Source organism: Mercenaria mercenaria, chromosome 12 (assembly GCF_021730395.1).
Source record: "Mercenaria mercenaria strain notata chromosome 12, MADL_Memer_1, whole genome shotgun sequence".
Classification (NCBI taxonomy): Eukaryota; Metazoa; Mollusca; class Bivalvia; order Venerida; family Veneridae; genus Mercenaria; species Mercenaria mercenaria.
The window spans coordinates 52,135,397-52,263,608 of NC_069372.1; the positions used below are offsets into that span (position 1 = coordinate 52,135,397).

The following is a 128,212-nucleotide window of genomic DNA, read 5'->3' on the forward strand; positions in this document are numbered from 1 at the left end:
TCAATAAACATAAAACATGTCATTACAATACTAAATAATTCTAATGTTCATAAGTCCAGACATTGCGAAACAATAAGACGTTCCTCCAAACTGTCTTTAACATAACCGTCTTTTGCTTGTCCGCTGGTCCAACGACCATGTCTTTTAACAATTCTGTCCCTTAACACCCTTGTTTGCAGCGGCGGTGGCGCCACCTGAACGTAATGAATGTAAACAAAACTTTGATATGTCTATTACATGTGGAGCAAGAGCAATTTTAAAAAGATCCCTCAAGGTACTGTATTACATGGGCTTGTTAACTTCCCTGCATTTAAAACCTGTTTTTGTAGCACTCAAATTGCAAAATATATAATCGTCTGAATTCTCTTGGAAATTTGCCCATTCAAGATATTTTACAGTGTTTATAACTGGACATAGCGATGTTCCTGTTTCAGCAATAATGACCCGTGCACCGTCTCTGTATTGATCTGTTTTACTAGATTCAATAAATATTTCCAAATGAGTATCAGGAAAACCTAAATCATTTCTTTTTATTTTCAACAGTGCAGAACTTCTTTAAAAAACCAGCGAATGATAACAATAAAGCACATATTGTTCTTTGAGACATGGTATTACCATGCGTATATAAACTCTCTTACAAACTGTAGAAAGAAGGCTCTTTCTTTACGACGACGCTTGGCTGCTTGTAACACATTATAAACTTGTGAAGAATTAGTAGGTGAATTTAAACCATTTTATAGCGTAGTAAGATTTTTCAATCGTTTTTGCCGAAGAATCACTTTGCATTAAGAAGTTAGCTAAATGGATACCGGTAATGACCTTTCGGGCAAAATGTCCCCACTACCAAAACTAATGATTTGAAAAAGCCCACTTTTGTCATCTGTTAAACGCGCTGTTGTAACCTTTACACGTACTATTAGCTCTGGAATGCTGTAATATCTCCGACATTAGGGTCACTTTGTCCACCAGCTTCAATTTCGTTTTTGTAACACTAAAAATAAACGTGTAACATAATTTTAAATTATACGTTTCAACATTTCGCTAATTACTAAGTATTGCACATTGCGGTATATAAAATCAACCATTACGGTATAAGTAATTGTAACATTGTAACAAAAACACACACCGCGTGTGATATAGGGCGCTTTTGTTTGCAAAAATCCGGTTTGGGTTTTAGGTTTTGGTTTGAATAAAAAATAATGATAAACTTAAACTGGTTTCTGTTAAAATGAGTTCTTGAACAAACAGGCGGTTTGTATGAACAAAATGACGAATCTAGAAAAACTGGTGATTAAATTTATTCTAAATGGAGATAAATGACAGATTTTGTATCTAAGAGCCAAACATATTAAATAAAATGTACTACTATTACTACTCCTCATGTGCCGACACTATTTTACATGTGTATATAGCAAGACTAATTATGGCATAGACCCGTTGGTCACTGCCTTTTTCACTCAACAACATAAGCCATTAGACCAACTGAGTGAATACAAATGTTTGTTTTGTTAAGTTTAATGTCAGACTGACAGAATTATAGGTCATATATCAACTTTTAATGCATTATTTTTAAAGGCATGGGGCGGGCAGTAGGTTAAAGCCACTGTCCTTTAAGTCAGCTGGATTACTTAAAATCCACACATGAAGGAATTCTACACCCTGAGCAAGGTTTTTGAACACACAGCAGTGAAGGAAAATAATTTAAATCAACTACCCTAAACCATCCGGCCACAAAGACTAAGACTGAGATGTAATCATTTAACTGTTCCACTATCCCGCAGACATTTTTTTATTTCAATCTGATGAAAATTAGAGATTAAGTGTTTTGTAACAGGGTAACTCCTGAATTGAAATCATTGCTGTTTCCTTGTTTTAGACACACTCGGCAAAGTTTGAAAGTTGTGATGTAGTTAATGTGCAAAAATAGATGATGTTATACTACTCAAGGTTCAAGCAAAGCACATATACTCTGACTCTGGTGCTGGACTGATTTAAGTAAACCAGTTGTATTTTAGGCCTGGCGAGTGTATCTTACCTCACAAAAACTTGTTTAAATAGATATTAATTAAGATTCTTCAAAAAATGGTTGACATATTTAATCTCTGACATTTTTTTTCTGATGACACACTGTACATCCAAAATCTGGCATCCAATGACACCCCTGACTTGATCAGATAATACTTAAGGGGACGCATACTTTGAAATTAGAAAAAAGTGGGTGGGGTATGATAAAATTTACATGCAAAAAAGTACAAGGTTTTGGTACATGAAATGGATACTGTTTCAACTGTTATAAGTACATAAAGGATTGCTCACTAAAATAAAATGAGAAAACTGAAACAAGAAAGTTATTGTTGAATTACATAAGACTTCTTGTGTACATTCAAAGTCAACAATTAAGACTTTTTGGTGCGAAAAAAATAGTGCTTCACCTTGTCCAAAACATTTATCAATGTCTACAGATTCTAATTTATAGAAAGAATGTGAAATATGGTCACTGTCTTGCTTTTCATTTCGAATATGTAAGTAAAACACATTATTTAGTTTGTTTACAAAGTTGTGCATAAGAAAAGATACGGTGGTCAAGGAATGCCACATTTCAAAACTAAAAGAGTATATTCCCTTAATTTCATTAAACATTTATTGTTTTACAGAAGTCTAGTAGCTTATTTAAAAAGGGCCTAGAAATGTTTTCCATTAAATTTAATTTTTTAAATTGGTATTCATGAACTACACTTAATATCAAAACACATTCAACAAACTTTTGAAAAAGTATTGTCTTAAAAATCCCTAAAAAAGGTATGAAATTTGGTTGAGAGGTCCAATCAATGTGTATATGTGCAAAGTAACATTCTAATCTTGTTCAAAAAGTTACTAATACACAGCAGGCATGTCAATGATAAAAACTGGACGATATATACAGTTATCCTCCTTTAATGTCATTTATAATTTGTCCTTGAATTCTCCACCATACTTTTCATAACTCTGTTTGCACGAGTTGCACGAGAATGCTGTCATTTACGTAAAAAATGGGGTCAATAAGTTGTAAATGCAATATCATCTAAACGTAGTTAATGGATTATGCAGTTCAAGATAAACTTTATCTCATAACGTAACGAACATGTATAATGTTGTAACAACAACTTTACTTACATGATTTAAGTAGCAGTCGGTTATAAGTGACTTTATTGATTCATTTTGTGTTTTGTTATTGTTGTCAAAAAGTATAACGGAAAAGTGCCTCACAACTGAAGCGGAACCAGTTTGATGCGCAAAGTAGTCCAATGTAAGTAATATTTTTTTGACAAATGTCTCACAGAAATTAATAATTTTCTAATATTAAAGACGGGAAAATCTGAATAGGTTCATTATTTGATAAGAAATTGTTTAAACATCGACATGGGTTTTTTAGAAATCGTACACGGGGCTGACACCTAAATTGTCTCCCGTTGTTTATTGGAGTTAAACCCTTTTGTCCGGCGCAGTAATACATTTGCAGTGAATCGCCGAGAACGTGGGGAAAATTAAAAACCATGTAAATAAACTAAAATTTAAACCCCCTTTTCAAGAGAATTTCAAGTTGATCGCCATTATGCATTTAACCCGCCTGACCTGTGTAGCATCTTTTGAAAATCTGTTCTAAGGTATTCATTGTGTAGAATGTCATGTTATGCCCTTGCAATGCTAATCCCACTCTGATATTTTTGTTTACAATTTTATCAATGAGAAAAATGGCGTCCATCCCGAGCTGAAATGACGTGGCGTTAATTTTTAAAATGTTTTAGCAAAAACCCGGGATTTAGAAAGAAAATCTCATCCCCTTTAACATTATTTGGAAACTGTTATTGTAAAAAACCTGTTTTTTCCTTATAAAAAAGCTTAATAATTGTGTTGAATGTACTTTCACAAAAAACCTCTGTTTTCCTATTTCATTCATAATACCACATCCTTTTCCACAAAATACTGAATATACAGTGTCCATCAGTATTATATCAGTTTAGGATATGTTTTTTTATTTTCCCACCATTGATTTCTTGAATATGCACCCCTTCCACATTTCTGTATGAACTGTGAATGTAGCAATATGCGTCCCCTTAATACTTTGAACTTTTATGTCACTGTATTAAGGGGGACCAGAAACCATGGATATACATTATTAAACATAATGATACTTATGCATATTAAATTTTATGTATTTCGGTGAATTTAAATTTCTCTACACTACCGCGCCACAGGAAAACACTGCAGCAATTACAAGGCAAAGACTGAAGCACTCATGAAGGCCATCTCAAAGATTGAAGACTCGGCAGAAGAAAGCTCCTCAGTCGTCTTTCTCACAGATGCACGTCTGTCATGGAAGCTCTGATCAACAATAAGCTCCGCAGCTAGCCCGGAGAGCCTGAGTATAACCTGCAAAGTAGCACTTCAGTGGATTCCATCCTTGTGGACTTGCGGCAATGAAGAGGCAGGACAAACTGGCTAAGCTAGGAGCTCAGTCAGAACAAACCCAAAAGAACCTGTGAGTTACAAAGGGAAGTCACCATCATCAAGGCATAATGAGACAATGCATTTCAATTGAAACAAACTTGTGCAAACTTGTTTCCGAGTTGCATTGTAATCAAATTTTACAAAAAAGTTGACAACAAGGATCAGCTCTTTTTACAGAGTTAAAAGTCATTTTATTTTTGTTTTTTTGATAACTGCTTTGTCTATATTGAAATGGCTATTTCATGGGGACACGTATTTATGGAATTCAACTTTTGAAGATAAAAACGATGGTATTTTGTGCTTGTTTGAAATTTAAAAACCAACTATGATATCCATGAAAAATTTGTCCCCAAAGTATTTATGACTTTGCAGTGTTTTTCGGGCATTTTTCTGCATAAGTTAAACAGGGCCTAGAGCTGTCAGTCAATTATTTTTCAATTTTAATATCTAGTCAGGGATAAAAAAAAATTGAAAAATTAGTTGGAAAATGAAATGTTCGTTGTATGCATGAAAATAAAAAAAATACTCATTTTTCTCTTAAAATTTAAAACTGCATCTTTTAGTCAGGCTAGAGAATGCTTTGTTATGTATTATATTTCTAATGATGTTTATGTGCATTATAAAGTTATGTCAATGGAATAGGGCTTCTTGCTAGGACTTGAACTAGGAATTCTTACAAAGTAAGTGTGTTTCTTTACACTACAAGAAGTGATCCTTTGCTTAGCAACAGAGACTTTTAGTTAAATACAAAATATTTCATATGTATGTTATCCTTCAGAAACTGACACTTTTTCTATAAATTAAAACTTTATTCTATAACAGTAATTGGATTTTGGACTGTTGGAGGTCGAATAATCTTGGGACGAAATCAATGGAATATTCGATGGTAGAGAAATGATGAAAACGATGTATGCAATCAAAGGAATGTTTTTGAAGTAAAATATTGACAAATTTAATTCGGCCCGAGCATAAAGTACCACGGGTTTTCACCCGAATGAACCAATTCTTAATTTTTTTTCTTTACCCGTTTCCATTTTGGTCACACGGTCCGCCATTTTTTCTCGAACCCGCAATAAATTTCGGATACAACAAACCGAACAAACCGCCTCCGGGGGCCAGTTTGGTCGGTTTGACAAACTGGTTAGCGGTTTTTTGAAAACAAATGACACAAACCTTTTCGAGATCAAAACCAGTTTTACAAAAAAATCGAAAGTTTGGCAAACCGGTTTGAAACCGAACTGAGTTTGTTACAAACAAAAGCGCCCATATTATTATATGCAATTACTTCGTAACCACCGTAAAGCGCCTATCACACTGCCCCGGATTGACTTGCGGATGAGTTCCGGATTTCCATCCCCGGATTGCTCCGGACGTGTAACAAAAAAAAAAGGTTTTACAAAATTGTTACGGTATATAAATATCTAATGCAATTGTAACAGAACCTTAATTAACATTATTAGAACCGGGATAAAACCGTAATATTTCGTATTTTTAACCACAGTGATTGTCTTCCGGACTGTTATGATCTTTTACGGATTTATTACGGATTCCTAACGGATATATTATCCGTGGCAACATTTTGAGCATGTTCAAAACTTCGCACTCTTGCCGCCGATATGCCCCCGATTTCTGAACGGATATACTGGATGACTTGCGAATAAATTAGGAGTTCTGCGGATGCGTTACGGATGCTATACGGAAATCTATCCGCAAACCCATCCAGGGCAGTGTGATTCTAGCTTAAGCTAGATAACTTTCGTCTGAATACACAATTTTGTAGAAGAAAAGCAATCAAAACGCGTTCTAGGATTCAAATGAGGTAACTCTCTTTTCCAGAATTCTAACTGATCCTTACTCTCTAGAGACAATTTTACATAATAATCCCAGTGAGGGACTGCTCTGTTTCACAATGCTATGTGACAAATAATCCAATGTCTTAAGACGTTTGTCAGTTTTAGTTTGCGGTATGAATGTCATTCCATATATTGAATCAATATCATTTCCTAGGAATTGTAAATATTCACGGTACTGGTACCCAAATACATTTTTCTGACTTGGGAAGAAACCCTGAAAGAATGAGATCCTGTTTGACTGAAAACCCAAAAGATAAGGTATGTTCGTAACTAGAAGCGCACCCAAAACCGTCGTCTAGAAACATAAGTACTTTTCCACCTTCTGCTCTCCATTTTGAAATTAATGGTCTTGTAACCTTTCTGAATATATATAAGGACTTATTGATAATCCGAATGGTAATTCTAAAAATTCATAATACACACAAATGTACTTGGTAATTCCGACTCCCTACTTTTTGGCGGGAACCTGACCGGATCTGTCGATGTCGAACCCTGTAACGAAGGGACATGAACGTCGGAAGTGTTCGAAGGAGCCGCATGAGAAGCATGAGCCGTAGGCGACTGGTCTAGCTGAGAAGTTGCCGGAGCCTCGAAAAAGCCTTCCTCCCCTTGTTGGAAAATTTGAAATATTCCCTTCTGGTGTGTAGTTACGAAATGCAGAAGGATAATTGAACAAAGCACCAGAAGTAACCGTAACTGGAGGTGCTTTACGTGCTGACTGCAAATGTTTGACCGACTTTGATTTCCGTTTCTTGAGAGCCTGATTTTCGGCCTTGCGTAGTTTAGATTGTCTTCGGAATCGCTAGCCAGTGGGTTACAAGTGTAGCAGTTGACGGTGTCCCAGCCTCCCTCAGAGCTGTCGGCGATACGATTACGTTTCTGACGTTTGGTGACATTTTCCAGTGCCTCATTAAAGAACTTCTCGGCAATATTGTGGTTTGCTATTGTCGATAGCACAAACAACCTGATTCAAAAAGTCAATTATTTCACGGTTAAATACGTACTGTATTTTGTTGCCCTGACGTTTCAACTGAATATCAATGTCCTACTTCAATTTTTTGACTTCTTTGCAAACTGTAGCGTTACTACCACGTACTTCTTCTCTCAAGGCTGTAACTTCTTTTCTATGCTGTGAAAGCTGTCGGGAAATCTCAGCTAAATGTTCCTTTATCAAGGTATTATCATCAGTTGCCGGAGGTGACGAAGAAAACTTTTCTACGGACTTGTTGACAGTCGAGTGACCAAACGCTGAAATGAACTTACCACTTCGCAATGCGAGAAAATCGTGCTCACTAGAGCGCGAAATAACGCCCCGCAGTGGTCCGTCAGGAACAATACGAGGGAAATAAATTCTCTTCTTATTCACTTCGTTTAAACGAAAAGAATTATATATTTATCTTGGTCTCCTCATGAACATGTAAACAAAATTTCTAACAAAGCTAGTCAGAGATTAGGTTTCTTAGAACAGAACATTCATTCTTCCCCCAAAGCCGCTGCTTATAACACTATTGTAAGACCAACTTTAGAATACTGTTTTAGTGTATGGGATCCTTATCATCGGGAGGATATAGATTAATTAGAAAACATTCAAAGACAAGCTGCAAGATGTGTAACAAACAATATAGCAAGACCGCAGACACTGTCTCAATAGTATCATAAAAGACTTAAATTGGAATACTTTGCAATCTAGTAGACTAGTTTTATATCAAAAAATGGTTTGTTATCATGTAGATGTTGATCCTAAACAATATGTTGCATCTTACACAAGACAGTCCAGACACTACAACCATCTGCCATTTCAGATACCATCTGCTACAGCTGATTTATCATGATTATATAAATTCATTCTTCCCTAGAACAGTGGTTCAGTGGAAAACATTACCTCACATTTAGCCAGTGTTGAAACGGTCTCCGGATTCAAATCAGCACTGGCTATAATACAATGATGTTTGCACCATAATTCCAGTACAAATCTTTTTGCTTTTATCCTGTTTTTACCCTACTATAACGTCTTCCTTTCTGCACAACAGTTTATTTGTATATGTTTTGCAGTTAAGGGAATTATGGTTTTAGGTTTTTGTACCTTTTCTTATCACAACTGTTAGGAAGCACTAGGTGGATTAAGTAGCCTAGGAAACCTGACAATCTTTTATTTTCTTTAACACCCAAAGCATGGCCATAATACGTTTGCAATTACTATAAATGATGATGATGACGAGTTTCGTATATTCGATAATAGTTTGCCAATACCTAATGTAAACAAACATGGCCGATTATTTTGCTATTTTAGCAAAACTTGGAATTCAAAAGAAAATTCTGCACGGCGGGAAAGGAGATGCGCCAGACTATGAAGATGGAACAAAAGTAAATTAAGTTACCTTTTAGGCTGCCGGAACAGATTTCTGTTAAACGAAGTATTCGACGTATATTCTCTATATGCTTAAGTGTAGTGGTATGCGGATAGATACCAGATATTTCTGTGGTAGTTCTAGTGATATATATATATATATACAAGTCTAAAGTAATACATTTAGGACAGCATTATTATGATAAATTTTTTGGATGGTCGCTGTGCTCTAAGGCAGACTATAAAATATCAGAATCATTCAATAAGGTATTTCCGCAAATTGAAATTAGAAATCCATGTGAAAAATCAGAACCCTCGAAACAGCTTTCGAAATGCAAGGATACAAAAAATATATGATAAAAATTGAAAAGATATATCTGTAGGTAAACTTGCGAGCATGAAAGCTACGCTGAACCCTATCTCCACAGTGCTTTGGAAGAAAATGAGTGAACATTTTTGGTGCAAAATTTCGGTATCGTATGCAACCTAAATTGTTATAAAACATTTATTTTCAAATCAAAGAAATGCCAAAACAGTGCATACGAGCGTTACTTTTTCAAGAAAATGTCGTTAAACATTCTAATGCGCAAAACACGTGCACAGTTTTTCTAAAATATTTCGCCGCCATGTTTATTTCAAGGAATAAAATATATGATTGTTCTTTTACCTGAGATTCCTTACTGAAATATGTATGTCTCCTTATTCATGATTAGAGATATCCATTTAGTATAGTTTTTCACTGTCCGATCTCCTTAATCTGTTACCGATCCTTCACATTTAAAGAATAAACGTAATGTGTAATAATAGTTTTTCGCTTTACACACCTCCCTTGGACAAGAAAGCCGTTTCACTTAAAATTTGTAAGCATCCGCTGACAAAATATTACTGAAAGATCGAAACTTTTTCTAAAATAAAGTTGAATTTCAATCATTTTCAAAAACTGGAAATATTACACATTGTGTTGAATTTATAAATAAAACAAAAATCCCCAAAAATTAACCATTTTAGATATTTTCCGGGAACTATACGTTTCAGCCGAACAACGCATTTCAAGATGACACAAAACTGATTTCTGTTCGTAAACAATGTCAAAGTTCACCACAGGAACATTGCTGAAAAAGTAAAAGTGCTTAATTGTTTCAGTTTTACGTCCTGTAGAAAACAATCAACTTTCAACTTTAAATGCATAGATGTTCTATAATTATTCCAATATAAACAACCGTCCGATCTTTTCCGTGAAAAGTAAAACGAAGCAAATTTAACTATTTGTTTACACTTCAACCATGTGAAATTAAAGGTATGTATTATCAGGAGACTCCCGTGCATTTTGAATCTCGTGGTGAATAAACTGAATTTACTTTGAAGTATGGTGTCTCAGTTGAGCCAGTTATTTGTTATTTCAGAGAACATATATTAAAGAAGTGTTTATGAGATTATGCATGTGTACGAATATTTACTAGTCTACTTTATATTAACGACGATAGAAAACAAGTGTGCACTCGGCAAATAGCAAGTCTATCATTTTCAGGTGTATACTGAACACTGATCCCATTGTTCGTAATTTTCAGATAAAGAACTCGTTATCCTTGGTTTCGTAGACAGTCTTAGTACTGGACCACTGTTCCTGCTGTCAACACCGCAGTAATGTAAAGTCAATGTCCATTTCTATGCCAGAATTTCAATGCACATTTATCATCAGTTTAAATCTATGAAAATGTGAAAAAATATCATTGTTTAACGAAGAACCAAGATGCAGAAAAGTTACTTTTGAGATATTGCTGATTTTAATCATCAGTTTTTCGCGTGAGAAGTTCAACTGATTGCATTTTGTAAAATGTTTCGTAGTTATCTACAACTGTATACAAATTGTATTACCTCCTAACATATTTGGCTGTAACTTTTTCTGCGATTTATTCTCACTGTGTTTTCAAAAACATGCTGCATCATTCTCATATTGTTTAAAAAGTCGATAGATCAAAATTGGTTAGTTTACGACGAATGAAACATCTAATAAGGAATCACTATACACATCGAACTTGTCCCGGACCAGTATGCGGAAATATTGTGGCCTAATGTTTCAAGATTGTCTAAAAATATTTGCATATATCGTGATAAAGCAAATATTTCGATTGTTTTTATAATTTATAAATATACAATCACGTATGAGTGAGAAAGTTACGTTAAGTCATTTCGGTAGTTACCGCAGGAAGTGCCGAAAATTTCATTTCCACCAAATTTTTCGTGAGATAAGCAGCGCGTAAGTACATAAATTGCACTATAATAAATGAAACCTTTCTTATACTTGACAGTCCTTGAAAAGAATTTCGGATCGTTGCCAAATCTTGTTCATATTAAGTCTGAGACTTGTCTTACAATTTTAGGCAGTTTGGTACACCATACGTATAAAAATCATTGTCCGCACATTGCACTACTTTTATGTATGCTGAAAATAGCAGTATGTACAGATTTGTTTTAGTTTTAATACATGAGGTGGTCATGTTTAAAAACAGATTTTGTAATAAGTTTAGTTCTATTCCGTAAGACAATTCTCCTATATAGATGCACTAATTGAAACTTTGAACTAACTTTTGCCATTCATGAATTTTTAATAAAGTATTTTGAAAGGATTTATAAATCTAACCAAAAATTTGGAAAAATACAGGTAAAATATCTTCTTTGTTTATTTCAAAATTTTAGATATACTTTTTATACAGCTACTTTTAGTTCAGGTCTTGAAAACTGAGCTGTTTTTGTATTCTGGAACAGCTGCATTTGAAAGCTTTTGTTCACTATATTTTCACACTTCAAATGAAGGTCACTCTAAATTCAAGATGGCGGAAGTACCTTAAGCCATCCTGATGAATGGCAATGAATAAGGCTATCCTACAACTAGTACAAGGCAGTGGTTAGGTAGCCGGTTCTGGCTATGTTCCGGCTACCTAGACCAAAGATATACGTAGCCGGTTCCGGCTACTTAGACTAAAGGTCTAAGCAGCCGACTCTTTATGTAAGTCAAGGTAGCCGGCTTCAATAAACTGTATTATAAATGATCATTATATTAGTTAAATAAATTACATTTCTTGTGATTTATTATTTACTATTTGTAATTTACCTGTTTATTTCGCTGTATTTATCATATCGGCTGATATTTTGTTATGTTAAAAAGTACTTGATACGTATTTGAGATACCGTAATTCATTCTTAAAACGAAACAAAACAAACAATTAAAAAACAAAAGGGCAAAACAAAGAGCATCAAAGTACATTTAATCAAAAAACTATAAAATACACAGAATGGCAACTGTAGATAATCTCGCGTCAGCTCGTGTTAGCGCGTTATCTTATTTCAGAGCATTTGCCGACTTGATCAATCCTGAACAAATCAACAGACGCTTACTGAAGTATAAAACTGGCGGTATGGCTGGTGCATAATAAACTGAATCAAGTCCATTTTACAAAAGACAACTGTTGATTTCTCAGACTTCCAATAAAAAATTCATTCATTCATCGCTTAGAAAATACTAATAATTAAAAATACTAATCATTTACATATTAATTTGTCCCTAATCATATGCGAAGTAGCTTGAAGAAAGTTATATTATCACATCTTTAAGATAAAGTCTGATACAGTCATATAAAATATTTTGGGTTGAAACAATCAGTAGGTTGAAACTTTCTGTCTGAGACTTTGGTCTGAAACAGACATTTGTAAAATGGTCTGGGTTTGAAACAATACTTTGGGTGATACAGTTAATTGAAACAGCATAAGTTTTAAGACAATATAATTTCTTTTGAAATAATAGTACATAATAAATTATATTACTTTGCAGTAGAACAAAGCTACATGAAAAACAAGAAGCCAACAAAAGCTTAAGAAAAGGCAAATACATACATGCAACAATAATATTCACTTCTTTTGTACTGTGTGTGTGTTGTGCATCCATTCCATGAACAGGAGGAGCATTTGAAATTAAATCCATTTCATGACTGAACACCTTTACCATTGTTTATATAGCAAATCCAAGGAACTATCATCTATGAAAAGTTCTGGTATCTTTCAAGTCAGTCTGTTATTTTACAGTAACATTTCTCCCCTTTAAAATGGCCATGGTATTGACAAACATAATGGTGTTTACCGTAGACAACTTTTTCAGATGATGCCTTACCTACTGAGGAGTTAAAAACAGGATGCTATTTACTGCTTAGGAAATTTAACTGCTAAACAATCAATTATGGTCGTTTGTTTCACCTTGAGATCTTGCAGGTTTTGAAATTATTCATAGTATGCATTGTTGAAACCTAAGGTGGTTGTCAATGCTGTATGACATATGAGCCGCGCCATGAGAAAACCAACATAGTGGCTTTGCGACCAGCATGGATCCAGACCAGCCTGCGCATCTGCCCAGTCTGGTCAGGATCCATGCCGTTCGCTTTCAAAGCCTATTGCAATTAGAGAAACCGTTAGCGACAGCATGGATCCTGCGCGGATGTGCAGGCTGGTCTGGATACATGCTGGTTGCAAAGCCACTATGTTGGTTTTCTCATGGGGCGGCTCATATCGATAATTAGTCTAAATGGTTTGTCTGTCTATACCTGACCTTTTAATCAATCTGCTATAAGTAGTTAACAAAGTTAAGATGTGCATGGTATTATAATTTCCTATTTTTTGCAGGTAAATTAACCCTAACCCTGCTAAATTTCTAAAATGGATTGATTTATCATTCAATTTTGGCCGTACCACCTTTTACTCAAAGGTGTGTTCACTAAAACTTTACTGACTGAATAGCGAACAGTGCAGACAATGATCAGCCTGCACTGGTTGCAAAGGCAGATTCACTTGCCGCCAGCAGGCTAAAGGTTAAAGACCCTGTTTTTAATTTATCTTTTAAAAAAGTCATAAAAAAGTCTTATTATGTCTTTTATCATTTGGCTGTACCACTTTCTCTTCATCGAAGTGGATTCGAAAAACCTTGCTTGGTGTGTAGAATTCTTCATGTGAGGAAGCTATCCAGCTGTCTTGCGGAAGATTGTTTGTTCTACCTTGATGCCAATCCATGCCTGAAACAATGCTGGTAGAGGCAACTTGGTTCTTTGCAATCAAAAGCTGGAAAAGTTGCCATATGACCTAGATTTTGTCGGTGTGATTCTAAACCCTACAGAAACAAAAAAAAAGAATATTTAGCTGTGTACGTGTACACTATCACTTGACATGGCATGCAGCAGGTAGATATGCTCATTGAGAGCACAATGTCAAGTACCTTTAGTTGAGTAGCAATGGATTAAACCTATGAAGAGTCTGAAGACATGAAGTAGATCTAGTTTGGCAGTTACATTTCTTATCTTTTTGAGCACAGACCCACTTTTACACTTGGGCTATTGTTTGGTAGACATTATAACTGCTCACTCTTCTGCATTATTCAAGTAATTTCATACTTTATATATATTTCAGCTGTACTTCCACTATAAAACATGTAAATGTGATGATGAACACACCATAATTGATGACAGTCATAATCATGAGAAACCAATGGAATTAATCCTTGGCAAGAAATTTAAATTTGAAGTCTGGGAAGCTTGTTTGAAATCAATGAGGGTTGAAGAAGTGTCTGAATTCACTGTTGACACAAAGGTATGAGTAGTTAGGCCTAAAATGTTTATGGTAATACAAACCATAGCCGCTAAGGCTGATCAGTACTCCATTTTTAACAATATAAGGATTTTTCAGTAAAACTGAGTTTTAAATACTGTAATACACATGTAAATCTGACATGTATTTATCAGGAAAGTAGTGGAGAGTACTGGTAGTTTTTGTTGTACAAGGCTGTACAGGAAAAATAATCAGCCTTTATAAACAAATTTTTACTTTGATATACAGAGAAGTAGTCAGATAGGAATTTAAAAAAGCAAAAGTCTCGGTATGTCAGATTCAACTTAAAAAGAGTGAAATACCTACATTTAGAAGGCATTTTGACTGAACTTGAACATTTCTTCAAAGTATTCATAATTCTGAGATGAGCAAGTTTGAGATGCTGAGTTTCATCTGTACATAGTAACTAGCAGTTTATTAAAGAAAAATTTGGTCATTTTAGCTGGTAGAGCAGTACCCACTGGTTTCGAAGCAGTTACGAGAGATATTTGGTAAACATAAGAAGAAGCATGAAGAGGAGAAGAGCCATTGCTGTGGTATGATGGCAATGTCAGAGAAAGGACTTGGTCATCCGGATCTGGACGATTTAGTCAAAAATCCTCAACCACTTGCATTCACTATAGGTAAGTAATTTGCTAAAATGTGACTGTTTCATCTAAAATTTGTCCTGTTGCAAAATGAGACAGACTTTCAACTGGCTTTGAAATTTGAAACTTCAGTGGCAATAAAAATGATCTGCTTTAGTTGAAATCAAGACTGCTTTTTACTTCGGGAAAATGGCAAAATCTTAATCAAAACCCAGGGGAGGCACAAAGAATGTTTAAGTTAGCTTGCTAACTTAAAAGGGTCTGCAGTTAAGCAAATGTGAAATATGTATTCAGGGTGAGCTGTTAGTATAGTATAGTTTCTTTTCCTTTGAAATTACTGGTCAGAATTTTACCAAGCTTGTTCTGCAACATCCTGGCATCGGGATTGTTCAAGTTTATCTTTCATAGCGTAACTATTAAATATGTCACTGTGAGGACTGGCATATGTTCAGGGTTGAATGGAAATTAACCATGACTTGGGACATATTATTAAACTGAAGAGGATATTCTGATATTTTCAGGACTTTCTTGTCATTTCATTTCTTTGGAGTTATCCTCTTGTTAGCTCGACTATTCTTCGAGTCTAGCTATTCTACTCACCTTGGCATTGGTGTCTGCATTGGTGTCACACCTAATGCAGATATTGAATTGAAACTTCCTGCTTCTGTAGCAACAATTCGAATAGTCGAGCATTGGCTGTCTTACGGACAGCTCTTGTTTTAACAATATAATCTTATTCTACCAGACATGTTCAGGTTGTGTGTATTTCAATATTGACATCATTCTTGTGTGGAATTTGGTATGGCCTCTTTAACCCACTGCACATTATGGCTGAATATCCCTAGTAAAATGTAAAGAAATATATTAAAGGGATATTAAGTTGATGTTTAATTTTAAGTTTATTTAAATCAATCAATTTAAAGAAACAGAAGTAGGCTGATTTTTCAGATCAAACGTTTATACGATAATCACTATTTGTCCATAATATTACCAGTATGGGAAGTTGTGAAAACATGACATGTTGTCCAATCAAAAACCTGATCATCAACCTATAATTATCTTACCTTGTCCTTCAAAATGAGTAACATAAGAAAAGAAAAGTGGAATGTGACATTTTGATCCAATTTTCATATGTTATTCTAACCTGGCATATTTAGGCTGGTGTAACAGGGGAAAGAATCAACCAGTTTTTTTTCCTCAGGGAAGAAATCAGCCTGTTGTTTTTTTCCATGGGGAAAAAGCTGACTGGGGAAAAAACTGACCGTTACACAGGGTTTGCAAAATTATCCTGTCATCCCAAGTAAGAAATGATTTCCCTGTTTTACTTTACTAAGTATGTCGGTAAAATATGAGAAATACTATTTTTACAATGATTCTAAGAATGTAGTTTTTCATCCGCTATTTCACCTGTATACCCCTTAACTTGTTGTCAGTTAGTTAGGTAAAAATTTTCTTCCAGATCTGATAAAGATTGAGCGACCTGGGTCTTATGAAAAAGAATCTTGGACGCTGACAGATGAAGAAAAGCAAGATAAGGTACCCAAGTTAAAGGAAGCTGGAAATGAACTATATAAACAGAAAAAATACTCAGAGGCAGCTGAAAAATATGGAGAGGCTATAGGGTTGTTAGAACAGTTATGTATGAAGTAAGTATTGACTGTAATGGAGGAAGTTGCTGTTTTAAGCTGGTCTGATTTTTAAACAAATACACAAAGTATTGTCATCACTTGATTTTCTGAACCAGCCTTGGTGTTGGTTAAAAGTTTTGTTTCAGTCCACTTGTAATGGACAGGACATCGTGGCATTTTGACATCAGAATTCATGTCATATTGTTCTTTCAGGGGACCATGTGTCAACCGTTGTTTATTGCAGAATTTACAATGATTGAATTCCTTCTTTATTTAACTGTCAGACAAATCAAACCATGCTAGAATGAAAAGAAAACTTTGTTTGTTCTACATGAAAGATCTTAATTAATAAATATCCTCCATGTATTTGATGCCCTCATCTTGTATTGCTATTATGTAACAGTTTTATATTCCCAAATCTTCACATTTTGTTCCTACATGATGATTCTGTTATATTACAGTTTTATACCCAAATAATTTTTACATTTTATTCCTGTATTATAACATAAATCTGCTTCTGTTTTATGTTCCCAAATAATCCTAACATTTTGTTCCTACATTTTGATAGTTTTTTAATCTGATGTAATGTATATACTATTTTAGCATTAACAGCTGCAATAAACCTGAAATCGCCTGTCTCTAACTACCTGTATCTCACCATGAACATGTTTTTCAAAAGCAGGAGAACACATTAATAAATATTGAGGATTGATCACAGAAAAAAAATATTTTCAGCAGATCTAAAATCTATTAAAATATGTGATGATTTTCAAAACTAGAAAATTTTTCGAAAGTGTTGATTGTGAATAATTATATTTTGTGATATAAGTGTCCTGTTCCTTATATTTCAGAGAGAAGCCAGGAGACCCAGACTGGCATGTGTTAGAAGACATGAAAATACCTCTGTTGTTAAATTTCTCACAATGTAAACTGTTATTAAAGGAATATTACATAGTGATAGAACATACCAGTACTGTACTGAAAAGGGATCCGGGTAAGTGACAGACAAGTTGATTGTGTGTACGTGCATGCATGTAGTTTGAATTTATTTACTTTTGTCAATGATGAAACCATATTGGCAAGCTAGATATGCTTTTAAGTTGCTACCTTTTTTTATGCCCCCAGCATCTACTGATGCGGGAGGCATATAGTGATTGTCCTGTCCGTCCGTTCGTCCGTCCGTACGAGGTTAACCAAGTGGAACTGTTTCATCTAGCATCAATACCCCTTACTAGAATGACTTGATACTAATGCAGATGTAGCCTGTGACCATTCCTCATCTTCAGACGTCACCTGACCTCAGTTTGACCTTGACCTCATTTTGGACATAGGTTGCTTTATATGGGCCATCTCTTGGTTAACCAAATGTGACCGTTTCATCTAGCATCAATACCCCTTACAAGAATGAATTGATACTAATACAGATGTTAACTGTGACCATTCCTCATCTTCAAACATCACCTGACCTCAGTTTGACCTTGACCTTGACCTCCTTTTGGACTTAGGTGCAAAATCTATCTTAGTTTGTTCAAATGGTTCTGCTTGACCCCATTTAGCAGCCACTAGAGCAAAATATTGAAAAGCCTGTAAATGATTTCTTCTCATTTGATGGATCTTCACCAAACTTGGTCCGTAGCATCCTTGTATGAATCTCTCTCTGAAGTTTGTTCAACTGGTTCCACTTTGCCCCTTTTATGGGCCAACAGAGCTTGAAATAAAAAAAAATTGAACTATTTTTTCTAAAGCAACACTTGAGGGATTTTCACTAAACTTGGTTTGTTGCATCCTTGTTTGGACCACAAGAGTTGAAAATAGAAAGGAAGCTTTAAACAGCTTCATTGTTATGAATCACTTGGTGAATCTCCATCAAACTTTGTCTGTGGCATCCTTGTATAGACCTTTTTCAAGTTTGTATGGTTCCGCTTTGCCACAGAGCTAAAATCTCCACTCCCCCTCCACACACCTCACCCTGAATTTGTCCTTGTGACATGAAATAAGAGGAAATAAGTTTGTAATATGTTTTATGTTCAGAACCCAAAATATATGCTGCCATTTTATAAACCAAGACATTAACCTGTTGATTTCATGTTCCAGACAATGTTAAAGCCTTATTCAGAAGAGGTAAGGCACATATTGGTGCTTGGAATCCAAGGGAGGCAAGAATAGACTTTGAAAGAGTTGCAGAACTTGATTCAACTCTTTCAAACACTGTGAAAAAGGAACTGAAGTATTTAGAGGAATTACAGAAGAAGAAAGATCTTCAGGACAAAGAAAAGTTGAAATCAATGTTTGCTGAGAGTTCATCTTGATAAGAGGATAATGTTATTTGAGCCATGCCATGAGAAAACCAACATAGTGGGTTTGTGACCAGCATGGATCCAGACCAGCCTGTGCATCAGCGCAGTCTGGTCAGGCTCCATGCTGTTCGTTTTTAAAGCCTATTGGAATTGGAGAAACTGTTAGCGAACAGCATGGATCCTGACCAGACTGCATGGATGTGCAGGCTGGTCTGGATCCATGCTGGTCGCAAACCCACTATGTTGGTTTTCTCATGGCACGGCTCAATTGTTATTTATTTATCTATGATCTAAAGGCATTAGATTTAATTATTTTAATCAAGTTTTTTTATTGATGGATTGTTGATGAGCTTTGATAGCAAAAATTACAATACAAAGTTTTAAATTACTTTTAATTAAAAGTACAGTAATTAAAGCACCTCATTCACACTTTCCAGATGATTTTTTTCTCTCAAAAATGGATATAATATGGATGCTGTGAAAGTGACCAGTGGTGCAAACATATTGACATACAATTTTTGAAGGATATCCCTACAAATTATCAGAAATATTGTACAGAAGGGAGTAATCAGTTATTTGTAATGCTTTTGAAATAATGAAGAAAATCATCATTCTTCTTGTATGTTACCAATATCTGATGTCATTTTTCAGTGTCATATATACATTTTATGCCAAAGCTTGATGGAAATGAACATGTGGAAATATTGCACGCCAACAGTGGGCATGTAGTTTTATACTGTTAGTTTTCATTCAGTAGATGTGTGATCTAATAACAGTATGGATAGTGTGTCGGAACACAAATACTGAAGTGGTTATGTTGAGGTTTCTTGTTAGTTATGGTATATCTTGCAAAAAGTCAGGCGTATATCTGTGGTGCTACTTTTCTGAAATAGATAATGTGTGAATTTAAGATCTGGCTAAATTGGTTTTTAGCTCATCTGATTTTTGGAAAAAAAAATGAGGAGTTATTGTCATCACTTGAGCAGTTGTCGGCGTCGGCGTCTGCGTCGGCGTTGCCTGGTTAAGTTTTATGTTTAGGTCAGCTTTTCTCCTAAACTATCAAAGCTATTGCTTTGAAACTTGGAATACTTGTTTACCATCATAAGCTGACCCTGTATAGCAAAAAACATAACTCCATCTTGCTTTTTGCAAGATTTATGGCCCCTTTTGTACTTAGAAAATATCAGATTTCTTGGTTAAGTTTTATGTTTAGGTCAACTTGTCTCCTAAACCATCAAAGCTATTGCTTTGAAACTTGGAATACTTGTTCACCATCATAAGCAGACCCTGTACATCAAGAAACATAACTCCATCTTGCTTTTTGCAAGATTTATTGCCCCTTTTGGACTTAGAAAATCAGTTTTCTTGGTTAAGTTTTATGTTTAGGTCAGCTTTTATCCTAAACTATCAAAGCTATTGCTTTAAAACTTGCAACACTTGTTCACCATCATAAGTTGACCCTGTACAGCAAGAAACATAACTCCATCCTGCTTTTTGCAAGATTTATGGCCTCTTTTGGACTTAGAAAATATCAGATTTCTTGGTTAAGTTTTATGTTTAGGTCAACTTTTTCTCTTAAACTATCAAAGCTATTGCTTTGAAACTTGCAACACTTGTTGACCATCATAAGCTGACCCTGTACAGCAAGCAACATAACTCCATCCTGCTTTTTGCAATAATTATTGCCCCTTTTGGACTTAGAAAATCATTTTCTTGGTTGAGTATTATGTTTAAGTCAACTTTTCTCATAAACTATCAAAGCTATTGCTTTATTAAATTAAAACTTGCAACAGTTTTTCACCATCATAAGTGGACACTGAACATCAAGAAACATAACTCTATCCTGCTTTTTGCAAGAATGATGGCCCTTTTTAGACTTAGAAAATCATGGGTAGGACAATATTTCTATTACACAAAAAAAATCAGATGAGCGTCAGCACCCGCAAGGCGGTGCTCTTGTTAAGTCTTATTTCAGTTTCACATGCAATTGCCAGTAATAAGTGTGACTTAATTTAGAATGGTCAACTCGTGGTCCAACTGTTGGAATTTCCTATACAATGACCCTTTATATAACATGACCCTGTCTAACGTAGTCAGCAGCCAGTGGAAAAGTCTGTAGAATGCACCGTAATGGTCACTAAATCTCTTCTGCTGTAAAATAACAAGGTGCTGTTTTTCCTACTGTACTGTTGTAAACAAAGTCCTAGATACTGTAAAATCATTTAATTTCGTGGGCATAAAATTTCGTGGTTTGGGTCAAAACGGCAATTTCTTGGTGATATGAATTCGTGGATTTCAACTTTTGAACATAAAATGAATGGAAATTTTACTTGTTCCTTGGGATTAAATTTCGTGGATTGACTCGACCACGAAATCCATGAAAATGAGTCCCCCACAAATATTAATGATTTCACAGTAGTTTGGTAGTCTAAACACCAGAAAATCATATATTTTGTTTGTTTGAGTAAATCTTTTGTTAGCAACTTGCCGAATTTTGCACAAAACTGCCACAAATCATAATATTTGGTGCATGGATGGTGGTAGATTAAAACCATTGTTAAAATGCTCCAAAGAAAATTTGCCTATTTAATATAATGGCCCATCAGTATCAGTTGTCAACTTCTGTCCAATTACATCTTCGTGGTATACAATTTTGGCATTTCCTTCCTGATATGGAAAAGCGTATGTTTGTTTGAACTACATTAATGGTCGGAGAATGACTTAGAATTATTTAAATTTTATAGTGAAATATATGTTAGTGGTAGTCTCGCAAAAATGTAGAATATATAAAATTTGTTTAAAGTGTTCAAATACATGAAAAAAAAAGAAACTTTATTTTGTTTTACATGTATATCAGATATGTTTCACTCATGACAATATTATTTCTGGTGTTCAGATGGTGAAAGAAATAAATAACCTCTATATATTTGCAAAATTTCAACCTTATTGTTCCACATTACAAAGTCTGGGCATTTTTATATCCATCTAACTTTATTTATTATTTTCTTAACTTTGTATACTTGATTCAGTGTTTATGAAAACAAGAATTTCTTTCAATAATAAGCTGTATGTGTTCAGTTGTTGTATTTACACGCCCCTGGAAAGAGGTTTATAGTAAATAAACTGTTTGTATATGAGTTAGTTTGGCTGTCCAAAACGCTTTCTAGTATTCCACTTATGCTTAGCATAATGAGCTGTGTCATGTGCAAGAGTCAGGTCTGTTCTATAAAGGTCAAGGTCACAGGGAAGAATACTGTATAAGTGGTTAAGTTAGCGAGGTGGAAATATTGGTGAATTTCGCAAATTGACAAAATTCGCTAATAATTTCTCCAGCGTAAATATCAGCCAACCCATTATAAAAATGTAGTAAATGAGAGAAATTGATACACTGTCTCTGTCTGTACTCTTAACAACTTTAATCTCCTTTTTTCGGCCTTAAATGCGTCAAAAGTAGCCATAGTTGTTTGGTTACACTTCAAAAAGGTAAAGATTATCATAATTTGATTAAATTTCCACTTGTTGACAGGTACAAAACTAGCAAAGCTATAGGCAAGAAAACAAGCTGACTTTTAAAAAATCATTTTACACGTTTACAAAACTTAACAAAAGGATTTACTTCAATACATATTGTTAGACTTTTTCAGTTTGATTATTACATGACATTGTATAATACTGCTTTCTTTAATAATACGTTTTCAAGTAATTATCTTTTGTAAAGAAAAGACAAACAACAATTTTATTAATGTGTAGCATGTTCTTTGATATTTGAATGTTCGCGAATAACTTACAACTACAATAATATGTTATATTTATACCTTAAGAAATTTTATTTGTACTTATTATTTTTTGAACGTATATGAATATTGAGATAATAATTGTATGATTTTTTAAAGGATAAATGACCATAATTTTCAACTCACTGGTTCCATATAAGGGATAATAGTAATACTAATAATGTCAGCGAAAGTGCAGCTTTTATGTCAGAAAAATTTCCGAATTCGCTAACTTTTCGACTCGTGGAAATATCCACTTATACAGTATTAGCCCCTTCCCTTTGTCCGTTGTGCCCTTCCAGTGGGTTACGTTTTTACAAAACATATTTCATATGCTATTTTAGTCTTGTGACTCAGTTCAGGATGAGGAAGCCATCCAGCTGGCTTACGGAAGGTCAGTGGTTCTACCCAGGTTCCCGCCTGTGATGAAATAATGCACTGAGGGGCACCTTGGGGTCTTCCTTCACCATCAAAGCTGGAAAGTTGCCATATGACCTATAATTGTGTCGGTGCAACATTAAACCCAACAAAACGAAACAAACAGTTCAGGCGTTTTGTTTCTGTATTTCAGTATTTCATTATTCCGTTGTATTTCACAGAAATAATATATAATCTAGAACATAGATGTAAATACGTTAATATACTTTCTATCAATTAAGCCAAATAGATAAAAAAACAGAATCATATCTGGTTATTTTTCTTTTTATATATATATAAAATCAGTTATCACCCCAATTAGTTTAACAAACACTCAGAAGCTTATTAAGTGAAAAGAGAGTATCTTCATCAGTAAACAAAATCTTGTGTGGTTCTCATGAGATTTTGCTGTTAGGTCTTATGAGAGTTTCAGATCTGCTTCATTTTTAGCTCATCTGATTTTTTGGAAAAAAAATGATGAGTTATTGTAATCGCTTGATCGGCGTCGGCATTGCCTGGTTAAGTCTTATGTTTAGGTCAGCTTTTCTCCTAAACTATCAAAGCTATTGCTTTAAAACTTGCAACACTTGTTCACCATGATTAGCTGACTCTGTACAGCAAGAAACATAACTCCATCCTGCTTTTTGTAAGAATTATGGCCAGATTTCTTGGTTAAGTTTTGCGTTTAGGTCAACTTTTCACCTTTATGGTCAAAGCTATTGCTTTAAAATTTCGAGCAGTTATTCGCCATTAAAAGCTGACACTGAACTGCAAGAACCGTAACTCTGCATTGCTTTTCGCAAGAATTATAGCCCTTTTTGGACTTAGAAAATCATGGGTAGGTCAATATTTCTATTATACAGAGACAAAAAAATCAGATGAGCGTCTGCACCCGCAAGGCGGTGCTCTTGTTATAGTTTTGTATTTAAGCTGAGATTGCAAATTTCTGTGAAAAAAATATTTCAGTTAAGTTTCTTTAATTTTACATGTCTATTTATCTTTTATCAAATCAGTTGGTATTTATATTAAACTGTTACAGTATTTTTGTGATTTTCATTAAATATTATTGTTATTTAATGTATTTAGTCCTTTTTTATCTGATCATAATTATTTTACCAATGTCTCATTGAATACATAGAATAAAGTACATGACAATTTTTATCATGTGGGTATTTAAATCATTCTGCAGATAATGCCTTGCCATATTTATGTCTCTCCCCCATATTGTTTTTGCCCTGTACGTCCAGCTTTCCGTTTGTCTGTCTGTCACACTTCATTTCCGATCAATAACTGGAGAACCATTTGACCTAGAACCTTCAAACTTCATAGGGTGGCAGGGCTTATGGAGTAGACGACCCTTATTGTTTTTTAGGTCACTCCATCAAAGGTCAAGGTCAAAGGGGCCTGAAAATGGAAAACCATTTATGATCAATAACTTGAGAACCACTTGACCAGGAATGTTGAAATTTCATAGGGTGATTGGACATGCAGAGTAGATCACCCCTATTGATTTTGGGATCAGTCTGTCAGAGGCCAAGGTCACAGGGGCCTGAACATGAAAAACCATTTCCGATCAATAACTTGAGACCCACTTGACCTAGAATGTTGAAACTTCATAGGATAATTGGACATGCAGAGTAGATGACCCGTAATGATTTTGGGGTCACTCCATTTAAGGTCAAGATCACAGTGGCCAGAACATGGCAATCCATTTCTGGTCAGTAACTTGAGAACCATTTGACCTAGAACCTTCAAACTTAATAGGGGGATAGGACTTACAGAGTAGATGGCCCTTATAGTTTATAGGGTCACTCCATCAAAGGTCACAGGGGCCATCTGTCAATCACACTTCATTTTTGATCAATAACTCGAGAACCATTTGACCTAGAATCTTCAAGCTTCATATGGTGATAGGGCTTGCAGAGTAGATGATCCCTAATAGTTTTGGGGTTATTAGGTCAATGGTCAAGGTCACAAGGGCCTGAACATGGAAAACTGTTTCTGATCAGTAACTCGAGAACCACTTGACCCAGAACGTTGAAACTTCATAGGATGATTGGACAAGTAGAGTAGATGACCCCTAATGATTTTTGGGTCACTTGATTTAAAGGTCAAGGTCACAGGGACCAGAACATGGAAAACAGTTTTCGATCAGTTGAGAACTATTTGACCCAGAACCTTCAAACTTTATAGGATGATAGGACTATCAGAGTAGATGACCCTTATCGTTTTTCGGGTCACTTGAGCTAAGGTCAGGGTCACATGGGGCCTGAACATGGAACACCCTTTCCGATCAATAACTTGAGAACCACTTGACTCAGAATGTTGAAACTTCATTGGATAATTGTACGTGCAGAGTAGATGACCCATATTGACTTAAGGGTCACTTGATCAAAGGTCAAGGTCACAGGAGTCTGAACATGGAAAACGGTTTCTGATAAATAACTTTAGAACCACTTGATTGACCCAGAATGTTGAAACTTCATAACGATTGGACATGCCAAGTAGCCTATCCCTATTGTAGCCAGCCACCAATGTCTCTTCGACTTTCGCTCCGACTATCGCATTGAGGGAGACATGAGCTTTTCTACAAAAGCATCCTCTAGTTTAATTCTATTTTTTTATACCCTCGACTTTGGGTTGGGAAGGGTTGCTTATTGATTTTCCTTTGCCTATCCTGATATCTATTGAACAAAATTTGTGTCATGTATATCTCAGATATATAATATATTTGACCTTAAGTCTTCAAATGTTATAGGAATGTGAAGTTGTGCACCTGGCTTTTTGGATGGGATTTCACTCAGTAGGACAAAGAGTTATGGTCCTTGACATAGCCCAAAATATACATAAAGGACCTAAAAGCTTATGTCATAAGTATTTTAAAATTTGTTTAACATAGGAATCATGGAATTTTACAGGAATGTTATGCAGCATGTGAAGTTGTGCACCTTGGGATTTTAGCTTGACTTTTCGAAAGAAAAAGTAGAGCTATTGCACTCACCCCAGCATTGGTGTGTAAAGTTGTGCAACTTTTTCTTTCGAAAAGTTGAGCTATTGCACTCGATCGCCCCAGCGTCCGCATCACCATCGTCGTTGCCATTGGTTAAAGTTTTTGATAAAGTCAGATATCTCTGTTACTATAAAAGCTATTGACTTGAAACTTAAAATAGGTATTTAGTTTTACTATCAAAGTCTACACCAGGAAAAACAATCCCCATAACTCTGATTTGAATTTTGCCAGAGTTATGCCCCTTTTTAACTTAAACTGTTTTGGTGAAGTTTTTGATAAAGTCAAATATCTCTGTTACTATCAAAGCTTTTGACTTAAAACCTAAAATAGTTTTTAACTATCAAAGTTCACACCAGGAGAAACAATCCCCATAACTCTGATTTGAATTTTACCAGAGTTATGCCCCTTTTTAACTTAGAATATTTTGGTTAAAGTTTTATAAAGTTTTTACTAGCAAAACTCTAATTCAGAGTCAGACACTGAGAGAGTCGAGCGCACTGTCATCAGACAGCTCTTGTTTGAGATTTCACTCAATAATATTAGAGTTATAGCTGTTGACTTAGCAGAGTTATACAAAGAGCCTGAATATTTGTGTTTCCCATATCTCAAAAAGAATTTCACCTAGAGTCATGAAAGTTTATAGGAATGTTACTCTGCATAAAATGTTGTGCACCTGGGGTTTTATTTTGACTTAAACACCACTGCACTTACCCTGCCACCTTCACTGCCAAAAGGTCTTCAAATCACTTGCACCTCATCGATGTGGGTTTGAGTCTCACTTGGGGTGTTGAATTCTTCATGTGAGGAAGCCAGCTGGCTTACGGAAGGTCGGAGATTCAACCCAGGTGCCCACTCATGATGAAATAATGCGCAGAAGGGCAACTGGGATCTTCCTCCACCATCAAAGCTGGAAAGTCGTCATATGACCTAAAATTGTGTCAGTGTGATGTTAAACCAAACAAAATAAATAAATTCACTGCCAAAAGAGTACCTGCAGTTTTACCTGCAGTTTAAATTACCTTAGAGGGTAGTGATAGAACAAAATTATACTTTGTCTATAAAAGTATCTGTTGAATTTTGAAAAAAAAACATTATGTGATGTTTATTGATGGCAACATAATAATATAGATACTGAAATATAGTATTGAAATGTTTAGGCCTAAAAAAAAAATCTTTGTTTCCGGTAACATGCTCAAAATAATAAGGGTAAGTAGGTCGGAAAATTTATCTTTTTTTAGCTCACCTGAGCACGAAGTGCACAAGGTGAGCTTTTGCCATCGCCCTGCATCCGTCGTCATCTGTCCGTTCATCCGTTCTCAACAATTTGACTGTTAACACTCTAGAGGTCACAATTTTGACCTAATCTTAATGAAACTTGGTCAGAATGTTACTCTCAATAAAATCTTGGACGAGTTTGATATTGGGTCATCTGGGGTCAAAAACTAGGTCACCAGGTCAAATCAAAGGAAAAGCTTGTTAACAGTCTAGAGGTCATAATTTTGACCCAATCTTAATGAAACTTGGTCAGAATGTTACCCTCAATAAAATCTTGGATGAGTTCAATATTGGGTCATCTGGGATCAAAAACTAGGTCACCAGGTCAAATCAAAGGAAAAGCTTGTTAACACTCTAGAGGTCACAGTTTTGGCCCAATCTTAATGAAACTTGGTCAGAATGTTACCCTCTATAAAATCTTGGACGAGTTTGATATTGGGTCATCTAGGGTCAAAAACTAGGTCACCAGGTCAAATCAAAGGAAAAGCTTTTTAACACTCTAGAGGTCACAATTTTGGCCCGATCTTAATGAAACATGGTCAGAATGTTACCCTCAATAAAATCTTGGACGAGCTTGATATTGGATCATCTGGGATCAAAAACTAGGTCACCTGGTCAGATCAAAGGAAAAGCTTGTTAACACTGTAGAGGTCACATTTATGACTGTATCTTCATAAAACTTGGTCAGAATGTTAATCCTGATGATCTCAAGGTCCAGTTTGAATCTGGGTCATGTAGGATCAAAAACTAGGTCACTAGGTCAAATCAAAGGAAAAGCTTGTTAACACTCTAGAGGCCACATTTATGACCGTTTCTTAATGAAACTTGGTCAGAATGTTAATCTTGATAATCCATAGGTCAGATTCAAATCTGGGTCAGGTAGGATCAAAAACTAGGTCACCAGATTAAATCAAAGGAAAAGCTTGTTAACACTCTAGAGGTCACAATTTTGGCCCAATCTTAATGAAACTTGGTCAGAATGTTACTCTCAATAAAATCTTTGATGGATTTGATATTGGGTCATCTGGGGTCAAAAACTAGGTCACCAGGTCAAATCAAAGGAAAAGCTTGCTAACACTGTAGTGGCCACATTTATGAACATATCTTAATGAAACTTGGTCAGAATGTTAATCTTGATGATCTATAGGTCAGATTCAAATCTGGGTCAGGTGAGGTCAAAAACTAGGTCACTAGGTCAAATCAAAGGAAAAGCTTGTTAACACTCTAGAGGCCACATTTATGACTGTTTCTTCATGAAACTTTATCAGAATGTTAATCTTGATGATCTTTAGGTGAAATTTGAATCCGGGTCATGTGGAGTCAAAAGCTAGGTCGCCAGGTCAAATCAAAGGAAAAGCTAGTTAACACTTTAGAGGCTACATTTATGATGATATCTTAATGAAACTTGGTTAGAATGTTGATCTTGATGATCTTTAGGTCAATAGGCCAAGTGAGCGATACAGGACCTTCATGGCCCTCTTGTTTTATTAAGTGAGACTTTTCAAAAATTATTTTTGTGTCAAAAAATGAATACAAAGAAGGGGGTTATGCCTTCAGAGCATCAGTAAGTTGATTTCTAAGATCACTGACCATGTTTAAAGCATAAAAATTGCAGTTTTGTAACTTTTTGTTAAAAAGTTGAAAAAAATATTCTCCAATGCCATAAAAACATTTAGGATCGGGCCAAAAATTTAGGGTAGGTCGGAATACCGGAAACAAACAGATTTTAGCTCGACTATTCATAGAATAGTAGAGCTATTGGACTCGCCCATGCGTCGGCGTCCGCGTCCGCGTCCCGATTTGGTTAAGTTTTTGTATGTAAGCTGGTATCTCAGCAACCACTTGTGGGAATGGATTGAAACTTCACACACTTATTCACTGTGATAAACTGACTTACATTGCACAGGTTCCATAACTCTGTTTTGCTTTTTTACAAAATTATGCCCCTTTTTTGACTTAAAAATTTTTGGTTAAGGTTTTGTATGTAAGCTGGTATCTCAGTAACCACTTGTGGGAATGGATTGAAACTTCACACACTTATTTACTGTGATAAACTGACTTACATTGCACAGGTTCCATAACTCTATTTTGCTTTTTTACAAAATTATGCGCCTTTTTTGACTTAGAATTTTTTGGTTAAGGTTTTGTATGTAAGCTGGTATCTCAGTACTCACTAATGGGAATGGATTGAAACTTCACACACTTGTTCACTGTCATGATCTGACATGCACAAAGCAGGTCCCATAACTTTATTTTGCTTTTTTACAAAATTATGCCCCTTTTTCAGCATAGAAATTTTTGGTTAAGTTTTTGTATGTAAGCTGGTATCTCAGTATCCACTAATGGGAAAGGATTAAAACTTCACACACTAGTTCACTGTCATAATATGACATGCAGTGCAAAGGGTCAATAACTCAACTTTGCATTTTACAAAATTATGCCCCTTTTTGAACTTAGGAGTTTTTGGGTTAAATTCTTATATGTAAGCTGGTATCTCAGTACCCACTAATGGGAATGGATTGAAACTTCATACACTTTTCCACTGTCATGAGCTGATAAGCACTATGCAGGTTCCATAACCCTATTTTACTTTTTTACTAAATTATGCCCCTTTTTCGACTTTCTTATTCATTCAAGCTACAAGGCTGTTAAATAGTCGAGCGTTGCTGTCCTCCGACAGCTCTTGTTTTATGCCTTAGCAGTATATTGAGAAATAGAATAATAAAATTATATGTTTTAAGACAGATATGCCAACACACAATTTTTGCAGGGAGAATCACAATGACATGAATTTTGTTTTATGACAGTTGCATAACAAAGATTTGGTCTTTTTGTCAAAAAAATAAACCCTCCTTTAAAATGTAGAGAATAGCTTCATTTCGTTTTAACAGTAAAAAGAAATTTCATTATCTGGAATATTATACCATTAAAGTAAAGTTGAATAGGAATTTATTGAACAACAGATTGCTTTTCATAGACTGAAATAATTCAATAGATGAAAATATTTTATTTTTATGATTTGTTTGCTTTATCCATAGCAGTTTAAACAACTCCTGTGTAAACACTATAAAATGGAAAACCGTTAATTGGACTTCTGATTTGTTCATTTTCTATGTGAATGAGTTATACTAAATAAACGATATATTGTTTAAACTTAATACAAGATTTTGTCAAGTTGATAAGTGTTCCTTAAATACAAGTAAGTAGAAAAATCTTTTGATAAACAGGTGCTGCAGTTATTGGTAATAAAGAACATTGCAAAATCAATAATACTTTATATTAGAATGCTGTACTTGAATTTTAAGGTTTCCCCAATTCATGAAATCAAATCCCAATGAACAAAATAAAATAAAATTAATGAATTTTCCATTTATTTGATCAAATTTGCTCATTCATGTTCTGATGAAAAAAATTATTTTAGCCCAGACTACAAAGTTTGATTTCGAAGTACTCATTTTGCCAGATGTCTTAGTTTAGTTTATACTTATTTATTTTAGCTTGTTTCAAATGAAAGTTTCAAGTTTATTGGAAGCACTCTCGAGTTTGCTTCCTTGAAAATTCAGTACTGCTATCATATACCAAATGTGGCTCAGAACCACAACCCCGGGGTTGAGCAGCTGACACCTTAACCGCTAGACCAATGCTCTCCTTAAATGTCTTTTGACATGTTAGTTTAGAGGAAATGGGGACAACTGTATGGGTTTATAATACTGCATGACTTTAAACCAGCCTTGCCTTGGTCAGTTTCCAGATTTTACTATTAACCTTTACCCTGTTTCTAAAATGGACTGGTCCATCATTCAATTTGGGCAATATCATTTATTATTTGAAGGGGTGTTCACTGAAAATTTACTGACTGAATAGTGAACAGTGCAGACCATGATCAGGATGTGCAGGCTAATCAAGGTCTGCACTGGTCGCAAAGGCAGAATCACTTGCCGCCAGCGGGCTAAAGGTCAAACAACCATTGGACATTTTAGTTTTGAAATTGGTTTCTAAACATAGCCTTATAGCCTTAAACCCTTGTATCCCCTTGTTCACTTCCTGGCTGTGCATATCAAAGACATTAAAAATGATACAAGTAGCTTCCTTGCTGGTCACTCAGCATTGAGGATAGTTCAAGGACTAGTCAACTTGGTGATGGTATAATATGACTTGGTGGTGTATCATGTAACGTGCCTGTTCCAGTGAGGCTGCGCTGTAAGTTGGGCATTGTGCTCACTGCTACAAGTTGACACTATTATTTATATGACTGAAAAGCTGCTTAACCCGCTATGGATTTCAAACTTTACAAAATGACAAAGCACCACTTTAGGAAGATCCCTATTGTATTTGGGGTCGATGGCTCATAGATCAAGGTCACAGGGATAACCAACCACCCCATCCCCTGATTTTTGTTATATTCAGTTCAGTTTCTTGATAATGTATCTTAGTATCCCTCATCGACAGTTCTCCTCCCTTTCACATCACCCACATACCTGCCTTCTATGCTCTTCTTTTTATGCCCCCGCCATAAAATGGGGGGGCATATAGTGTTACCCCTGTCATGTGTGTGTTTGTCCGTTTGTTTGTGTGTTCGGGAAAGGGTCCGATTTCATAATAATTTGAAACAAATAATAAGCATGGATAGACGATGTGTCTTGCGCAAAACCAGGTCCCTAGCTCAAAGGTCAAGGTCACAGTCCTTGGTTGAACTTAACCAGTTTCCACTACATATATACTGATAATGTGGTCTTCGTGGCCGGTCCATAACTTTGACATGCATCGTCCGATTTCAAAATAATTTGACACAAATAATAAGCATGGATAGACGATGTGCCATGCGCAACAACCAGGTCCCTAGGTCTAAGGTCAAGGTCAAACTTAGAGGCCAAAGGTCATGTACAAGAATGACTTTGCCTTGAGCATTTCTTCTGCATGCATGGAGGGATTTTGCTGCAAGTTGCCTCAGTTGTATACCCTCATGAGACAGAATGTCATGCGCAAGAACCAGGTCCCTAGTTTAGAATTACTTCCTTTTGTTGTTATTATAAATAGCTTATATTGTAACTTTTTTTATTACTGGTCGTAGGGAAAAAACAAGACCACTTTTCTGTAGTACAACATGCATGTTACATCCAATTTTGAGAAGTATTTTATCTCTACCTGGTAAGGATTTTTATGTGGATTTAGGATTTTTAAAAAAAATTTTAGGATTAACTTCCCTTAGTTGTTACTATAAATAACTTATGCCTGTGACCTTGCTCATGTTGCAGGGGCATCCGTGTCTGTGACGCATTTCTAGTTTGGTTTTACTTTCTGTGTAGTTTCTTAATTTTGAATCTTAGTTTCCCTCATCCACAGTGCACCTCCCACATATTCCCATTCCTCTCCAACCCTGTAATTGTGCACACCCACACATGCACACTTCCTACACCTCCCTGCTCCTGTACATTTTACAGCTTTGTCCCATTCTGCTCGTAAATGAACATATTATTCCCCGTTAGGCGGAGCTATTGTCGACATAAACGTGGCAAATTTGATGTTTTCTTTGAACGTCTAAAACCAGTGAAGATATTACGTTGAAACTTCATAACAGATTGTAAGGATCATAAGACAAGTTTACATTGAAGGTCCATAACTCTGACTTTTAGTTTGTCAAAATTATTTTCCTTTTTGCAGTTGGAAAATATTCCAAAAATGTCCCTAAATGCAATTATATGCATCGAGTCAAGTTAAATATTTCATTTTGACTAATTTATTCCCCTTTTTTTATTTGAAATGTTAGTAGGTAGGCGAGATAACAAGTTTTAACACATCCAATCATGATTAAAATAAAACAAAAAAAAAACAACAAAAAAACAGATTATATTTTGTTAATGATTATCAGTCTTTTTCTACTGTTTTTATCCAAATTGTCTAATTATTGGTAAAGAAAACAATAATCACCTGCGTTGCTCAGTTCAGTAATCTGGCATTTCTTATGACTCATTTTCACATTTTTAATTTAAATTTAAGTGAGACATTCAGTAATTTTTCATTCATTTTTTGTTTGTTTCAAACACAGAAGAGTGTATGTGCACAAAACATTAGGACGTTTCACTCTGTAGTATAGAATTTATAAACAATTTTTTGTAACTTTTAACAAGCAAAAAAACAGTAGTATTTATTCTGTGCCAGTATATAACATATTTGAATACGGACACGTGTAATTTACCATTCCTTAAATGACAGCAGGTTGCTAGGGGTTAGCTGATAGCAATTGCTGGAAGCTAACATGAGACTTACCAGTGAAATTTTATATCACATATTATTCATTGTAAAGATGGATTAAAATCATATTAACACAGGTATACATTTAAATCATTTTTTAACAGATATAGATTAAGAGATCAATGCCATTTTTTTAATCAAAAATTATATCGATAAAAACGTGAGATATTGTGTAAGGTTTGAACATATCTTTTAACAAGTTTAACTACTGTTAGTTGTGTATGATTTATATAGATAAAAGTTGTAGATTTAAATGGATAAAATCTTCTCAAAACCTTGCAAAGATATTCGTACAGTTTAAGTATTGATCAGTTAAATACAATTGTTAACACTATTGAATAAAATTTCATAAAAGCTTCTTACAGAAAACCTGTAAATCTTCAGTCGTAATGTTAAACAAACTTTAAAGCATATTATTCTAAGTGCTTATACATGCTTATAGATATAATTTGTTTGTAAACAATAAATAACCATAAGGATTTACCGGGGCACGGTTTTATAGTTTTGAAAAAATCTGATAAAATTTGGCACACAAGCTCGGCCAAGTTGGAAATTTATCTATTTTTTTGCAAGGCTTTTTCCACTTCATGCATTTTTTTTTATAATTCAAATGTCATTAAATCCTTTTAAATCAGGAGCAGAATATTTGATAGTTGATAAAACTGTGACCATTGATAACAAGGAGTTATTACTAAAACGGTTTAAACAGTAAGTATTTCCTTATCAAATTCTTTTTATATTAGTAATTTTGTCAGTGTTTCCCCAGGTTTCTTAGTTACTATTCTTCTTTTTGGTTTTTATGATTGTGTTTTAGTGAGCTTTATTCTTAAAGTGTAATGACATTTTAAAACAAAACATTGATAATGATCATGTTTTTATTACTTTGTGTATTCTGTTGGTAAATTACTTAAGGTACAAAAACCAACATAAAGATTCCTATTAAAATGTATTTTTATTGTTTTAATTAAAAATTTAGAATCCCCCCATCCATGAAAAAAGTTTGAAACGAATTCTTATTTCGAACAATGCTTTTAACATAGTAGCATTATACTATAGATTTGATCTGACAAATGCAAGTTAAAGCTAACGGTACATGATCATAATGTTTTCCAAACAAATGTGAACGCACCAAGTACAACAAAGGGAGTTAAATGTATTAAATGGTACTAATGAATCCTCCATTCTAATACATATTTTTCATTTTTTGTATATTTCATATTTTATTGTAATAAATTCTAGAAAGATAATTTTATCATTATGTATGATCAAAAATTATTCTTGGTTGAAACCAGATGCAAAATAATTTTCAAAATAGCTCTTGAGTGAAAATGTAAGATAGTGGTGAACATAAATGATAGTAAAAGTCATTAATTTCGAACTATATTTAATCCGTTATTTTAGGCCAAATTGCTGATATGTCCATCCAACCAGTTAAAAATACATTTGTATTTCATTGTTAAAAATAGACACACTCGATGCACTGTAAAATCATTAATTTTAAATAACTGTTGGTTTTTTGTAAGTAATTATTCAAAACCAAAATGTAACAATAAGGATTTAATGGTTTCTTTTATGCCTGAAGGTGGCAATTAAGACATCGCCGCCACCCATGAACAAATGCTTTGAGCAACATTCATTCAAATAATTATTAAGTTTAAGGCTGTAGATCATACACATCGATATGGGTGCTGAAAATGGCAAAATGATACAATACATGACATATAATGTCAACCCCAACTAGTGAGTAAGGTTACACAACTTTGGGGATTTCCTAACTTGCCATTATCTATTAATAAATGTGCTATGATGTAATTGAAATTAGGTACAGACCAGACTACTGAAGGTCAAGTCCACTCCAAGTTCAAAGTAACATTTCTTTTTTATTTTCAAACTCTTGCCATGACAGGATTTAAAAAATTTTTAAGTTCCTAACGAGTAATTAGGATACAAATGTATACTTCTTGGCCAGCGTGGGGGCGTCACTAATAAAATGGACCACCTCTATTTTTTCAAACTTCGAAATTGCTTTGTATATTTTTCAGAAAGTACTTTAGATCAATGAGCAGTCTGGTATATCAAGTGGTCTATCAGATTTACGAATGATTAGGTTTCATTAAATAATTTAACTCTTGGAAGCCAAATTTATTTTAAGTCTCATTGCATTCATTCTTAATAATTTCTACTGTGAGCCACATATATTGTAAAAGGAACAACTTCATATCAAGCATTTTGAACGTTTGCTTTTCCCCTTTTTTCGACTTTAGAAAATAGTTTTTATGAGTTAAGACTCTTATTTTATAAATGATACTATGCAGGACATGAATGTGCCGAGCCGTGTCCCACCTACACGCCTGTTATATCCATAGTACTAGTATGATTATGATCTATTCTGATGCACAGTTGTAGAATGCCCTGCCATATTCAGTATGTAAGATTCAGCTCAAGCACAAGCAATGAAATTGTAGATTTGATTAATAAATTGATCACTCCTTTTCGTCAGTTAAGTTATAATTTAAAACTCAAATTTTTTGCTGAAACTTTGTCAACTCAACAGATAAAAATGTAATTTGAAATTCATTGTGATAAAACAAGAGGTACACTGTAGTTAAATTATGAAAAAACAGTAATTGAGTTGATATAAAAATTACGAGCCAATATGAAATAATAAGGATTAGTAACTTTATTTTTATTTCCCTAAATACAAATAAAATGCACATGTAAGTTTTTGCGGCAACAATTATTGATTGTCTGTGTAAATACTTACTAGGACATTAACAAAGTCCATAAAGAATCTTGTATATATGCTGTGTCTTAAATGTTGATCGCCTGTAGATACATGGGCTTGTGCAAGACCCCGACCCCCTAGTCTGTTACAAGGGCACCTTAGAAAAGTGTACATGATCTTTTATGTATCATTAATCCTGCCATCCATGAAATGACAGGGTTCAAATAATTGGTCTTAATAGTTACATATTGAACATATATTTCCCGCGCAAATATACCCAACGCCAATTTTAGGTACGAAATGAAAAAGTAAACATAGCTTTTGTTTTCGACATTATCAACCGCCATAATAAACAGGCATTTGAAGAGTGGAAAAGTATTACCTCCCATAAGAAGAATAAATGAAGCATTATACGGAAAATGTATAATTTTATGTCATTTGCTCTTGGGCATTGTCGATAAATATGAAATCCTTTCTATTTGTGAAAGTTTAAATTGGCTGAAGTGGATTATTTAGAACAGGGTACATTTTTTCCTTTATGCCATACTATGGTATTCAAATGTCTATAATATTCAGAGGAATTTAGGATTTTTTTATAATGTAACTACATGTAATCGTAGGATTAAGAAATTGTTTTTTTTAACATGTTTAACAAGTCCATCTAAATTTTTATTGAAAAATGTATTTAAAGAAACGTTTATCTGAAAACTTCCATATAGAAATGAACTGATTTAAGCATATGACCTTTTTTTCAATTATATACAAAATTAAGACAGTTTTTAATTGAGTATAAGGACATCAAACGATATATTTTAAAAATCATGGAGGGTTGACTGAGAAATTACATGCTGAAAAAGATTGTTAGTATTTCGACCACAGATAATTCATACAACCACTTACGATTGATTTGTTTAAGTTTCTTTAGATCTCTGTCAGAAAAATTGAAGCCAATATTCTGTTTCAAAGATTCCCCAGCAATAGCACAAATGTCTAACGGAATGAAAGATTATAACTGCAAGTCCTGGTCCTATTCGCATGTTGAATTATCTTTAAACTTTGTAAATGCTGAAATGAATTTGAACAGAAAATATTAAAATAGTCAAAATTTCCTTGAATGTATCTGCTGAAAAAATGATAGGTTCCTGATTAAATTATAGAAATAAAATCAGCCTGGGTATTGATTCTAAATACATAAAAAATTACCGTCCGTCCAATGAAAAATATCTGTCGTAGAAATATTTTCTGCTAAAATACAAAAACTGTCCACTATGTAAGTATTTGTAAGCATCTTTATTATTTTATTGAATTGATGTAAGAAATTTCTAGTTCTAACAAAGTTTCAATCAAAATTATGTGTTTTTATATGGCTGTGTATAATTTTATCTATATTTCCATTAACACTGTCTTGGAAATATTCATTTATATAATCAGCAAACTCAAATCTGTGACAGAGTCTTTTGACAAGACAATGTTAATGTTAGCAAAATTTATAAGTTATAATCCCCTGCAACCCAAAAAACTAACAGCGTCAAAATGTTGTCAAAAATTATACTTTAACATACGTCATTGTCAACGCTGATTTAGACTTCATTTTAAACGCACAACTTGGGTTTTAAGAATAGGAAATTAAAGGGTAACCTAGCTCTTGCAAGTCTACTTTATCAGACCCCGTGACAAGAACCTGCATGATAGATGATGTCGAATATAAATTCTAAGCTCTCATGGGAAGGTCAAATTGAAGAAAGACCATTATGTAGAAATTCAGGTTATTATAGCGTTTAGGATAATCAGATCATTCATTGTAACCAGTAATAGATAGAATATTTCATATAAAAGTTTTATATATGGCTAAGTTGCTATGATCATAAACTTGGATTAATAAATTTATAATCTTCACTTTCTCGCAATATCTTTATTACTTTAATAGGGTAGAGGTTTATTTTTATAAGATAGAATTAAATTACATGGGTTACTAGAAACAGTACAAATTTTTAAAAGCAGTTTTGAAGAAAGAAAAAATAACATTTTATTTTTTCATTGTAAATGTATAAAGACAATTTTATCTCAGAAATGTGCTTCAAGAAATGAGAAAAGGATATCCTGACAAAATTTTACTTACATTTTTCAAACTGGAATTTTTCCACGACAGAAGTTTCTTAAATTTTGTGACTACAGTCAGTTAACAAGAAAAAGATAAGCATCATGGTACGCCATTATATTGAATACTGCTGAAATAACGTATATTCTGACTCACCAAATCAACACCAGCTGGTACAAATATGAGTTTTGTTTCTATATTTCTGTTTTGAATTTGAATCGGTCACAACAAGGTTTTAAAGAATGAATTTCCGAAGTTTAGCGTTAATTTTCGCCACTTATAAATAGCAAAATACCTATATGTCGAAAAGAGAAATAAAAAACGAAAAAGTCTGAAATTGCCAATGAATCCACTTCAGTTAAACTTTGATTCTAATAAATGAATCAAACAGAATATCCATAAATTAAATGCAGTTTCTTGCTTGATCTGTCTTGATTATCTGCCCTGAAGATTGGATTTTGTTAGTGGTTTTCTGAATTTTCAAGCAAAATTAAGTCAACCATGTTAACCATTAAAGATTTTTATGCCCCCAGATCATATAGTTTTGAAATCAGTCTGTCGTAGGGCCGTCCGCATTTCGTCGTCCGTCCGTATAACAATTTCTCGTGATGATTTTCAAAAACTTGGCGGATTTTACCAAACAGTAAGACGATGTTTTCGCGAAGACCCAGATCCTGCCCCTAAAATCAGACTTTGAGTTAAAGATTTTATGATAGTGGGCCCTTGTTCATTCTTTTTACCCTAGATTTCAATATTGGGAAGACACATAAGACGACTTCGCTATCAAACCACAGGTCCATAGGGTTTTAATAGGTGAAGTCATCAGTGGTCCTTAAAGGTCAATTTTTCATGGGGTAATATGCCGGCCCTTATCATTTTATTAATGATTTTAAAAACTTTGCAATAACCTGTGTCCAAAAGACACGGGCAGCGCAAGACCATTCGTAGTACAAATCTAGTGGTCTACACTTAGACTTAAAGTCATATTATATAGTGCATTATGGCGTGCCGCCATGATCATTGTATTTCATCATGGATTTTAAGGAATGAATCATTGAAAATGTACCACAGTAAGGACGTACTGTTATGTAGCAAGACCAGGTCCGTACCAAGGTCCAAACTCTAAATCGGCCCTAGTCAAAATGGCCTCGGGGCATGGTGTCATAGCTTATGGGAACAGCTTTAAAAGTCTGTCATAATCACATTTTGGACCCATGTATATTTTTATGAAATCCTTGACATGTTGACCTGATTTACCTAGTATATTTCACATTCTTAACACAATTCAAATTAGACACATGGAGTATTTTTAGTGTGTGAACCTTTACGCTTCACCTGTTTGCACCTAGATGACCTATTAATTTTCAAGCTAAGCTTTTATTTTGTAAAAACTTGCTAGAGAAATTTAAGAAATATAAGATATTACATAGAGTTAGATTATTTGCATTAATATTTTATTATTTTATGGAATTTTGAATTAGAACCCCAATTGAAAAATAAATTATTTCTCCTTTTATTTCGATCCAACCAAGATACATTGGATAACATATCAATTGACAATCTAACAAGCAAATTTAAAAACTTGATTTTGATTATTTTCCAATTATATTCCAACCAAATGCAAAGTAAAACTAAGACTTGGTATTCGAAATCAAAATACAAATACCCAGCATTTTTGAAATATATTCAATATTAAGGAGTATTACAAATTTTTATAAAATAGATAAATTATACTTAAATAAAATAACTCTATGTGCAACGGTGTATTTTTACCTTAAATAATTTGCTATCAATTAAGTAACAAAAAGTTAAATAAATGCATAAAGTTTGAAAAATGTTAATGACCACAAAATACATATTACTTTAATCAAGCTTTTCTCATCTTTCAGTGCAAATAGGTAAAGAAATTTCTGTGCAGAAATTTTCTTACTTACAAATTTTTGCCATAACCCTACAAAAACTGTCATATTCGTCTTTAGATGTACTTGTCCATCATCTTTTTTTAATTAATTTAAGAACATTCGGATAGCTGAAATTAAACAAATTTTCTCAATCTAGTGTACTCATGTAGAAGAACAGTTGACATAGTAATGCCTAATTCTGCTTATCCATATGATGCTGATTTATTTAGTTTTTTATTTGTTTAATTCAGAAACAAGCTGGGTCAAGATAATAATTATTATCAGATTACATTTTATATTCACAACTTGTTCCAAGCTTAGTCACTTAGAACTTTGAATACTAAATGTTATGTTGGAGGACGAAACTGAGTTATGTTTTGATAGGATGAATGACAATGAAAGAACATTTTGCCAAGGAGTTGTCTAAATAATTAGCTTCTCAGTACTGTTAAATGGGCAATAAGAATGATACATTTAACTATTATATGGCTCAGTATAAACTTCCGGAAAAATTTACTACAAAAGTGGCAAATTATTTAATAGATATTAAATAGTTTTCAGTCAAGTAGAATTTACGCTGATGCAAGATAAGAGCAGACAAAATGCCTACTCTTAGCACGATCATAGATTTAGAAGTTGATAGATAAAGTTTATTCTGAGTCTAAAAATTTTAATTGATGACGCAAGTCAGAGGTAAGTGACCGGTGTTCATCAAAATGAACATAGACCTCCATTTTATGAATTTCAGGTCAAAGGTTCATACTGTCATGGGTATCAGATCAATTCACCCGTATAACCAACCTCAACAGATTTATAAGTATTTCAAAACGTGTTATATTTGAATTTAGATGTATAATGTATAGGTTTAAATGTTCGCCGTTTTACATCCTTACTAAATTTATTTTCTTCAAACTCTTTTACATATATCTCATAGATTAGTTTTTGCTTCGAATAAAGAAAAAAAGAAGATAAATTGACATGGCGTTTCTATAACTAGCTAAAATGTTAAAAGCAGTTTTGAATGAAAGAAAAAATAACATTTCTGTATTGGGTTTCATTTGTTAAATGTCTGTACAATTTATTTTAATGTATGCGCTTCAAGAAATGTATAAATGAAGTGATATCCTTAGTGAAGCAAAATTTCTTTACTTTTTTTCAGAAACTGAATGGTTGTGATCACGAAGTGTAGAGTTTGACTGTAGATTTTGTGATACAGTCTAGGAACCAGCAAGAAAGATGAGCAGTCTGGTACCTGGCCCAATATTTATTACAACTGGATTAAACCGTAATTCCACTCCGACACCACCAAATACAACACCAGCTCAGTTAGACACAAAATATCGCAGGTATATAACCTGATCATTTACTACTATATTTCTCTAGTTACCTCCCCTGACATTTTGAAACGGTCACAAGCAAGGTTTTAAAAATTGCCAATTTCACAGTTTTAGGCCGGTTTTAACTTTTCAGACCTACTTATAAAATGCAAAAATAAAAAATATTGGTTCAAGAAAAAGAGAGAAGTAAAGAAAATCAGTCTGAAATTGCAATACATGCCCACCTTCCAGCATGAAAATGTTGGTATCAAATAAATATGATGTCAAACCTGGTAATTGATCCATAATTAGCATGTGTCGCTACAGTGTTTGCTTGGTATGCCCTTTGACTTCAGTGTTTTTATTGCTGGAATTGATATGTGATTTTGTCTCCGACCGTTTGAGTTTTAAAGATTTTGGAAGCCTTGTCACAAGCAAAGACTTAATCAAGGTTTTTCAGTCTTTTGGACGTGATTGCCAATAATAGAGAAAGGAAAAATATTTCTGAATAGCAAAATTTTTCTTTACATTGACACACACTTTTTGCAGTACCAGACAAAAGTCACTCACTGACATATATTATCAGTTCAATTTTCACTTTGATGTCACAACTTTGTTCCACCATTGTTGTTGTATTTAATATAGCATTATACATGTAAACTGATGCTCACGATTGCAGTTGAGTATTGAAAAGCAAAATGTTTCCAGCTAATTCTGAGTGAAATAGCTCAGTTAGAAGAAACAGTACATGACATAAAATACAAAACAATGCCAGTAATTTCTGCACTTAATCCATATGAATAGCATGCATTTATTTTAAAGATGTTTCTTAATAGGTTTAATTCAGAAACAAGCTGGGTTCAAAAGATAAATATATTATTTACATCAGATAAAAAAGGTTTTTACATATCTTATGTTCCGAAGCTTAAGTTTCAACTTTAGCAACTGTGAATTACTAATGATTATGTTGGTTTTCGGACGTGGCTTAGTTAGCTGTTTTATAGGACTGAAATGAAATGAAAGTAACATTTATGCCAGGAGTTGGTCTACACTATTATGCTTATCTTTATTGGATTAAATGAAAATATAAGAAAATGCATTCACATTTCAATAATTTTGGGCTCTGTCGTAAGATCCTTCCGGAAATAATCTGTACTATTGAAGTGGCAAGTGTATATTAAATAGATATTAAATGAGGTTTATCAGTCAAGATCTTAAAAGGAATTTCAGCGCTGCATGCATTAAGATTTTAAGTGAGAACTGACAAAAAGTGCCTTATTCCTTAAGCACATCTGATTCAATAGATTTTAGAAGTTAGATAGATAGAAGTTTTATTCTGGTAAGCTAAAAAAAGATGTATTATGTGATGGAGCAAGGTCAGAGGTCAAGGTGACACTGGCTGTTAATACAAAAAGAACATAGACCCTCTCATTGATATGAGGTTTCTTGGTCAAAGGTCATGGCCACTGTCATGCTTGTAATGATGTAGACAATTTTTCACCCAGTATCTACCAAATCCCTCAAAGATTTTATTCAACACTGTGACTGGTCCGTCAGCTTAAGAGCTTGTTAGGTATTGTAATTTTAGATGTATAATGGTATAGGTCATAAAATGATACAGCATCGTTTTTACATCCTGAAATACTGTAGAACTTTATTTCTCTTTCAAACTCTTTTACATATATTTCTCAGGTATGGTTGAAAGTAAGCACACAATTTTTTTTCTCTTTAGTTGAATGTTACCATTATCACACAAGAGCATATTCTTTAAAAAAAAAACATTTACATTTGAATACTCACATTGACTTATAATAAGTGAATGTACACAATAAGAGTTTTTTAAATTTGAAGCTGAAATGGAGAAAGGACAGCAATTATAAATCATTATAATTAGTATTATTAGAGGCATGGCTTTTGATCAGTTATTGTTTCATGTGTATGTGAATAGGCTTATTTAGGTGACCCATAACTGAGACTCCTTAAGAAGATTTTCAGTATTTTTTAGTGGGTAATAAGATGCTCCAATTTCAGAAGCTTCTCTGGATCTTAACCATGCCAGGTGTAAAGCACCCATACATGAGACTCTTATCCCAGTGTTAGTAATTTCTTTCATAGTAGGACATAAGAGCAAAGGTTTGAACACACAACTAATTGTTTCAAAGTCTAACAATGTAACTTTTGGACCACTATTTCTGCTGTATGTTGGTTGTTTATGTCTGTATAAATTCCAAATGCCTGTTGGCCAAAAAGAGTTCAATTGGGGCCTTAAATAAAATTGTTGCTTTTTATTTTTCTTAACGAAATTAAAAATTTTACCACAACAAAAAATCTTGTGAAACATACATTGATTGAAAAAAATATGCACTTTCCTTTATAATGAATGACATTAAATGTTAAAGGAACTCAACAAAAAAAAATACAGAAAAAAAAAAACCTGGAGTTACCTGGTACATTGCTTAACAAATCATTGCTTATCATTGATTTCCATTAATTGCCATTTATATACACATTTCGTTTTTTTCAATACTTTGGCCGAGCAAATTCCACCTATATTTGTTTTTGCTGATAGTTGCCAAGATGGTAGGTCAATATTCAGTAAATGATCAACTTTTTGCAGGCCTTATACTTACTCTTTTATCAGTACTGAATGATTTTGTACTTTACAGTTCATGTTTATCAGTAAAAGGCTGTGTTTGGGATTATGTGCTGTGTGAATATTTGTCACAGGCAAAAAAATGCTTGTATTTTTATTTAATATTCCAAATTAATAAACTGAAGTTTTATCCAAAAAAGATGATAATGTAAATGCCTTCATTTGTATAAATATCTATTACTGTAAGGCAATCCGCCATTTTAGCTTAATAGGTTGAGCAAACTTTAAATTTGGGCCATAACTCTGCTGAAAATCATCAAACAGGAAAATGCTGACAATACTTACAATTAAGTTTATCTTATCTAGCGGTAACAAGCTCAGAAGTTGTTGGAAAAATTTACAATTTACATACCCTTTTTTCTAAAGTTACTCATTCTCTACCTCTCTCCCATGTTAGGAAGTTTTTATTTACTAGTGAAGAAGTTATTTTTACCTGAGGGAGACATTATTGATTTAGTGCTGTCCGTCTGTCTGTAAATCTTGTCAGTCTGGCAGTCTGTCTGTCACAAACTTCTCTGACACAACTGGAGGATTTACACCAAACTTTACAAGAGTGATCACTGTCAAACTTAGTTGTGAATGTCCTCAGCATTTCCTTGTTTGATGATTGTCAGCAGAGTTATGGCCATTGTTTCATCCAATTTTATGATATTTTGGCCACATCTCTTATATTATTGGGCAGATTTCCACTTAACCTTACAGGAGTGATCAGTGCCATACCTGCAAATTGTTAGCATGTGCAAGTTCAGTGATTTTCATTATAGTTATGGCCCTTGATTTGTTGTATTTTACCGTGTCTGGGCAACTGGTCCGATACCACCGTGAGGAATTACGCCAAACTTTACAAAAGTGAGCATTGCCAAGCCTAGTTGTGCATATTTTGGGCATGTTCCAGTTCAGTGTTTTTTAGCAGAGTTATTGCCCTTGATTTGTCAAATTTTATGATGATTTAGCCACTTCTCTGATATAATAGGGCAGAATTCCACCAATCCTCACATGAGTATTCAGTGCCAAATCTCTTTATACATAACATGGGCACATTCTGGTCCACTGATTTTCAGCAGAGTTATGGCCCTTGATTTGTCATATCTTACGGTGTTGACACTACCTGCAGTACACAATTGGGCTAAATTCCACAAGATTCCAACTGAGTGATTAATGTGAAGTGCAGTTGTGCATGTTATCGTCATGTTCTGATTATATTATTTCCAGTGGAGTCATGACCCTTGATCTGTCAGACTCTTTGACCAGCACTTAACTGCTCCAATACCACTGGCTGGAATTCCACCAAACTTCACAGAGTGACCACTGCCAAGCTTAGTAATATATATAGTTGAAATTTTCTGGTTCATTGACATGGCCTTTAATTTGTGGCATTATTACAATCCCTGCATTGTAATTAAGTGGTGAGAGACATTTTTTAGCTCAACTATTCGAAGAATAGGGGAGCTGTCCTACTCGCCCCGGCGTCGGCGTGAGCGTTAGCGTGAGCGTCACACAAATGTTAAAGTTTGTGTACCACCCCAAATATTTTCAAAGTCCATTGAGATATGGCTTTCATATTTTGCATACTTGTTTACCATCATGACCCCAGTCTGTAAAAAGGAGGAGGCAACACTATCAAGCATTTTGACTGAATTATGGCCCCTTTTCGACTTAGAATATGCTTATTGTAATGTTAAAGTTTGCGTACCACCCCAAATATTTTCAAAGTCCATTGAGATATTGCTTTGATATGATGCCCCATCTGCTGAGTTATTTACAGAATTGAAATGGATGACTTTTTCTGACAGAATTACCTAGCGAAACTTCTCTTGATACAGTAGCAAAACAAGCATTGCCAAATGTTTTGAGCAATAAGGACTCTGCTTATACAAGGATCTGGCTGCAGGCTTTGGAAAGATACCTCTCACCATTTTCAATGTAAATACTCCAGTTATCAAATATAGTGTCCTGTAGGACATGCTTTTTGTGCTCTGAGGCTTTTGGAAAAATAGAGGAAAAGGAAAAACATGTCAAGAAAGTGGAAGCATCTGCATCAAAAGCCCAGGATACTGCTTCAAATACTCTCCATGAAAATGGTTCTATACTTTGGCCAATACTGTTCATACTGTACCACCAGTTACTGAGGAATTCATATTAAAAGAATTAAACTCACTTGATGAATCAAAGGCAACTGGTTTGGATGAAACTGGCCCAAGAGTACTGAAAATAGACAAAAGTAACTACAGACCAATATCAATACTTCCAATTTTATCTAAACTTATAGAAAGACATGTGGACCATATTGTAAATTTGCATAGCCAAATATGTTATTCACTATAAATAAAGTCGTTATTATTATATTTTGCATACTTGTTTACAATCATGACCCAGTCTGTAAAAAGGAGGAGGCAACTCTGTCAAGCATTTTGACTGAATTATGGCCCTTTTCGACTTAGAATATGCTTATTGTAAATGTTAAAGTTTGCATACCACACCAAATATTTTCAAAGTCCATTGAGATATTGCTTTCATATTTTGCATACTTGTTTACCATCATGACCCCAGTCTGTAAAAAGGAGGAGGCAACTCTATCAAGCATTTTGACTGAATTATGGTCCCTTTTTGACTTAGAATATGCTTATTGTAATGTTAAAGTTTTACTCATAGCTTATATTATACTATCAAGCACTGAGAATAGTCGACCGCGCTGTCCACTGACAGCTCTTGTTTGTGAAAAACAATCTGCATCCGACTGGACAACCTGCACCTCAGTTTATTTACCCACATTCATTATAAAAATCATACTGTGGATTTTTGTCAGAATCACATGACATTGTACTGTATTTCATACTGTCTTATATTATGTTGAAAAATGTTTTATGTCACCATTTTGATCTTAATAGCTTGTATTTAAATATATGTGCTTCCTCTTCACTTGAATATGTTATGTAATTAACTGTATAAATGTGAACATGGTTTGTTAATTATCATAAACGGTCAATTCTATGGGTTGCCAGTTGCCACTTCAATATCATGTCAAATCCGATGCTGCATAAAAGTAGTACATGTATCTCACTATATTTGCAGAAAATTATATTACTGTATTAAACCTGATAGATGGCAATATGGAAAAATATGCATTTTCTTTCATTATATTTATGACAACAAAAAGTTAAAATATTTAACAAAAAATGGATTCTGCAATAACTGAGTACAGCGAATTTTTATGAAATTTGGTAAAGACAATGTGGAGAACATGCACATTATTGTACTTCCTCTATTTATCCTTCTGTTTGTCCATAAATTTGTTTGTCCTTCTGTCAGTCACAGTTGATGGATTCTTTCATAACTTTAAAGTACAATTATAGTTTTCATCATGAAACATGGGACATAGCTAGAAATCAATATGTAGAATATACAGATCATTTTACTTTGTCCCTTTTTCTTTTCCTGACATTCTATCAGTCACAAAATATAGATCCTGTATCGACTTTCAAATCTTTTTCATGAAAATGGAAGTTTTTTGGAAGAAAATGCAGGTTCTTCAAATAAGTTACATTGAAAAAACTGTGGTTTCCTAGTGGTGGGGGACTATAGTCTTGTTTATTATTGCTGTAAAATGAATAAATTTTGTGGTTATAAATATTTTTGTGGTTTTGACCAAAATGAATACATGGATTTCAAATTTTGAAGATTAAATCAGTGAGAGTTATATTTATGTTCACTGAGATTTATTATGGTAATAATGTAATGGATTGGCACAACCATGAAATCTATGAAAATAAGTCCCCCATGAATATTAATGATTTTACAACATTACAGGACTGAATTACTGGTGAAAGATAGTTTTTGTCATCTTTAAACAAAATATTTTAAAGACACAGAGACAGTAATGAATATATCAGCGGGTATGGTACCCTTCATTGTTTCTAATGGTATGCCAGGGCACAGCTTAGTTTGGTAAAGTGTTTCCGGCCCTGAGCATTGAGGTCTTTACATCACTAGTGACTTACATAGACTTGCTCCAGAGTAAGTTAATTAGAAAAGAAGAGTGACACTGTGTTATAGGAATGGTCAAGCTGATTTCAGTCTTAGTGTTTTAGATGGTATGGGTGTAACTGTACTTTGCTGGGACAGAAAAACAAAGTCATCTTCTCAAAGAGTTCTGTAGTTTACAAAATATCATATTTTTTTTATAAAGGATGTGTTAATGTTTTAGCAGATTTGTAGAAACGTTCTAAATTAGCAAGTTTTAAATTTTGCAAACATTCTGGAAAAAAATGTTATCGATTTCTAAAAAGAAAACTTAATGTGAACAAATTATTTACATTGACTCATTTGTTAATGTCTGTCTGTTTATTTAAAGAAAAGCGAGCATTTTCTTGTACTGGTATAGCTTTAATTTTGAAATTTCAATGTTTACCTTTGCCATTTTCTAACTTTCTTTAGATCTTTTCTTATCGAAAATGCTATTTTTCGCAACTGCAAATTAGATTATTTATTGATTACATTTGTCACAGGTTACCAGTAAATTAAATACAAATGTAAACACCTTTTAGTTGGATCAATAATAACCCAATTCACAAGCAAGTACTTGTAGCCATTTTTTGATGTCGCAGTTGTCAACGCTGTGATTTCCTTTTCCTTTAGAATATGTCCTGGTGCATGTCCAATAGATTAGTTATATCACTTGGCGTAACTTGATACGTGTAATTAGAATGTCCACGGGAAATCGTAAGTGGTTAGGTCGGATAAATCAATCCTGTCGTCCTATGATTGATAAATGGTGTTATTCATGATTAAAAGTTCCTGAAAATAATTTGTTATCACATAGACTTGTCAAGATAAAGTTTTTTTCAGGATTATACTTGATGCTTGCACAGTTTTGATTCTATTTGTGTTTTTCTTGTATTTGAAAATAGTACAAGAATACATCATTAAGAAAAATGGCTTCAGGTAGTAGATAGGTTATGGATTAAAATGCTGCTGCAATTGTTAGAAAGTTACGTGTTAGGGACTGTGTCCAAAATGTGTAATTATTTTTAGAAACAATATCATACTTTTGTTTTTCATTGAAAATACACAATAAGACAATAGCTTATCGTAGATCTGAACTCTACAAATATAACACTAGAAGGTGTATTATATATCATTTTAAGAAAATAAATTATTGACATTTAAATAATGTGACACGTTAAAACATTTGGATATACCAACCTATATTAAGTGTATGTTAAAGAGTAACCTTATAAACCTTGTAAAGCTCTGTAACTAAGGAATTATTTCATGTGACAGTGGCATCTTATTCAAACAAACCAAAAATGATGTCAAAATCTCCATTGAAAATTAACAAAAGGTAAGAACAATTTTATTATCAATGTTTGAATCTTAATGTCTTGTTCAAAATAAGTTTATGACCTTAAAAAAGTTAATGTGTCAAAGTTTTCTGCTGTAAAGAAGAAATATCAAAGATTTAGTGTTAGCGAGACGAAATTTAAACAATAATTAGAAAGCAATAATTATTTATATTACATTTACCATTCTTTTGTTTCTTGAATTATGACAAGTGCCATAATTTCAGTTTAAACAAGGGAGTGCCAGTGTTATAATCTCAGTATAAACTAAAGAAAATGGTGCTATTACCTCGGTATGCTAAAATCTCAGTATAAACAAAGTAGATGAGTGAGTGCTAACATTTCATTGTAAGTGCTATAACCTCAGTATAAAGGGAGCCTATCAGAGTCTCAGTATGAACAAGGGAGACAAGAATCACAGTATAAACAAGGTTGACTGGGGCTATATTCTCAGTATGAGTCTCAGTATAAATAAGGGAGACCTGGTGAGTGTTGTAATCTCAGTATAAGCAGAGAAGTTAAAAGTCATAAAATGAACATGGGAGACCAGTGTTATAATCAGTAAAAACAAGGGAGACCAGTGTTGTTATCTCAGTATAATCAGGGAAGATCAGTGATGTAATCACAGTATAAACAAAGGAAACTGGGCTGTAATCTCAGTATGGAAAGGGAGACCAGAATCTCAGTATAAACAAGAGAGACCAGTGTTGTAATGTGATATAATCTTAGTATAAAAAAGGGAGACAATTTTTGTAATATCAGTCTAAACAAGGTAGACCAGTTATGTAATCACAGTATAAGCAAGAGAGATCTCAGTATAAACAGGAGAGCCATGTGCTGTAATCTCAGTTTAGATAAGGGAGACTATTTTTTAATATCAGTATAAATAAGGGAGGCAGATGCTGTAATCTCTATATAGACAATGGTGGTCAGTGTATAAATCTCAGCATAAACAAGGTAGACCAGTGCTATAATCTCTGTATACACCAGAGAGACAAATGCTGTAATCTCAGAATAAATAAGGGGAGAGTGCTGTACTCTCAGTATAAAGAGGGAGACTAGAGCTATAATCTCAGTATGTTCAATTGAAATCAGTGCTGTTATCTCAGTATAAACAAGGGAGACCAGAACTTTAACTCATTGTAAATAAGGGGTCAGTGCTGTACCAGTAATTTTGTTATCTCAGTATAAAGAGGGGAGATCAGTGCAATGATCTCAGTATAATCAAGGGAAATCAGTTCTATAATCTCTGTATGAACAAGGGAACGCAGTGCTGTAATCTCAGTATAAATAGGGGAGGTCAATGCTATAATCTCAGTATAAAGTGGGGAGATCAGTGCTGTAATCTCAGTATAAAGGGGGGAGGTCAGTGCTATAATCTCAGTATAAAGTGGGGAGATCAGTGATGTAATCTCAGTATAAAGGGGGGGAGGTCAGTGCTGTAATCTCAGTATAAAGAGGGGAGATCAGTGCTGTAATCTCAGTATAAAGAGGGGAGATCAGTGCTGTAATCTCAGTATAAATAGGGGAGGTCATTGCTGTAATCTCAGTATAAAGATGGGAGATCAGTGCTAGAATCTTGGTATAATAAATGGAAATCAGTGCTGTAATCTTAGTAAACATCAGGGAGATCAGTGTTAATCTTTTACATTTGTCAGCAAGTTTGCAGTTAGAAGCACCTTGATTTAACTTCTCAGCCTAAATGTCTTAGATCAAATTTTTCAGGGTTCACATTTTATTACATGTTTTTCAGTGAAATATTGAAATATAATAGTGAAATATATGTAGTATTTTCACAGTGAAAACTATCAAATATATTTTACAATGGTAAGAAATTATGAAATGGGTAGATTTAGTCAAAAGATGAAACAACAAGAGCTGTCGGAGGACAGCAGTGCTCGACTATTCAACAACCTTGTCAAATGAATGAATACAAAAGTCGAAAAAGGGGCATAATTTTGTAAAAATGCAAAACATGGCTATGGAACCTGCACGGTGCTTATCAGCTCATGACAGTGGACAAGTGTGTGAAGTTTCAATCCATTTCCGTTAGTGGGTACTGAGATACCAGCTTTCATATAGGAATTTAACTAAATAATGCTAAGTCAAAAAAAGGGGCATAATTTTGTAAAAATGCAAAGTAGAGTTTTTGGATCTGCACAGTGCATGTCAGATCATGACAGTGAACAAGTGTGTGAAGTTTCAATCCATTCCCTTTAGGGAGTAGCTCTACTGAGATACCAGCTTACATATAAAACCTTAACCAATCATTTCTAAGTCGAAAAAGGGGCATAATTTTGTTAAAAAGCAAAACAGAGTTATGGAACCTGTGCAGTGTAAGTAAGTTTATCACAGTGAATAAGTGTGTGAAGTTTCAATCCATTCCCACTAGTGGTTACTGAGATACCAGCTTACATACAAAAACTTAACCAAATCGGGACGCAGACACGTACACAGATGCCGACGCATGGGTGAGTCCAATAGCTCTACTATTCTTTGAATAGTCGAGCTAAAAATAATTTGTTTGTTTTGCTTGTAAGATTAAAATATCTTGCACTCATGAACACCATATCTTACATTTTTACTTGTGGCTATGCTGCTTGTGAAAATATTGCATCTGTTTTTCATTTGTGAAAGATATTTTAATCTTAAACTGTCCTCTATATTTTAAAATAAAAGAAGATAGTATTACACATTCAGTGGCTAAAGTCATAAGCCCCTTGCTCTCTTGCATCAGCCTTGATGTTGAATTCTATTAAATGATGATACCATCCAGCAGGCTTGTGGTATTTCTTGATTGTACCCAACTGGCGTCCTTACTTGAAATAAAACTCCCAAACCCCAGTAACTTCCTCAACCACTTAAGCTAATTCAAGTGATATGAACCTATTGATTTTGTATTTTTTCAGAATTGACTATAATGGACATGATTGGCCATGTGACAGCCCAGTGTCCAGAGCTTACGATGTTGCCAACACCAGCACTAAACTGATCATCCTCAACAACAAGTATGGAAAGGTATCTACGCAAGTTAAACCTGTTTTAATTTGCTTCAATATACAGCATATCAGTTATAAAGGGTTATTAAAGATATTGAACCAATAACAACAATAAGAAATTTTGGCTTGATTACATTTTTTTCCAGAGAATGCAGAAAAACTGTGAAAGAATGCAGAAGTACACAAAAATTGCAGATTATAAGCCATTAAGTGTTTGTTTAATACATACAAGTACCCAGTAGTCAGATATGATAAAAAACTGTTGTTTCATAGTCATTTAGGATATATTTTGTTATGTCTGAACTCGCTAAAAAGATCATACTGATGTCTACTTATTCTTGATTATCTGAAAAAAAAAATGTAAATCTACCAGTGTTAAAAATGAGTATGTTTACTCAACGTTTTAATGGCAAAAAGAATGTATAAGTAGGTGAGGCGTAGCCTGTGAAAAGCCTCCATTGCTTACTGTTCAACTAAAGTGTTGCACAGCTCACTCCATTGCTTACTGTTCAACTAAAGGGTTGCACAGCTCACTTAGGCATCAATAGAACATCGGCTCTCTCAAGAAATTCATACATCTACTTGACTTTACCATTGATCTGAAGTTCACCAAACCTAACTAGTGGTCAGTGGGAGGCATCAGTATATCCAGGTTTAATGATTTTCAGTGGATCTATGACCCTTTGTTTGTCAAGGTATATGATGTCTGTGCTACTTCTCCTATACCACTGCTTAGAATTCCCACCAAACTTCACAGGAGTGATCAGTGCCATGCCTAATTTTGTTTAAGTGTGACATGGTTCAGGAAGTTTCACTGGAGTAATGACCCTTAATAATAAATTGCAGCATTTTACATAAATGCATGGTAACTGGTGGGAGACATGTGATTTTGGTAAAAAGCAATCTCTAGTATTTTGCATGATTTCCAGACATTAGTCAGATTCCATGTTTTACTGTATTTCAGAATGGTACAAGACTGAGAGGTTACTATACAGGTCCCAAAAAGCCAGAAAGGTAATTATTTTTTAAAGGGTTTAAACTTCATGGCAACAATGCAAATTTTCTTCAACATTCTGAAGCTAAAAAGAAGTGCCTCCATGGCCAAGTCATTAAGTTCACAGACTTAAATTCACTTGCCCCTCACTTCTGCGGTACCAAGCCCTGTCGCATCATCATATGAGACCAAGCAGTCTTTATGACTTTTGGAAGATTGGTATGTCTACCAGAGTGCTCGAACATACCTAAAACAATGCCTTTCATTATAAATATTGGCTTAGAACTATTGCTTAATGAAATTTGGTTCTATGTAAATATGAAGTTATTTAAAAATCAGACAGTTCGCAGACTACATGTAGTGTGTATAATGGGTAGTCTCTGTTTTTCTAGTACTTATATGATCAATTTTAACTTTTTGTAGTAAAATTATTTGGGAAGCTATATTTTGCATTTCAGTTCATTGTATTGATATACATTTAACTGTGAAAATGTTAGGTGTGGAACTTTCCTTTTCAACAGCACAAAGAAACCTCTCAATAAAGGCTTTAAACGGCAGCATAACAAAATTTCAGTTCAGACACTTTTATAGCCCGAAATTAATCATTCATTATATTTACTTGTTGAACTGATTGCATGTTGACTTTTTATCAAAAATGTTTTAATAATGATTAAGTATATATCATTGACAGCATGCTATTCATTTGCTCTTTGTAAGTGCATACTCATGCATTTAATTCTTTAATCCACATACATTTGGTTTATTTGTGCACTAAGTACAAGGGATTTTAAGACTGAGTAATGAAAATCATTTGGACTGGTTTTGAAGAAGACTTTTAGTTATATAAAGCAGCAATTTGACATGAAATTGTTCATGTTGGTTTGAGCTGAACACAGTTCAATCATCAGAGTCTGTAAGTCTGACCCTGTGAAAAGTGGAAACCTCTGCCTACTTTAGTCCAGATATACCTTGTACGGTCTGCATTTAGAACCTTTGTCACAAGAAAACCACTCCATAAAAGCTTTTAACAGCATTATACAATTTTCAGTGCTGACAAGAATGTGTTATAAATTTATTTACTTGTTGAACTGAATGCATCAAAAATGTTTTGATGATTTTGAAGAGTATATATCATTGACATCATGTTGTTCCAAAGTGCCTTACATTTATCCATATTAATGAAAAGAGATTATTTGAGCCATGCCATGAGAAAACCAACATAGTGGCTTTGCGACCAGCATGGATCCAGACCAGCCTGCGCATCCGCACAGTCTGGTCAGGATCCATGCTGTTCGCTTACAGTTTCTCCAATTCCAATAGGCTTTAAAAGGGAACAGCATGGAGCCTGACCAGACTGCGCGGATGTGCAGGCTGGTCTAGATCCATGCTGGTCGCAAACCCACTATGTTGGTTTTCTCATGGCACGGCTCATTTATCTATCTACCACATGCCTCGCTTCATTTCTGGCTGGGAAGTCACCATATGACTTGAACTGTTATGCTGTGCCTTAACAGGACAGACTAGTGGAGGTCTAGTGGTTAAGGTGTCAACCTTGGGGTCATGTGTTCAAGCCCCACTGGGATGATGACTACGCCTCCTTATATGACACCAGTATTGACTTTTCCAGGAAGCGGACTCGAGAGTGGTTCAAATAAGCTTGAAGCTTTCATTACAATCAAGCTAAGATAAAGTAGTATAAACTAACCAGACAGACTATAATATTAAAGTATTTTCCTTAAAGATGGCTCCTACATTTGACCTGAAAGTGATCTTTTGATAAAATGTGAACATGCAATCAGAGGTGTTGCGCATTTCATTACCTCTCATGAACAGACTCAGATAAACCAAGTCTGCTATTATTTAGCATGGTTGCAGCCAGCTTCCGAAGGATCTTATAGATTTTTTATTATGTTTTCATTGACCTCATTAAAAGCAAGACCTGAAATCATTTTTCTTGTATTTTTCAATAAAATGAGGGTAATCTCTTTAGTTGATGTGACCTTATTAAAAGTAGATTGATAAAACAGTAATAATGGAACTTTATGACAAAGGAAGAAGATGGGCTTACACTTTTATGAAGTTTTTTATGACAAGTCAATGTTTGCTCTGATAATAAAGATGGATTTTTAAGTTCTGAACAAACAAAACAAGATGCTTGTAAATCAGAAAGTTTACCTTTGGCCTAACTTGAAAATTTATTGCCCAAGGAAAGTGGAATAAATATACATATTGAATTTCAATAAAATATTATTATGAGAAAAAACGTGAAAATGCTTTGACCCTTAAATAAGATTATGGTAATACGAACAAACAGTGTATTTCTATGCAATACAGTCACACAGATTCATTCATGCTCACGTTTTTTTGTTTTTAGCTCTACTATTTGAAGAATAGGCAGAGCTATTGCACTCACCTATTTTTCAGCATCAAAATCAGTGCCCGCGTCCCAATTTGGTTTAGCTTTAGTAAGTAAAGTGGTATCTCAGAAAACACTTGTGGAAATGGATTTAAAATTTACACAATTATCATTCTGACAATGAAGACGTTCCATATCCTCTGCTTTGCTTTTTCTCAAAGTTACATCCCGCTTTGATTTAGTAATGTTTTTGTTATGTTTTTCGCATGTATATTGTTTTCTGATTTAGGATCATGAGAGGGGAAGTTCTATAACTCTAACTTAAGTTTGTATAAAATTCTTGCCCTTTTTTACTTACTTATGTTATATATGGTATTCATTCAGGTAACTTTTCTTCAAAACAAGGCTTTCAAAATGTCAAGCACTACTGTCCTCTTGTTACATTTTACTGTATAAGTGGATATTACTGTGGGTCGAAAAGTTAGCGAATATGGAATTCCAGGCCTTTAGTATGTGGAAATATTAGCAAATTCCCGATTTCCAGGTTGCGTAAAAATAGGATGTCGTAAGAACCACTAATTTGTCTGGCGTAAAAACTACATGTCATTATCAGATGTTTGAAATCAGGATTTCAAGAGGAGCATTGGTCTTGTGGTTAAGGCGTTGGCCACTCAACCCTGGGGTCGTGAGGTCATGACCACAACTTCTCATATGACAGCAGTACTGGTTTTTTAGGAAGCGGATTTGAGAGTGGTTCAAATAAGCTTGAAGCTTTCATCATTATAAAGCTAAAATAAATTAGTATAAAGTTAGTATCAACAATTATATACATGTATTATATTACTTTAATTGTACAAATAAGTACAGATAGAGACAGAGTACAGAAATAAAAGATTTTGTTCAAATAGTCAATGCTTGATATGCACAACAATGTATAACAGCTTTCTCTGATTCTATTTTTCAGACATGTTGACCCAAACAGACACAGAGGTAAGTTAAATATCTTCTAATCCTGAAAAAATATTAAACTTGATAATTTCCAGTCAATTACTTCATTAATTTTAGTATTGCACTAATCTGTTGATAACCCTTACCCTGCTACATTTCTATAATGAACTTGTCCATCTTTCAATTTGGACAGTACCGTTAACTGTTAATAGGGCTGCTAACCAAAGAATACTGACTGAATGGTGGACAGTGCAGATCATGATCAGACTGCACGGATGTGCGGGCTGATCATGATCTACACTGGTCGCAAAGGCAGAATCAATGGTATCCAGTGTGATAAAGGTTAATAAAAAATGTAAGTTGTTTCAATATTATAAAATCTAATATCATGGTATAAAATCATGAATTAACACTGCATTCTATTTTACAACTTCAGTTTCATTATGGTTTAGGAGTGATACATAAGAGTTGTCTTACAGTAGGATGGTCTGTTGCAAAAAATGTTTTTGGTGCGGATTTCTTCTATAATTTCAAGGGAATTGTAGTTGAACTTTATACAAATGATCACCATAAAGTAAAATGTGATATATTTTTACCCATGCAAACATTTTTTCTTTGGAAGAAGGGATGAGGTTGGTCAGTTTTGCTAAAAATTTGCAGCAAGAACTATTTTTCAAAGGAATTCGGACATAACTTTCATACACATGGTCATAATGAAATAAAGATGTTTAGGATCTTTAATAGTATGGATTCAAGCATTGCAGAATTGAGTCCACTTGGACTTAGAAAAAATATGTACACTTGCAATGAGTATATTTGAGTTTATGTTGCAAACAACTTTAACATTTTTTGTACTTTTTTCAATTATTTTTCATTTTCAGCCGAATCACCAAGAAATCCAAGATTTCACACATCATGTTTGGATTCTAGTTCACCCAAGTTTGAGCCCACGATAAAGACAGAACTCGAATGGATTAATTCCAGTCACAGACCACCAAATGCTTTAATAGGTATTATTTGTTCATTTTACAGATCTATCGTTCATTCAAAATTAAAACTTACTTCCAATAAGACAGATTCATTTTAGGTGAATTGAAATTACAGTATATGTTCTGTGCATTAGATTATATTTGATAATGGTTTTTATCATATGTATATTGAAAGCATCAAAACTTGAACTAGAATGGAAGTGCAAATTCTTGACCATGCAAATATGGCTGTTTTCTTTGAAATCTTTAAATAAAAATTTTGCCAAATTTAACCAGTCTGTAGTACGATTAAACACCCATACTGTGTTCTGAGTACAAAAGTAGAATTCACATTATTACTAAATTGTAGTCTTTGCACTTAAAATGTTGCAGAAAATGGCACACTGTTCTTTCTGTTGTAGTAATATCACTTGCATTTGATTAACACAAAATCAAACAGCATCTTTAATATTTGCTGTAATTATTGACATACTTCTGAATTTTCAAGGAAATCTTTAAAACTAACAAAAAAGAATATCGGAGACTTTAAGTTAGTTAGTTTTATTTTATAGCTTTTTTCATTTTTGAACACTCTTTTCATTCATACTCAGTTATATTCAGTTGACAGAATTCCTGTAAACAGAATTTGAAGTAGTTGAAGATTATGACACATTTGTCTCTGATATATATAATTTGCTCGCTACGAAACACTAAGACTTTCTATCCAGAATTTATTTGTTAACCCAAAATGAGGTACTTGAAAACATATTTTTCATGAGGTCTTAATTTTTTTTCTTCAAGATTTCAAAGTTTTTGCAAAAGGATTTAAAATTACCAAGACAAAGTTTTTGCAAGGAATTTGTCAAGTTCATATTAATACATACAGTCATGGTATATTCACAGGCATTTTTAGATTCTCTTTCCACTTTTTGCGAATTCTGTATTTGTTGAATTAAGATAAAATAGGACAAAACAGAGCAAATTCGTGTAATGAAGAACATGCAGATTTAAAGTGTTTTATTGAAGTAAAAAAGAAATATATTGGTTATAAATGCAGGTGCTCTATTAAGTTTGAGTGACGATCATTGTTCGGAGTTGGATCTACCAGTTTCCATAGGGAAAGGAGATGAAAAGGCAGATACTGTGTCTATACTGTCGAGAAAGGCAGATACTTTGTCTATACTGTCGAGAAAGGCAGATACAGTGTCTATCAATTTGTCCAGCGTGTTTGATATGCCGCTGGAAGAACCTGTTACTGTTGTTAAACAAAAGAAACGTCCTTTACATCAAGGTTTTTTTCGTTTTGATTGATGATGACTAGTTTTTCAGCCATAGTGAAACTATTTGAGCTGCACCATGAGAAAACCAACATTGTGCAGTCTGGTCAGGATCCATGCTGTTCGCTTTCAAAGCCTATTACAATTAGAGAAACCGTTAGCAAACAGCATGGATCCTGACCAGACTGCGCGGATGCGTGCTGGTCGCAAATGCACTATGTTGGTTTTCTCATGGTGCAGCTCATTTCTACATTTTCATCTTTGGAGCAGGTTGTTTTGAACAGCTGTTTTATTGTGTGGGACTGATTGGGTTAACTAAATTTGTTTCTGGTTGGCAGATGTTTAAAAACTTGTAGAACAAGTTCAACATTGAGTAGTAAGTTTGATGCCTATGTGACGCAAACAGTTTTCTATGACAGAAGAAAATATGTCTGAAGTCTTTCTTTCTAGACATGTTTGGAAAACAGGTTATGTTAATTGGCAATTGTTACATTCTGGTGCTGGTAGCTGACAAACTGTTCAATTATTAATACACCAAACAAACAAAAACAAGAAATTTCAAATTCTGAACAATACAAACTCACAAATGGAGGCATTGTTTTACAAGTATGACATTCCGTAGCATCTTTGAAATGAAAAATGAGTGGAAAAGGGGACATTGATGAAAATGTAGTAACTTTTTCATTATGTAATTGACTAACATGATTTTGCTGGCTGCTGTGAAATGTACAGAGAAATTGGAGTGGTTGTATATACATGTAAAAGAAATTTTTTTGGGTAACTATATATGAGCCGTGCCATGAGAAAACCAACATAGTGGGTTTGCGACCAGCATGGATCCAGACCAGCCTGCGCATCCGCGCAGTCTGGTCAGGATCCATGCTGTTCGCTTTTAAAGTCTATTGGAATTGGAGAAACTGTTAGCGAACAGCATGGATCCTGACCAGACTGCGCGGATGCGCAGGCTGGTCTGGATCCATGCTGGTCGCAAACCCACTATGTTGGTTTTCTCATGGCATGGCTCATATAAGTATTAGTGCTTTCTTAAAGAACTAATGCTTTGATGTGAAAATGACTAAAATTGATATATTCAAATTATTTTTTTGATCAATAATTATGTTTTGTCACACAATAGGCATTTGTCTTTCAGAATAATGGTTAATAAGGCCGATGTTCGAAGTAAATGAATATTGTCATTATTTTGTAAACTTTTAAAAATGTAACAGGCATTACTAGGAGAAGTGCATTTCAGAATTTGTTTTGTATGACCTTTTACAGCAATTTCTTATCTGAAGTTATAAATTCACCACATACGGTAGAATGACACATAGTCTTTTCTTTTGTTTGTTAAAGTGACATTCTGTGATTTGTAACACCATTGCTATGGTTGACTCTTTAACTTGTTTCAAACCAAAGCTCAAACATTATTTATTTTCTGTCAAAGAATTCATTCTTCTATCATAACAATGTTCACTCTTACATTCTGTGGTTTGTTTCTTAAAAGGGTTTATACTTGTAGTGACATTCTCTCTATGATTTCTTTCATAACAAGGTTCATACCTACTTTCTGTATGATTAATATCATAACAGAATTTTTTCTTCCACTCTCTATGTTTTGTTTCATAACAAGGTTTATACTTAAATTCTCTGTGATGCATTTCATTACAAGTTTATTTGACACTATCTGTGATTTATTTCATAACAAAGTTCTTACTTATGATATATCTTTTCATCACAAGGTGCATTCCCTATAATTTGTTTCAAAACAAGGTTCATACTTACAATGTAACAATGACATTCTCTTTGTGATTTGATTCATAACAAGACTCATACTTGCATTATGTTCTATTCATTTCATAACAAGGTTCTTATATTTATTCTATGATTTGTTTCATACATATGCTTTTACATTTTGTATGATTTGTTTGAAAACAAGACCGAGAGTTATGTTATCCCAATGATTTGTTTGAAAACAAGACCCAGAGTTATGTTATCCCAATGATTTGTTTGAAAACAAGACCCAGAGTTATGTTATCCCAATGATTTGTTTCATAACAAGACCCAGAGTTATGTTATCCCAAAGATTTGTTTGAAAACAAGACCCAGAGTTATGTTATCCCAATGATTTGTTTGAAAACAAGACCCATTTGTTTCATAACAAGACCCAGAGTTATGTTATCCCAATGATTTGTTTGAAAACAAGACCCAGAGTTATGTTATCCCAATGATTTGTTTGAAAACAAGACCCAGAGTTGTGTTATCCCAATGATTTGTTTGATAACAAGACCCAGAGTTGTGTTATCCCAATGATTTGTTTGATAACAAGACCCAGAGTTGTGTTATCCCAATGATATGTTTGAAAACAAGACCCAGAGTTATGTTATCCCAATGATTTGTTTGAAAACAAGATCCAGAGTTATGTTATCCCAATTATTTGTTTCATAACAAGACCGAAAGTTATGTTATCCCAATGATTTGTTTGATAACAAGACCCATAGTTATGTTATCTCAATGATTTGTTCATAACAATACCCAGAGTTATGTTATCTCAATGATTTGTTTCATAACAAGACCCAGAGTTATGTTATCTCAATGATTTGTTCATATCAAGACACAGAGTTATGTTATCTCAATGATTTGTTTCATAACAAGACCCAGAGTTATATTATCTCAATGACTTATTTCAGAACAAGATTTATTCTTATAGTGACCTTCTCTGTTTCACAACAAGGCTCATTCTTACATTTTGTATGATGTTTCATAACAAGACCCAGAGTTATATTTTCTCAATGACTTGTTTCAGAACAAGATTTATTTTTACAGTGACTTTCTCTATATGACTTGTTTCACAACAAGGCTCATTCTTTCATTTTGTGTGATTTATTTCGTAACAAAATTCATGATAGCATTCTCTATGATTTGTTTCAAAACAAGGTCCATACATAAATTCTCCCTATGATTTTTTTCAGAAAAAGGTTTATACTTATTTATATTCACATAAGTTTCATAACAAATCTGTATAATTTGTTTCGTAAAATGTTCATAGTATATTCTGTTTCATAACAAGGTGCATACTTACATGAGAGTAAGTACATCTACATACATGCCAAACTTTGAATTATCTACAGTTTGTGTTAGAGAGAATCTCTTTGCTTTTACAATGACATATTATATTCTTTCCCTCTCTTTACCAACATTTCTGCATTCAGACTTTTATATAGACCTTTTTTTACTCTATTTTCTTATTGTTTCTACATAATTATGTATGAAGTATTCAAACAGCTTTCTCCAACTTTCTTGGAAAAGCCATAGGTTTATGATATGATTGCTTCATGTTTTTCTTATTGTTTCTACATATGTATGAAGTATTCAAACAGCTTTCTCCAACTTTCTTGGAAAAGCCATAGGTTTATGATATGATTGCTCTGTATTTTTCTTATTGTTTCTACATATGTATGAAGTATTCAAATAGCTAACTCCAACTTTCTTGAAAAGCCATAGGTTTATGATACGATTGCTTCGTGTTTTTCTTATTGTTTCTACATATGTATGAAGTATTCAAATAGCTAACTCCAACTTTCTTGGAAAAGCCATAGGTTTATGATATGATTGCTTCGTGTTTTTCTTATTGTTTCTACATATGTATGAAGTATTCAAATAGCTAACTACAACATTCTTGGAAAAGCCATAGGTTTATGATATAATTGCTTTGTGTTTTATTTAAGCATGTTTACAAGATGAAAATTTCTCACACTTTTTGCATGCCTGGAATTTCCAATTAGAGGATTTCTTTCTGTCAAACCTTCCGTCAAACCTTGCATAAGTTTAGTAAAGTGTTGAATACATTTTCTTGTGGGAATGCCTGAAAATAGGTTTTTATAGTATACCCTATTAGTCTTTTGTCAAAAAATGACCTAATTAAATTTTTTGTGGGGGAAGAATGGGAAGGAGAATGAATCATTAAAGTGATGAGAAGACTTCTTTATCTTTTTGAACCAAAATGTAAACTGTTGATCCATTTTCTAGGAAAAGGGATTTAACAAATATATTGAAAATTCTTCAGCCTTCTGACCTGAGACATTTTGGACAGTTGTCTACAGTGTCCATTTACAGGCTGTCTGCTTGGGCAGTACCTCTTGTTTTCTGTGTTCTTATTTTTAGCATGTTTGGAATGCTTTAAAACATAACTCGGCATGTCAGTTTAGAGAGTGATGCTTTCTTAATTTTGTATCTAACATGTAGCATGTTTTATAATATGAGCCGCGCCTTGGGAAAACCAACATAGTGGGTTTGCGACCAGCATGGATCCAGACCAGCCTGTGCATCCGCGCAGTCTGGTCAGGATCCATGCTGTTCGCTAACGGTTTCTCTAACTGCAATAGGCTTTGAAAGCGAACAGCATGGATTCTGACCAGACTGCGTGGATGCGCAGGCTGGTCTGCATCCATGCTGGTCGCAAAGCCACTATGTTGGTTTTCCCATGGCACGGCTCATATCATATTTTCATCTTTCACTTGATAATGATACATAGATTAATACTGTTCACACACTCAAATATTTAAGCCTCACTTAATTAAATCTTAATTAATTTACTAAACTTTAATATTTTTCACTGGTTAAAGATTCACAAATTATCTAAACATTCACTTTTCACACTAATTTCATCTTAATGATGTTGTTAATATAATTCACTTTACAACTTCCTTACTTACTTATTCATGACTAACTTCTGGTATAGTTGTTTAAGGAGGTAGAATACCACAAAATCATGAAGTTTCATATGTAACAATAAACAGGGTGTTTTTTTTTTTAAATATTTGGAGATGATTTAGCTATAATGTTGTTAATGTTACAATGAAACCATTATTATATTCACCATTAAATTTCCTAGTTTTAATGAAACTTATTCCGTTCTGCTTTTTGTGGAACTTGTCAACCTTCACTCCCTTTTGAGTTCTGCAGAAATTTTCAAAGGTATTCTACATCCTTAAACTTGACCTCAAAAAGGTCATTAATTTTGTTTCTCATATACAGTATTTTCTATTTCTTTATACAGCTAAACACTCTGTGAATCCACGGCGCCATGCAACATGCCTGTCACCGTCAAATTTACCAGCGTATGATGACCGACCCAGAAGTCGCATGTCATTGCCACCCAATAAATACTTCACAAATAGGTATGTTGTACTGTTGATTTATGCTCTTGTTTTTCAAACTGGCCCTTTTGAAGGGAGAGGGAGTATATTGCTTTTGCTGGTGAATGCTGGTTAATTTGAAAGACAGATCTGTGGAAAGGTTGACTATATGTTATAAAATAATTGAATAATGTGAGTAGTTAAGACAGTTCTGTTGGTCAAAGGTCAAGCTCATGTTGACATTGAAATTTATGCTTGTTGATCAAAGGTCAAGCTCATGCTGACATTGAAATTCATGCTTGTTGATCAAAGGTCAAGCTCATGCTGACATTGAAATTTATGCTTGTTGATCAAAGGTCAAGCTCATGCTGACATTGAAATTTATGCTTGTTGATCAAAGGTCAAGCTCATGCTGACATTGAAATTTATGCTTGTTGATCAAAGGTCAAGGTCATGCTGACATTGAAATGTATGCTGTTTTTTATTAAAAATTTGTTGATCAAAGGTCAAGGTCATGCTGACATTGAAATTTATGCTTGTTGATCAAAGGTCAAGGTCATGCTGACATTGAAATTTATGCTTGTTGATCAAAGGTCAAGCTCATGCTGACATTGAAATTTATGCTTGTTGATCAAAGGTCAAGCTCATGCTGACATTGAAATTTATGCTTGTTGATCAAAGGTCAAGGTCATGCTGACATTGAAATTTATGCTTGTTGATCAAAGGTCAAGCTCATGCTGACATTGAAATTTATGCTTGTTGATCAAAGGTCAAGGTCATGCTGACATTGAAATTTATGCTGTTTTTTATTAAAAATTTGTTGATCAAAGGTCAAGGTCATGCTGACATTGAAATTTATGCTTGTTGATCAAAGGTCAAGCTCATGCTGACATTGAAATTTATGCTTGTTGATCAAAGGTCAAGGTCATGCTGACATTGAAATTTATGCTTGTTGATCAAAGGTCAAGCTCATGCTGACATTGAAATTTATGCTTGTTGATCAAAGGTCAAGCTCATGCTGACATTGAAATTTATGCTGTTTTTTATTAAAAATTTGTTGATCAAAGGTCAAGCTCATGCTGACATTGAAATTTATGCTTGTTGATCAAAGGTCAAGCTCATGCTGACATTGAAATTTATGCTTTTGATAAAAGGTCAAGGTCATGCTGACATGAAATTTATGCTTGTTGATCAAAGGTCAAGGTCATGCTGACATTGAAATTTATGCTGTTTTTTATTTAAAATTTGTTGATCAAAGGTCAAGGTCATGCTGAAATTGAAATTTGAGCTGGTCCTTATTAAAAAAATTTGATCAAAGGTCAAGGTCATGCTGACATTGAAATGTAAGCAGGTTTTTAATCAAGAATTTGAGTAAGTTTGGACATACAGGCATCAAGCTTCTGGTGTCAGCAGATAATCTCTGTTGATGAAAGGGTCAGTGTAGGATCAAGGTCAGGATAACACTGTCTGACTACAAAACCAGGGTCATGAGTATGAGCCCCCACTTCTCCAACTAAAACTTACTTACATTGGGATAAGAGTCCTGTGCATGGGTGTTTTACACCTTGCATTTTAAAGAACCACGGAAGCTTCTGGAATTATTCTGTATCTTGCACTATCCATTCAGTGAAATTACTGACAGTCGTCTGGAGGAGGTGACCATAAAGTTTATCAGTGGCAACTATAATAAGCTTACACACACACATACTGTAAAAGCAAAAATTTTTGCGATGGTTTAATTTTCGCTATATTCGCGAGGCCCTACATCTTGTGAAAAATAATCCTTGCATAAATATTGACCATTGATATAATTCATAATAAAATACATACATAAATATAACATCTCTGGTGTTCTACTAAATCAATGCACATATATTATTTACAGTATGTTTTCGTCAGCAATTCGTTATCATTTAATGATTGCCTTAATATCGTTTAAAACAGTAGCGTCATAAACATCACTTTGTTTTTCCACTACAACACATTTTTTATCTTCAAGGCTGTGAACAGCCAAATAAAATAAATGTAAATTTCTCTAAATGACTGTTTCAAGTAGTTTCTCCATTTGTTGAAAGTGTTTTGTTTAATATTTTCAACACCTGCATAGAAAACTCTGATATATATAATAAAGCTGGAAGTTTTATTTTAAGCTGTCAATAAAGATAAAATATTTTAAATTTTAAGATACTTTTTTTTATTTCTTTTTACCCCACAGTGAGTTTGCAAACATGAGTATGGGTGAGAAGATATACATGTGGAGCATAGAGAAGATATATAACATGGACAAAATGAAACAGTTAAAACAAGAACAATATAGAAAACTGCTAGAAATGGAGGCAAAAAAAGGTTTGTTGATTAATGGTTACATGATACAGGGTTTAATCATAGCTAGATGTGGTCCCAAAAGAGGTGATAGGTGCAAATAACAGAGAAATATGATCCGGAAAGGGAAAATCACAGATGAATATGGTCATAAGAGAAGTGATAGTGAGGGGTAAGGGGAGAAAATCATAGATATACACATGTATATGATCCTACAAGAGCTAAGAAGGATAAAAAGTACCAAACATAGAAATAACCATATTTTGATTTAACATTTAACTGTATACATGACACAGTAACACAGAATAACCTCTGTTAGTCAAGGCACACTGCAGAGCAACAGGCACATTTCTTTCTTGGAGAAGTCTTTCTGGAGCCACAAGAATCAAAGTCAGTCTTGTCAGCATTACTGTACACTCCAGAGGTTGTCTACAGTCATTTATATGAATAGGTTCTTAAAATAGTCATACATTGATGACACTCGCTACTTAGACACTAAAAAGTGAACAGAATGCAATGACATTCTACAGGGAACTCTGTATTTCCAGGGGGAAAAAACCAAAAAAAAACAAAATAAGTGATCTCTCCCTTGGTTACATGATTTCATAGTGCTTTAACCCTTACCCTGCTCAATTTCTATAATGAACTTGACCATATTTCAGTTTGGACAGTACCATTAACTGCTAAAAAGGGTGCTTGTCAAAAAGATACTGACTAAAAAGGCAGAATCAATCGTTTCCAGCATGATAAGGCTTAAACTTAATTTTTGCACTTAAAAGTGTCATTAAGTCATGAATTGAGAAATAAACAAATTGAATTAAAAGTGTGGTGATATTAGATACTGCTGTAACCTTTATTAATTTAACAAGTAGAACAGCTGTATTAAACAGTTAGTAACTTTTAAATATTCACACGTAAGTCTACATAATTATTTATATACCTGAAAATTATGACCACTGCACCTATTTGTTAGTAGATAAATATTCAGTGTAGTGATCACATCCAGTTTTCAGTGTACAGATCAAATTCGTTTGAGTAGAAAAGGGTACTTGATAAATATGAGAAAACATGCGGTCAGTCTGACTACAGTTAATGTATATGTACATTTCAAAAGACCTACAGGATCCTTTGGCTTTTGGAATATTTTTCACTTCTGGCAAAAGTTGTCAACTGGTTTGCTTGTTCTTTACCCAAGATTCTTTGGTTTACCCATAATTCCCTCTCTTCATTCTGAAAAGGACTGTGTATGTAGAATATACCAAACAAGAGCTGTCTGAGGGCAGTAACACTAGACTATTCAACAGCCTTGTCAATTAAATGAATATTTAAGTCGAAAAAGGGGCATAATTTTGTAAAAATACAAAGTACAGTTATGGAACCTGAACACTGCATGTCAGATCATCACAGTGAACAAGTGTGTGAAGTTTCAATCCATTCCCATTAGTGGGTACTGAGATACCAGCTTATATACAAAAACTTAACCAAAAACAGCTAAGTCGAAAAAGGCGCATAATTTTGTAAAAATACAAAGTAGAGTTATGGAACCTGTGCACTGCATGTCAGATCATCACAGTGAACAAGTGTGTGAAGTTTGAATCCATTCCCATTAGTGGGTACTGAGATACCAGCTTAAATAAAAAAAACTTAACCAAAAGTCGAAAAAGGGGCATAATTTGTAAAAAAGTAAAATAAAGTTATGGAACCTGTGCAATGTAAGTCAGTTTAGCACAGAGAATAAATATGTGAAGTTTCAATCCATTCCCACAAGTAGTTACTGGGATACCAGCTTACATACAAAATCTTAATCAAATCCAAGGACGCGGACGTGGACGCTGACGCCGACGCATGGGTGAGTCCAATAGCTCTACCTATTCTTTGAATAGTCGAGCTAAAAAGGCAATTTTCCCTGGAATAAATTTTTCTACAGAATGGACCAAAAAGATGCTAAGTATATGATCAAATAAGCAGTGCCAAAATTCCTGTTAATAGATATCAACTTACTAGTGTACATGTATATTGTTTCAGTTAATTTTATGTATATTTACAGGTCAACATGGTTACAGAGAATACACTAAATACATGCGTTACATAAACAGTGCAAAAGACCGTAGCTATGGAACTGAGACACCCTCGGATAAAAGGTCAAGGTCAGCTCATTCACCAAGGTCTCAAAGGTCAAAGAGTGCTACAAGTCGAAAAAGCCCTACAAAGTCTGAAACAAGGTATGTTTTTTTTTTAAAAGATGTTCAGTCATGTATTAACCCTGACCCTGCTAAATTTCAGTAATGAACTCGTCCATCTTTCAATTTGGACAGTATCATTAACTGTTAAAAGGGGTGCTTACCAAAAAGATACTGACTGAATGGCGAACAGTGCAGATCATGATCAGACTGCATGGATGTGCAGGCTGATCATAATCTTCACTGGTTGCAAAGGCAGAATAAATCGTATCCAGCATGATAAGGGTTAAAGAGAATTATCAAGTTACAACAGCTTGAATTTGATACATGTCTAGAAAACAACATACCAGTCAAATTTGAGATATGTAACAGTTTTTGAAGTAAATGTAAAATGAAATGAGTAGAGTGATTATACCGCCCAAACTTTTTAGAGCATGCACTAAGATTTACCCTTGTCCATCTGCCAATCTGTCCGAATGTCTCTCTGTCCAATTTTGTGTCTTGTATTTGAACTAGAATAGTCAGACATCATAGGATTGTTGTTCAATATGTGAAATTTGTACCTTTTGTTTGAAATTTTACTAAGCCAGACTAAAGTTATTGCCCTTAACATGGTAAAAAATATGTATAAAAGATTTTGTCTCTCACATCTTAAAAGATATTTGACCAAGAGTCATGAAACCATTAATTTTGGAAGTTATTCAGCATGTGAAATTACGCATCTAATGTTTTGTTTGGGATTTCACTCAGCAAGACCACTGTTAGGGCCCTTGACTTAGTCAAAAATATAAAAAATTTGTGAAGGGCCTAAAAGTTTGTGTCACACATCTCAAAAAAAGTATTTAACCTTGAGCCATGGAACTATAGGAATGTTGCTAAGCATGTGGAGTTGTTCACCTGAGGTTTTATTTTGGACTTGGGACTTACCCCCCTCCCCATCCCTCCACCCCCATTACAACCCATGAAAAACATATTTTACACTTTTAGTTTCTTTTATTTTTTATCTTGTGTTTCTTATTGATGTTTTGTAGTATCCATAACCCTGCCCCCCCCCCCACCATTAACAACAGAAGTGACAGTAAAAAGGGGTACCAGTGTCCTATGGACACACATCTAGTTTATTGTAGTGTCATCCCTTTTGAAAGGGTCAGACATTTGGCGTATGAGACACTACTGTGCGACTTCCTGCCCTTTAAATGTTAAGCACAAGTCTGGCATGCAGCCAGTAAATATTCTTTAACTTGCTTGCTGTTCTCTAACCAGCCACAGTAGAATAGCTCCCAGTAGGATTCTAACCTTCAAACTGCTTTTCTCTAAGCAGATGCCTTAACCACCTGGCCACAATAAATGGTAAAATAATCTAACTGGGCTTAGTCTATACTAATCTATTTTAGCTCAATTGTGATGAAAGCTTTAAGCTTATTTGAACCACTTTGAGTCAGCTTCCTGGAAAAACCAGTACTGGTGTCATATGAGAAGGCGTGGACATGACCCCAGTGGGGCTCGAACCTACGACCTCCGGGTTGAGCATCCGACACCTTAACCACTAGACCACTGCTCCCCTCAAACTAGGATTGCAGAAGGCATGCTCAATACAAGATTAAATAGGAGGCCTACATGTCCTGCATTGACCTCTCACAGCTGAGGGTTTAAGACACTGCTTGCAATGTAGAATTTTTATGCCCCCTAAGGGAGGCATATAGTTTTTGAACTGTCTGTCAGTCTGTCCGCAATTTTCGTGTCCGGTCCATATCTTTGTCATCGATGGATGGATTTTCAAATAACTTGGCATGAATGTGTACCACAGTAAGACAACGTGTCGCGTGCAAGACCCAGGTCCGTAGCTCAAAGGTCAAGGTCACACTTAGACGTTAAATGTCATATTTAGTGATAGTGCATTCATGTCCAGTCCATATCTTTGTCATCCATGGATGGATTTTCAAATAACTTGGCATGAATGTGTACCACAGTAAGATGACATGTCGCGCGCAAGACCCAGGTTCGTAGCTCAAAGGTCAAGGTCACACTTAAACGTTAAAGGTCATTTTTAATGATAGTGCATTCGTGTCTGGTCCATATCTTTGTCATCCATGGATGGATTTTCAAATAACTTGGCATGAATGTGTACCACAGTAAGACGACGTGTCACACGCAAGACCCAGGTCCGTAGCTCAAAGGTCAAGGTCACACTTAGACGTTAAAGGTCATTTTTCATGATAGTGCATTCGTGTCCGGTCCATATCTTTGTCATCCAAGGATGGATTTTCAAATAACTTGGCATGAATGTGTAACACAGTAAGACGACATGTCGCGCGCAAGACCCAGGTCCGTAGGTCAAAGGTCCTAAACTCTAACATCGGCCATAACTATTCATTCAAAGTGCCATCGGGGGCATGTGTCATCCTATGGAGACAGCTCTTGTTTTATATGAGGAAACTAAGCTGGCTTGCAACGGGTTCTACTTTGGTGCCTGTCCCTGACTGAAATCTGGGGTCTTCCTCCTCCATTTAAGTTGAATAGTCAATGTATGACCTTAATTGTGTCAGTGTGGGACAAAACAGGCTAGATTAACTACATTTCTCAGCTCAAAACATTTTTGTTAAAGCTGTTCCACAAAGCAATGCATTTCATAACTTTTTTCATAGTGCTGTGAAAAGCTTTATAAAGATATATTTGTTTCTATATTACCAGTTTCTATATTACCAGTATAAATATTACAGATCAGAAGAAGATATGGATAATGAGAAACAAGATCAGACAGAGAGGCCAAAAACATCTCTTGGTCATTCTAGAGAAGAACCTCTTAATGACAGCAAACCGCCAGCTGGCGATACCAAGAAGAGCACATCCTCATTGGGATCTGATGGTCATAAATCACTTGGCAGCCAAAAAAGTCTTCAAAAATCTCCATCTCCTAGTCGCAAAAGCTCTGCCAAATCATCAAGGTCAAATTCACAGAGGTCGTTAAGGTCAAAATCAGAAAGTAGGGCATCAAGTGCTTATTCAGCAAAGAGTGTTGGGAAATCAAAGGGAGATCACTCTGATTCATCTTTAACTAATGGAGATGATGATGTACCTTTATTACACAGAGAAGGCAAAGATAGACCCAAATCCAGACTGGGTTATCCAAGACCAGACGGCAAAGATCAAAGTAATGAAGAAAGGGAAGTTAATCTTCCTAAAGAGGAAAAGGAGGACGAAGTACTACATTTTGAGGGTATAGACAGGCCAAAGTCAAGACTTGGACATCCAGGAGCACAAACAACAGATCAAGGTATATTGTTTTTGAAATGCTTGGCAATTTTCTGCAATACTTCTACTGTGAATATTGTCATCCATTTTCTGTTTATGTATTTCCTTCTTTCTTTGCTCTGATTTCAAAAGTCTAGTGTTTTCTGCCAAATCTTAAGTTCACAGAATGTTTGTCTAATTTCCATTTGACTGCGTAGATTTTTTTTTAAAATCTCAGTTTGTTTTATAGATATATTTGGTTTGGTTTAGAAGTGTATATATTACAAATTCAAGTACAATACCAGTGTATGCTTCAGAAATGGTCCATTTCTATCATCTTTAGGTAAGATTTAAGTAAAAAAACATTTTGCAAACATAGTCTATCTAGGGGCAGATGTTATAAAGCTACATTTTTTGGAAACTTGTCACAACATTTCAGCTTCTATTTGATTTTGAATTGACCAATTTAAAGAAGGCATTCTAGCTTGCCCACTCAGTTTTATTTAGCCAAGATTACATATCTTTTATTTCAGTGCATGAGCTACTTGTAAAATGTTCTAGCTCTGTATTCGAAAGAATCTAACTGTTACTCAAAACAAAATGCATTTAAGATTTTGGGAAACACAACCAATTAATCCAAATTTTAATCATACACTGGTATACCACACTATGGAACCCAAGGCTTATATTCTATTTTTACCCTTTGTATTTGGAGCTACACATAATTTTACAGAAATATCATATTTATTGCATAATACGCACATTAAACTGTTCCAAAACCAGTTGCATTTCACTGAAGACTTTTAAAACTAAAGAATTCTAATTTAATATATACCGGTACATAGAGTAGCTGTTAGTATGTCCAAATTAACTGCCAGAAGATTTTAAAGTAAAATTGTGCTTGTTGTAAACTCAGTTTGAAACTTCTGAAAGTTCTGTTAGAAATAGCTGGTGAACAACAACATAAAAACAGTAAGACAGTTTTTTGGAGTTCGACATATGCAATAAATATGGTATATTATTCAGATTGATTATTTGTTATCATAAAGTATATATTTATTATCATTAGATGATAACCATATTGTAGAAAACTAGGTAAGTCACAGCACATTTTACTGTAGTGAGATACACACATTTTCACAGGTTTTGGATTTTTTATAGTTACTTTAGCTTAGATACTTTATTTTTGCTGAATTTATTTTTCCCCTTACACTAGGATATAGTCATGTGTTTATTATACAGTTATTGACTTATGTTGAGGTCAATATCAAGTCTATAATTGTTACATTATATGCCCTTCACAAATGCATTCATTTGACTGGCCCATATTTCATACATATAAGAAAAAGTGATATCACAAGAGTCATTATCTCTTTTGCAGGTCAATATCGCTTTTTGCGGACCCGCGCATGCACTCATTTCGACCAACCAAATGAGCGCATTTGAGAAGGGTATATAATATTAAAAGATAAAAGTTGAAATATTTTTAATCGAAATGGGAAAATGCAAAATCTGTTGATTTGTCATCTAAAAAAAACTTTTAAAGCAGATAAAAACTGAAATTGGGATGAAAAAAATTAAGGTGAAAAAAATAAAACTTTCGTAAATGATAAAAGATACAAATAATGCAGTGTATATAAGAAAAACAAAAGTCTGTTTACTGTTTAACCCACTAAACTGAACGAGTTTTTAAGTTTGATTAGGATGGGATTTCTGTTTGGAGGGGTTTTCAGTTTAGACGGGTTTTAAGTTAGGAAGGCAGCCCGGTTTTTGCTTTTGACAGTTTTTTAAGTTGCGAGGGGTTTTCAGTTAAGAGAGGTCTTGTCTGATGAACGTATGCTATAAAGCATAAAATAGAAGTTATATTGACACCGAATACATTTAAAATCCTAATCTTTGGATTTAAATTCTTACTGAAATAAGAACACATTAAGATTTTATGGATCTGTTCTACCAGTTAGAGTGAACACAGTCAATTAGGCTAAAGGGGAAGTATCAAAAGTCAGATTCACTGCCTTCAAGATTGTTCAGTTTTCAAGAGTAATTTGGTATTGATAAAATAGAGGTTTGGTCTGAGAAAAACTTTGGTTTGCAGGGGTGGGGTGTTTAACATGAACATCTTACTTTAAACTGATCAATAAAATCTGTAACAAGGTCCTTTTGAAGCATTAAATGCAACCAAGCAAAATAATAGCTGGCTCGGTTTGATTGAGTCTACTTATGAGAGGTAATGGAAAGTGCAACACCTCTCCATACACCATTCATTTTATGGTTTTATGGCATAGAGTTGAACAGCCTATGCAGTCATGGGTATTGTCCTTAAGTAATGGTCTGTCATATGTGGAAGTCAGACAGCGTACCATAGGCATAGGAAATAGAGATAAATATAATAACACCTTTACTAATCCTACTTGTTCTGTATTACAAAAGTGCTTCTGTTGTGACATTTTGATACAAGCAAAACTGTATTATCTGCACTATCAAATACTTACTGGCATTGCATTTTATTATTGGCTTGTTAAAAGTTATTTTTTTACCATAAGTAAGCTTACAAAATCATATGAAGCAGGTTTTAAAGGGTAACGCAAACACATATGAATAAATCCTAAATGTTTTTGTTGTGCAAAAAGGTATGATAATGTGTCTTAAACTGTTTTCATTTCCCACTCAGTTGTGTAATTGAAAGGGAAGCGAACTAATAGATATCTCTGCTTATAAGTACTAAGGCCTAAGGCAAGAGTTGTCAGTCTTTGTGGATCACACGTTAAAATTAAAAATTAAAACTTCTGTTATTGATATTAACAAAACTTCAATAAACTTCACATTTGTAAAATCATTTTTCATTATTTCAAGGAGTTAGAAATCAGTTTTAGACTTTATTATGCCCCCCTTTGAAGAAGGAGGGGTTTATTGTTTCACAGATGTCGGTCGGTCGATTGGTAGGTCGGTCAGTCCATCAGTCCCTAGACCAATCAATTTCCAGATGATAACTCAAAGCCGCTTAGGCCTAGGATCATGAAAGTTGATAGGGAGGTTGGTCATGATCAGCAGATGATCCCTATTGATTTTGAAGTTAGTACATCAAAGGTCAAGGTCACATAGATCCGGAACAATTAAATGGTTTCCTGATGATAACTCAAGAACGCTTGGGCCTAGGATCATGAAAGTTGATAGGGAGGTTGATCATGACCAGCAGATGATCCCTATTGATTTTGAAGTTAGTATATCAAAAGTCAAGGTCACAAGACCTGGAACAGTTAAACGGTTTCCTGATGACAACTCAAGAACGCTTGGGCCTAGGATCATGAAAATTGATAAGGAGGTTGATCATGACCAGCAGATGACTCCTATTGATTTTGAGGTCAGTAGTTCAAAGGTCATGGTCACCTTGACCCGGAACAGTTAAACGGTTTCCGAATGATAACTCGAGAACGCTTGGGCCTAGGGTCACGAAACTTAATATGGAGGTTGATCATTACCAGCAGATGACCCTTATTGATTTTGGGGTCAAAGGTCAAGGTCACAGTGACCCAGAATAGTTAAACGGTTTCTAGACGATAACTTGAGAACACTTGGGCCTAGGATTACGAACTTGATAGGGAGGTTGATCATGACCAGAATATGTCCCTTGTTGATTTTGAGGTCAAAGGTCAAAGTCACAGAGACCTGGAACAGTTAAACCGTTTCCAGATGATAACTTGAGAATGCTTTGGCCTAGGATCAGGAAACTTAATAGGGAGGTTGATCATGACCTGCAGATGACCACTATTGATTTGAGGTCATTATGTCAAAGGTCATGGTCACAGTGATCTTGGACAGTTAAACCGTTTCCGTACGATAACTTGAGAGCATTTGGGCCTAGGATCATGAAACTTATTAGGGAAGTTGATCATGACCAGCAGATGACTCCTATTGTTTTCAGTAGGTCAAATGTCAAGGTTACTTTGACCCAGAACAGTTGAACTTTTTTGCCAAATTACTGAATGCATCAAGGGGGGCATTTCGTGTTCTACGAGCTCTTGTTTAATGAATTTCTATTGTTGGAAATTTTAGAGTCTAAACAGGTTATTTTAGTTTACATATGTGTTTTCAAGATATGAATATGGCATTAAATAAAGAAAACCTTCAAAAATACTTAAGAAAATTAATGAGTGCCAGGTCAGTAGTTCCAGACAATAAAATAGTTGTAACTTATAATAAACCATGAACAGGCTGTTGTCATGTTTACAGTCAGTATATAAATAAACCTTGCTCACGCCCATCACACATGGAAATACCATCTTTTTCTAAATTCCACATCAGCATTTTAAAAGAATAATATTGAATAGCAGACTTTCCCTATTATTATTTCCATTGATTACTAACATTTCCACATTAGAATTTATTCACTATTGATAAAGCCATTGATTTTACTGAAATTAATTCACAGTGTCGTTATGAAAAGCAATCACAAGTTTGAAGTATGATTTTTGTCACTGGATTTAAAATTCATATTTTTGAGTGGATCGAATTTTGTGTGATAAGGGTCATCCTTTGGAAATGCATTTTAAACATTTAACTTGTTTGACTGCTTTTAGTAAAATAATTGTTTATATATTAGTTGAAACAGTATTTTAGAATCCTAGTTAATAATTCATGCCTTGTAAATGGTTTTAGCATAGGTAACGAATTACATTGGACATAAGTGAAATTCGTATTGACTGACGCTGAAAATTACACTTTGAAATCACTATTATTTGTGGGGGAACTAGTTTTAGTGGATTTTATCAGTTCATGAAATTTAATTCCAGCAAACAAATAAAATTTTCATCAATTCTCTACTAAAATTTAAAAATTTGAACTTTTAAATTTGCTAAAAAAAAAAACAAAAAAAAAATACAAGTTTATTACAATGAACTTAAAAAACATTACAGTATACTTGAGCCGTGCCATGAGAAAACCAACATAGTGGCTTTGCGACCAGCATGGATCCAGACCAGCCTGCGCATCCGCGCAGTCTGGCCAGGATCCATGCTGTCCGCTTTCAAAGCCTGTTGCAATTAGATAAACTGTTAGCGAACAGCATGGATCCTGACCAGACTGCGCGGATGCGCAGGCTGGTCTGGATCCATGCTGGTCGCAAAGCCACTATGTTGGTTTTCTCATGGTGCGGCTCACTTAATTTTTAGGCACTGGATTCAGTTGTTTTGGCTGAAACGGTTATATTCTAAAGAATTGAACTTGAGGACTTTAGGGTTTTTTGGCAGATAAAACTAAGCAGATTTTACCTGTTCTTCGGAATTTGATCTCTTGGTTTCACACAACCATGTTATCTACAAAATATTCTCAACCAAAAATATCTTTTATTAGCTCGACTATTCATAGAATAGTGAGCTATTGCACTCGCCCATGCGTCGGCGTCGGCGTCGGCGTCAGCGTCCGCGTCCGCGTCCCGATTTTGGTTAAGGTTTTGTATGTAAGCTGGTATCTCAGTAACCACTTGTGGGAATGGATTGAAACTTCACACACTTATTCATTGTGACAAACTGACTTACATTGCACAGGTTCCATAACTCTATTTTGCTTTTTTACAAAATTATGCCCCTTTTTCGACTTCGAAATTTTTGGTTAAGGTTTTGTATGTAAGCTGGTATCTCAGTACTTACTAATGGGAATGGATTGAAACTTCACATACTTGTTCACTATCATGATCTGACATGCACTAAGCAAGTCCCATAACTCTACTCTTTTTTTTTTCAAAATTATGCCCCTTTTTCGACTTAGCAGTTTTTGGTTAAATTTTTGTATGTAATCTGATATCTCAGTATCCACTAATTGGAATGGATTGAAACTTCACACACTTGTTCACTGTCATGATCTAACATGCACTGTGAAGGTCCCATAACTCTACTTGGCATTTTTACAAAATTATGCCCCTTTGACTTAGCAGTTTTTTGTTAAGTTTTTGTATGTAAGCTGGTATCTCAGTATCCACAAATTGGAAAGGATTGAAACTTCACACACTTGTTCACTGTCATGATATGACATGCAGTACAGAGGTTCAATACCTCTACTTTGCATTTTACAAAATTATGCCCCTTTTTCAACTTTTGTATTCATTCAATTGACAAGGCTGTTGAATAGTCGAGCGTTGCTGTCCTCCGACAGCTCTTGTTTTATGATATGAGATCTATTTTACAATAAAGATTTTAGCTCACCTGAACCTTTGGTTCTGGGTGAGCTTTTAGTATAGGTGGATTGTTTGGTGTCCATCATCTGTCGTCCGCTATCCATCGCCCACATTTTCACTAACATCTTGTTCTCTGAATCTACTGGTCAGAATAAAACCAAATTTGTTCTGTAGTATCCTGGCAAGATCCTCTATCAAGTTTGTTCAAACGGAGGCACTTGGCTCCTTTTAAGGGTTGCTAGAGCTGAAAATAGAAAAACCTTTAAACAACTTCTACTCATGAACCGTTTGATGAATCTTCATCAAACTTGGTCTGTAGCATCATTATCAGGTCTTGTCACAAATTTATTCAAATGGGTGCACTTGGCCCCTTTTAGGGGCCACTAGGACTAAAAATAGAAATGCCTTTAAAAGACTTTTACTCATGAACCATGCAATGGATCTTCATCAAATTTGACCTATAGCATTATTATAAGGTCCTCTCCCAAATTTGTTCAAATGAGGGAACTTTTACAACTAAAATTTGAAATGCCTTTAGATTACTTCTTCTCATGAAGCGCTTGATGAATCTTCATCAAACTCAGTCTGTAACATCTGTATAAGGTCATCTTCAAAATTTTTACAGATGGGGGCAGTCGGTCCTTTTTAGGGGGCCACTAAAACTAAAAACAGAAATGCCTTCATAGGACACTTTCTCGTAAACTGCTTCATGTATCTTCATCAAACTTGATTTGTAGCATTATTATAAGGCCCTTTACCATTTTTTTTCCAATTGGGGACAATTGGCCCCTTTTAGCAGCTGCTAGAGCTAAAACTAGAAATACTTTTAAACAATGTCTTCTAATGAATAGCTAGATAGATTTTCATCCGACTAGGTATATAGGATCATTACAAGGCTCTGTCTCAGATTTGTTCAAATGGAGGCAGTTTGCCCCATTTTGGGGTTGCTAGAGCTAAAAAGTAAAAACACCTGACTGCTTGTCATCACTCAATGGAACTTCGTCAAACCTGGTCTGTAGCATTATTAAAAGATTCTCTCATAAATTTGTTCAGTTTGGGGTGTTTGGCCCCTTCATTTGTCAGATGGTTAAGGGTCTCTTTGGGCGAGTGACTTAGGCCCATTTGGGCCTCAAAATGGGCCTCATGTTTTTTCTTTGTCCTAGCTGCACTATTGAAAGTAACCAATTTCAAGGCAGAATAATGAATGCATTATGTAGATAGACATTTTCTTAGTTATTTTTACATCACTTTGAAATAACATATACCAACAGATTCATATCTAAACATTAAAATGATGAAAATAATTTGAGCACTGCTGTATGAAAACCAGTGTTAGCGCTTTGCAACAGGCATACTGTGCTTGTATCAGTGTCATACAAGTAACGAACAATAAGACTGTTGGGATAAAGAAACACTAAGGATGTGCACTGATCTGGATCTTTGCTGGCAACAAAGCATGTACTGATGTTGGTTTTAGCACAGCAGTACTCATTTATTTGGATCTTCTCCTTGTTTTAAAAAAATATTTCAAATTGTGTGTAGTGCATTTATACAATTATAAATCATTATGGCTTGTACAGTTCTAGTTAATATTTTTGATGAATGCTATAAAGTACATATTACTGGTACTGTCAAATTTCAAGTGTTTTTATCAGCTGTGTTCAAGTAGAGCTATTTTGATCAACTTGTTGCTATTAACTCTTAGGGAGGTCACAATTTTGGTGCGGTCCTACTGTTACTTGGTCAGAATGTTTACCTTAAACAATCTTGGATAAACTAGCTACTGTGTCATTTGGAGTCATTAACTAGTAGGTCACCAGGTCAAATTGTAGAAAAGCTTTGTTAACACTCTAGATAGAGACCATATTTTCTTTCTTTGTCTATTTGATACTAATGGTCAGAATGTTTAACTTGATAAAATCTAGGTCAAGTTTCAAACTGGGTTATCTGGGATAAAAAGAAAACTTAGTCACTAATGGTAAGATCAGAAAAATATTTTTTACACTCCATGGGTCCTATTTTGTCATGAAGTTTGAAACTTTGTCATTTAGGTTGAATAAAAAGAATATTTTGTTTGTTTTACATATAGAATTAAATACCTTTCAGTACGTGGCAAACACCCATTTTACATTTTTAGTTGCATCTTGTGTCCACTCAGTGAGAGATATAGATCTTAAACGGCCTCTATATATTTTGATAATTATCAATATTGATAATCCAACATAATTAGAATGGTTGCTTTGAAACTTTTATGGGTTTTTTTTTTTTGCCAAAGATAGTGACATAATGCATTCAGCAACATAAAAATCTGTGCATGTTTGTGAAAGTAGGCTTTTCCCCCTAAGCTTTTTTCTTTATCTAAAAATCAATTATTGCAATTTATGTGAAGTAAAAAAGTTTATGTTAATTTGTGTGTTACATCACACCAACACAGTACAGGTTATATGATGCCATACTTGACTAAAAATTTGGTGTCATATCACATTTCCGTCAAAACCAGGTATTCAGACCATATCCAAAGTCGCTTAGACTGTGATTCCAGTTCTTTTCATACACAAGCACATGAGATGCAAAATAAAGTAAAAAGACTAGGAATACCTAAGATTAGCTATAATGGTATAATTTTAAGTGAAAGTATGCTTTAAAGACAGTACTAAGTCTTGTCATTCTAAATTTTAGGAAAAGTGAAAAATCAATGGTAGATAGAAGAAAGGCTGTTAAGTGTTAAAGGATATTCATTTTCATCATTATAAATTTATGAACTTTAACATTATACATCATTTAAGATGAATTACTATAGGAACAAGTAAATATTAGGGAAAATGCCTTAAAGTCTGACACACTTTTTCCGTAACAAGGTTTTCCTTTATTCCGTTTTAAATATATACAGGACAATACTGTGATAATGATACTTAATTCTAAAACAAACTGCATGGCTGGTAATAGGAACTTTATAGACTTTGAAAATATCTTGATAAGTTTTGCAGTTATTGTCAAGATTTCAATAAGGTTTTTTCCATCTGCTATTTTGCATATCAAAAATATTTAAAATTAAGTTTTGACCTTATCTGTTGATGAATTGTAAAGTAACTTTCAGTAAATCTTAGTTAGCAGAAAACAAACATTTTTCTTTAACAAGTTTGTCAAATTTCCAAAACGTGCAAACGTTTTCATGGCCCAGTGATTAAAAGCTACATTTTGGCCATAATTATGAACCTTAGAGACCTTAATTTAAGATGGTGTATAAATCATACTATTTCAGAGCAAATCTTGTAAATTAAAGTTGAAGAAAACATGTTCAAACTTATTGGATCAAATATTTTAAATAGGGCTTTTTCAGTGATTTTGTTGATCATTAATTTTCTTTTTGTTTAAAAAAAACCCCTGTAAAACGGATATTGATGAATAATGATATAGTGAAAAAAATTGAGTAATTCTAGAAGTACTTACTGCCACTAATTGAGTCTAAATGGAATGTTTCATTATAACAATATTACTGTCAAATATTAATAGGGAAGAGAAAAAATATGTTACAGATTATATGAACGAAACAGTTACTCAAGTTTCCTATTATCCTTATTAATTATTTAATATTTTTCTCTCTGTCTGCTTTCAGATTCCCTTCATTCATCCTCTCTTAGTATAAAATCTGACAACACTAGTTTAAGTAGTGACAGTGGTGTAGAAAATGGTAAAAAAGGAAAGAAAACTAAACAGTCATCAGATACCAGCAGTGTAAGTTCAGTAGATAACTTTAATAGAAAGAACAATCGGGATAGAAGAAGAAAGAACAAACAACAATTTGTAGAAACGAAACAGAACAAGAAAATGGGAAGCAGATCAAGTGTGAGCAGCAAGTCTTCATCTAGAAGTGACAATGACAGTAAAAAGAATGCTAATCAAAATAAAGGGAATAAAAGTAATGAGAAGCTGGATATGAAAGGGAAAACAGAACAGGCAGTGAAAGATAAATCTCCGGATAAAGATGCCAAGGTTCACAGAATTCCAAGTGCAACTTTTGCTGAAGAGGAGACAGCAAACGCTGAAAAAAATCATGAGAAAACTGACGATGAAAAGGTTAAAGAACTGGAAAAAGATAAATCTGATCAGCAAAAGGAGAATACTGAACAAACCACATCTAATGTAGAAGAAAACAAAGAAGAAGATAATAAAAAAGATCAATCAGACAGCATTAAACAAGGTGATGAAACAGAGGCAGTAGTTCCTGAAAAAAAATCTGACAATAATACAAATGACAAACCATTGGAATCTGAAAATAAACCAGTAGAGGAAACTAAAAATAAATCATTAGAACCAGTAGAGGAAACTGAAAATAAACCAGATGAGAAAACTGAAAAAGCTGATGTGCCAGCTGAAGAACAACATGATCAAGGAAAACCAGATGAAAACAAAGAGGATAAAACTGAATCAAAAACTGAAGCCAAGGAAGAAACAGCAGAGAAACAAGACGGGACTGGAGAGGAGAAAGAAGATACAGGAAAGAATAAACTAAGCAGGCAAGATTCTATTGAGGAAGAAGATGAAGACAGAAAAGTAAATAAAGACCTAGATAAAATTGAATATTAGAATATTTGAAACGAGAATTATTTAAATATGTAAAGTAGTAGAGACTTATGCTGTGTATGGTATATTTATGCCGTAAGCACATATTTCAAGCACTACATATTATGAAGAAAATGAGTGAAAATAATTTTGATAAACAAAATTAGCTTTTACAAACTTATTATAATGAAAAAATGTATTTAAGTCATGATCCAAATTTTAGACTAAGCTCCAGTCGGTGAAAATTTGAAATTTTTTACACTGTACAAAGTTCTTTTCATCAGGTTTGTGAGTTTTATATCAGTTTAGTTCAGTATTTATTAGACAGGAAACCTGTTAAGCATTCTTTAATTGATTTTCCATGTTGTTAGTGAGGTATATTATTGGTTGTTCTGTTATTGTTCTTCATGTTCTGTTGTAGTTTATGTGATATGATGATATAAGCAAAGCAAAATATTTTTTGCATTTAATGTTTCTATTTTCACTTTTTTATTTACTGTTAAATCATAAATATTATTGGGGGACTAATATTCGTGAATTTCATGATTGCATCAATCAATGAAAGTAATCCCAAATTTATAAAATTCACATTCAGTTCAAGTTGAAATGCTCAAATTTGTATCCTCACAAAAATGCCATTTTGGTCAAAAGTACAAAATATTATGCCCTTGAAATTAAATTATTTTAAAGTAATTATGTTTCCTGGTAATCATTCTGATGTATTTTCCTACATTTTTTATATGTGTATGTAAGCACTGGTATTTACGGAAGCGCATGCTAATTTCAATGTGAACAGGAGAATTTTGGTTGACTGGGTAATATTTACGATGATTTTGTTTTCACTAATTATTTGCAAACAAGAGTGGCATTTGTGACTTTTAATATAAGTATTAAGTAGCATGTACAGTCAAACTTTGTTTGCTTGAACGCAGATTGTTTGATCTCCACCCTTCCCTCAAAGTCATTGTCAGGTCTCCACAAAAATCCCTAAATAATGTATATTGTTTGATGGCTGGAACTACAGATAACTCTTGGAAATTTTGCCAGTCCCGTCAAAATCGAGTAAACAGCGTTCAACTGTATACAAAAAATATAACCAACTATCAAGCATGCATTCTTATTAATGTGAATGCATCTGTTAGCTGTCAAATTACAAAACAGAAGTTTCATAAAAATTACCGTCTTCAGTAAAACTAATAGAAAACTAAACACTGAAAAATTATATCTTAAAATATGAACCAGCTGTTTAACTTTACCTTATTTCTTAAAGAGTAAATATTAACTAGATAGATGTTGGATGCCTTTTTAATGAAAACAAAACACCAAAGTATACATTTTTGTGAGAAAAAAATCAGATATTTACAGATGTATTATATTGTCTGGGGTTATTAGATGAAAAATTATTTATTTTTTCTAGTAAAACTTCTTTTATTGTATTTATGTCTATTTGTTGTCAAACTTATTTTCAAGAGCATTAATTCTTTTAACTGCATAATATATATACACAAGATTCCAGCTCATCTGATCTTTAAACTGTTGCTTCAATACACATCAAAGCATATGCTGTGATTAAATTTTTAATGTAGATTCTTTATTCTGTCAATACAGGTTATCTTGTCTGTCTGACAGAACTGTTATTTCTATTATTATCTCCCTTTTAATAATCCAAGATACGTGTATAGGTTACCTACCTTAGCAAAACTAGCAGCCATTTTGTATATGTGTTGGCACAGATTTAAGAAAATCCACAAAGTGACATTAAAAACAAATCGGGTATATTAAGTTACAATGTGTTATGATCACATTTCAAATGGTCTCTTCATTCATTAATGCTAAACACAGTCATAATTATATAGGTATAACAAGTGCCAAATACTTAAGTATGAATACAGCATTGTTTATTATTATATTATTATTGTGTTGGTACAATGAGCTGTCAAGTTATAGATTTGCATTTCTTACATATTTTAACAGAGATCAATATAGCATTAGACTTTTTATTGTGAACTATTTGCTAGTATTTTCAAATAAAATATCTCAACATAATTATGTACTTTTATTTATACTCTCACTGCAGATCAGACAAATTTGTGACTGTTTCTTTAGCTCACCTGAAATTAATGTTAAGGGTGAGCTATTAGAGTAGGTGGATGGTCAGGCATCCATTGTCCAAAATTTACATAATCATCTTCTCCTCTGAAGTTATTGGTCAGAAAAACACATGGCATGACTTAGTCCGTAGAATCCTGGGAATGTCCTCTATCAAGTTTGTTGTCCCCCACCTTTTTCAAAAGAAAAACAGGGGGGACATGGAAACGGGCTGCATCCTTACGTCTGTCTGGCTGTCCTTCTGCCTGTCAGTCTGTCACACTTAGTGTCCGGTCAGTAACTCTGCCATCCATTGTGGGATTTTGAAATGTCTTAGCAAAAAATAATTACCAGTAGTGTTCCTCATAATAGCACAATGTGTCATGTGCAAGACCCAAACCCCTAGCTCAGCAGTCAAGGTCACATTTAGAGGTCAATGGTTAAGAGGGTCTGTTTCATGTAAAGTCCTTAACTCGTAACCCTTCAGCCGAGGGATTTCAAAATCACTTGGCAAAAATGTTCCCCATAATGAGAAAACCTATCTTGTGCAAGACCCAGGCCCTCACCTCAAAGGTGAAGGTCACACTTAGAGGTCAAAGATAATAGGTCATCTTTTTGTCTGGTCAATAACTTTACTTTGCATGGATGGATATTCAAATAACTTGACACAAACAGCTACCATAACAAAATGATTTGTCTCAAGTAAGACCCAGACCTCTAGCTCAAGGTCAAAGTCACACTATAAGGCTATAGACAGAGAAAAGATTTTTGGTGATTTTTTGTGTGGTCTGTAACGTTTTTATGCATGGATGTAAATTCAAATAACTTGGCATAAATATTCATCTTTACATGTCATATGCAGTACCCAGACCACTCTTACAGGAACCCAATTTAATTTCTATTTGTTGGTTGATGTAATTACTTCCCTTTTACATCATTAACCAAAATACAATAAAACTTTGTTTGCTCGAACTCGATGGGACTGTTTTAGTTATAGTAATTGAGCCATCAAACAATAGACATAATACAGGGATTATGTCGGGACATAACGATGAGTTGGAGCGAAGGTCAGTGTGAATTATCCCAGTTCAAGTGAACGAAGATTTACTGTACGTGTTTTTTTCACAAAATTTCCTGTTAATAATTTAATAAAAGAGTTAACTAGAAGATTTTGTAGAAAAGCGCATGTCTCCCCCAATGCATAGTTGTAATAGGCAAGAAGTCAATAGCAGATAGGAGCAAATGTCAAAGAGACACTGATGGTTGGCTGCAATAGGGATCATCTACTTGGTATGTCCAATCATCCCACTAAGTTTCAACATTCTGGGCCAAGTGGTTCTCAACTTATGAATTGGAAATATTGCATGTTTTCCATTTTCAGGCCCCTACTCTGCATGTCCAGTTATCCTATGAAGTTTCAACATTCAGATGATTCTGGGTCAAATGGTTCTCAAGTAATTGATCGGGAACCGTTTTCCATGTTCTGGTCCCTGTGACCTTTGATCAAGTGACCCAAAAATCAATAGGGGTCATCTAATCTACATGTCCAGTCATCCTATGAAATTTCAACATTCTGGGTCAAGGGGTTCTTAAGTTATTGATCAGAAACGGTTTTCAATGTTCAGGCCCCTGTGACCTTGACCTTTGATCTAGTAACCCCATAAATAATAGGGGTCATGAAGTTTAAAGGTTCTAGGTCAAATGGTTCTCCAGTCATTGATTGAAAATAAAGTGTGACGGATGGATGGCCCCTGCGACCTTGACCTTTGATGATGTGACCCCAAAAACAATAGGGTACATCTACTCTGTAAGTTCTAGCATCCTATGAAGTTTGAAGGTTCTATGTCAAGTGGTTCTCAAGTTAATGATTGGAAATGGATTTTCATGTTCTGGCCGCTATGACCTTGACCTGAAATAGAGTGACCCCAGATTCAATCAGTGTCATCTACTCTGCATGTCCAATCATCCTATGAAGTTTCAACATTCTGGGTCAAGTGGTTCTCAAGTTATTGACTGGAAATGGTTTTCAATGTTTAGGCCCCTGTGACCTTGACCTTTGATGGAGTGACCCCAAAAACAATAGGGGTTGTCTACTCTATCAGCCCTACCACCTGATGAAGTTTGAAGGTTCTAGGTCAATGGTTCTCCAGTTATTGAACAAAAATGCAGTGTGACGGACGGATAGACAGGGCAGAAACAATATGTCTCCCCCAGGCAGTATCTTTAAATGAACTTTTTTCTTGAACTGCTTGGCAGAGCTTCATTAACCTTGGCCATTTGCATCCTTGTAAGGACCTCCCTCAAATGTGTTCAAATAGGGGCTTTTCACCTGTTTTCTGTTTTTATACTAACACAATTGTTACCATTCATGATTCAGTGTGTTGTACATATATTTAAGGTCATGTGAGCAACTTAGGACCACTATGACCCTCTTGTTTCTTTACACACTGGACTGGCTTTTCAAGATACTTTGCTCATACCAGCAGAACCCATATGGCATCCTCGATGCCGGAACACTAGTGCTGTAACTGATGTTAAACAAACTACATTTATGTAGTAGATTCATGCATTAATTATACATCTTTATGTAAAACTGGATAAAAGTCAAATACCTTGTTAGTTGCTCTTTGTTCCTATAATTCTTGATTTAGAAAGTTATTTTAATACCAAGAATGCACATTACAAGCAAGAGCTGTCGGGGGACAGAAACGCTTGACTATTCAACAGCCTTGTCAATTGAATGAATATAAAAGTGGAAAAAGAAGCATAATATTTTTGCATAAAAATGCGAAACAAAGTTATGGAACCTGTACAGTGCACGTCAGCTCACAACAGTGGACAAGTGGGTGAAGTTTCAATATAATTTCATAAGTGGGTACTGAGATACCTGCTTACATACAAAATCTTAACCAAAACTTTTTAAGTCAAAAAGGGGCAAAATGCAAAAAAGAGTTATGGAACCTGAGCAATGCAAGTCAGTTCATTGCAGTGATTGTGTGAAGTTTCAATCCAATCCATTTAGTGGTTACTGAGATGCCAGATTATAAAGTTAACCACAATTTTCTAAGTTGAAAAATGGGCATAATTTTGTAAAAATGCAAAGTAGAGTTATGGAACCTGTGCCCTGCATATCAAAGCATCAGTGAACAAGTGTGTGAAGTTCAATCCATATCCGTTAGTGGCACTGAGATACTAGCTTACATACAAAAACTTAAACAACAATTGCCAAATCAAACAAGAGGGCCATGATGGCCCTATATCGCTCACCTGAGTACCATTGCTCTTAATGATAAGATCAAGTTTTGATATAGACCACATAGGCATACACATTAAATATCATCAGGATAAATATTTTCTTGTAACAGTCCCTTTTGACCTATGGTACGTACTAGTCAGGGCCAATCTCCATACCAAGTTTGAGGGTCCTAGGCTCAAATGCTGCATTTTTGTACTAGCATGACTATTCCTTACCCTGGAACTTGACTTAAATAACATTTAAAACCAATCTCATTAGAAGCTGCTAACGTATATTCATTTTCATAAAAAATAAAGGGCGGTAATTTGTCATAAATTCAGTCAATATGTATCTAAACTGATTGTCCAAGTCCATGTGATGGCATAAATGAAATTCCAGATCAGTATCTTCATTAGTTACGGAGATATACCCATTTTAATTTGAAACAAAGGCAGGTAATTTCACATAAAATCAGTCCATAGTTAATGAAATTTAAAATGAATCCTATAAATACTTACCGAGATTAATCCATTTTTATTAAAATCAGGGGAGGTAATCATGCATTGGTATATGCATGTAGAAGATACAGAGTACAAGCCTTTACAACAATATTCTAGTATTAGAAAAGTAAGTAAAAGAAATTTCTTACCATGGAAGACATAAATAACGTTCAAACCAATCTCATTAGAAGCTGCTAGGTATATTCATTTACATAAAAAATAAAGGGAGGTAATTTGCCATAAATTCAGTCAATATGGATCTTCACTGATTGTCCAAGTCCATCTGATGGCATATTCAGTATCTTCATGAGTTACGCAGATATACCCATTTTAATTTAAAATAAAAGGGAGGTCATTTAACATAAAATCAGTCCATAGTTATCTACCCTGATTGTCTCAGTCCAACTAATGACAATAATGAAATTTCAACCGAGTCCTTTCTGATATAAATTTTGATTAAAATCAGGGGAGGTAATCAGATATAAATTAACTCCAGAACCTATGACTGAATCTGACAGATTCATCATGGAATCCAACATTTATTGTTGATGAAGATATTTTGCAAGTTTGTATCAAATCAAACCATAAATGAAGTCTCTATATGGCTGCAAAAGCCAAAATAGCAAATTTTGGACCTTTAAGGGGCCATAATTCTGGAACCCATAATGGGATCTGGCCAGTTTTCGAAAGGAACCGAGATATTATGCCAATACAAGTTGTGTGCAAGTTTGATTAAAGTTGATTGCAAAATGTTGCCTCTATCGTGTTCACAAGCCAAAAATAGCAAATGCTGGCCCTTTAAGGGGCCATAACTCTGAAACCCATGATGGGATCTGGCCAGTTTTCCAAAGGAACTGAGATATTATGCCAATACAAGTTGTGTACAAGTTTTATTAAAGTTGATTGCAAAATGTTGTATCTATCGTGTTCACAAGCCAAAATTAGCAAATTTTGGCCCTTTAAGGGGTCGTAACTCTTGAACCCATGACGGAATCTGGCTATTTTCAAAAGGAACCTAGATATTATGCCAATACAAGTTGTGTGCAAGTTTTATTAAAGTTGATTGCAAAATGCGGTCTATCGTGTTCACAAGCCAAAAATGGCAAATTTTGGCCCTTTAAGGGGCTATAACTCTGGAACCCATGATGGGATCTGGCCAGTTTTCGAAAGGAACCGAGATATTATACCAATACAACTTGTATGCAAGTTTGATTAAGTTTGATTGCAAAATGTGGTCTCTATCGTGTTCACAAGCCAAAAATAGCAAATTTTGCGTTTTAAGGGGTCATTACTCTGGAACCCATGACGGGATCTGGCCAGTTTTCGAAAGGAACTGAGATATTATGCCAATACAACTTGTGTGCAAGTTTGATTAAAATTGATTTCAAATTGTGGTCTGTATCCTGTTCACAAGAAATTGTGAACGGACGAGGGACTGGCGGACGACGGACGATCACAAAAGCTCACCTTGTCACTACGTGACAGGTGAGCTAAAAAGAGACATAATTTTGAACAAAAAAAAGGAAAAAAAAAGAGTTATGGAACCTTTGCAGTGTATGTCACTTCATCACCGTGAATAAGTGTGAAGTTGCAGTCCCTTCTTACAAGTGGTTACTGAGATACCAGCTTACTTACAAAAACTTAAGCAACTCAAGTTGCCAACAAATGGGCCAGTCAAAAAGGCTCTACCTATTCTTCGAATAGTCAAGCTAATAATAACAAGAGGGCCATGATGGCCCTATATCACTCACCAGAGTTTATCAAGCCTAATGACCTAGTTTTTGACCCGAAATGACCCAGTTTTGAATTTGACCTAAAGATCAAGACAAACATTCTAATCAAGTTTAATATAGATTGAGTCACAACTGATGCCTTTAGAGTGTTCACAAACTTTTCCTTTGATTTGACCATGTGACCTAGTTTTTGACCCCACATGACCCTGTTTCGTTTTTAACCTAGAGATCATCAAGACAAACATTCTGAACATGTTTCATAACGATTGAGTCAAAATTGTGGCCTCTAGAGTCTTCACAAGCTTTTCCTTTGATGTGGCCTACCGACCTAGTTTCGAATTTGACCTAGAAATCATCAAGACAAACATTCTGACAAGTTTCATAGATATTGGGTCACAACTGTGGCCTCTAGAGTGTTCACAAGCTTTTCCTTTGATCTGGCCTACTGACCTACTTTTTGATTCCACATGACCCAGATTCATTCTTGACCTAGAGAAAATCAAGACAAACATTCTGACCAAGTTTCATAAAGATTGAGTCAAAATTGCGGCCTCTTGAGTGTTCACAAGCTTTTCCTTTGATCTGGCCTACTGACCTAGTTTTTGACCATACGTCACCCAGTTCCGAATCTGACCTAGTAATCATCAAAACAAACATTCTGACCAAGTTTCATAAAGATTGAGTCAAAATTGCGGCCTCTTGAGTGTTCACAAGCTTTTCCTTTGATCTGGCCTACTGACCTAGTTTTTGACCCCATATAACCCAGTTTCTAATTTTATCTAGAAATCATCAAGACAATCATTCTGACCAAGTTCCATAAATAATGGGTCACAACTGTGGCCTCTAGAGTGTTCACACACTTTTACTTTGATCTGGCCTACTGACCTAGTTTTTGATCCCACATGACCCAGTTTCAAAAGAGACCTAGGGATCATCAAGGCAAACATTCTGACCAAGTATCATAAAGATTGAGTCAAAATTGTGGCCTCTAGTGTGTTCACAAGCTTTTCCTTTGATCTGGCCTTCTGACCTAGTTTTTGATCCCACATGACCCAGTTTCGAACTTGACATAGAGATCATCAAGACTAACATTCTGACCAAGTTTCATAAAGATTGGGTCACAAATGTGGCCTCTAGAGTGTTAACAAGCTTTTCCTTTGAACTGACCTACTGACCTAGTTTTTGACCACACATGACCAAGATTCAAATCTGGCCTAGAAATCATCAAGACAAACATTTTGACCAAGTTTCATAAAGATTGGGTCACAAAAGTGGCCTCTAGAGTGTTCACAAGCTTTTCCCTCGATCTGGCCTACTGACCTAGATTTTGACCAAACATGACCTAGTTTCGAACTTGACCTAGAGATCATCAAGACAAACATTTTGACCAAGTTTCATAAAGATTGGTTTGCAAATGTGGCCTCTAGAGTGTTCACAAGCTTTTCCTTTGATCTGGCCTTCTGACCTAGTTTTTGACCCAACATGATCAAGTTTCGAATTTGACCTAGAGATCATCAAAACTAACATTCTGACCAAGTTTCATAAAGATTTGGTCACAAATGTGGCCTCTAGAGTGTTCTCAAGCTTTTCCTTTGATCTGGCCTACTGACCTAGTTTTTGACCCAACATGACCAAGATTTGAACTTTTTCTAGAGATCATCAAGACTAACATTCTGACCAAGTTTCATAAAGATTGGGTCACAAATGTGGCCTCTAGAGTGTTCACAAGCTTTTCCTTTGATCTGGCCTACTGACCTTGTATTTGACCCCACATGACCCAGTTGCGAACTTGACGCAGAGATAATCAAAACTAACATGTGGCCTCTAGAATGTTCACAAGGCAAATGTTGATACACGCCAGACAACGCACGTCGGACGGCGCATGCTGACGGACGCCGGACAATGACCGGTCACAATAGTTCACCTTGAGCACTTTGTGCTCTGGTGAGCTAAAAACTTAACAGGAACTTGACGTTGTTGTGTGTCATTTTATGATGTCATTTCTGTTTCTGGATGTTTATTTTCTGCATGCTGAAGGTGCAGACGGGAATACTAGGCTGTTGCATAATTGTTAACCAGGTTTACGTAGAAAACCGGTTATTTTGGTTGTTACCCAGCAGAACCTCATTGCTGCCTAAAAAGTTATCCCTGAGCTGGATATTCTCATCTGCAGTTACAACCAGTGACAGATTCTTATATTTTGTTACATGTCCCCAAATTGACAGACCTACTATGCTTATGATGAATTTTCAACAGAATTTAATCCTTAATGCGTTCTTGGCTTCTAGACCAAGTCCTTGAACTTCACGAGCCAACAGACAACTTTCCCATTAAATCTGTAACAGTTTTATTTCATGAATTTCAACTATATTATGGAAGGTTTAGATAGAAGTCATACATCCTTCTAAAGTTATCCAGGCTGGAAATGCACATAAAGTCTTTTAGTGTCTATGGCAACTGATATTGTCCACTGACCTACTGACCTCTTAAAAAATTGGAGCCATCTACTGACCTCAGGGAATCATCATATGAAGTTTGATGTCTGTAGACCAAAGTTTTCTCCAGTTGCTTATAAAAAACTGCTTTCTGTCTCGAGATCAGTTTAACCTTGACCTACTGACCCTTAAAACAATAAGGGCCATCTAATGCCAATAGGGAATCATGCTGACCCAAAATGTTCTTCAGTTACTGATCTAAACAGTTTTAAGTTTCAAGGTCACTGTGACCTTGATTTCTGACATATTGACCCCTAAAACACAATCATCTTTATCAATATAGGCCAAAGATATGCTTAGACACTGATCTGAAATCCAAGTTTCTACCAACAAACAGACTGATCTGGACAAACAGACTGACTGGCATGAGCAAATAAATACATCTCCTCTTTGAAGTGGGTAATAATAACACTAAAGTTACTGCAACCTTTACCTTTGTCTTGTTGACATGAAGAGATATTTTTTGTTGGGTTTAAAGTCGAACCGACACAGTTATAGATCATATGGCGACTTTCAAGCTTTGATGGTGGAAGAAAATACCAGTGCAATATTTCATCACGGGCGGGCACCTGGGTAGAAACATCGACCTTCGGAAGCCAGCTGGATGGCTTCTTCACATGAAGAATTTAACGCCCCAAGTAAGACTCAAACCACATCAGTGAGGGGCAAGTGATTTGAAGTCAGCGACCTTAACCATCCAGCTACAGAGGCCCCTGAAGAGTTATCATCATGCAACTGGATCCATTTACAAGGTTCATTCAACAAGTATACCCAAGCCACCATAAGCTACTGCCGCTGCTAAAGATCAGTATTTACATTCACTTTGTATTTGTATAGAAAGAAAAAACGTTTATTTTCATATAAACAACACTGGGGCAATAATATTAAAGATAACCCTTTCCACGATATTGCACATTTGACCTGACCTCATTCACAACTAGAATGTGTCTGTAGGACACAGGGTGTGCCCCCCACTGGTACCTTTGTCACAAATAAGGGGAAATCATTCAAATGTTTGCAGTCTTAATGGGGTATAGCCTCAAAAAAAAAAATGAAATGGATTCATTATTCTTTACCATGTATTTTTTGAGCTATGAGCATCACAAACAAAAAATCCACTATTTTGGCTATTTCAAGGGCCATAACTCTGTAATAAACACAAAAATTCTCAAGAAGAATGCCAAGTGTGCAAGGTCACATTATGATAAAGACTGAAGCAAGGTTTCATGAATTTACATTAAATACTTTTTGAGTGAGGCACATAATTAGGTGAAAATGTGCATTTTTTGACTATTTCAGGGGCCATAACTCTGGAAATAGGAGGGCGGACCCAGATGAAAAATAGAAGGTGCGCAAGTTCATATCATGATAAAGATTCATGCAAGGTTTCATCAATTTATATCAAATACTTTTTGAGTCAGGCGTGTCAATGTGAAAATGTGCATTATTGACTATTTCAGGGGCCATAACTCTAGAAATAGGGGGCGGACCCAGATGAAAAATAGAAGGTGCGCAAGTTCATATCATGATTACGACTCATGCAAGGTTTCATGAATCTATATCAAATACTTTTTGAGCAAGGCCTGTCACAAGGTGAAAATGTGCATTTTTGACTATTTCAGGGGCAATAACTCTAAAAATAGGGGGCGGAGCCAGACGAAAAATAGAAGGTGCGCAAGTTCATATCATGATAAAGATTCATGCAAAGTTTCATCAATTTATATCAAATACTTTTTGAGCCAGGCGTGTCAATGTGAAAATGTGCATTTTTGACTATTTCAGGGGCCATAACTCTAGAAATAGGGGGCGGACCCAAATGAAAAATAAAAGGTGCACAAGTTCATACCATGATTAAGACTCATGCAAGGTTTCATGAATCTATATCAAATACTTTTTTAGCTAGGCATGTCACAAGGTGAAAATGTGCATTTTTGACTATTTCAGGGGCCATAACTCTAAAAATAGGGGGCGGAGCCAGACGAAAAATAGGAGGTGCGCAAGTTGGTACCAGGATAAAGACTCATGCAAGGTTTCATCAATTTATATCTAATGCTTTTTGAGCTAGGTGTGTCACAAGGTGAAAATGTGCATTTTTGACTATTTCAGGGGCCATAACCCTAAAATTAGGGGGCGGTGCCAGACGAAAAATAGAAGGTGCGCAAGTTCATATCATGATAAAGACTCATGCAAGGTTTCATGAATTTATAACAAATACCTTTTGAGCTAGGTGTGTCACGAACCTCGGACGGACGGACGCACTGACAAGAGCAAATCTATATGCCCCCACCACTCATGAGGGGTGTGTGTGTGGGGGGGGGGGGGGGGGGGGGGCACAAAAACACACATTATGGTGACTTTTTTTTTTTTTTCAAAAAATCTGCAACAAAAATTTCCAAAAGTTTACATTATTTCTGATGGTAAATACCAAAATCAACTCAACACAACTATGTGATTTTTATTGGTTTAAGGATGTTTGAAATCAAAATCAGGATTGCATTTTCATCAGAAGGCAGATTACAATTTTACACAGATGGTTCTTTTTTGGCTTTTCCAACGAGAGGTTGAAAAGATCAATAATTTGTCATTCATATTCTAATGTTCATTTCGCATGAACTATCCATCTCTTAATTATTTCCCCAAGGAATGAAACAAGAGCTCTCACAGGAGATAGCGCGCTCAATTATTTTGATGCTGGATAGTTAAACTGGGCACATCTGAGGAAGCTGGAGCTGTCACTGTAGTGTTTAATGACTCCAATGTGGATGAAGATATTGGACAATAGCTTAAGTCTGTGTCAAAAGTATTAAGTAATAACAGAGATAGAAATAAAGTGTACCAAAACATTAAACAAGTATAAAAGGGACATAATTCATGGAAAATTTCTGAAAGAGTAATTCATCATGCGTCATATCATGTGACTAATAATGTGGAATAACTATTTTAAGTTTAATTCAAATCTATTTAGTAATCATTGAGATAGAGCAGAAGTGCATCAAAACTTGAACCTGAAATTCTAAGTAAAAAGAGGGTAAAACTTATATTGGTGCCAGCATTATGGACCTTGTGTCATATGGTGTGGGTGATGATGTGGAACAACCATCTTAGTCTGAATCAATATCAATTTGAATCCAATCCATTTAGTAACAACAGAGATATAGTAAAAAAACATCAAAATTAAACTGAAATTCTAAGTAAAAAGGTACATAATTCATGAAATATTGGTGCAAGAGTAATGACCCTTGTGTCACATGATGTGTGCGTTGGTGCGGAACAACCAGTTTAAGTTTTATTGAAGTTAATTGGGTAATAACAGAGTGAAAATGCATCAAAATTAACCTCAAATCCTAAGTAAAAAGGGGGAATAATTCATGAAAAATTGGTGCCAGAGTTATGGAACTTGTGTCATATGATGTGGGTGAAAATGTGGATCAACTTGTTTAAGTTTGAATCAAATCCATACAGTAGTAACCGAGATAGAATGAAAGTACACCAAAACTTTCACCTGAAATTCTAAGTAAAAAGGGGGGATAATTCATTAAATGTTGGTATAAGAGTTATGACCCTTGTGCCATGTGATGTAGGTGATGATGAGAAATAACTTTTTTAAGTTTAAAACAAATCCATCCTGTAATTACAGAGATAAGGAGAAAGTGCATCAAAACTTTAAGCAAGGTGCGGACGTGGAAGGACACCGACGCCGGGTCGAGTAGGACAGTTCTCCATACTTTGTATAGTCAAGCTAAAAACATGCATCTCTCTCCTACAACAATTAACACAAAAATACAACATATTTAATTTAACTATATTTATTTATTCACAGTGTACTCTCAACAAAACAAAATACACGCTACAAATATCACAAATATGAAATAAAAAAGTTTGTGCATTACCAGTACTTGATACAATTAAAGTACACAAAGAATGCTTATTTTGAAAACTTGGAATAATGTAACAGTAGATTTGTGAACATTTTTTTTCAAGTACGCATTATTTCTACAAAAAGTAATGCCTTGACCATAGAAGTATTGTTTGCATATTACTATTAAGCATGGCTCAAATGAATTCTTGGGTAGCAATGGGTTGAGCTTCCAGAACCTCTGGAAATCATTGTTACCAGTACTTTCAACTGACGGGTACCAAAATATTGCATGTAATTGGCAAATTGGTACCTCAAAGCTCAAAATGTTCCTGAAATAAGACATAACTGATTCATTTCATGGGTTAATGAAGACAGTTGAAATCACCCACTGGTCATACATTTGTAAAGTATTTTAAAAACTAGGAAACATTTCAGATATATAAACTTTAACTGAATTAAAATAAGGGATACATAAAAAGATACCTCCTAACAAATTGATCAAACAACAGTTATTTCACTGATATTTTACACAAGTAAACTATTGCACATTAAGTCTTCAATCCTTGGATCCTATGAAGAAATGGGAAAACTTTCAAACTCCTCAAATGTTACATTCCAGTATTTTCAAGTTAAGAAGGTGACATACCCAGTACCTTTTAAAGTATTTTAAAGATTTCATGTTTACCTGAAATAATCATTTAACTTTCATTCAAAGGCAAAACATCAGAACTATTTCTCAAAAAAAAAAGAAATCTTTTAAAAACTTCTTGCTACATCAGTATTTCAAAGAGTTTAAGAAAGGGATTAGTCCTATTGTCAACAACAACCTCTATGTTACACACTTTTGACTTAAGACTATTCTTCAGGAAAATCTCAGCTAGAAAAGTTTTTTTTTAAAATTGATCCCTTTAAACCTTCACTTCCACTTATATACCACTATGGACAATTCTTCAATATCATGTCTATTACAGTGATTTTGATGCTTCAGTTTTTCTTGTACTCTATTCTTTCCACTTTGACGTCATCATTTATCAGTTTATAAACATAAGCCACAACTGTGGACTGCTGTATATCTAAGATCACAAATGATGGGACTATATCACTGAAACAGATAAGAAAGGTTACCATTACAAAATGTAAGGATCCTGCAAAAGGTGATAAAGAAAGAGCAAATTGCACAGACAGTAATTTTGCAAGTAGATTTAAAGTATCAGATGACAAATATCTTATATGTAAAAATATTTGTATTACAATGCTAAATTACCTGTCTAAAGCACTGTAAGCTCCAGTGGCTGATCCAGGATTTATGTAAAATTTGTTTTCATGCTCAAATGCTTCAAATCTGTGAGTGTGACCAGAGATGAGTATATCTACGTCAAGTTGTCGTTGAACCATAGCGAGACTCTCCATGCCACCCCATGGTACCACCTGATGTCCATGGCACATACCAATCCTGAACTGACCTACGGTCACAACTTTTTGTTCCGGATAATTCAGGTTCTGCAATATAAACAGGTATACACAGTAAACTGTTTCATGGTTAAACACAGGAAGCAATCAACTATGGATCATTCAAGAACAGTAATAGTAATATTTTGTTTAATTTGTTTTAGCACAGATATTCAACAGTATTCCAGGTACCGGTATGTAAGAGTGAGCATTTTTACCCTCCCCCTACCCACCCCCAAAATGTCTAAGAATTTGTTATTGGCACAGGGAGCCATTATACCAACAAGCTGAAGGAGGCTTGTAGAGCTCTTTGTGTGGTCTTGCTTGATTGATCTATGTGAACATATGGCTAGTTTGCAAAAATCCACTATTTTGTTCCTTTTGGTATTTCTTTTCCCTTTCCCAAACGCATGATGCATCAATAATAAGAACATTTAGATTAATTCAAAGCAACCTTCTGTTATGTTTGATTTTAAGTCACATCAACACAGCTCAGGTTACTGTAGCAAATTTCCCTGCTTCAAATAGAAAAAGATCCCAGCTGCTGTGCTGGGCATTATTTCAAATGCAGATGGGCAATTGGGGTATCCCATGGTAGAACCACCAGCCTTTTGCTGGACAGCTGAATGGCTTCCTCATGCGATAATGCAAGCATGACTTTAATCACCTCAGGAAATGGACAGAAGATTCGAAGTAAGTGACAGACTCAATCAAACCGAGTCTGCTATTAGTCTTACTGGTTGCATTCTTTGCTTCCAAAGGATCTTTTTACAGATTTTATTAACCATGCAGACACAAATGCTCTTCTGAACAGAAAATTTTGATCAGATTTAGTTTATACTAATTTGCTTTAGCTCGACTGTGATGAAAGCTTCAAGCTTTTTGGAACCACTCTCGAGTCCGCTTCCTGGAAAAAAAACCCAGTACTGGTGTCATATGAGAAGTCATGGACGTGACCCCAGTGGGGCTCGAACCCACGACCCCTGGACTGAGTGGCCGACACAGATTTAAAGTATAAAGAACCAATGCAATCTACCAGTAATATTTTTCTACTTAAAAGATGCCTAACAATGATAAAGATTATAGATGCAAAGGAATTTTCAATGAAACAAAATTAGTTTACAAACCTCCTCAAAGTCACCTCTTACAACATGCACATCACTAGCAAGGGTTTTGAGATAGTCAAATGATTCCTTCGTGCACAAGTTTCCAGTACACAGGATGTGCTGTATCTTGCCAGGAACCAACAATTTTCGGAACTTTGCTGGTACCCCACAGCATCTTTGTGGAATGTGAAGATCTCCAAGCACTAAAACCAGCTGTAGATAAAGGGAAAAAAGTTCAAGTTATGAAGTGACAAAAAGCTGTGCAATTTATTTATGCAATATAATCTTGTTTGTCTATTGAACTGCCTTCCAAACAGGAAATAACACAAAACCATAAACTCAAACCTTTATTAGAATTTTATTGGTAGAAGGCATGCATCCATATATTACAAACAGAGACAAAAACTTAAAGCATTGCAGGTCAACATACACAAAATTTACAACACAAGTCATTTTTCCTTTAGTTACAAAAAATTAAATGTACAGTCAAACTTGTGCTAGCGACCACCCGTGAATAGCGACCACCTGTTGACAACAACCGGTCTCTGGTCCCCGTAGAAAAATGCTCATAAAAAGGCCGTGAATAGCAACCACCTGGCGACCGCGACCAGCCTAATTCATTCCCAAGGGTCATATTTGCCCCCCAATAACGACCAAGCTGGACCGTTCCTGCATGAAAATATTTGAAATCCGCCGAATATTCACGACTTTTGCATTATAGCAAACATAATAATTACTGCTTAATTGAAAATTTGCAAGTTTGCACCAGCCGAATTAATACACAGAAAATAAAGAAAGCAAGAAGCTGTAAAAATACTTTTTATAAGCATGATAATGGCTAACTGAGAAGTGACCCTTCCCGAATAAAGACCACCTGTGAACAAAGACCACTTTTGCTTGTTCCAAAGAGTGGTCTTTGTTCACAGGTTTGACTGTACTTCGAAAAATCAAGACAAGAAAATCAATGCTATTGCAAACAGAACACCCAGCTTTTTTCAGAAAAGCTGTCATCAATTTTGCTTGTGGCCTTTTTAATCCCAAAAGTACAATCTGTTTTCCAGTCATCTAAAATCTTTTGTCTCACATCTCAATGAATTGTCTTTAAATTCATGAACAAAATAAATGACACAACAGAAAACATTTCATTGTCAGCAGTTATTAAATATCTTTTGTACTCGTACAGACATCGATGAGATCCACAGACACTGACTTACTTAAAGAATGTCTGCATTAGACAAACAAAATTAGTTTAACTTAAAAAATAAGTATCCATATCAAACTTATATGACAGTTCAATGTAACAAAATAAGAAGTAAATTTGTTGAAAACATGTGACAAAACAGAATATTTCACAAGTTTTTCCAAACAGTGTCTGTCCTTTTCATATAAGTCATACACATTGAGCATTTGTTCTCAGTTTTACTGTGTCCAAAAATATATGTTTGTCATTTTCCTATTGTGACTGTTCAACTTTTTTCAAACATTTTGAACTAACACAACAAAAACAGTAGAAAAGATGCCATAATGGGCCTAAGTCTTACACTTGCGGTGGACCATGATCTTTTGGCCTCTCTTCTGACCAAGTTTGGTAAACAATCAACAAAGAGTTCTGATTACAATATTTTAAAAGAATTTTTCTATTGCTTTTTGCTGTAACAGCCCCAAAAAGCAAAACCATTTTAACAAACTTGTCAGAGAGAGGTCCAACTACAAATCAAGTTTGACACTTAATATGCGCAATTATAAAAACAGCACACTGTTAACCTCAGTGCATGCACAGAAATCTATTTCCAGATGTAAACAATGTCAATGTCGGGCTGTAAGAAACCGAGACACTGAGATGATTAATCATTATGTTGAAAAATAATTAATACTTCCAGAACCGATATAATTTATGGTCAAATTATACACTGAGTACATCTAGAAACGCAACACTTGGTCTACAGTCAGTAATATTTTAACCGACATTACCTTGCATTGGTAAATGCAAATGATGGTTTTACATGTTATCAACTGTGTGCTTGTTCAAACATGATTTTGGACCCTTGATATAATTCAAATATACATGTACAAGGAAATTATAAAGGGAAGTATAAAAAAATCGATGGTAAAAAAGTTGCGTTTCTAGATGTTCTGAGCATATCACTAAAATCCCAAAACTAATGCTTTTGACTGCCTTTGTTGATATCTTATATCCTGGGATTTGCTTAGGGAAAAGTGAAAACAAGCTCCCTCACACAATATATATTTATTTAATTAATTGATGGTAATGACAACCCTTTCACTAATTGATGTCAAAAATGAATCTATAATTTGCTTAGGGAAATGTAAAAAAAATGCACCCTCACATAGCAGAACCCTCACATTTGATTTTTATTGTGTTTTAGGTTTTAAAACGGCTAAATATGTATTTGTTCCTGGAGACTCTGCCCTCCTGAGACACTGTTTGGGCAGTTCCCAAGACACAATGTATGTGGCTGCATTCACAAGTAGTAGTCCAAATAATTGTACTCAAGAGTTGAATATCGTTATATTATTTTGACTTGTCGATATCCGCCTCCGAGTACAAACCAGAAAAGGTAAAGAATGTGGTAGCACTGTCCTCTTCTTTGCGTAAGTAACACCCAATGGAATCCTTTGGGCAGGGATTATGTTATAATAATGCAACGGATAAAAAAAGAAATACATACATAGAAAGCCTGTAATTTTTCCTTTTCAATGATGTATATATTACCGAGATTTCTTGAGAAAAATTCAAACTATGGCAGTTAAAAAAATGCCAAGGTTTAACACGAGTGTACTACATATTGGAAAATGGCCGATCACCGGTAAACACATTACTACACGAAGCGTTTTCATTGGTCACGCCTCCAACCGCCATTACATGAAGACGATTGAAAGGTTAGAGGTTTAAATTTTTTACAACAGAAATTCTTGATAAATATGTCCTGTTCTTATGTTTTTTATTTACTATTTATGATTTAAATCAACAGGTAAGCTGTTAGGGCTAAAGAAAAATCGTGACTACTGATAAATCGTAATTTCAATCGACCACAGTTTCCACCACAGTTTTGATTGTTTCTGGTTTAGACCTCTAGGTAGACAACGTAAAATATCAAAATGTAAAATCGGTCTGCCCGAGGTCTCATTATTTAGACTATCACAAGTAGGGGACTGTATTTGCTTAGCTACTGCAGCCCTTCATCATCATTGCCTTCTTGTTTAGGAACATATCAAAATTACTAAAACAATGTTTAAATATGACAAGCTTATTCTATTTCTAGGTAGGGTCAAACTTCAATCTTTGAATAAGCTGACACACCCCCCAAACTATCATTTCTATGATTTATTTCACAATCAGAGGTAGAACCTATGCTGACAACTTGTTACTTAGAAGTAAAATAATAAATCTGAACATGAAATTTACAAATGGGATACAAGTTACGACCAGTAACGCTGAAAAATGATGGAAATGGGAGAAAATTACCATTGTATCAAGATTTGTGTATTATGTTCTTCCGCTTCCGGTTTTACTAAAACCTTTTTTGTTAAATCTTGTTTCATTGGTTATTTAGAAAAAATATCACCAATCGTATTTGTTGTATCATAATCTAATGTTGATGATGCAGGATGGCGCGGCTGCAAAATGAATTTAAGTTGTATTTTGCCTAAATTTGTTGAAATTTCTCATTGACTGTTATTATATATACACAATAATGAGAGTATTTTATCTAATTATGAATTGACACGCAGAGAAAATGAAGTGTATCATTCCAGGAAATAACATAAGAGGTACAGACTCGTATGTCGCATGTTTCCGCGATGCTGAATCTTCTTTTTTTCTCGTCATTAATTAAAAGTTTCCCTAATTTATATAGAATACCGGTTCCACAACTTATATACTAATCTATAGCCTACATCACTTTTTCCTACACTAGTCCAATTAGCTGGTCATGGAGGATTTTTTTGACTGTAGTGGTCAACAACCACAAGTTGCACTTTCTGTTTTCTATTAGTATTATACAAGGTTTTCTATTTGTGTTAAAGCACAGGAGTCTGAAGTTCTAATATGAAATTAGGTGCTACCTAAAAGGCAGAGCTCCCATGAAAAATCACCAGTGCCCGTTAAAAATTAAAGGAGTGGTGCTGGAATTATCTGGAATTATGGGTTCGTTTAGGAAGTTTATGTTCTATTAGATCTATTAAAATTATAAGTATTAATGATAATTCATGATTTCTGAATGCATGTTTTAGACTGCATCAAGATTAATTCTCGACATGTGAAAACTCCAAAAATTTTCTGTATATAATCAAAAGAAAGTTCGGTATAGATTAACATCTGCACCAAGATAAAGCAAAAAAACGTATTTGAATAATTTCTGTTATTCTTATTAAAACTTTTTAAAGTTATGTCTGCTGACTACTACACAGGCACTACAGTGGAACCTGACATCAAAACTAAACACATGTTAAATTTCACATGAATGACTTTAGTTATATAATATTTTCAAAACTCATAATAATACAAAAAAAAACTGAAATAAAAAAATTAAAATTGAAAAAACAAAACTGGTTCAGGTGAGGTTCGAACTCACGACCTCTGGATTACAACGCGAACTGGTTAACCACTGCACCATTGTGGAGTCATGACGTAATCAGGACAAACATACGTATATATAATTAAGTTCAGTAATGGCAGCGTGACGAAAGTCGTTTCAAAATTAAAAATAATATATTTTATTTCCTTTTACTTCGTAGAAAATGTATTTAACACTTATTTCTTATTATCAAATGCTCATTTGCATTTTTATTCAATATTCAAAACAGTAAGCGAGACGCTTTTGTCAACCGTAAACAGTAAGCGTCTACTGACGTCTTTATTGATTAATTACTATGCGCATAGTGTACTTGAAAAAATCCGAACAACACCGATTCCAAAAAGTACCACGAATTTTCAACTCGATAGTATACACAGTTAGATCTCTCTATTCATTTTCGTTTTCATACGTCTAACCGTAATGCGACGCTGTTGGCGCCGCTTTGCAGCACCGGTAGCTCTGCTATCAATAAGACTCCAGAAGTCTATATTAAGTACATACAATAATATATAAAGACCAGGAACAAATTGTCAAACACCAAGGGTAACCTGAAAATACAAATGAAACACAGTGTGATGGCAATCTAGCAGGCTTGCTCAAGAAAGAACACCAAAATACACCTAATACCCTTGTAGTGATAGTAGGTTTATAGGCCACTTCCAACAGCCTTGCTGTTGGGTTAACCCTTTAGCGACGTGGTTGAGTGTCCGCCTACAGATCTCGAGGTCCGGGGTTCGAGCCCCAGTTGGGACCTTGGTATTTTCTCTCCCAGGGTTTACTTTAATGGTGTCAGAAGTGTTTGATGGACTCATGTGGTGAGCATGGAGTGTCATTCTGGAGAGCTGGTTAGCTCTGAAAAGTAAAGGGGGAGAAGTGTAGTGATAGTAGGTTTATAGGCCACTTCCAACAGCCTTGCTGTTGGGTTAACCCTTCAGCGACGTGGTTGAGTGTCCGCCTACAGATCCGGGGTTTGAGCCCCAGTTGGGACCTTGGTATTTTCTCTCCCAGGGTTTACTTTACACTTGACAGTCTTCGAATTTGATACACTTTATGAGAGTAATCAGACAGTTTTCAGAGATTTTCATCCATCGCCGAAACCATTTAATGAATATGGAAAGCCTTTAGCTGTAACAAAAATACCTGTTACATTTGCATAAATGACACATAGATTTCTCGATAAAAGTATGTAATGAATAATGAATATACATGTATATATATCTAAAAACTTCTTACAGTGTAAGCTTCCCTATAGAGTGTATAGAAACATGTAACCATTCTAACACACTCCATGTGTCAGTTTAGTGGAGCAGGATATCGCATAAATACTTCAGTTGATGATACAAGCATCAAATTTACAGGACAGTAACTACCTGGCATGCGCTTTAATATAAGATCAAGGGCCAATTGAAATAATGTCGTTTTCAAGATGGCCGCCGCGAAAACAAAATGGCTGCCATTTTGTATTTACTTTTCAGTACTTTATTTGAGGCAAGCATGTAATACATTAAAACGATAGCATTTTTATGCCCCCAGCATCTACGGATGCCGGAGACATATAGTGATTGTCCTGTCTGTCCATCCGTCCGTTCGTACGTACGTCCCTTCGTCCACACGAGGTTAACCACATGAGACCGTTTCGTCTTGCATCAATACCCTTACTTAAATGATTTGATACCAAAACAGATGTAACCTGTGACCATTCTTCATCTTCAGACATCACCTGACCTCAGTTTGACTTTGACCTCATTTTGGACTTAGTTTGCTTTATATGGGTCATCTCTTGGTTAACCAAATGGGACCGTTTCGTCTAGCATCAATACCCCTTACAAGAATGAATTGATACAAATACAGATGTAAACTGTGGCCATTCCTCATCTTCAAACATCACCTGACCTCAGTTTGACCTTGACCTCGTTTTGGACTACCGATAAGGATGCCACTGGGGGGCATCAAGCGTTTATTGAACGCAGCTCCTTGGTTTTATTTATACACTTTCGTTTCAGTTTAGAACAGAATATCAATCTGTAGTATTCATACTCTTTTAATTTGTAATCAATTTTGTATGGCTTAGACATCTCAACACTTAAGTTTTTATAACTTGCAGTTTTGTTTTTGAACAATGGTAAAATCTGGAGTACACCAACCAATATAAGTTTTATATACATTACACTCAGATTACATTCAATGCAATAAATTAACATCTTTAGAAAATGCGTCTTATAAACCACGAGGGGATAAAGAAATAGGACAGCGTGAGCACTTGCACAGGCAAGAGCAACATTTTCTTATAAGGCAAACCTTAAGAAACTATTTCTGTTGATTTACTATACCCATGAAATTATACACAATGGAAATCGTGTTCTAGCCGAAACAAAAAAATATGCATATACTGCATTTAGTCATTTTCTGAACAGTTGCAACATCAAATTGCTGTGCATAGCAGACCTAAGTGGTGGCACTTGCAATATCCGGTACAGGAAGTCCTTTTGCAGTCACACCTTTGAAGGACCTGGAAGCATTCAGATTTAACCGACAATTCCATCCGATAAGGGATCCACACATTGTTCTGCTTCAGCCATCCCCAGTTTGACGGAGGCGGCAGTTCCTCCATGGTAACAGCTGCTTTACCTCAGACATGGCCTGCCTGAAAAATTGCTCGCTCGATGAATTGTTTCAGACCACCTTTTGTTGATCGAATCCCATTATACGCTCTTTGTTTCCGGGTAAACAAATCAAGTCAAGGTTCATCCATCTTGCATGTCGTGCTTGATCGAGCATACAGCATAACTATTTTGTTTCTAATGTATCCATTTCCTACTCAGTTATTATGTATTTGGCAGCACTGAGACTATGAAATGCTTTGAACTATAGCTGTTTCACAAACATTCCATTCCTCCCATGCAGATTTCTTGCCCTTGTCAACAAATGCAGAAACAGTTTCTCAACGGGTAAAAGCAAGAAACAATGGCAATGCCTCTGAGTGAGGACCAGGTAAGCAAGCCACAAAACATCAGTACACTGCCATAGCAAGAACTAACTAATAATTGTAATTGTTCGGTTTTCTGTCAATGAGGCATGCTTTGCATGAACAAATATACGATTATCCGCTTCTTTGTGATTACATGGAGCAAGCGCATTTCTGTTTATATATAAATTGCAAACAATATCGGCAGCTTTTGTTGCTATGATCATTTATTGGTTTGCACCCTTATCATTATACCCCGAGATATCTAGGGGCTATTCTGGATTCCAGTCCGTCCGTCTGTATACGGAATTTGTCTGCGCTATTTCTCAGCAATTATTTACCAGTTTTCAATCAAACCTTGTAATTATTATCAGTACAAGGCCAAGTTGCGCATGTTGATTTTTCATTTAGTTATGGCCCTTTATTTTTATTTCTTTATATGAGCCGTGCCATGAAAAAACCAACATAGTGGGTTTGCGACCAGCATGGATCCAGACCAGCCTGCGCATCCGCGCAGTCTGGTCAGGATCCATGCTGTTCGCTTTTAAAGCCTATTGGAATTGGAGAAACTGTTAGCGAACAGCATGGATCCTGACCCGACTGCGCGGATGCGCAGGCTGGTCTGGATCCATGCTGGTCGCATACCCACTATGTTGGTTTTCTCATGGCACGGCTCATATGTATTTGGAAAACTTTTGTTCTCGCTATTTCTCAGTCATCATATGCGAGACTTTTATCAAACCTTGCAGTTATTATTCGTACCAAGTCAAGTTGTACATGTGCAAAGCATGTTCCATTTGAGTTATTTTTCACATAGTTATAGCCCTTTATTATTTTTTCTATATATGTATATGGAAAAAATGTCCACGCTACTTATCAGTCATTGTATGCCAGACTTTTATCACACCTTGTTATAACTATTATCATTGGTACCAAGTGTAGTTATGCATGTGCAAAACACGTTCCATTAGAATGAGTTTTGACTAAGTTGTTGCCCTTTATTTGTTTCAAATACGAACAGAGTTACATTGGATATTTTAACATACTTTATTTGTTAAGTATAACTAGTTGATGACCCTTGGTGATGTAATAAAATAAAAAAGTGGAAACCCACAGGTCTCCAAACCCGACATAAACGAAAATGTTGCAGGCTTGATTTCATTTGTGGCTATGGAGCCTTCATATCACAGAAAATGCCAAAAGACAAGATTAAAAAAGCAGATTAAATGGTCCCTTGTCCATGACCTTGACCTACTGAATTAATTTCTTCTTTTTTTAAGATATTGCCATAAAATTCGAACCACTTGTACAGTTTTGAACAAACATTTCAAAACTGATTTTCAGTAACCTTTATCTTGACCTACTTTCTTCTTTTTAAGGTACAGCAGTGAAGTATGGAGATCTTATACAGTTTTGCGCACCATTTTTGTGCGTCTTTGTACATTTTCTTCTTGTACAGTATACAAAGCAATGTATCATATTTTCAATAACCCTGTTCCTCTGACAATAAGCTGATATCTGGGGGTTTTCATCACCATTAGTGATACGTCTTGTTTTATCCTCACGAAAACTCAATAGTTGAGTTTTATTTTCAACGCATCTAAGAAAGCTATTCCATAGTTTAGGAGGTCTTCTATTAAACTCTTTTCAACATTATCAAGAGTTTGAAATAGAATATAAACAAAAGCACAGACACTTAAACACTCAAACTTACAATGACATATTCAAATTTGGTATATGTTAATACAAAGTATGTACTTTTTTAATTTGAAGGCCAAGGAATTATCATTTTTTGCTGTATGTGATATGACTTGGGTTTTTTTTTTGTTACATATACGTACGGAAGTTGTCACTGGACCCTATGCTGAGTAACATGACATTATGAACTATATCAGTGTGCCCTTGTAGTGTTTGTAGTTCATTCTATAGAATCATTACACATATCATTTAATTAAAGATTTTGTTTCAGCTGATTAGCAATGGTTCAGTATTGTCATGATTTTGATACTGTTTCTCAGTGAAACAAAGCAAGAAATGAAGGGTAGAACAGAGAACAGATTGAAAAGAAGAGACGTCCATATAAACCATATTAGCTTATTTCAGGCCAGTGTCATAATAATATGCTTTCAGGTTTATCTGGGACCAGGATCTAATCAATAGTCGATGGTTATAGCACTGAAAGTAGAAGACTCATACTTGGCCGTGATAAGAACGTTATCTAAAAGTCTGGCAGTCATTTTAAAGATGGCGACCTTCTTAAATGGGTCTATATTTGGAAAAGGCAACATTAAAAATAAAACTATCAGTTTATGGGAACAAACTGATAGAAAAACATGTTACAGCTCAACAAATATGATATTTTAGAAACTTACAGATCCTGATTATATGAAAACTGCCTCAATTCTGGCAGCCATTTTGAAATTTGCAGGCCATCTTGAAAATGGATGATTTTTAGATGGCCCTCGATCATTTTTGAATCTGGGTCATATGATGAACATTTGGTGTAAATTTCTTACTTGTATCATCAAGTGAAGTATTTCCTTAGATTTTCACACTAAGCTGCTCCACTATGAATTGTGATACACAAAGGCACATGATGAAGCTGAAAATTTGGAATAGGGATATTCATAATCAGTCAGTCTCCATGGACTTTTTACACAAGCACAAGATTATATAGTAAATAATAGGTGATACGATTCTATTCTGTTGTGTTTTTTTCCGGAAAATAGAAGTCACATAACACTTCCAGTCATTAAGGACACTTGAATTAAAAGCATGATCCAGACTGCAAATTCAGTGGGAAAAATATTTGACAAAAAAAGTATGAACAAAAAAGAGGAAAAATAAGAATTAAATTGTGCTTTTTTTGAGGCCAAACATTTTTTTTTTACTCTGACTGGCAGAAGTGTAAATGGTCAGGTGTAATTGGCAAACAAACAAGACTTTTATTTAAGCCTGGTATGATGAGATTTTTAAAATTCAGCTGATTCATCTTTGAATTGTGTTACAGTTTTTGGAAGAGGCATTCATTCTTTATCAAAGATTGGAGAAGAGCTCTACATTGAACCTTTGGAGCATGGTGTAAGTATAGTCAAATCTGTATTAAGCTGTCAGCCAAGGTATAAGTACTATTGAAGTTGCCTTAGCAGTCACCTATATTAAGTCACTTGTTTTAAGCAGCCAGTCAGCTATCTTCTCAAGTTAACTTCCTGTTCTAATTTTGTTTGAAGCAGCCACCTGTTTTAAGCAGCCAGATAGTGCAGCTCCCTTGGCTGGCTGCTTAATACAGGTTTTACTGTATAAATGTATACGAGCGGCACCACGAGAAAACCAACATAGTGCATTTGGGACCAGCATGGATGCAGACCAGCCTGCGCATATGCACAGTCTAGTCAGGGTCCATGCTGTTTGCTAATGGTTTCTCTAATTGCAATAGGCTTTGAAAGTGAACAGCATGGATCCTGACCAGACTGCGCGGATGCGCATGCTGGTCTGAATAATGCTGGTCGCAAATGCACTGTGCTGGTTTTTCATGGCGAGGCTCATATGTTGTTTTGAGGAAATCTCAAGCTTTTGCTTATTTATGACCAAACAGATTTTCTGGGGATCATTACTTCTGCAGCTTCAACAGATAAAAACATTAAACTGATTTTCATCATACATGATACATTCAACAGTGGGGTTAAAATTTGTACGTTGTAAAGGTACAAATGAAATATTCATCTATTTTATTGTTCTTTCCTTAATTTTCAATTTGCATTTGCCTTAAATGTTAAGGTAGTTGACCCATATTGACAGTCTGCAGTATCCATGTAATGATGTACTCTGATTAGGCAAATCAGCATTTTTCTGACTTAATTATAGCTTAATGCACGCGTCACTTTGCATTAAAAAGTAGAGAATGCTGAAATAACATACAAAGAATACATAAATTGCTGATTGTCATTTAATATTAGTGCACTACCGTAACATAATTATGTGAAATATGTTGTAATATGAAAGTATTAACTACTGAACATGTCAAGTTATATGTGAAGTTGAAATCTTTCTTGAATGTATAAATTTTATCTGAATGTTTTGTTTGTTTTAAAATAGCTTGCACTGAGAACAGTAAATTCTTCAAGGTCAGCATATGCTTGTTTTCTGTTTGCTCCAAGCTTCTTCCAGCACTATGATGACGGTTCAGGTGATATCTCCTCTCAGGACAGTGATGATACACTCCGGTGTAAAATTGCCATGAAAGTAAGTTAGTATATACCAGTATATGGGGAAATTGTCATAGAATCTACCATGCCCTTGAGTTGTGGATGAGGAAATCACAACCGAGGGTGAGATTTTGTCCATTAAAGACAATGTTAAGTTTTGGATGTTTCTCAAACCTAGGATGGTATTTCCTTATTGGTGTGGTAGGATTTTTTTAACCATTTCAACTTTTTATTTAACTAAGATTATCAGTTACTGTAAATTACTGTTACAGTGATGTAATGTAACAGATATGTCAAATAATGACATTGGCATAAATATTGCAGTCAAACTATAAAGACATCACATGGTAAAATAAGGAAGTTTGTGACCAGTGTCTGCCAAGCCATAAAATTATCTCACATTGGTATTTTATTTGAAATACACTGTCTCATTTATTTATATGAGAAAAACTAGTATTGTTACAAAAATTGCATGAAAACTATAGTGGAGCTAAAACTGAAGGCCATTACAAAAGAAATAAGTTTAGATGACATTGTTTTTGGGAAGGTCTATCTTGAATGTACCTGTTACTATCCAGCTTTAATGCTGTGGCCCCTTCAGACATTATTTCAGATTTCGCAGGCACTTAGGTAGAACCATTGACTCGCGTTAGAATTATGCACCCCAAAACTGGTTTGATACTACAGCAGCTATGATGTTGAAGGATGTTGTCTTGACTGAGGATCTAAGATTAACCAGTTATAATCATGTCTTAGAATTTGTGGATTTCTGAAATCCACATGTTTTATTTAAGAAAATGTCAAAAACTAGTTTCTTTAGTTTTTCTGTTGAGAACAGAAAATGCCTGTACAATTTTAGGCTGATATTTATTACAAACATAAGATTATCATTTGATATTTCAGTCTATAATGACAGTGTTTCGATCGTTGTCCTCTTTGGAAAAGTCTGTAGAAAGATGTAAAATTCGACTGAATATGAAAGATTCTAGACTGGTGTTTCAACTGCACTGCAGGCATGGTAATATTGACTAGTGTCATTTTTTTCGTAGGCTCAGTCTGCATCCACCTTGTTTTTAGACTTTGGATAACAAAGAATTTACTTTACATGTTTTTAATACAGAATAGTTTAGAGCTTACAAAAACTTAAAATTTATCTTATTTAATAGGAATCAGTTATTTAAGCAAAGTCATAAACCTAGAGTTTTTAGGCAGTGATGAAGATACTTTTAATAGCTTTTAGAACTGAGCATTGGGGTTGATTGCTCTTTTATTAGTTTAGTTTTTAGATAGTTTTTCGGTGACGCCGTCTAAATTCGTTTTCGATACCTATGCCACGTGATTTCAGTTTGCAAATCAAACTACTTGATAACGAATTATAGATAATTTATCAAAATGGAAGATTTATGCAACACTCTGCCTGATTGGACGAGAGTGTCAAATTCTTTCACTCTGTTGATTGTGCTACGCTGAGTGAAATGTAGACAAAGCTAGCGTTTATCCTAAACGACGCTGTTCACAGTTTTAAAGCTAACTTTGGCTCTGATATTTATCAAGAATATTGATATATCTCAAAATGATAAGTAAGTTTAATAAATAAGATAAAAACCTGTTCAAATACTAACATATATCAAATTAAAGGAAGAGCTGAATACGGTCTGCGTATCACATGAATAAGGGTGTGATAAGAGTCTTTTATGTAGAGAAGTGCTTTTTAAAAGATTTTCCTTGTTATAATTGTCGTCTGTATATGAAAAGGTTTCTTGCTTTTGTGACTTATTCAGATTGCATATTAAAATGAGTACTTGTTTGCTTTGATATATTTGTTATAAATTATTTAACTGATTTATTATATATGAATATTTTTCTTTAGTATGGTATGCAAATATTGAACTCAGATGAAATCTGTTTCATTATATATATGCTATATAATAACTGAATCTCGTTACACAGAAATGAAGGTACGCTGCATACAGTTTATCTATGTGATATGACTACGGTCAAACTTTGCTTATGAAACAGAAATATTGAAATAATTACAGTTGTATGTTTTGCTTGACCTTCACTTTTTTATAGGTGTGACGTCATTGTCCAAAGATTCATGAATAGCGAATATGCATTTGTTAAAGCGGGATCAGTTGGCCTATTTTAGAAATAAATAAAAATAATAAATAAAAAAATCAAAAAAAATCCTTAAATTAATTTTTTCTCATGTATTCTAATCAAACTTGATTTGTAGCATCTTTATTAAGCCCGCAGCCAACTTTGTTCAGCTGGGACATTTGACCCCTTTTAGGGGCTGCTAGAGCTAAAACTAGAAATGCATTTATACAGCGTCTCATGAACAGCTTGGTGGATCTTTGTCATACTTGGTCTGGAGCATCATTATAAGGTCCTCTTCCGAACGTGGGCCCTATTAAGGACCACTATAGCTAAAAGTAGATATGCCTTTCTTCGCATTAACCACTAAAATGTAATGGATTTTTATCAAACCCGATGTGTAACAATATCGTAAGGTCTCCTGCTATTTTGTTACAAATGGGGATAAGGACCAATATAGCTAAAAATATAAACACGTTTAATGACCTCTTCACATGAACTGCTTCATGAATCTTCATCAAACTACTGCTGTAATTATTCGTCTAAGGATAAACGAAACAAAATTGCAACCTTAGAAACCTTTGCGAAATTTAAAAGAGAACCATTTAAATCGTTAAAGTGCGGTGTTTAGTTTTGCAATTTGAAAAATATTAGATGAAAGATGAATGTTAGATGAAAAATTCATAAACTTCTTTCCTTATTACAATTCGCCGACCATCATTTTTAAAGATATTTCTTGTTAATGCTAATTTCTTTTTGAAGTGTGTACTTTGATCTAGTGATGTTGATACATTTCAGGGATAGTGAAGACACACAACCTGGCATTTATTGAGTGCGAGACACTGCAGGCTGTGTTCTCCAGGGATATGTGTCCTAATGCTTTAACGGCCTCATCAAAGTAAGAGTGCAGTTATATTGATACATCTAACAAGAAAGTCTCGTGTAAACATAGTGTGGAGTTATTTGTCTTTAAAGTGAAAACCACTACCCACAGCGTTTGTTTAACAATCAATTCTTAGTCATTACTATTACTTGTTAGTTTTTCTAATGCGAACAGAAAATATGAATATTAATTAATATGATTATTATTTAACACTACTTTGTATTTAACTTTACATTCTTTAAGATATGCTGATATAATATCCAATTTGTCTGTTTTACAATATACTGATCACAACAGCCACCCCATCATTCTAATATTAACATTATATTTGCTGAACAGTTTGCGCAGTTCTCCTAAAACATGATATTTGGAATAAATGGAAGAACAGCTTTTATGGTAACACCAAACTTTGTTTAAAAAAATAATGAGAATTAATAGATGGTAAAAGACATGGTAATATCATCATCAGTGAGATCACATGATCAGTCAAAATGATAACTGGTAGGTTAGCTCTTTCGTTCAGTAAGCAGCAATCCAAGGGAGCGATGCAGTCTGACTGCTTAATGCAGATAGCAGCTTAAAGATGTTTTTCACAATTATTTCTAGCGGACAGAATTTTTTGTAACTTTGCATATTTATAGATTGATGTATGACAAGTTGAAATAAAAAATAAAAATGATAGGTACCCGTGCTTCTTTTTTCAATATTCAGAGTTTATTCAGAACACCAAATCGGTATTTTTGTCTGAAGAAACAATACATACATGTCATAATAAAACTACTGCAAACAACTATTTATTCAAAGTTTCACTCTGATGTTACTGTTTATGCATCATAATTAATGAAACCACTATAACTATGCATAAAATGTCAACATATAGATATATTAACTCAGAAAAATTACTCTTGACAGATGTCGAAAGTATCTGAATCTGAGAAAAACATGAAGTATTTCTTAATGATATGAAAAATCTAGCGGACAGAACTTTACTAAATTTTATATTATGTAAGCTAGAACTAAGACAAAAAAATCTAAACCAAAAAAATAATATCAACCCGTGCTTGTTTTCAAGAAAAATTAAAAAATATTCACTCCACCCACAAAAGTATTTTTTTATTACCCCACCCACCTAAAAATTATTTACATTTTTTTCTTACAAAACAAACTGCACAATGTTATTATCAGTTTCTTAACCAGTTTTCTTACTCACATGCGAAATAATGCTCCTTTAAGGTTACATGCCTCTAGGTCAAATACTTTTTGAGATACGTGCTACACAAGCTTTTACATGCCATTTACGTATATATTTGACCACGTCAAGGGACATAAATCTGTTTTTACTTAGTGAAACCTCAAATAAAAGCACTGGTGCACAACTTCGCATGCTGAATTTAATTCTTGTGTGGTTTCATGACTCTTGGCCTATATACTTTTGAGGTATATGCGACACAAATGTTTAGACCGTTTATGTACAATTTGACTGTCAAGGGCCATAACTCTGGTCTTACTACGTGAAATGCGGGATGGGGCACAAAAAGTATAACAACATTTTTAGGAAGTCACATTTGAACTTGAAGGAGATAGATCTACGTTAAAATTTTCTGGATTTTTATTTGACTTGGAGTCGGCTGCATCATTACTGGACGAAATAGTTTACTTTCAAATTGGCCGTCCACAATGTATTTGATTCGAGCACTTCCTACGACTACTCCTCCAATAAAACACCATCTCTTTTAAAGGTAAAATATGGGTGCACGACCTATATTGTCAGTACATACAATATTTTTTGCGCGAGTGCACTGCATATCCGACAATTATACACTTTAGGCGGCGAATCCTGAACTTTACAGTGGTTATCGCTTGCTGCGCGATTGAGCTGCGCACAAAATATTGTGATGAACTCCTTTAAGACAAGTTAAAATTAGAACGAAAAGTCAATTTAGGGGAAGTTAACTGACTATTACTTAGGTATGTGGCTGCTTTATACAGGTGGCCACCAATGCAGATACATTTGATATTCAAACTGAATAAAATTCAGTTACTATTTTCAGGTTACTGTGTGATGCTGTGATGAATTTTCAAAATAGCCAAGAGGAGGTAACTCTGATTGTGAACCCACAGAAAATTGTCCTCAAAAACTATGTAGAGGATGAGCCAGGTATTGTTCAGTTTCCTGGTTGTACCTACTTCGTTAATGTATGATAAAAATATTTCGCTATGATTTGTATCTATAGCTAGTCTCAAGTGCTTCAGGATTTACTTGATTACCAATAGAAGTAGTCTGTAAAGATTTTATTTTCTGTTGTTTTCAGATCCCACCAAAGTGATGCACACTAACTTGAGCCTGGAACCAGATGAATTTGATGACTGTCAGATAGGTGTTGATACTGAAGTCACTTTCTGCCTTAAAGAGTTAAGGGTATGTAATTGCAGTTATTGTAGATTTATTGAGGTAGTGATACATACTAAAGAGGCTTACTGTGATGCTCCATAGCAAAGGAAAATCCAGTGTCTGTCATACTCATAGATATGTTGTGACTGTATAACTGCTAAAACGGTCTCAACATTGTTTTAATAAGCTGAGTTCAGTTGTTTATTTTAAACCAGAGAATTTCAGACTTCACATGAAATAAAAAAATTATTACATGACTTCAGATGTAAATCAGTTTAAAGTCTATTTATAATAAAATTATTTAGATAGGAATGCAGCTTACTGACTTCAAAAATCAGGGAAAAAATGTGGTAAAATTGATGTAATCAATATAAGCTTGTCTGTGTTTTTACTCACTTTTGATGTAGATTTTGTGCTTAAATCCTTTCGACACTGACTTCGAATAACCTGATGTAAGAATTTCAAAAGGTTAACCTTTTTCCAACTGTTTTTGTGAGGTGCTGATATCCTGTCATCTGTTTTTATGTTTTAAGACACAATCTAGCTTAACATTGATGACAAGTCTTTTGCATTTTAAATGTGTTTTTATCAATCATAGTTTTCCCAAGATGAACGCAAGATCACTGAAAGAGTTAGAACAGTAGAAATTGTATTAGACTTACCCAAGTATAAAGCCTTTTGTGTTAATGTGATTTACTTTTACTTCCAGGCAATTCTTGCCTTTTCAGAAGCAACAACTCTTCCACTGACACTTCAGTTTGAAACTGCTGGAAGGTCAGTATATTACGTAGTTACCTGCTCCTTTGTTACCTAACTTCAAAATTAAGGTAAACGTTTAGTATTGGACATGTCTTGAAGTGGAGCATTGTGTTGTATATACTTAGATACAGTCGAGACTGTTTTAAGAGACCGACTTTGGGAAGCAGCGAAAAAGGTCACATATGACAGGGAGTCTCTTAAAACAGTCTCACTTAACAGGATGACGCTGGTTTCATATATTTTTCCAGCTAAAGTACATGAATATCGGATACTTATATATTGGCCTCTTTTAAGGTAGGAGTGGAAAATGATTAAATACTATTTCTTTAATTGCATATTGATAAAATATAAAATTCAAATAATTTGCATCATTCGTATGATGTTGAGAAAACAAATTTAAGCTCATGATCTGGCAAGAAAATAAAGGGGAGCAGTAAAATATAAATGTTCCATTTGAACTATTTACACACTGCGGTTTATGATATTTATATTTTTATGTACTAATTGTTCATTGACATTTATTCGATTCTTTAATCTGTGTTTACTTCGTCGTTTCCTGTTAAATACCGCTATATTTTTGTTTCACCAGGAATAAAGTTAATTTATGCACCGACTCCGAATTCTTCAGCGACTTTATACGCTGGTTTTCCCTAATCGAGCAATTCAAGTGCCTTAACACGCTGTTCTAATGTCAAAACAGTTCTTTTTTTATGTTTTTCATCAGCCATTTTTTGTAAACAAATAAGTTCTCGTCTCAAACAACTTCACGCGAGATAAAGAACGGTAACTCTATCGTGTAAAATCTTGCGAGGGAGCGTCTCAAAGTCGCTGAAAACGGTCTAAATATCGATTCGGGAGCCTGATTTCACAGTCGCTTGTCGCGTAAGGCAGGGGGTTGCTTAATTCAGACCCTTTTAATAGTAAATTGCGTCCGGAGCATTAAATAGGGTCGCATATGACAGGGAGTCGCTAAAAGCAGGGGGTCGTTAAGGCAGTCTCGACTGTATCTGATTATTTTCCTTGAGAGTGTTCAAATTCGTTTTATAAAGGAGTGCAGACCTATAAAAAGGGCGGGGTGCATTTTGCGCATTGCGTACCTTTGTCTATGAAAATCATTTATAAGGTAGATATCCATGGTTTTTGTTGTAATGTCTACATTGTAAGGTACTACAGAAAGATTTGCAATGAATCTGAATGTCAGAAAAAACATTAATACCTGCTTGTCTATATAACATGCTTATCATTTATAAATACACGCAGTTTGTTTTATGTTTGCATACATTATTTTTGTCTTGAAAGTTTTCTTGATTAGAAATATACCATAAAGATACTATTGAATAATTTAATAATTCTGGTGCAAATCTGTCATTATACATTCATTATTTTACTGAACGTACCGTTGATACTCTTGTATAAATGCACATTTTTTTTTTACCCCGGACCCCCACCCCCCGAATCGTGGGTGCATATTATACAAAGGTATAGACAATTTTCCAACTTTAAAATAACTTTGTTTACGATTTTCGCCATTTTGGTAAAGGGAAACTACTCTACGCGCTGACTGTCTACGCTAAATTCTGAGATTGCTGTTACGTTCTGTAAAAGATTGAGTGGTTTATTTTCTTTTAAACAAAATTAATATCATACAAATTAAATAGTATTTTGATGAAATAAATATAACAAAATCATAGATATTCAGATAGGCAGTGATACTAATTAAAGATCGACTGTTATCTTCAACCGAGATCAAACTGTGAACAACAAAATTGACACGAGGTGCCACCCTAATTGCCGATAATTACTGGCCATTAATCGGCATTTAATAAGCAGCAGACTTTGTTTTAAGATATGTTTTTTTTTCTCCTTTTTAGCTCACCTGTCACAAAGTGACAAGGTGAGCTTTTGTGATCGCGTGGTGTCCGTCGTCCGTGCGTCAGTGCGTCCGTAAACGTTTGCTTGTGACCACTCTAGAGGTCACATTTTTTGTGGGATCTTTATGAAAGTTGGTCAGAATGTTCATCTTGATGATATCTAGGTCAAGTTCGAAACTGGGTCACGTGCCCTCAAAAACTAGGTCAGTAGGTCTAAAAATAGAAAAACCTTGTGACCTCTCTAGAGGCCATATATTTCACAAAATCATCATGAAGGTTGGTCAGAATGTTCAACTTGATGATATCTGGGTCAAGTTTGAAATTGGGTCACGTGCTTTCAAAAACTAGGTCAGTAGGTCAAATAATAGAAAAACCTTTTGACCTCTCTAAAGGCCATATTTTTCATGGGATCTGTATGAAAGTTGGTCTGAATGTTCATCTTGATGATATCTAGGTCAAGTTTGAAATTGGGTCACGTGCGGTCAAAAACTAGGTCAGTAGGTCTAAAAATAGAAAAACCTTGTGACCTCTCTAGAGGCCATATATTTCAAGAGATCTTCATGAAAATTGGTCAGAATGTTCACCTTGATGATATCTAGGTGAAGTTCGAAAGTGAGTCACGTGCCATCAAAAAGTAGGTCAGTAGGTCAAATAATGAAAAAATGTTGTGACCTCTCTAGAGGCCATATTTTTCATGGGATCTGTATGAAAGTTGGTCTGAATGTTCATCTTGATGATATATAGGTCAAGTTTGAAACTGGGTCAACTGCGATCAAAAACTAGGTCAGTAGGTCTTGAAATAGAAAAACCTTGTGACCTCTCTAGAGGCCATACCCTTGAATGGATCTTCATGAAAATTGGTCAGAATATTCACCTTTATGATATCTAGGTCAAATTTGAAACTGGGTCACGTGCGGTCAAAAACTAGGTCAGTAGGTCAAATAATAAAAAAACCTTGTGACCTCTCTAGAGGCCATACTTTTCATGGGATCTGTATGAAAGTTGGTCTGAATGTTCATCTTGATGATATCTAGGTCAAGTTTGAAACTGGGTCAACTTCGGTCAAAAACTAGGTCAGTAGGTCTAAACTTAGAAAAATCTTTTGACCTCTCTAGAGGCCATATTTTTCAATGGATCTTCATGAAAATTGATCTGAATGTTCACCTTGATGATATCTAGATCACTTTCGAAACTGGGTCACGTGCGGTCAAAAACTAGGCCAGTAGGTATAAAAATAGAAAACCTTGTAACCTCTCTAGAGGCCATATTTTTCATGAGATCTTCATGAAAATTCGTGAGAATGTTCACCTTGATGATATCTAGGTAAAGTTCAAAACAGGGTCACGTACCTTCGAAAACTAGGTCAATAGGTCAGATAACAGAAAAACCTTGTGACCTCTCTAGAGACCATATTTTTCAATGGATCTTCATGAAAATTGTAAGAATTTTTATCTTGATAATATCTAGGTCAAGTTCAAAACTGGGTCACATGAGCTAAAAAACTAGGTCACTATGGCAAATAATAGAAAAAACAACGTCATACTCAAAACTGGGTCATGTGGGAAGAGGTGAGCGATTCAGGACCATCATGTTCCTCTTGTTTATTTCGTTTTGCAGTTTGCTTTAATTGTTGAACTATCTAATTGTTGTTTGTTACGATTCGGTCGGTCGTCGTCTGCATACCGATACTGCATACATGCCTCGGGCAAATACACAGCACCTGTGTATAGTCAGTGTGTGTCATAACTTCGTATCGATTGACAATTATCTGGGATGGTATTTTGACAGATGACTGATGGGCAGTTCATTTAGAAATACTTAATTAATGGTCAAAGGGGCGGTGCTAAAAGGGCAAAGGGGCGCTGAAGAAAGGCAAAAGGGCGGCGATTTCGGGCAGAAGGGCGGCACTAAAAATGGGCAGGGCGCTGCGCCCTACTATTCGGCTCTAGAAAAATCCCTATGCAATCTTTACAATGTTTTCATTTTGTCAGTCTCATCCGTCAGAAGTTCGTCAAAATCAGATGAACCTCTGATTAATTTCTTTAATAGTTTATCTGCGAAGCATTTGCACTCATAATTACTACTGTGGGTGGTTTCAGGCAATCAGTGTGCTCCGTCATACGGCATGCCATATTGAAAATTTAAACAGTATCTTAGCAGAATACTTGCTCACTATGAAGAATGATGATACTGCTTGACTGCAATTGATAAAGATTTTATTCCTCTAATCGGATGTTAAGAAATGTACCTATACAAATAAAAATATTCCTCAGAACTTAGTGTTGATATTGAAATAGGACAAGGTCATACTTTTCACAGCCGATTTTGATTAGTTCGCAAAGTTTTGTAGTGAAATGTTACCGATTAGCTGAAACTGTGTACCTGTAATGTAACCAAACTAAAAATATTGGCAAAATGTGCTAGAGGTTCAACTATAGAACAGTGGTAGACCTTTGGTATGCGAGAATGTCGTTCTACACACAGATGGTTAAAAAGATCATTAATCTGACATTTGGCATAGCACACTTTCTAATTGTTTTGGGTTTAAAGATATTTTCAACTGTTTATCGGTTACTCAAGGTCTGACAGTTAATGTAACCAAGTGATTTTCAACTTCCCCTCACAAAAAGGGGATGAGGAGGAACAACTTAATACATACTAACCAGTCAGATTGTCCCTAATACTTGCCTTGTCTAGGGGTTAGATGTGTGTTCTTGTGCTCCTACTATGCAGACCAGTTGGACAGTAGAAAACTAAATCTTCTATTGTAATAACTGTGAGATACCCTAGAGTTTATGAAAAACAAACAAAATCTGGCTTCCTGTCTATTTTCAGACCAATAGTGTTTACGATAGATAGTGACAGTACATTTGAGGGTAACTTTGTACTTGCAACACTGGCAGATCAGCAAACACAGAGTCAGGCTCCAACACAGGCCAGATTTTCCAGTACACAGAAAAGGTTTGAATATATTTACTCGGTCATTAAAACAAAAACAAATTCAAAATTAGTAAATTAGAGAATAAAATCAGGTTCCTTTAAGTAGCTGGGTAGGACAGATTTTGTACATTTCATTTATCTTCTTTGTTCAGGTATTTCAAGACTGTCAACTTTAAATGTTGAACATAAAACAGCTTTCTAGTATTAAAGCATCCTTTTGTTTAAAAGGCAGGAATGCTGATATATAATTTTGTTAAAAACAAAATATAGGTGGTAAAATGACACTTTTTCAGGAAAAAATGGAATTTTGTAAAATTTATCTTGTTGAAATACTTTTTAAATTCAATCTCTTTGGTTGTCATAACTTACCATATGTTGACTTAAGCTATGTTATTTATAGAACACAGTCAAGAACATCAAAGGCAGTGCCACAGAGGCCAAGGTCATTCTCCATTTCCAAAAGTAAACCTGGTAATAACGGAGACAGTCTGCAATCTGTTAGAAAGTCTGGGTATGTCGTTTTTCAACTTTAAAACTCCTCTCTAACTCTGTTAAAAAAGGAAGATATTAACATTATGTATCCTGTATGAAAACTTGGTAAGTCACTTTTGACTAGCTTTTGTCTGGAATACCTACCTGAAGATGTGGAAACAGTGTAAAAACAAGACCCATAACAAATGAACGGGCGATACAGGATACACCTTAGCTGTACTTTCTGAAATATGTTAAGCCATATGGTCATTTAATAGACATTTCATGGCAACAAACAGTGCATTTGAAATTCTAAGGATGGAATAAGGAGTTTTATGTTTTATTCATGCTATGTCAACTTTTCGAAAACAAGCTTTTTTAGCAAAATATTCTATACACAGATTGTAGAAGTACAATATTTGAAATGAATTAATGAAGCATCCATGCAATCATTTTCAGAAAAAGAAGTACCTTTTAGAATTTTGAAATACATGGATCTCCGAGCCAGATTTGTATTGGAAAATCTAAAACATTTTAGAAAGTTGTTGAAATTTAATGGATCTCGTTTTATGCTTATTTCAATTCTGAAAACAGATACAGTGTAACCTCTCCACAGAGCTAAGTGGAGGAGATTTAAATATGTTAGCTGTCCAGAGGATGTTGCTCTGAAAAGGTTAATTTATGAAGAATTTTTGATGATAGGAATAAAATTATACCTGTCTTTGTAGCGAGGTGGTTTATGTTGTGTGGTGTTGTTAGTATACTCTGTTATGTTTATTTCAGAAGTAGCAATGACTTAGAAAGGTCTCAGAGACTGGAATCAGCTTACGATGAATTGATGAATGATGATGATGACTTTGATGAAATGATGATACAAAATGACACGACTATAGCAGTGCAAAATAATGCGAGAACTACTCCTTCTGAACGCTTAAATAAATCTGAAAGTGTCAGTCGTGTGAATTCTGTAAAAACAGTTAATGCAAGGGGAGATAACAGTGTAAAAACTGTAAGGAGTAATTCCCCAGTGGCAGGATGTTCCAAATCAAGTGAGGAAAGTCCTGTTATACCAGTTCTTGGATCCAAAGTTAAGGTGGGTTGTATTTGTTGTTGCTATTTGTTGCAGCGGTTTTAGTGTGAGCAAGTGATGTGACCAATATTACTTTCTTTGCACTTTAACTTGTGTAAGGGTTTTTCATATATGTTGAAGTTATTTATTGGTTTTTAGCTCAGCTGAGCACAAAGTGCTCAAGGAGAGCTATTGTGGTTGCCCTGTCTGTCAACAGTTTGACTTTTAACACTCTAGAGTTCACAATTTTGGACCATTCTTAATGAAACTTTGTCAGAGTGGTATCTACAATAAAGTTTCAGACATGTTTGTTACTGGTAGATTTTGGGTAAAAAGCTATGTCACTAGACCAGTTGATCTAGGTAATGTTTTTAGAAGTTTTTAAAACCTAGATCGCAGTGTCAAATCATTTGTAACTGGGCAGTTTGGGTGAAAAATAGGTCACTAGGTCAGATTATTAAAAAGGTAAGTTAATGATTTACCTGATTTACATATAACATGGTCAGAATGTTTGTCTGTGTTAAATATTATTTCCTATATGGATATAATGGAAACTTTACGCAACTTCTTGTCCAAAAATGCAGGCCCAATTTTGGAAATAATATCTCGGGTATTTTATGTGCATGACCCTGTACCAGTATTGTTCAAGCAGCCTGAAACTGAGATGAACAGTCTAGGGCCACAATGGCCTGCTTGTTAGTCCATAATGAGATGATGTGTTGCACACAACACCCAGACCCATCAGCTTAAGTTAAGTCAAAGGTTAAAAGGAGGTCTATTTTGTGTCCAGTCAATAACTGCAATCCAACAAGGGATTTTGATTTTAATTGGGACATGGGGTGCCAAAGACCCTGACTATTAGCTCAGAGGTACAAAACTTGTGTAACTGCATTCCAGTAACCATTAGGAGACTTTGTATTGCCTGCAATACTTTCTTCACTTGTTTGATCAGTCTGGAGTCTTTTCCTGAAAAAAAAAGAAAAAAACTGGAACGATGCCTTATGCAGAAATGTTAACATTATCCTACTGGGGCCTGAACCTGTCACCTTTGAGTGAAGCAGAAGACTTAATTGGACCATAAATCTGTTTTAGTTTTATTTGTTTGCCAATGATAGGCTACAGCAAAATCATTCATATTCGTAGGGGACTAATTTTCTTGGTTGAGTCAATCCATGAAACTTAATCCCAAACAACAAGTAAATTTCATACTAAGTTGAAATCCACAAACTTATATCCCTACGAAATAGCCATTTTGCCTAACACCAAAAAATTTCATGCCTACGAAATCAAAGGATTGTACAGTTTCATATTAAATAACTGTTGTAGATCGCTGATACATCGGTCACAGATGTAGCAATGGAAGATGATGTAAACCAAGATGAAGATGATGATGAGGTGGTTCCTGGAACACCCCCTGCTAAACGAGTAAGTTTGTAAGGCAATAATCATGTCCTCGTATATGTTAAAACATATCTCAGAGGTCATAGCTTTGAGAATTGGTTCTCTACCAAGTTCATGATGAATCAAAGATGTTGCTTCTGTAATCATTTTGACTGCCATTTTTTCATGTTTGCATTTGTACTAATACAGAGGGAAAAAAATCAAGCACAATCAGTTAACATGCTCCCAAGTACCAATCCATACACCTCATATGTATTTTATAAGAAGCACATATTAAGAGTCTTTTCATATTACCTACTAGTGTTATGTCTTTTATATTTCAGTTTCGGTCATTATTTTTTGGGAGTTCCCAGGCAAGTCAAACACAAACACAGTCAAAATCTACAGATCTATCAACATCTCGAGTGCTTGCCCAGGATTCTGATGAAGATTAGAGAAAGAGAAATTAATGAATTTAACTACAAGTATTCTTTATGCTAGAAGATTGTTCATGTTTCCATTGGTCAATGGAAACCAAATTTTAAAAATGGAATACATTTTGATATAATTGATGTAATATATGTTAAAGTCAGTTAATATTAGTGAAATTGCAGAAGAATCTCTGTTCGTTTAACCTTGTCTTTTACCAACTGTGTCATAAATTCTTAAGAGTATCAAAGGTATTTATTGTATGGTATAGTCTTTCTATAAATGAGGTCAGTTTAATTTAAATTTACAGTTTTATATTCAAGTAACCTCTGATATAAAGGGAAGAATATGAAACTGTTTACAGAGTCAATTGCTATATAATTGTTAAACACAAAATATTACCTACTGTTAGATCCACTAAATTCATAACGGGGATTATTATGGCTTTACTTTGCAAGATCCAGATAGAAACTGTTTATCTTTCTAAAGGTCTGCAAGTCTTGTAGTAGGATCTTTTTGAATTTTTAGAATATCTTTAATGTAAATTTTATCATCAAAAAGTATTTTACCCAATAAGGATGCCCTTGGCTAAAGGGTTAAGATCATTTACTTAGATCACTTGTCCCTCACTGTGGCATGCAGAATGTAGAATTCGTCATCCAGCTGGTTCTACCAAGATGCCTGCTTGTGCCTGATACAATGTCAAGGTGGGCACCTGGGGTCTTCCTCCTCCATGAAAAGCAGGGAAAAGTTACTTAATGACCTATAATTATGTCAGTGTGACATAACCAAACAACAGACATAAACAACCTTCCCTGTTTAATAATCTGGTAATATCACAATTCGGAAAAAAGAAAACAAAGAGCTGCCAGAGGTCAGCAGGATTTGACTATTCAAAAGACTTGTCTATAAAATAAATACCAAAGTAAAAAAGGGGCATAACTTTGTTAAAAAAGCAAAACAGAGTTATGGGACTAGAGTATTGCATGTAATGTCTTCATAGTGAACAAGTGTTTGAAGTTTGAGTCCATTCCCACAAGTGGGTACTGAGGTATCGGATTACATACCATAAACTTGAACCGAAAATTTTAATTTGTAAAATGTAGAGTTACGGTATGGCTTATATGTGTTGCGTATCGGGTCATCACAGTTAACAAATGTGTAAGGTTTTAATCCATACTGAAATCAGCTTACATACAAAAAACTTTTTAAAAAATAAAGAGTGGGGGGCGGGGGTGAGTATAACTTTAAAATTTTAAAAAGAGTTATGAAACATCATGTCACAGTGAACAAGTGTGCAGAGTTTAAATCCATTTCCACCAGTGTTTCCTGATATACCAGCATACAAAACAACAACAAAATCAGGATGCCAACACTGACAAATGGGAGAGTGCAATAGCTTCACATGTTCTTAAAATAGCCAAGCTTGAACTGAAATTTTATCATTTCTTACATGTAAATCTTAGTTACATAACAGTCAGTTCACAGTTGTAGTCAAGGTTGAATTTTGAAAAATACATCCATCAATGTCTTCTTTTGATGATGTGTTTAAAACTATTCAAGATAAATTGGAAATTTTAAACAAGTTCCTATTACCACTTTCGGACTTATAAGAGTTCTGGTTTTATTGATATGATAATTTGTATATATCTCGAATGTTTTTCGTTAGGAAAAATGAGTTGTGGCCAAGTATTTACTTTATATGTAAAAATGTATAAGGGAAAAATGGTACATTTGTAAACACTTATTTCATATTTTTGATTAAATATGTTTTGACAGCTGAAAATATCATAAATTATTATGTTAAGTGAATTTTAAAAATTAGTTGTATTTGAAATATTGTTATTTATTATTTGTGCTACAAATTACATGTAATTGTAATAAAGATTTAAAATGTGTATCACTTTAGATTATTGCCATTTTGTACAAGGGCTATATTCGTCAAGTTTTACATCTAAAACTTTTCGACTTGGACATAGAAATGCTAAAGTTACTTTTTGCATCATATAAGCATAGCATATACTACAATAAAACAGGCTTAAATTGTTGTAAGTCTATATTTTGGACTAAAAGTCTTGATGAATATAGGCAGAGGAAAATATTAATTTAGAGGCAGAAAACTCTTTTAGTTCCACTTGGTAAATGGAAGTCTTAAACTAGCATTTTCTTCAAGTGAAATTTCTTCATTCATCTTAAGAAGACAATATTGGGTTTCACATAACTTTCCAGCTCTTTTGAGATTTTCCCGACACAAAACTGAAGTGGAGGAAAAACATCATCCTGGGATCAGACTTCTGACCTTGTAATTATTTCTCCCTCCCACTGGGGGGCCATTGTTTTTGACATGTCCGTCTGTCAGTCACACCAGTTCCGATCAATAACTGGAGAACCATTTGACCTAGAACCTTCAAACTTCATAGGGTGATGGGGCTTACAGAGTAGATGACCCCTATTGTTTGTTTGGTCACTCCATCAAAGTAGGTCCCTATGAAGTTTCACTGAATTCCAACCAATGGTTGCTGAGAAACACTTCGACAAGAATTGTAATGTAGTAAACTACTGTTGAATAATCAAACTGCAGTAACTGTGAAAAATCATCCAACCAGAACACAAAGATGATATGTGCATCTCTTGATAGTAAAGCTTCCTATGAAGTATGGCTAAATTCCAACCAGTGGTTGCTGAGAAATACTCCGGACAAGAATTTATAGTATACTACTGTTCAATAATCAAAGGGCAATAACTTGGTAAAAAATCACCCAACCGGAACACGCACAGAATATGCGCATCTCCTCTTGATGGTGAAGTTTCACGAAATTCCTACAAGTGGTTGCTGAGAAATACTCCGGACAAGAATTGTACTATAGTATACTACTGTTGAATAATCAAAGGGCAATAACTGGGTGAAAAATCATCCGACCGGAACACGAAGACAATATGC

General features: G+C 34.7%; 4 protein-coding genes across 11 annotated transcripts; 3 read left to right on the forward strand and 1 right to left on the reverse strand.

Annotated features, from left to right (window-relative positions):
* The first annotated feature begins 8,555 nt into the window (after positions 1-8,555).
* LOC123534033 (AH receptor-interacting protein-like) lies at positions 8,556-24,113 on the forward strand. Its single transcript, XM_045316069.2, has 6 exons — positions 8,556-8,705; positions 14,137-14,316; positions 14,777-14,957; positions 16,381-16,567; positions 17,401-17,543; positions 18,644-24,113. Exons 1-6 carry the CDS (start codon positions 8,607-8,609, stop codon positions 18,856-18,858), a joined length of 1,005 nt encoding a protein of 334 aa, XP_045172004.2. The 5' UTR covers positions 8,556-8,606; the 3' UTR covers positions 18,859-24,113.
* A 6,387-nt stretch (positions 24,114-30,500) lies between these two features.
* LOC123535083 (translation initiation factor IF-2-like) lies at positions 30,501-84,793 on the forward strand. Of its 7 annotated transcripts, none has more exons than XM_045317621.2 (13): positions 33,406-33,650; positions 34,209-34,281; positions 41,457-41,643; positions 52,515-52,623; positions 53,569-53,618; positions 56,919-56,944; positions 57,784-57,912; positions 58,928-59,161; positions 64,204-64,324; positions 66,498-66,628; positions 68,652-68,826; positions 71,505-72,058; positions 81,801-84,793. In XM_045317621.2, exons 3-13 carry the CDS (start codon positions 41,534-41,536, stop codon positions 82,769-82,771), a joined length of 2,610 nt encoding a protein of 869 aa, XP_045173556.2. In that variant the 5' UTR covers positions 33,406-33,650; positions 34,209-34,281; positions 41,457-41,533; the 3' UTR covers positions 82,772-84,793. The 7 variants fall into 7 exon arrangements, with proteins under 7 accessions (XP_045173559.2, XP_045173556.2, XP_045173554.2 ...); XM_045317620.2 differs by lacking the exon at positions 33,406-33,650 and adding an exon at positions 33,858-33,874; XM_045317624.2 differs by lacking the exons at positions 33,406-33,650; positions 34,209-34,281 and adding an exon at positions 30,501-30,520.
* An 11,795-nt stretch (positions 84,794-96,588) lies between these two features.
* LOC123533621 (vacuolar protein sorting-associated protein 29) lies at positions 96,589-102,839 on the reverse strand. The gene is made up of 4 exons (XM_045315344.2): positions 102,700-102,839; positions 99,234-99,425; positions 97,922-98,157; positions 96,589-97,759 (listed from the first exon to the last, which is right to left on the reverse strand). Exons 1-4 carry the CDS (start codon positions 102,700-102,702, stop codon positions 97,642-97,644), a joined length of 549 nt encoding a protein of 182 aa, XP_045171279.1. The 5' UTR covers positions 102,703-102,839; the 3' UTR covers positions 96,589-97,641.
* LOC123533620 (cell cycle checkpoint control protein RAD9A-like) lies at positions 102,833-127,177 on the forward strand. 2 transcript variants are annotated; one of them, XM_045315343.2, is made up of 13 exons: positions 102,833-102,868; positions 109,786-109,856; positions 110,871-111,017; positions 111,884-111,998; positions 113,876-113,975; positions 116,012-116,118; positions 116,273-116,379; positions 117,062-117,126; positions 121,818-121,943; positions 122,323-122,433; positions 123,177-123,486; positions 124,789-124,887; positions 125,187-127,177. In XM_045315343.2, exons 1-13 carry the CDS (start codon positions 102,859-102,861, stop codon positions 125,295-125,297), a joined length of 1,479 nt encoding a protein of 492 aa, XP_045171278.2. In that variant the 5' UTR covers positions 102,833-102,858; the 3' UTR covers positions 125,298-127,177. The 2 variants fall into 2 exon arrangements, with proteins under 2 accessions (XP_045171278.2, XP_045171277.2); XM_045315342.2 differs by having other exon boundaries at positions 102,864-103,004.
* Positions 127,178-128,212: the final 1,035 nt, after the last annotated feature.

Coding starts and splice junctions, on each gene's coding strand:
- LOC123534033 (XM_045316069.2), top strand. CDS start 8,607: ATGGCCGATTATTTTGCTATTTTAGCAAAACTTGGAATTCAAAAGAAA. Junction 14,317..14,776: donor AATTCACTGTTGACACAAAG/GTATGAGTAGTT, acceptor TGGTCATTTTAG/CTGGTAGAGCAGTACCCACT. Junction 17,544..18,643: donor TGTACTGAAAAGGGATCCGG/GTAAGTGACAGA, acceptor TTCATGTTCCAG/ACAATGTTAAAGCCTTATTC.
- LOC123535083 (XM_045317624.2), top strand. CDS start 41,534: ATGAGCAGTCTGGTACCTGGCCCAATATTTATTACAACTGGATTAAAC. Junction 57,913..58,927: donor ACCACCAAATGCTTTAATAG/GTATTATTTGTT, acceptor TTATAAATGCAG/GTGCTCTATTAAGTTTGAGT. Junction 68,827..71,504: donor CCTACAAAGTCTGAAACAAG/GTATGTTTTTTT, acceptor TAAATATTACAG/ATCAGAAGAAGATATGGATA.
- LOC123533621 (XM_045315344.2), bottom strand. Junction 98,158..99,233: donor TAAGAGGTGACTTTGAGGAG/GTTTGTAAACTA, acceptor TTTATATTGCAG/AACCTGAATTATCCGGAACA. Junction 97,760..97,921: donor GCTTACAGTGCTTTAGACAG/GTAATTTAGCAT, acceptor TATCTGTTTCAG/TGATATAGTCCCATCATTTG.
- LOC123533620 (XM_045315342.2), top strand. CDS start 102,971: ATGAAGTGTATCATTCCAGGAAATAACATAAGAG. Junction 111,999..113,875: donor TCAACTGCACTGCAGGCATG/GTAATATTGACT, acceptor GATACATTTCAG/GGATAGTGAAGACACACAAC. Junction 113,976..116,011: donor GCTTTAACGGCCTCATCAAA/GTAAGAGTGCAG, acceptor TACTATTTTCAG/GTTACTGTGTGATGCTGTGA.